General features: G+C 37.5%; 3 protein-coding genes across 11 annotated transcripts; 1 reads left to right on the top strand and 2 right to left on the bottom strand.

Moving 5' to 3' along the window:
• Positions 1 to 827: 827 nt before the first annotated feature.
• Positions 828 to 104,944, bottom strand: LOC120771313 (G protein alpha o subunit). Of its 5 annotated transcripts, none has more exons than XM_040099251.1 (8): positions 104,747 to 104,944; positions 99,327 to 99,996; positions 54,074 to 54,258; positions 50,743 to 50,903; positions 5,982 to 6,110; positions 5,763 to 5,892; positions 2,640 to 2,793; positions 828 to 2,545 (listed from the first exon to the last, which is right to left on the bottom strand). In XM_040099251.1, exons 2-8 carry the CDS (start codon positions 99,442 to 99,444, stop codon positions 2,358 to 2,360), a joined length of 1,065 nt encoding a protein of 354 aa, XP_039955185.1. In that variant the 5' UTR covers positions 99,445 to 99,996; positions 104,747 to 104,944; the 3' UTR covers positions 828 to 2,357. The 5 variants fall into 5 exon arrangements, with proteins under 5 accessions (XP_039955185.1, XP_039955186.1, XP_039955184.1 ...); XM_040099252.1 differs by having other exon boundaries at positions 104,750 to 104,944; XM_040099250.1 differs by having other exon boundaries at positions 104,765 to 104,944.
• On the top strand, positions 19,855 to 48,258 carry LOC120771311 (probable cytochrome P450 49a1). Of its 2 annotated transcripts, none has more exons than XM_040099247.1 (14): positions 19,855 to 20,518; positions 30,577 to 30,753; positions 30,827 to 30,921; positions 30,996 to 31,161; positions 36,236 to 36,316; positions 36,465 to 36,581; positions 38,352 to 38,428; positions 38,568 to 38,763; positions 38,927 to 39,095; positions 40,666 to 40,835; positions 40,987 to 41,065; positions 44,802 to 44,904; positions 45,169 to 45,293; positions 47,763 to 48,258. In XM_040099247.1, the coding sequence occupies exons 2-14, from the start codon at positions 30,584 to 30,586 to the stop codon at positions 47,874 to 47,876; spliced, it is 1,662 nt and encodes a 553-aa protein (XP_039955181.1). In that variant the 5' UTR covers positions 19,855 to 20,518; positions 30,577 to 30,583; the 3' UTR covers positions 47,877 to 48,258. The 2 variants fall into 2 exon arrangements, with proteins under 2 accessions (XP_039955181.1, XP_039955180.1); XM_040099246.1 differs by having other exon boundaries at positions 30,574 to 30,753.
• Positions 104,945 to 106,478: 1,534 nt separating the features above from the next.
• On the bottom strand, positions 106,479 to 115,545 carry LOC120770422 (ran-binding proteins 9/10 homolog). Of its 4 annotated transcripts, none has more exons than XM_040097868.1 (13): positions 115,358 to 115,545; positions 112,350 to 113,937; positions 110,843 to 111,013; positions 110,569 to 110,768; positions 110,318 to 110,505; positions 110,138 to 110,250; positions 109,915 to 110,066; positions 109,519 to 109,748; positions 109,337 to 109,449; positions 109,085 to 109,147; positions 108,877 to 109,016; positions 107,821 to 107,932; positions 106,479 to 107,565 (listed from the first exon to the last, which is right to left on the bottom strand). In XM_040097868.1, exons 2-13 carry the CDS (start codon positions 113,902 to 113,904, stop codon positions 107,429 to 107,431), a joined length of 3,174 nt encoding a protein of 1,057 aa, XP_039953802.1. In that variant the 5' UTR covers positions 113,905 to 113,937; positions 115,358 to 115,545; the 3' UTR covers positions 106,479 to 107,428. The 4 variants fall into 4 exon arrangements, with proteins under 4 accessions (XP_039953802.1, XP_039953801.1, XP_039953804.1 ...); XM_040097867.1 differs by lacking the exon at positions 115,358 to 115,545 and adding an exon at positions 114,676 to 115,297; XM_040097870.1 differs by lacking the exon at positions 115,358 to 115,545 and adding an exon at positions 114,676 to 115,296 and having other exon boundaries at positions 109,519 to 109,694.
• Between the last annotated feature and the right edge of the window lie 6,351 nt (positions 115,546 to 121,896).

Raw genomic sequence — 121,896 nt, 5'->3', positions numbered from 1 at the left:
AATTTATTATACATTTTTATTTTAATGGTTGAATATGCATTTTAGTATAAATCTCTCGTTTATTTTACATATTTTTTTTAATGTATTTTTTATGGTTTTTATAACGGTTCGTATGTTATGTAATTGTATTGTACGTTATTGTACGCCTGTGTTTATGTATGTGCGTGTGTTTGTGCGTGCTATTTGTATATATGTATGTAACAAAAATTATTTAAAACAAATAAAACAAGATTTTGACTGAAAGGTAGGCTCTTGAAGCGCAATAAATACAGAAAAAAACGTGTTGCGTGTGTTGCTTTGACTCTCACATTTTTTTTTTACATAACGGTAATTAATTTTAAATTAAAATTTTTTTGTATAAAAAAAATTAAAAAAAAATTAAAAAAAACTAGAAAAATATTTTAGAAAAAATTTAAAATTAAAAAAAAAATAAAAATAAAAAAAATACATTGTTTAGAAATTATATTAAAAAAAGTTCTAGATTTTACAAAAAAAAAATTTGTTTTTTTTAATTTTTCCATGTCATACAGTTGCATTAGCAGCCAACGATTTTCAACACAATTTGAGAGCGAGAGAACGCAAAATAAAATTAATCTCATTAAAACAAGTTTATGGTAATACAAAGTCTTAAACATAATTATTGAACCAGTCAACAGTTTTTGAACATAATCAAAAAAATAGAATAGAAAAAAATTAATAAAAGAAAAAAAATATTTTACAGAAAAAATTTGAAAAAAAATTTAAGAAAAAATTAAAAAAGAAAATACCTCCAAGAAAAAATTAAACAAAAATTATTTTAAAGAAAAATTAAAAAAAAAACTAAAAAATAGAACTAATAAAGAGTAGAAAAAAACATTAAAAGATAGTAAAAAATGTATAATTTTTTTTACGAAACTTAAAAATTTCCCAGCACAAGTCATCGTGTGTCGTCTACTATAACATAATAGCATATTTCATATACTCTTTTTGTATTAAAAATTTATCATAAATAATCTATAAATTATAACTTTGTGTGTTCGTTTATCTTTGTGCTAATTTTAGGTTATGCAATTACGCATGTATGTATGTATGTGTTACAATGTGCGCCGTGTGTTCATCCCAAACAGCGTACTCACTAAGAAATTCACAAATTCAATCAATTTATTTAAACTCTATGCATGTATGTACTTGTATATTGTATGTCAATAGTATAGCAAACGGTCCGTTGTTTTGTTCTTGTTGTTGTTGTATCGTCTAAGTATCAGCCTAATGTAGTTTATACATATACAGTAAACTAGTGTAGAAGTAGTGGTGCGTTTTCTCTAAATTGAGTTTTTTTGCTTTTGATTTACTTCAAATTCTGTACGGTTTACTGCTGCTCTAATATGTTCATACATACATACATATGTATTTATACATGTATGTATGTGTATATGTACTTAGTAAACGGCTTTTTACAGTGTTTCGGAATTTTACATTACAATGACCTGGTTTTTACGCTTTATATAATTCTAAATAAATTTATACTTTTTTGTTTTTGGTTTTGTGTTGCCAGTTTTTAATCTCAGTTATGATTTAATTAATTAAATTTTCTGTATTATTAGAGAGTTTTCTTGCTTCTTTTACTGATTTCTCTGTGTCTACCACTTCACTTCTTCATCGGTTGGTTTTTTGTTTTGTTTTTTTTTGTAAGCTTAATTAGTAATAATGTTTCTGGTGTGTGTGTGTGTTTGTGTGTATGTACGTGCGTGTTTGTATGTGTGCGTTGGTTTTTGTTCAATTTGCTTGACTAAAATGTACATTTCACTCCTCCACTGCTGTGTGTTACCGCTGCGGCAACTGCTTTAGCCTTCGCTTTCAGCGCCAATTTGTTTAGTTCAACGCCTTAACAAATCATTTAATCAGTTATCCATCACTCACCGCTATCGTTGGCATTTACATGTATGTATGTATGTACATAAATTTCTGGCATTTCCAATGCTATCGATTATTTTATGAAGATAACAGTAAAATATTGGCATCAAAAATAATTTTTACAATACTTTTAAATTAAATTAACTGTTCATCAGAACATTGTATTCGGCAAAAATACTGACATGAGCTCAGTAATTGAGGTTAGTGCTCTTAGTTTTCGAAAAATGTTCGAATATTCGAATGATATTTTCTGTTGAAAATTTTGTAGTAGTCGCTTTAGTGCTGGCTGCACTTGTGACATTTGTTATGTTAACATAATTGTTGTTGTTGTTATCATAATTGTAGTTGTTGTAACTGAAGCGGTGGTGATGGAGTCCGACAATGATTTTTCGCCATGCGTTGTTTGGTTCGTTTGCTGCGCTGGACTTAACTGCTGCTGCTGTTGATGCTGTTGTTGTTTCTGCTTAATACAAACCGCAGCCGCGCAGATTGTTGGCAATAATGACATCGGTAACAGCATCGAAAACAAACTGTATATTATTTGTATCTGTGGCGCACGTCATGTGGCAGTAGATTTCCTTTGAGGTTGATTTGTTTTTCGCTTCGAATTGAGCTTGAATGTAAGCAGCAGCTTCGCTGTATTCTTGACCTCCTACAAGTAGAAATATTGTTGTTAAAAATAATAAAAATACATATTTATTCTACGTAATAATTCTTTGCGGTTATTTAAACCTTTTGCAGCTTACCTGTATATTCAGGGAAGCAGATTGTCAATGGACTCTTTCGAATCTTCTCCTCAAACAAATCCTTCTTATTCAAGAACAAAATGATGGATGTATCGGTGAACCATTTGTTGTTGCAAATCGAATCGAAGAGCTTCAATGACTCTTGCATACGATTCTGTAATGAGAAATAACAGTAAAAAAAAGTTACAAGTTGGTAAAGAGCTAAAAATTTTGGAAAAATTTTCGCGTTATGTACTTGACATTAGTGAGATTTTAGACTTTTGAAATAAAACCTATAAAAAAGGAACTGTCAACATATTTTGGTTCACCTTACGGTTGTTTGAAACAACTCAAACTAATCAAGATAGATATAGGGTTATATACATGGTGGGTTCCAAAGTAAACAGGACTTAAAAAAAAAAAAAAACAAATTGTTTTTTTCGGCAAAATCAATTTATTTTATTCAAAATCGTCTCCTTCTGCTTCAATACAGCTTTTTGCACGGTCCAAAGGCATGTCGAACGCGTGTTTTAGCTCGTTGGCCGGTATGGCCGCCAATATGCCGGTGCAAGCCTTTTGCATGGCCTCTACGTCTGCATAACGCTTTCCTTTCATGGGCAAATACATTTTTCCGAAAAGGAAGAGGTCGCAGGATGCCATATCAGGTGAATACGGGGAGTGGTTAATGGTTAAAATGTGATTTTTGCCTAAATAATCGGTCACAAGCGGCAATCGATGAGACGGCGCATTATCGTGCAACAAACGCCAACTTTCATCTTGGCGATATTCGGGTCGAACATGTCGAATACGGCGCACCAAACGCTTCAAAACTCCAAGGTAGAATACCGCATTAACGTTTGGCCGGGTGGAACAAATTCTTAGTGGACAATACCCTTGGAATCATAAAGACAAATCAGCATTGTCTTCACTTTTGACTTCTCCATGAGCGATTTTTTGGGTTTCGGCTCGTCCGGTGCCTTCCATTCAGCACTCTGGCGTTTCGTTTCGGGATCATATTGGAAACACCACGTTTCGTCAACAGTCACAATATTGTAAAGGAAGTTTTTGTCCTTTTTAACCTCTTTAATGATGTCCTTCGAATGTTGGATTCTGAGCAAGTTTTGGTAGTCAGTCATTTTGTGCGGAACTAACCGTGCACAGACCTTTCGTAAGCCCAAATGATCATCGAGTTGAAATCCGGGTGACTGTTTTGTTTGCTTGTTCTAAAAATCCTACATGCCATAATTACGCACCAAAATAAGATATATAACTTTAATTTGGCACAAGGTATCAGTGACATGGGGCACCAGTGGATTAAGTGGATTTTTGAAAAAATGGGCGTGGCTAGCCAATACAAATTTACGCGTTCCCAAGTGTTTAGGGCTTGACTCCTTCTTACGCGGGACAGTCCAGAAGGAAGTATTGAGTTGTTTCTACCTCATCTTCTTCCATGCAGCTTCTGCAGATGGCGTCTGGCAAGATTCCCAACCTTAGAGCATGGACGCCTATGGGCAATGGCCTGTTAAAAGCCCCACAACCAGGGAGAGGCTAGCCTTACTGAGTGCATAAGGCTAGTAGTAGATAGCGGTTCTAGGGTGCCTTTCCTTCCTAGCTCTTCAGCTTTACAATTTCCTGCGATGACGCTGTGGCCTGGTACCCATATCAGTCTTATCACAAATGCACTCGATGCTATGGAAAGCGAGGTTAGGCAGTCCTTGACCAACCCTGGAGGCACTGCTTATGAGTTCAAGGCTAATATCGCCGCTCTGCTATCCGATAGGATGGTCACTTCTATGAAGGAGACTGCACTCCGGAATAGTAAATCTACTGCTACTTTAATGGCTGCAACCTTGGCTTGGAAGACATTGCAATAGTCAGGAAGTCTGAAGCTGCACTTGATAGAGTTCTTCTGATAGTAAACCCCATCCAACTTTCTCCCCAAACGGATTTTACCAATCCGTAAAGAAGCTCACTGCCCCTCACTATGTACAAGATGGCGTTAAGTGTCTTGGTTGGAGTGGAGCTTACTGCACCACATGCTGATGAGGGCCGCCCGTTGAACGCTCTAGAGTCGCTTTGCAAGTGTGGTCTTTTCTAGAGCCCTCCACCACATAAAGTCTCCAAAGAACATAATGGGCTTGACTTTGGTCTCGTAGAGCCAGAGGACCATTTTCGGTGAGAGACTCCCTCATCTACAGCAGTATAAGGCAATCGATGCATTTTTTGCTCTCTCTTTGATATTCGGCTTCCATTGAAAGCTTCCTATCTAGGAAAAGCCCTAGATATTTCACTGTATCCGCAGATGCAAAAGGATGTCTCCCATTTGCGACATCGATTCCATGGGATCTTGTATCTTCTAGTAAATAAAACCATCTCGTTTTTTTTGGGGGTTGATGATGATACCACTTCCGACTGCCCAATTTGTTACGACGCTGAGATACACCTGAGTCGACTCGTACACGGTCCTCAGGAGCCTTTCTTTGACTATAAGTGCTACACGATTCTCAAGTTTTTTAATCAGCCCGACCAGGATCTATAGAAGAAGAGAGAGAACTCCACCTTGTGGCGTTCCCCTACTCACATTTTGTCGAACACGTGTTTTGCCCCATTTCGTTTCAATCTCTCTATCGCACAAAAAATTGAAAATGAGGTGTTTGCGGTTTGCTTCAATCCCAAAAGCTCCCTCAGTACCAAGGAAGGTTCTAACAGCGAATTCCTTAACTCTAATGGCTTTCCCAAACCATGACACGATAGTATGCAGGGAAGTATCCCTTGACTTGCCTCTACAATAAGCATAATACGCTCCTAATGGTCCCTGTGAGTTATCTTAATAAAATTGAAAGTGCGTTCGATCCTGGCAAGTTGCAAGAGTATGAGTATGGTCGGTTACACCCGAACTTAGTCTTCCCGACGTATTGAAGAATGAAAGAAGCTAATTATCGGCTGGAAAAAATTGGTTCGTTTACACAGACCTAATTGTCATTGGAACCGTAATAACGCTCCGCTGAAGTTTGAACTATAATATTTCAAACGTCATAAAGCGCATTTGTGAAAGACACTACGACATAGACATTGCCCTATTACTACCTACCTACTTTAGAAAAAACCATATACAAATTTTAAGTGATATATGTACCAACTCACCGTAGTCTCATCCTCATGCAAGACCTGATCATACTCAGACATGGCGACACAGAAAATGATCGCTGTCACATCTTCGAAACAATGGATCCACTTCTTTCGCTCCGAACGCTGGCCGCCAACGTCAAAAAGTCTATTTTGAGAGAGAGAGAGAGAGAGAGAGCGAAAAGCATTGTTTTTAGTAAAATGTTTTTGTAGATACTACAGGAGCGGGTTACTCACTTGAAATTGAGATTTTTAAATGAGAAATGCACTTCAACAATACCGGTCGTCTTGACACGCGTGCGTAGAATATCCTGTTCGGTCGGTTGATAATCCTTGGCACCTAACCGATCCAAATCGTCGAGGAAACTGCAAGCATTAAAAGAAAATGAAAGAAAGTGTTTAGTAAAAATTTAAAAATTGTTGTTGATATTTTTAAATATGTATACACTCTATCTAATTAGTTCCAGTGCTAGGGGAAGGAATTATTTTTCCCTCTCCTCTTATCAAGTGGATTTAAATTAAATTTCAGCATTTGCAACATGCGTCCGAGTCCTTGCACGTGTCGTGGAGTTAAGTGCAAAACCAAATCAAAGCCACAAATTCAATAAGTGTCAGACCTAAAGTGGCTTTAATGATGAATCAAGCCAGCACAGCGCTGCTAAGCAAACATATTTCGCAATTAGTAGCGTTTGCCATAATGGTGAATGGTGTGTGCTGGTGTTGGACACATAATGCTATGCACACACATACATATGTATGCATTTATGTATGTGTGCACCGCATTGGCGCCACAACAGCGAGACCACAATGTTGCTAATAACACTGGATGAAGGCGGTGCCAGCACTTGTGGGGATGCAATTACAAATCCATGGATATATTTTACAGTTAGCTACGAAGTTGAAACGCGTGTAGTTATACGTATACTACATAGCTACTTGTGTTGAGCATGCCGAGAGTACATATATTTGGACAAAAAGTAGAATTTATGTATCCTGGTTATACTATGAGAGAAGTATATCAAATCAGAATAGAAGAGACCAAAACAATATAGACTACATGTAATCTCATCCGAGTCTGTTGTTTTCTTTACGTGGCGGGTTCCAAGCTCAGCTTACAACCCTGTGGAGGGAAGGTTTTCCTTCTCACTTTAGCTTGTCTTCAAACGGATGTTCTTTGGCTACCCAGAGGATACTTAGCCTAGGGCCAAAAGTCGTAAGCTGCTTGAGCCATATGTAAAAGAATAATTTTTGGCCACTACCAAGTGGATGGCGCTAAGAGAACTTTCCTCACTTGCGTGAACTTCTACACGTGACTCCATCTGCCATCCATATGGATGAACACACTCCAGTTCTGAAAGTATTCTCCCGCCGGGAGAAGCAGAGAAAGGGGAAGAGCTCTACTCCGTTGCAGAGATCAGGTGGAAAACTACCTGGCTGCATTTGGTATCTCGAATTGGCGCCAAATTGCGAAAAGGAAGAACGACTGGCGCACTGTTGTTAAGTCAGCTTTAATAGCGCAAGCGGTGTCTACGCCAGAAAAGAAGACATGCAATACACACATGCAATCTCTAAAATTGTATTTAAACAGCAGAAGTCTTAAGCTTTAAGTGTCTATTGAACACTACCGCGAGTAATGCGAGATAATCTAAAGAAACAGCAAGATTCTATAGCGACTTTTTTGACACCGTACAATAATAAGACCGTTTAAAGTCAAATTCTTTCTAAGGATAGTAAGGTAACTGTAAATAGAAACTGTTCTCTAATTCAAGAATTATTCATCTAAAAATTTGAGCAGAAAAAAGCGCTGGCCGATGGTATTTTAGACCTAGATTTTCGGTAGAATGACATGTGTCAGGATCATTAGCGCCTATATCAGGTCACTTATTCTGAGAAAGTAAAGAACCCTTTGGGAAATAATTGCGTTCGCAGATGAACTGACCAGAAAATACTCCTCATTCATCCTTCAACTTGACCCAGTTGAGACTTTTTGGAAATAATATAGGTGATTAAATAAGGTAGGATAGAACATAAAGAGTAAGTAGTAGAACTTCTATAACAATCAGACTTCGTTTAGGGGTTGTGAGAGGTTTTAGGGAGTATGGCATACGTCAGGATCATTAACACCCATATCATCTCACTTATTCAGAGGAAATAAAGGAATTGACCAGAAAATACTCCTCCTAAAACAATGAGAAAAATATTTTACTTGACCCAGTTGAGACTCTTTGCAAGGAAATTATATAAGTGATTATATAAGGTAGGATAGAAGCTGTAAAGTAATAGGATTTCTCTAGCAAGCTGACTTCGTTTATCCACAACCTCTAAAAAACACATCATCTCCCCTATTGGTTAGTTATTAGGTTGAGGACTAGTTTACAGCCAGATTATAACAATTGAGACATCAAGATGAAACTTGATACCTATCTTCCAACTGAAGATAACTCAACTAAACTTGCTGTGACGAAATCTTTTTGGCACTTCTTCATGGACTGTGCAAAAGCTGTAAAATTACGCCCACTCCTCATACATTGTGATAAAAAGTACCCGGAAATTGTAATTAAATTACTCGGGTAAATGAGACTTCAAAAAAATTTAGTTTGCTAAGTTGGTAGGACTGTCCATTATTACTATGCCCAATGTGAGCGTTCTGGTGAACCAGTTTACAGCAGCTGTTTAATTCGGAACACCTCAGTAGTGAATTTGTCTCAATATTTGTATTTCTAAACAAATTTCGTGTGCGGAATCGATGCGATTGTTGGAAAAAAGCTTACAGTGATTCAGTTTTGTAAAACATACAAGCCTACGAGTGGCATAAAGCCTTCAAAAACGCTCGAGGGGGATCGTTAGAGACATTCCTCGTTCGTGACTGATGAAAATATTAAAAAAGTGAATGACATGGTGCTTGAAAATTGTCAGGCAAGGGTTAAAGAGATGTCAAGAGAGCTCGACATCTCTCACGAGTCCAATCGAATGATTTTGGTGGATATTTTGTGTATGAAACGCGTTCTGGTTTGACTCGTCCCGACAAAGCTGAATTTTTTTTCAAAAGCAGTACAATTTTGCCTGTATTTGAAGCCAAAAAACGCAATTAATATCATCAATCAACCACTGTATTTACCAGATCCTTGTTATTTTTTCTTATTCTTCAAAGTGAAATTGTCGCTCTTTGGAACCCGTTTTCAGTCGATCCAAGAGATAAAACAAAATTCGCTGAAGAAGTGTTTTGAGGACTGGAAAAATCGTTGGCATAAGTATATTATATTGCATCGGGGGGGATTACTTTGAAGGCGACAAAATAAATATTGATGAATTGAATATTTTGCGTTTTAGTTACGATTTCCGGGTTCTTTCTTGTCCCAATGTATATACCAAAATCTTGTATACCACTTTACCTTGCGAGAGTATAAACTGTTCGGAGCTTCACTCGAACTTTGCCCTTCTGTAATTGTTTTGTGTTAAAATTGCTTGTTTGATTTTGGACAACTTAAAAATTTAATATTTACGCTAACACATTTTTCACTGTTACCTTTATTTGTTCTTCTTTTGTTTCAGTTTTATTTTTTTCTAAATTTATTTTAGTTTACAATATAGTTATTGCTAAAGGTGTGAATTCGGCACGAATATAAACGAAACAAAACATTAAGAACCTTGAATATTAATTAACCTAGAACTATTTGCTATCTACTAGTAACGAACTGGTGCTAATTTTTAAGTTTATTAAAATTTTTGCTCCGTCTAAAACAATAAAATTCTGTAGAATTCTCAAGCGTATGAGTACATGAGTGCTACATAAATTGTATCGGTGCGTATACCTAAAAAATTAACACCACGAAAATCAACAGGTGGTCAGTTTATTTCGAAAGCAATTGGAGAATAACATGGTGAATTCTTTTATGTTATAGTTATGAGGCCAATATTTAAATTAACGAGTAAGAAAGGGCTAAGTTCGGGTGGAACCGAACATTTTATACTCCTGCAACTTGCAGGAATCAAAGCCAGGGAAATATCTTACAGTGTAAAACGTCAACCAGAGGATCGAAACTAAGCAATTTTATATATACATATACCATATATAACTTATACATTGACCTACATATACTATATTCGGCATAAGATTTTTTATAAAAACTACAAAATCATTATACATAGTCATTATACAAAATCAGCCGGATGTTCGAAAATCCTGGAGGACTCATAAGGAGGCTAGGTAAAGTTTTCTCCCAATTGTATTCATTTTAGGCACAATGATATATTATTATGAGTCAAACACGTTCTGAAGTTTTCAATGAAATAATGGCCGAAATATCCAGCATAAAGTCACCATGAAGTTCGAAAATCTTTATATTAGGTATATTGGGGCTCAGGGAAGTATTGACCCGATTCCACCCAATTTGGACACACACAATGAATACTGCAGGAAAAGGATTCCATCTGAAGTTCTATTGCATATCTCACACATTGACCGATAATTTCAAACAAAAGTCAACTATAGATACTGTGGTCCACATATTGGGTACCTAAGGTCTTGAACAGCTTTGGTTGGATTTGAACAATTTTTTGTCATAAATTGGCATACACTAAAGGTATAATTCGTGCAAAGTTTAATCTCATTATTTCAATTGCTTTTTGATTTCTGTACTGGAAAGTAAAAGAATCAATTGGAATTTAAAATTGTGTTATATGGGAAGTAGGCGTGGTTATTGCCCGATTTCGCTCATTTTGATATAAGAATATGAAAGGAATGTCACGTTCCAAATTTAATGGAAATCGGTCAATCGAGTTCCGAGTGATGGGATTACACCTTAAAGTGGGCGGTGACACGCCCATCGTCCAAATTTTACCACGGTCCCTATAACGTGTTGTCATACTATCCTAACGGCAAATTTTTACGTTTCTGGCGTATTCAGTTATCGATTGATCGCGCTTTTAGTAGTTTTGAACAGTACCCTTATAAGGGGAGTGAACGGGGTTTTCTTTGGATTCTTGTAATATTCGTGCTGGGCGAATTTGGTCGTTGTAGCTTCAGTGATTTAAGAGATATACACATACATCGCGAACAAGTCTTTTTGATTGGTACAAGTTATTCAAAGAAGGTCGGGAAAGGGTTGACAACGAACCACGTCCAGGACGGCATTAACATCAACTGATGATCAACACGTCAATACAATAAAGCAATTAGTACTAGAGAATCAACGATTAACTGTCAGAGATCTCACTGGCATCGTTGGAATATCGGCAGGGTCAGTGAAAACCATTTTGAAAGATCACTGGGACCTAAGAAAAGTGAAAGCACGATTGGTTCCAAAATCGCTAAATTTTTTTCGAAAAAACACCGTCGCGTAAATGTCTGTGAAACAATGTTTTTAGACTAACAGTGTGTCATAAAATGTATTATTACCGGCGATGAGTCTTGAATCTATCTTTACGATCCGGAAATTGACGATCAATCGGTCGAATATCGTGGAAAAGGTGAGTGGCAGCCAAAAAAAAAAAAGGTCAAATCAGGTAAAAAATCAAGGTTATGCTGACAGTGGCACAAGTGTATTACGGCCAAGCGGGATTACTTTGAGGGGCGGTCATAGATTTTGAAGAATAAATTAAGAATTTTTAAATTATGAACAAAGTCTTAATATTTTCTGTTATGTAAATAGTACACTAAAAAGAAGGTACATGGACGCAGACTTTGCATCATCAACCCCGGAGAATTCGAGAAGGTGAGCCAAAGAGCTTGATGCTGGCTACAAAGCTGTAGGCATTCCTGGACGACAGAGTGTAGAAACTGACCTGCAATAGGTCCATCTTGGAAACCTTGTTAAGAATGCGAACGCGGTACCACTCACGCAGGATGGCAATCCCCACAGGGTGCAAAGGCATTTTAAATCCTCCTTACGCCATAAAAAAAGAACTAACATTTAATGCTTCTCCCAAAAAAACGAAATACAAATGCCGTTAAGCCCACAAATGTCTGCAGTGGTACCACAAATGAAATTAAAGGCAACTCGCTTTGGTGACTGAAAGTAAAAGTGAAGTGAAGTAAGCGGAAAGTTTTATTAAGATTAAATAACACCGAAATTGTACTGCGAAAGTCCAATATATTGGTACATACTAGCTTAGTCGCGTGCAAATATGTAACTATGTATGTATATGTATGTGTGTATGTTTAAATGTCTTTCTTACACCCTATCGCAAGCTCGTTAAACTTTGCGTCTGCACATTGCTGCAATTGACTATTGCTATTACCATTTCTTAACATACTTTTAATGTTAATACACATTACACTTGAGCAATAGCAACATTGCATGGCCTAAGTGGGTGAATAAGTGAGTGGGGGAAAATAACTGAAATCAATTTGCACTATCATGACAATTGCGGCGTCACGCTGTTTTGACATCGTAACTTAAACAGACTGAGCCTACTACCTATAACATGTGGTACTAAAATATACATCCCTTGCTTATATTTGCACCAAAAAAGTTATGGGAATGAAATAACTTAAAATAATAGTTGTTTAGAATTTGCTCCTTCTTTACACGCTGGGTTTGAGCTCTATGCTCCTATCCCATCAAATGCTTTATAGGAGAGTATGTGGTCAGCTTATTGAAGTAGCATAACCGCTAGATATTCCATATCTATTTGATTATGCCAGTAAGGTTGCTTTATACCAGTTGTTTGTTCTATTCGCCACTCGCCGGGTTTTACAAATCTATGGTAGCTAACAAGAAAGTAATTAAGCAAAGCTCCTTATACCCACATGTAAGTATTTTAAATTGCGAATAATTTCTAAATATCATGTTTAGGAAAATACCTAAAAGTACAATATTTTAGGTCTTGGTTGGCTGGCTGAAATAGGAGAGTGAGTGCCTGATCTGTAATGGCCGCACCTAAGCCTATTGTGCTCCCTCGTGGTAATCAAACTAAGCCTAATCCATCAACTTAGTGGGTTTAGTAAAAATCTGATTCTTTCAATGGCTCTTAAGTTGGAGCATTGGTCGTCGTGGAATATGTGCCGTCTCATCCGATTGAAGGCTGGTTTTTCACATAAATAATGTGCAGATTTCGGCGTTTGAACAGCCGATCACGAACCATTGGTCCATTCTTCTCTATTAGGGAATGAGAACGTTGTGTTCACTTGCTCATAGGGCATTTTGTACTCTTTATGTTATCGTCTCCAAAATGAATAATTTTCTCCGGAGTTTCGATTATCACTTGACGCCGATTTAGAGCACTGAAAGAGCTCTGGTTTGGTAGATCTGCTTCGCTAGGAGTGGATTTAATTTCCTTAAAATATACTACAAAATCTATCAAATTGTTACTTTTATAATCAGATTAAGGATATGGAATATTTGTTGTGTTCATGGAGGGTCAACATTTTTTGATTTTTAGAACTGGATTTTGTAGTAAGGCTTTATTCAACTAAACAATATATTACAGGTTTTGTTCGGAAAGTAATAGGACTGTATTTCTTCCGCAGCGATTGTATTTCGGAGCGTGCGCGCATCGATTGGATCCGGTAGAGGGCGTTCCTAGCTAACGAGCGAGCGGCTGGTCAGTTGTCTCCGAGCACCTGGAGAGTCAGGACAAACATTTTGAAGGGTGCAAGCCGAAAATACAGCGTTAGTTAGAGCAGAGGTACGCGATTAAATTTTGTGTGAAAATGAACGTCAATTTTTGAATAACGTTATCACAGGTGATGAGTCATGGATCTTTAAGTATGATCCCGAGATGAAGAGGCAATCTTCTGAGTGGCACAAGCTGGCGTCTGCTCGCCCAAAAAAGGGAAGAATGAGCAAATCCAAAGTGAAAACGATGCTTATTATTTTTTTTTTTTGACATCAAAGGCATCGTCCACCATGAATTTCTTCCTCCTGGACAAACCATCAATGCCAAGTTTTACGTGGAAGTTCTCAAGAGATTCAAACGAAGGGGCAATCGGGTCCGACAAGACATCGCAGCCGATTGGAAGTTGCACTACGACAACGCCCTGACTCACATCGTCTTTTTTGTGAACAGCTACCTAACCAAGGGCGGCATCCTAACGATTCCGCAGCTGTCCTACAGCCCAGATGTAGCTCCCGGACTTTTTTGTTTCCTTGCCTGAAATGGCCGATGAAAGGCAAGCATTTTGAGACGATAGAGGGGATCCAATCAGCGTGCACCTCGGCTCTCAAGACTATTCCGGAGAATGCCTTCTATGACGCCTTCAATGCTTGGAAATCGCGCTGGCAGCGCTGCATCGACGCAGAAGGAAATTTTTTTTAAGTTTTTATAGAATTGTAACAATTGGTTCAATAAATTTTTTTAAATCGACTCAGTCTTATTACTTTCCGGACAAACCCTGTATATACCATACACTGTGCACATCTTTAATATGGTTGGTGCTATGTGGCTTGATGATATCTGACCAATGGTGGTTCCAATAAGTTTAAAAATGTATGGGATTTGTTTTGGATTTCCATGAATGGTCCGTTCATGCCAGTTATATACTGGAAGGCTTTTCATTGCCCATTTAAAAAACGATTTTAATACGTTGAACAGGGTTTGCCAGAAAGTAAATAACACGCAGAAGGAAACGTCGGTGACACCATAAATCATATATACAAGTAGTATAAATGATAAAGTTCTTGAGATATTGATCTGAAATTTTGCACACGACCTTTTCGCCACATGAGAAATTGCTTACTTTCATTTGTGAGTCTTTCAACTTCAAATGCGAATATCTCGAAAATTATATGTCTCCTACTCGATGATTCTTATCCCACATAGCTACTACGATTGTAGTCATGGAATTAGTGATATTAATCTAATTGGAGATTTACGGTACTTTGTACATCGGCAGCGGCGAATACCACAGTCGATGGAACCATAAGCTGTACAAGATATACGACAACATTGTCACCGAATAAATAGGCAGCAGCTGCGCTGGCTAGATCATGTCGTCCGAAAGGATGAAAATACTCCAGGTCTGAGAGTATTCGATGCAGTACCCGCCGGGGGAAGCAGAAGAAGAGGAAGTCCTCGATTTCGTTCGAAAGACCAGGTGGAGAAGGGCCTGGCTACACTTGGAATCTCCGCTGTTGTAAAATCGACTGCCAAAAATCTATTGAATTTTATAATTGTGATAATGCCTTTTTTTAACCAAAATTACCGGTTAACTGAAGAAAAATTTACTAATTTTTTCGATTAACCTAAAAAAACATCAACAAATTTTGCATTTAATGCATTTAAAAATTATTAAAAAAATTTTGGAGCAGCAATTCGTTACTCGATGTTAACGACATGCTTTGTTTTTGCAATAATCACTGTAAAAAAACATCCGTTGTCTCTTTTGTTTGCTTCCAATTTACATTTGATTGACTTCTTGCCGCCACCAAACTTCACAGTTAATTTGACAAAGCTTACCAACAACAATCGAAAAACAAGAGAGCTATTGCCAATAGCTAGCATGCAACATGCAATTTACTAACAACAAAACTCAACCAGAAGAAGAAGACGAAAATGGAAAAAAACACAATTCAACACAATTTCCACTTTGATGGCATTTGCCGAATCCCCACCAAATACGAGTAAAGCATTTCGAAGTAAACATGCAATTTGCGATTCTCTATCGTTGATCGTAATTTAGATTTAATGTGGCCCTAGTTGAGTGGTGGACAGGTGCTGGGTCATAATGGTTGGCATACAAGGGCATATAAGAGGCATGAGGAGAAAAAACCCTTGCACTATGTTACAGCAGTTTGCTTTCATACTTGCATTTATGCACATATATTATGTAATTGTAAGTCTGTATGTATGAATGTATATATGTATGTATGTATGTACATATGTACGCATTTATGTGCCTGTGGCCTATTACGCTTCAAACTCGATGTTTTGCGATTTTATTTGTTCGTTGTTCGTAGAGTAATTTAATAACAATCTGTTGCCCTATTAGCACAAGCACACATACATACATACAGATATACACATACATATAACATACACATATGCACACACATTCACCGCTGTGTAGGTGTAAAAGCATTTTAGTGCATATTTGCTGGCTAATTTTGTGGCTAACTGAGGAATTAGCTGCTGGTGCGTGGTTGAATGCACAAAGCCACGCTCACAAACATACCCACACAAACTATACACAGATACTAGTAGTGATATACTGGCAGTGGGCCTGCAGTTACAGCCAAAAATTACACGCATGTACTCGTATTTAGATTTATTAGAGCGCGCAACTGACTATTGCCCCAACATACCGGTAATCGGGCTCCGATAATATCTAACTTAATTTATATATCTAAAGTGTGTATGGCAATTGAACGCTAATTGAAGTTTCACATTTGTGTTGAAACAGTATGAAATGCAACTGTTGCAATCACTTCAAAAATAGTTATTGCATTATGTACTAGTTTTCCCAAACATACTATGTACATATATTAGGGTGGGTTAAAAATAAGCAAATAATTGAAAAATAGGTTTAAACAGTTTTGGTTCGATTCGACATGTAAATGTATGTATGTAATGTTAATATTAATTTCTTCTTGATTTGTATACCGGAAGTGAAAGAAGCAAATAAAATTTACAATTGTGCTATGTGGGTAGTAGGCGTGGTTCGATTTCGCTCAATTTCACATTGTAACATAGGAATGTCAGAATAATGTCATATACAAAATTTGGTAAACAACAAAAAAAAAAACATAGAGGGGTCAGAATAATGTTGTATACCAAATTTGGTTGAAATCGGTGGAGCAGGTTCCGAGATATGTTATTTCATCTAAATGTGAACGGTGCCACACCCATTGTCCAATTTTAGCCCGGGGTCCTATAAAGCTCTCTCTATCATCCCGGGTATAAAATTTAATATTTGTGGAGTATTTATTTATTGATTTATCGCGCTTTTATTAGTTTTTAACGGAACCGTTATATGGGAAGTGAACGGGGTTATCATCCAATTTCATCCATCCTCACACTGTTGGTAGGAGTTCTTACAAGAATTGCTCTAGGCAAATTTGGTTGTGGTAGCTTTAGTGGTTTAAGATATATGTATGTTCATTAAACTAATTAGAGGGCAAGGCGAATATTCTAATTATATCTCGATTAGTTTTAGGTGATAAAAACAACCGTTAGATGAACAAAAAAATATGTTAAATAGATCAGATCATCCTAGTGAACCGACCTCGACGGTTACGACAAATTGGTAGTTTTTTGGGGAGAAAACTTGTGCAGCATTAATGCTAATGGACCAATTCGCATACGGACTTGGCTAAATTGACTCAGCTGAGCATTTAAACTCAGTCAGCAAGCGGAAGTACCGGGTATAGAGAAGGTCAGGCAATATTGTTGGCTTTGTCGACGCCACAGATTGACTCCAGCTCACTGGCTTGTCAACTCCACTTGTTCATAATTTGACTTCCCGCTCACAGCAACACCTTTAGCAATGCAAAACAGTTGAAATAGCAAAGCAAGAAGCTTTTTTAGACGATTCCGAGACGGAGTTAATACCAAGCTGTGAACGATAAAAAGAGAGCTTTAAATGCAGAGCAGATCAATAACAAGCTGCAAGACAAAGCAGATATGGCCCAAAAACGACAGGAAAAGAAGTAAGAACTTTTTAAATAGACGCAAAAATAGTATATGCCGACTTACAACGACTATAACGAGACACTGGCCTTGAACATGTACTAAAAATGAGCTTGCCTTATAACAATATTTGAAGCAGCTGCAAGCAAGAAGGGAACTGCACGCAAACTGTTTTCCACTTTACTTGTGAATGCCCAGCCTATCTCCAACCGGATCAAAATACTTGGAACCCACCAAGTTTTGAATAGCTGTTCACAAAAAGAATGACGAATATAAGTAGTTTCATTGAGAGCATCAAATGCTTTGAGCGCAACGATGAAACGGACTGTTATGATCTTAACAAAAATCGTATATTCTATCTGATTGTGCTTGAGGACAAATCTGTTTTTTTTTTTGTGAAAATGGAAGGGCTAGATTGTTAGAGTTCAAGTTCATACAGGGTGCTACTGGAAAAGTTGTTTACTACACAAGTTGTGCTTAGACTATATGAAACCGTGCCTTTTTCATGGATGAACCGAAGCTCAATCGTAAGTTTGGAGGAACAGTATTCTCACGGCAGCTCTCTATCAACTTTTGTTTCAAACTGTCAGACCACTGCAGTGTCTTTCAAGCGGAAGTGGCAGCTAGTAAGGTAGCAACAGATGTACTGTGCAGCTGACAGCGAGCTTAAAACTAGTTAAGGATATCTTCTGATATGTTTACTTGACGAATTACATAAATAAATTTGCAACTACTATATTTTGCCTTAACTATTTTTAAAGGTTATGCTTTGTGGGCATAGTTCTTGTCTTCCAAATGTAATTAAATTTCCTCTTTTAAATTACATTTCGTTGGCATGGATAATTTAGTTCACATAACTTAGGGCGGAAATTACATAAATATTTATGTCTGACCAAGCAAAACAGGAATACATATAACGACCCGTATAAACATTACATAACTTTCTAAGCAAGTGCTGTTAGTATGTCTGAGCAAATGACAGAGTTGGTAGGCAATTTAACTATGCACAACTTAATAACAGTACTTAGGCAAACTGCTCTGACGAAGCTAGAGCAAAACTGTCGACCAACTGTGAAGAGATGGGAAGAGTATTGAAGCAAATTAACGACCTTTTTACATAATAGATATTGCATACAAATAAAATTCATTGAAATGACTGGATAATAGGGGAATAAGTAGGAAATAAGTGAATATATAATTCTGGGATTAGTGTTGATATAATACAACTTTTACAGATTTCTTATTAAATAATAATGTCGACTGGAAAATCTGAACAAAAACTTAGATATAATTTTATATTATCGAAGTACTTTTGCATATTTGGAAACACTGTGTACACTTTTTGCTACAAATTTACTACTCTTTCATAAGCAGGTTAACATAATTTCTGAAAAATAGTAAAGGTCTTGGTGCAACTTAGTCTAAAAGGTAGTCTTTGTGGTTCCTAAAAACTCCTATACCTCCTACTGGGTAATAAGACTATTACAAATCGACTAAGCGCCTTGAGTCTATCACAAATTTGTTGAGACGACTAATATCAATCCCGACTTGGTTTTCTGCTTTGCCGAAATTAAGACTACCGAGATTTTTCATCCTCAGTCTTGCAAAGGCTGGACAACGGGGAAGATGGTGCCTGGATGAAATACCTCAGACTTCTCCAAACGACTTTGACAACTAACGTCCAACAAGTTTTTAACCTTACCGCATGAATGCCTACTGGGCAGTGTGCAGTAAGAACCTGTATGATTGCGGCAAGGTGAATACTGCCACAGACTGGTAGTTCAGTAGATTTTCTGCTTCCTTTTGCAGGCTTAAAGAATCTTGCAGTCACGCAGGTGCTGGTCTTCGACCGGCGTATGCTAAGCACACCCAAGGTCCATGTCCATTTGTTCAACGTTTGCAACTCACGTAAATTTATTACCAAAATAATAGTTCTGTTCTCGCGACTCATCACGCGCTGCGTCCAATATTCGGCCGACATAATCGCCCAGCAGATTCGGTATTCGAAAACGAAGCCATCAATTTTATTTCTTATTTGAAAACAATATGTCTCAAAAACACATTTTAGTTCAATAATTTCTTTACAAAACGCCGTCCCCGTAGTTACATATCAAAGAGTAAACAACTTGAAATGAAGCAATATGCGTCAAATGTGCGAAAGATCTGTAGAAGAGGAAACGGAAAAGGTGTGAAATACACGACGATCGCTTCCGCTCGCATACGAAATCGGCGAAGAGCTACACGAACGGCGAAAACACACACATACAAGCAACCTGAACTGCGTAGCTTATCGTCATATATCAGTTGGCTAGTATTGCTCAATGCCGGCGCTCACTACTGTAATGCCACAAGTGGAACTGCGCTGGTGCGCCGCTGAGCTGAGCTTACGTTAGCCACTCTATAGGCCATAAAGACTAGCGTTGAGCGTTGTTAATACAGTTTGCAGAGCATTGCACGTCAGCTTTCCTGAACTCCATATAAGATCGCGCGCGCAGCCACGGCAAAGTTTAGTTTGGCGTGCGCGTTTCGTGAAGACAAGTGTTTCTGGGTTATTCGGTTGGGACTCAGTCAAGTGCTAACGTGCCACATGTTGTTGTCAGTGCAGCCGTGCAATTGGCGTTCGCTTCTACTTTGTTTGCTAATGTGAAATTATTTGACGCTGTTGTAACGGCATCACCAACACTAACACAAGCAAATACAATTTTAATTTTAAAATTCCGATTTCGTGTGGCAAATTGCTAAAGTGTAATTTGTCAAAAATATCACCGCATGGCTTGTTACCATTGTTGTTGCAAATAGCTCGCGCGCGCGTGTGTGTGTGTGTGTGTTTCTTGTAGCATTCCAAATCGCAATCAAAGCTCACTTTGCAATCAGCGACGAATAAGGTCTTTGTACGCCTCTGTCGTCCGCCGTCGCCGGTGCACTCGAGTGTGAAAACATTTGCAACAGTTGCTGCTCGAAGTCTCAAAGTTGTTGTTGTTGTTGTTGTTGTATTTACTATATTGTTTTGTGTTTTGTGTTTAAATGCAATTCTTTTGATATCAACTTCGTTGCACTTGAACGAATGCTATAAAAGCAACGAGGCACCTGGCCGCATACAACAAAGAAGAATAAGGAAAACAGGCAACGACAACAAAAATAAAAAAAAAACACAAAGGCAAATATATAAAAAAAACTGCAAATTACAAGTGTCACGCCAACAAAAGGTAAGGAACCGCTGCCAAATCTTTATGTGCGCTCGACTTTTGAGTGCTCTGCAAGGTTATCGTCTCCACAAATATGCATTAGACAGCTTGCCATGTCTGTCGCTAATGCCGCGTAAAGAATTTAAAGTTTTGTTACTAGAAAAAATATTCAGCTGGAGAGCCTTGACAAGTTGTCCGCGTAGTGTACAAGTGGCCATTCAGTTGCGTGTGCCGTGCAAGTTTAAGTGGTATTGACAGAAGCACCATTTAAGGATAAGATTTTGAATGGAAAACTTGACGTGAACAGGCATTTAGTGTCGAAAGTATTATAAAGAAACTGGCAGTGTCTTCTAAAATGGTTATGCTTCAAGTTAAACGAAGTCGAATGAGTGAAATCGACAGTTAACGAGGTCGAACGCAAAGGCTTAGAGTCAAGCCACAATTTTTTTTTACAACTTCTTAACATTCCTTGCACTGATACTATGATACGATACTTACGATACTCGAAAGTAATATGGATGAGGGCGAAACTATGACTCATTAAGGGGTTGCAAGGGTTTCCCTGGGGTAAAAAATTTTTTATTGTTACAAACATACACTATTCACAAAGAAGTTTTCAAATTTTTAGAAAAAAAAATTTTAAACTCCGCCATTGCGACGTCATTTCCGGTGACCGCTCGGAAAAAAGATGCGAATGCGTTGGCAGGATAACTCCTTACATGATCATCTAAAGTGAAAAAATACGTGTTTTGGTTAAAACTTTAACTTAGAACTTAGACGAAGAAAAAAAAACTGAAAATTGGATTTTTGGCAGACATTTTTCCAAAAAAAAAAATGAAAGTTTCAAAAATAAAAGTAAAAATTTCGAGACATTTTTTCTACAAATAGTTTTAATCGAAAAAATCCCCCGTCCAAGTCTTTAAGAATTGTATCTCAAAGATCTGTGTAAAATTTCATGAAGATCGGTCGTGATCTTGCCAACCGACTTCAAAACCAGAGTTTCGAGAAAAACGGGTTTAAAGACAAGGCACTTAGCTTAGCTAGCTTTGAGCGCACAAGTTCTTAAGGCTGTACCTCCGGAACTATTACTCAGATCAACTTAAAAATTTAGGACAATATTCTAGTGTTATAGAATTTAGGAAGACAATAAAAAAAATCGATTTTTTGAAACCCGAAAACCCATGTAACTCCTTGAGTTGTGGACTCAAGTTTTTGAATTGGGAAACTGAGAAAATGTTTGTAAAATCTAACAAAGCACATCTCTAACCAGAAGATCGGATAAATCAGAAAAATAAATATTCGCTCATAGATTTAACGCTTCGGATCTTAATTTATAAAACTGTCGCTTAAAAAGTGATGAGCAAGCCGTGAGCCTTAGTGTGCCCACTAGCGTAAAATTTTGAGGCACAGGCTGCTAAAGATTAGCCGCTCAATACAATCAGCGCCATCGATTTCAACAAAAAACATTTTTCGAAAATGCTGCAGTCATTACTATGATACATATTATGCGGTCATATAGTTTTCCATACAATGATCTGTCAGTTTCTTGATCTAATCGTTTCATTTGGCAGGCGAAAAGCGACCAATATTTTGGAAAAACTCCCAACTTTTTTTAAAGGCCGCCATTTCGTAATTTTTTTTTGAGCATCTTTTCTTAGAGCGATTATTTTTTTTTAAGGTTTAAGCTAAGAAGAAGGATCCAATGGAGGACGACCTCTTTTAGTGCCGTCGAAAATCGCGTGTAACTCAAAAAATATTTAATTTTTTTGTTCAAAAAATTTAGAGTATTTGTGAAGAATGCATGAAATAGACCAGATAATTTTTAAATACAAAAAAAAAATACAAGCAGGATGAAACCCATCAGAAACGAAAGTTGAAATAAAAAACATTGAGGGAAAAGTTATTTACGGGCGATCTGAGAGGTCTGGTTGAATTTGTAAGGATTAGGAATGGTTTATCGCGATTTCCGGCAAAACTACGAGTCCTATAGAAACGAGTTATATTGCAATGTTGTAGGGAAAGAAAAGGTCTATAATTTTTTTATAAAGAATTTTTCAACATAACCTCAAAAATTTATTTGAAAAATTCAAAAACACAATTTTTGGGATTTTTTTATTTTCATCTCAATCTCAAAATCTCAAAAATTTTATTCTTTCACGAAATTTGGTGAAAATGTACCTGCTTATCTTCCAAACGCACTGTATTTTTTAAACAAAAATATATATTATTTTTCCTTACATTGACATAATATCGAAAAAAAACCTTAAATTTCAATCAGAAAATTTCAAGTCAAATAATGTTTTTTAAGTCAGTAGCTATCACGGTCTGTTGGTATAAGGACCCCGTTCACGTGTTAAGCACGGTATTTTCGGAATTTGACAAAGCTTGCCGAATAATCCATTTTTTTTACAATGTAGTGTGCCTAATATCCGAAGCACTGAAAAATATGATAGACATATTTAAATTATATATATATCTAAAGAGCTCTATGTTATATTAGGATCTATTGAGAACTGAAATTTTCAAATGGTTTTTGTTATAGGTAAACTAATTTGCGAAGAAACGCTACCCTTGTGGCATAAAAATGCTCTCTTAGCCCGACAATGGCAAATCGAACTTTTCGGTTCAGTCAAAAGAATCAATTATACTTGTATGTAGTTTTAAAGAAGAGCTTATTTTAAGAAATTTTAATTTTTTTTCTTTATGTACGCTACACATGGCTTTTCGATCTCATCAGAAGTATCTATGGACGAACAGGCGGTGTGGTATCCACACTTCGGTGAAAATACTTCTTTCATTATAGAAGTATATAATTTTATACTTCTAAATATATGACGTTTCTACCACTGTTAGATATTTGGCTGTCTTTTGCTACTATTAGAAAATGTTGCTTGGTGATTGGAGCTACTTACAAGCAATAAGTGGCCTTCAAATGATAAACAGATTTTGTCTCGTTCCAGTCCGTGCAGTTTGTTTACATTTTATTAAATTTGTAGCAATCATTCAAAGTTTATCATAACAACCACAGCTAAGTGCACGTCTAGACACATACATACACATTAACGGACAGTTAACAGTGAGTATGCAGTTTCAACTTGTGGCTCTTCATATTGCCAAACAGTCATCACAGCCATCAATATTGACACAATAAGCTCTAGGTCAATATCACTTGGCTAGATGATTAGATAAATAACAGAGATCACAACAATAACAACAAGTGTTAAATATGGAATTTATGTGAAGTGGTTCATTATAACAGAAAATAATAAATAAAGAGAGAGAGAAAGAGAAGAATAAAGTTATGAATGCAAAAAATAGGCTGAGCAAATAAATTAGTTTGTTTGGCAACTAAATCCAAGTAATTTCCATATCAAAAGTACGAGAATGCAGATGAATATTATATATTATATGTAAATGTGCAAAGCATTTAAAAAAATATCCAGTTTCACACTAGGCGAGGTATACGCTGTGGATGAGCATCAGCTAATGATAAAGCCGAACACGAAAGGGAAACTCGGGATTAGACTTTGGTTGATAATGTTTGAAGTGTTTTGGCAAATAATTTAGCAGCTTTTGTAGGTATATGTAGTATGTGTATAAATAACAGGATAAGTGAAAATCCTCGGCCTTGCTTGTTGCTTCACTCAAAATTATATAGAAGTTGCTTTCCAAACTAAACAGGACTTTAAATAAAAAAAAAACAGAACAAATGGTTTTTCGGCAAAATCAATTTATTTTATTCAAAACAGTCTCCTTCTGCTTCAATACAGCTTTTTGCACGGTCCAAAAGCATGTTGAACGAGTGTTTTAGCTCGTAGTATGCCGGTGCAAGCCTTTTGAAAGGCCTCTACATTTGCATAACGCTTTCCTTTCATGGGCAAATGCATTTTTCCGAAAAGAAAGAAGTCGCACGGTGCCATATCAGGTGAATACGGGGAGTGGTTAATGGTTAAAATGTGATTTTTGGTCAAATAATCGGTCACAAGCGGCGATCGATGAGACGGCGCATTATCATGCAACAAACGCCAACTTTCATCTTCGCGATATTCGGGCCGAACACGTCGAATACGGCGCACCAAACGCTTCAAAACGCCAAGGTAGAATACCGCATTAATGTTTTCCATGAATTTCAATGATGATTTCGGCTGATTTTTGATGAATTCACGAACAGTTTCGGTGGAATTTCCGGTGATCACGGATTTTGATTGGCCACATGTTGATCGTCATTTATGTCCTCAGGACCACTTTGAAAACGTTGAAAACACTCGTGCACTCTGCTACGGGATAAGCAATCATCGCCATAAATTTGTTTCATCAATTGAAACGTTTCGGTAAAAGTTTTACTAATTTAAAACAAAATTTAATGTTGGCTCTTTGTTGGAAGCTCATTTTCGCACCGATAACACAAACATACTGACACTTAAAACGCAATAACTTCACTTCCAATCCATGAAATTTCATGAAATTCTCACTGGACAATCGATAAAGATAGCAGATTCTAACGCACCAATCGACATATAGATGCCGCCACCAGGGGGCGCTGGATTCTGTTTACTTCGGAACGCACCTTCTAACTCATAAATTAAAAAGCCGACAGCTGTTAAATTTATACACACCTTTTGAAGGTTAGGACTAACTAAAAATCCAATGGATTAAATTCAAGTAGCGCCATCTATGTGTCAAACCGGAGACTTTTCAATTGATTTGTTGCATATATATAAACATATAGATATACTATATAAAAGACATGTATATAATTACATAAGCAAATTGTGCATAACCGCCTTCTGATAGCAACAACAAGCGTGCGACTCATTCCAGTCAAGGTTGAAGAAAATAAATGCAACTTAATGGCCTATTCTCGCATAAAGTTAGTTTCATTAAGTGTCAGCAGCAACAACAAATAATAACGTAACTATTTTTTTAAGTGTTGTTGTGTTACTGGCACAGCTTGGCATATAAAATTACATTTTAATATTTAATAGCAACTTCTAACACACTTACACATATTTTCGGTTGAGTGCGTCGAATGTAAATTTATGCTGTCAACAAATGTTGCACTAATGATGGCTTAGACTAATGTTGCCAACTGACTGTTTATTCAGTGCAACAATGTATCTTCAGAGTTAATATAAATTTGTATACCCTGAACTTAGAAGAACTTGGAGAATTTCGAACTCTGAAGTGCCTGCCTACCATGCACTCACTATGGGTTTTTGATAGGCCTTGGGTTCCGACTTTATATCCTGAACAAGGTATATTAAGTTTCGTGGTTTTCAACACCCAAAAACAAACGTCAGAGAAAGGATATATGGAAAGTGTATATGGTATACGATAAGCGTGACAAGCTGAGTCGATTTAGCCATGTCCACATGTCTGAACGTCTGTTTATATATCTGGTATATAAGCGAACTAGCCCGTTGGTTTCTGAGATATCGATCTAAAATCACGCATATGTCCTTTACTCTTCAAGGAACAGCTCATTTATCGGAATCGCTGATATCGGTGTACTTTAGCAAATAGCTGTCATACAAACTTAACGATAACAATAAAGTGGACAAATTTTTGATTATATTTAACGAGATATCTTCACGAAATTTGGCAACTATTATTATTAAAGGCAAAGACACTATATAGGTTAGGTTAGGTTAGGCCAATAAGGCACGCATAGACCAGTTTGGTACTTTGCGATACCATGGAGTTTAGTTACTAGGTCCATGAGGAGTAGTCACCCCTTAGAATCCTTGCGCTTGACGCGAATTTGAACAAACTCTGCGGTCTCACTATTGATACCTCCTCCAGTGTATTAGGCCATGGGGACTCCAGATGCTTACATAGTAGTCTTGCCAATGCGGGACAAATGCACAAGAGATGCTCCATTGTTTCCCTGGTACCCTGCTCTAGACGTTTGCTCCTCACTATTTCATTGCCCTCGATGCCTTTGTGGCCTGGCACACAGTAGAAGTCACGTTGCTTGCTTCTGGCAACACTTTCTACTGCTGCTCTGCTTCCCAAGACACTTCTGGCCGATATGCGATACGAGGTTACTGCCATGATTGCTGTTTGGTTGTCTACGTAGATGTTGATTCTGGAATTGCCTGCAGATGCATTAAAGGCCAGCTCCGTTGCTTTCGCAATAGCAGAGACCTCAGCTTGAAATATACTGCAGTGGTTCGGCAACTGAAAAGGCTGCCTTATGTCTAGCTCTGAGCAGTATATCCCCGCATCAACTCCATCGTCCATTTTCGAGCCTTTCGTATAAATGTTTAGAGTGTTGCGCCTAACTAACATTCCTTTGCGCCAACCACCTTTTTCTATGTTTACTTTGAACCTTCTTTCCCAATTGAAAAGTGGTGATGTAGTCGGTGTTTGCCCAACCACCATTACCCACCGAGCTACGCTCGAAGGTTCTATTTGTAGATTTTCCTGCAGCCAGTAGTCGTCCCGCCGATTCCGCTGCGCAGTTTTCAGCAAAGAGATCTATAGGTGACAGGTTCAAGAGCCGCCGTTGGAGTTGTTCTTAAACCGTTATGCACAGAGCCTCTGAACTTTTCCATTGGCTTCCGGTAGGTGGATTTCCGTACTATATAATCTCCGCAGAAATTGTTTACATCGAATATATTTATATACCAAACAGCTGCCATACGAAGTGAACGATCGGAATCAAGTTCGTGCAAGCAATCTTTTTTCACTTGTGAAGGGTATGATAGCTTCGATGCAACCGAAGTTAACGTCTTTTTTTATTTTTCTTGTATTTAGCTTGCGAATTTTTAATCAGTAGTTTGAAAAGTGTGTGTAAAAATAAATATTTTCGTATGTACATATTTATAATTGCACTCATCTGCTGTTAGCTCTGTGAATACACGAATTGGCTGAGATTAACGCATAAATATTTGCACGAAAGAAGTGTTTGTGTTGAACTTTTAGAGGAAATTGCAGATTGAAAATATGCACTAAGTAAATATTAGTTTTTATTTTTAGTTACAAAGTGAGGTTAGGTTTGGTTATATAGCGTGTATGATGTTAATGGGTCTAGTAAAAAACTAATTATTTTTGCATTAAATTTCAGCTATAAATTTGCACTGTAATGAACCGATTTAAGGGGCTATACGAGTGTGACACTTTTTTTTGGTTTTTCGATAGTTTATATATTCAGAAATATCTTGTGAAATCGGCAAGGTCGTATCATGAATAGTTTTTGAATGGCAGCGTTCTAAACAGCGACCGCTCAGAGGTGCAAACATATATGAGTGCAACTTTAAACCCGTTTTTCTCGAAACGACATTTTTCAAAAATGCTGACATCATAACTCAACGAGAAATTGACCGATCGATCATAGTTGAATACATTTGCCATACAATGGACTACGATCTTTTTGATTGGTTGAAAAGTGTCAATTTGTCATTAAAAAAAGACCATTTTTTTGGTAAAAAAAAAAGAATTTTTTTTTCAAAACTACGTCATTTTCTTAATTTTTGATATTTTTCAAAGATCGTAGTTCATTGATCAGAAAATATATTTAAGTTTAATAAACATTTCGAATTTTTTTGTTTCAGCTACTCATTCGACCGGAATCATGCCAGCAGTTGAGGCACTTTTTTTTCGGCACTTCCGCAGACAGCACATAACTCCGTAATTTTTCAATATTTTTGTAAAAAAAAGTGTTTAATAGAGCTAAAAATATACTTTATAACGTCGAAACATTCAATCTAGTACTTTCTTTTAAAAAAATTCACGGAAATCGCCTAATTTTTCATGCGTTACATTGGTATAGCCCCTTAAGTTGAATATTCACCATTTTATTCCGTAACTTTTTGCCTTCTTTTCTTTCGATGATAATTTCATAATGTCACTCTAATGGAAGCTTCTTTTTTTCCCATTTTGCAAAAAAAAAGAAACAAAATGGAACAGGGTATTTTATCAAATTTATTCGAACTATAAGGTAACGTATCTGCCAACCCACCACTGAAGTTCCACGAGCTTTTGGTGAGCCACTAACGATGCGTTTGGCTTGGCGTTGTCTTGTGGGAACATAAACTTCAAACAGTGGCCATTAAGGAGTCAGTAGGGTAATCTTTTTTCCATTTTTTGTTTTCCATTTTTTTTTTTTTTTTTTTTGCATTTTCTGTTTCCTTACACCCTTAGAATTAATGTAGAAACCCACTTTACCATTGGAAGGTTTCGAAAAAGGCCCAAAAATAATAATTAGGGGTATGTCAATTTTTCAACTTTTATGTTCATCTTTTTATGCTTTTTCAGTACCTCAAACTTTAAACGCGTTTTTCTCAAAACACACTTTTTTAAACTGGCGGACATGATTCCGGTCGAACTACTCAAACGATTTGCTTAATTTTTTTTAAATGTTCACAAAACGCCTGGCTATCGTCCCTACATTTTTTATAATTTATTGTCAATGTTATACATAACAAAATTTATGTAAAAAAACATGGGGAAAAATTAAAACAAAAAACAAAAACCTTAATTACTTTTTTTTATTTATCAACAGTTTTTCATGATTCTAGTAGGGACGATAACCATTCAGGTACTTTTTAAGAATATATTGGGTTTTTGTGTTACAGATGATCCAAACATGAGAAATCGTGTCCGCCAGTGAAAGAACGTATCTCATTCACCCAACCATTTCTCCAAAATTTGTTTATACACTCCACGTTATACCTCATGATATGTGAAAAAAGTTCTATTATGGAATAAAAATTTCTATGAAAAAAAGAAAAAAAATAGGCCAGATTACCCTACTGACCCCTTAAAAATTACAAGAATTTTATCTTTGCTGTTGTACATATTTGAGGGGGTTTAAAACAATTTTGAGCCAGATACTAATAAAATGTTCCCTGAAATTCATTAGGGTCCCTTACATACAATAATCAATCATATGGAGTAAAGTGACTCGGATGTTCTATGTTTGTTATATGGGCGCTGGGTCTAGTTCTCGCCCAATTTTATACATTTTAGGCACAAAGATTATTAGTAAATTACGCTCTCTCATTTTCGTTCGAAAAGTTCGAAAGCCTTTATACTAGTTATATGGGAGCTAAGAGAAGTATTGACACGATTCATCCCATTTTCGACACACAGACAAACTATTGTCAAAAAATGGTTGTCCCTGAATTTCAATTATATATCTCGCACATTGATTGATTTTGCGGTAAAAATTCAACTATAGGTTTCGAACTGTTTTTGTTAGTTTTGGACAATTTATAGTCATAAGATGGCATACGCTAAAGGCATTATTCGTGCAAAGTTACATCCCGTTATTTTAATTGTTTATTGGTTTGTACACTGGAAAGAAAAGAGCCAGATGGAATTTGAAATTGTGTTATATGGGAAGTGGGCTTGGATGCAGTTCGATTTTGCCCATTTTCGCTCTGTGAATGTTTTGTATCGAGTTCGGTTGACCAGCTCCTGAGATATGTAATTTTATCTAATATTGGGCGATGCCACGCCCATCGTCTAATTTTTACACCGGCTCGTATAGAGCCCTCTCTTACCATCATGGATGTAAAATTTAATGTCTCTGGCGTATTTAGTTATTATTTTATCGCGCTTTAAGTAATTTTTAATAGTACCGTTGTATAGGGATTATCATCCGATTTCATCCATTTTTACACTGTCGGTAGGAAATCTTATTGTCCGTAGCGAATTTGGCTATTGCAGCTTTGGTGGTCTCGGAGATATGTCCATGAAATCTATTATAAGGCCGGGCCATGCCCATTTTTCAAAATTTTCAGCCCACAGGTGCTCCTTGCTACTGCAAGAAGCAGAACTGGTACATTCTTTGGTGTATGCTAGCGAAATCTAAAATTAATCTATCGCATATGTAATTCCTAGCAAAGCTTTTAGCTTGAAAAAGGGGGTTTCACTTAATAGTAGTTTCCAAAAATAGCAATAAAGCTTGACAAAATGGTAAAACAATGTATGGCTTCCAATAATCAAACGTGGCTACCAAACGTACTGAGAAACAGTAAAAACGAGAATTCTCTTTGCCTAATTTTCCATAGAAGCACATGAAAATGTATGTGAAATTTGTAATGAAATCCCTTTCTGCAATTTTCCAGCAGAAATACTATGTCCCAACTACATAAAACAACAACTGCGTTGGTGAAGCGCGCCTCTTTTTCGGCTGCTGCCACGGCAATGCCAAACGCTGTAACCTTGCCCGAGGCGCTAACGCATGAGCCACCAAGAATAAATACACCAAAAGCACCAACCGTAGCAACAACCAAAGCAAAGGAGAGGTGAGTAAAGCGTGCAGAAAAAAAATCAACAAATATTCAGCATTTTGTTTATTTATTTTTCTTTATATGGCAGCGCTCCGGTGTCGCATGCACGCCCCTATACAGCCGTACCGGGTCCCTGGGGTATGCCAGTGCTGGGCAATTCATGGCGCTTTGCGCCGTTAGTTGGTGAGTTTGAGCGCAAATACATATTATATTTCATATTAAATATACATATTTATGTGTTCTTTGATTTACTGCAGGCCAATATCGCATACAGGATTTGGATAAGGTCATGAAGGAGTTGCACATCAACTACGGCAAAATAGTTAAGGTTGGCGGGTTAATAGGACATCCGGATTTGTTGTTTATCTTCGATGGTGATGAGATTCGAAATATTTTCAAGAAGGAGGAAACCATGCCACACAGGTAATTTAAATAAATATTTTTGATAATGCCAATACAAGCCGCCTTCTGATTCAAATTGTGGATAGTAGCGAAACGAACAGATAACTGGTATAAATGCAATAAGCTGGCATAAACAAAGCGAGATAAAACAACAAGAAATTATACCAATTTAATTGCGTAGTTTCAATCCGTAAACTATTACTAAATATAATTTTAATTGTTAATAGCAGATAGATAGGTTAGATGCCTCCTTCAGTATGGCGGCGGGATCTCATTTAGAATATTGTGTTCGGTCCTTTGTGAAGCCAGACGAAAAACTACTGTTTGGATATTAGCTGTCGACAAAGCACAAATCTGTTTATGTATCATAAGTCTTTTATTTCTATTTCACTTAATTCTCTGAAAGTATGAGATCCGAGGTGTTATTGCCTTGTTGAAGTGTTGAAGCAATTTTATCTTATCTTCGTCTAAACAGCTGTTGCAGCGGGTATCCGGTAAGATATTCAATCATATTGCATGAATTCCGTTTGGACAATATTCAGTTAGAACACCTACAACCATCGAAAGATGGAGCTTGCTGAGAGCGAAGAGTTCACTAGACCTCTTGCGATTAACTCGGGGTCAGAAGAACAGCACTGGTTGACTGCACTCTTGCTGATAGTGAACCAATGTTTGCCGAGCTGATTTGAAACCCAACAGTCCAGTAGTGAACCACAAGAAGCTCGAGTCTGCAATGGGTGGTGGATTACTTCAAGTACGTCATTCTTTGAGAGAGAGTCGGTAAAAGTGTTTATGATTCCACTGTGAATATGGACAACTTTGTCGAGACTATCGCTGTAGAACAGTCATTTAGTATACAAGTACCGATCTTTATAAGTATGGCTATAAGTATTCCGCGCCTCTTCATATTACTTTAAAGCCCTTTGAGTACATATTAAAAGGGTTTACATAAGGGTTATGCAAAGTTTTGTTCTGGTCACTTAAACTGATGAATTTTTATTACGGAATACTTACGTTCCGTCCGGCTCTCTCTGTTGTGTAAGAGGGTTACTGAGTACAACATTAATTTTTGTTCTTAATTTGTAATTTCTGGAAGTTTATTGAAATGATGATAGAGCTAGAGCGAGACAAGTTAAAATCACACGAGACTTCGAAGTTGGTTTCTCTACAAACACCAGCAAAGTCCTCTGTAGGTTTACAACTTCTATGGTAAAGACGTGTCATAAGTTTTTTGTGATTGCCAAAACGTGATCTACGTTGCGCTGAAACTACAATAAAAACATACAACCGTCTATTTGCGGTCAACATTTGTATTCACTCTCTACTCATTTATTTGTATTCTTTACTCTTGAATATTTTGAAGACGTGAGTGCATAATATAAAACGTAAAGTATTAAAAAAGAAATCGAAAGTGCGAAATCCTAAGATCCATCGTCACACTTTGATCATAAAAAACAACAATACAAAGCTAGTCGATAACCGAAGTTCAACACACAAAGAGGTGCTAAATATTTATGTAAACTTCAGACATAATTTCTTGAAAACGAATGTTATCTTACATATGTATATATGTAAACAAAAACTATCGGCTGGTGATGTTGAACATAGCTGGCGGCATGACAAAAATAATAAAAATGCATACATACGAGGGCTGCTTGAGAGAACTGTGATTTGATGATAAAATATTGCTTTTTGAAGGAAAAAAATACAGTTGAAGCGAAAACTCGGCTTGATGGCGAGTTTCGTGACACCGGCCCAGAAAAACCAACCATCAAGGATTGGTATGCTAAGTTTAGACGTGGCGAAATAATCACCGAAGCCAGTGAACGTAGTGAACGCCCAAACGAGATCCTTAACGACGAAAACATAAAAAAAAAATCCACAAAATTATTTTGGATAACCGTAAAGTGAAGTTGTTCGAGCTTGCATGCGCCCGAAAGATATCAACTGAACAAGTACATCATATCATTCACGAACATTTGGATATGAGAAAGGTTTGTGAAAAGTGGTTGCCGCGCGAGTTCAGTTTTGACCAACGGCGAGTTGATGATTCGGAGCAGTGTTTGGAGATGTTCAAGCGCAATAAACCCGAGTGTTTGCGTGGATATGTAGCAACGGATGAAACATGACTCTATTATTTCACTCCGAAGTCCGAGCGACATTCATCCGTGTGCACTGCATATGATGAACCCGCTCCAAAGTATGGAAAAATGCAATAGTCTGCTGGCAAGGTTACGGCGTCTGTATTTTTGGATGCACATTGAATAGCTTTTATTGACTGCCTTGAAAAAGGAAGAACCATCAACAGCGACAAGCGTTATTGGACAGTTTGAGGGCCGAAAAACCGACGCATTTGAAGAAAAAAAAGAGCTGTTTCCGCCAGACCGTGTCAAAATCAGTGAAAACGATAGCAAAAATCTATGAATTGGGCTTTGGATTGTTTCCGCATTCACCGTATTCTCCAGATCTGGCCTCCAGCAACTATTTCCTGTTCCTAGATCTCTAACGAATGCTTGAAAGAAATTTTCGTCGAATGAAGTGCTGAACGCTGAAATTGAGACATATTTAGAAGCAAAGATCATATCATTACAAAAGTGGCATCGGAAAGTTGAAATAAAAAAAAAAAGAATTATGCCAAAAAAATTTTTTTACTTAAAAAAATATTCTAGGATGCTGAATGCTAATTATGTATGTTGGAATATATTTGAGTTGCGTCCCTATGCCATTTCTTGTGCTCGCCTTATCACCGCGCGAATCCTTGCTTTTGATTTCCTCTGAGACTATTTCAGTGATAAAAACTGCGCTTGGATATTTTGGAGATCCTGAAATATGGCACTTGGTATTACCTTAAACATTTTGTAACCGTGAGCAAAGCCGAGATCGCCTATAACTGTGTAAGCGATCTTTACGCCAATAAAGAAGAATAAGAAATATTATACATGGGCTCCACACAAATTTGTAATGTCGCTTCACAAAAAATAATTTTTCTCGATTTCATATTTGTTCATCATATATGACAAATAAATAATAACTTAAACAAATACAATTGCTTGTCTTTCAAGCACAATGAGGTCACGTTCAAAGTCGATATTGATACTCTATTAAAACCAATTGACAACTGAACTTAAGGCCATAATCAACAAAAAGAAACGAAATCAATAAAATCGAATATTAAAAAACTATTTTTGTAGATTGCTCGCTCGCTTTAATAGCCAGAAGCTGCAGTCTGTGGAGTGACTAGGCCTAGACGAGCGATCGACGTCGCGAGAAAGTACACGCTTGTGATATGCACATTTGAAGTGACGTCTGCGCATGTGCGACGCGCTATTTGTTATGCCGCTATATACATATGTATGAATATACTATAAATAACAAATATAATATCTTATACATATATTGTATAATATATTGTAGTTATGTATGTATGTCAGTATAACGCAAAGCATATAACGTAGCACCTTCGCCTCAAGATTTACGATTCTAATGGAGTTACTTGCAGCCAGCGGTGCACAATTGTGTTGGTTGATAGAAATTCACACGCAAGTAATTATGTAAAGGTGTATACATATGTAGTGGGTATATGTGCTTTTCACGCACGCATATTTTTTATGAGTTGTGTCACTGCGTGTGGAAACCTTAAGTTGGCTTGTGGGCTCACCGGAACTATGAATGTGGCAACTATATACTGACATATATACATATATATATAAATATACATATATATATAAATATACATATATATATAAATATACATATATATTATATTTGTTTTTCCGTATTTTATTACTACAAAAATTGTTGTTGCTGCATTTTTATTTATGTAACTATTTTGCTTGTTTATGCTCGCTCTATCACGCATGTCTTGAGGCGCCTTATAAACTTACATGCCCACGTACATACATACATCTTTAGCTACAACAACAGCATATACCATCATATATACTCTCTATATACTATAATGTGATAGTTCATTCAGCTTTGAGATGAGCCGTCGTCACTGTTACCAACTTTGGACAGGTTGGTTGGGACGTGTAAAAATTCAGTGATGAAGTTTGCTGCGTCATTGACGACAGCGCTCGTCTAGAACTTTTTCTTTTCATAATTTTATAATGCTCGCACTCATAGGAGGCCGCTAAGCCTTAGTATTTTCGGCTGTAATTTTCATGCGAAAATTTTTTAACTTTTCTATAACATTGCATTGACGATGTTATGACGAGGGGGATTCGAAAATATTCTGTAAACTATTCAGTAAACTCAACTGTCAGGAGTAGTTCTCACCTTTTCGAGTTCTTGGAAGTTCTCTAGGTGTATGCGCCGTTTTTTTAAGGAAAAATGTCTGACTCGCTGTTGTAAACTCGGCTACAACAGCATAACCGCTGTCTACGTCAATAAAGAAGAATAAGATGTTATACATACTTAGAACGTTTTGGCATACGGGCAATATTTGTATTATTGACAGTAACTTAAAATATTCATATCGGCCAAAAATGGAATCAAAGCGTGATAATTTCTGAACGAATATTTTTTTTACAACCCTCGACGTGAATTAACGCAGCAACAGTGTACCAATTCAATTTTTAGCAAAGAAGCTCAACCAATGAACAATGTTTATCGATGGTGTGATGAATTCAAACGAGAGCGTAGATCACTACCAAGATGAATTTCGTGAAGGCGGCCAAAATTATTTGTTGTTCTGGAAACGGACTACTTTTTACTCCCGTACGTAAAACACAAACTAAGAGATAAACGTGCTTCGACACCGAAAGAGGCGGGTGATGCGCTTAGAACGCAAGTTTTGGGGATAACTCTATCCCCAAAAAAAAAAAGCTTAGAATATTGGTTCAAAAGCATGCCACAGTGTCTAGATCTTAAAGGAGAATATTTTTTTAAAACAATAGAGAGATTTTCGATGATTAAAATTTGTTTTTGTTCTTTAATCACGTACCTTTACTGCATATAATACATACATATGTACATATATACTATAAATTTGTTTAAACCTCAAATCCTCTGCTCTCACATTACTAACGATTTTTTTTTTATAAACATGCAATTAAATGTTGTAAATTAATTTATGAGCGTGTATCTTTTGCAGACCCTCAATGCCATCACTCAAACATTATAAGGGAAAATTGCGACGCGATTTCTTCGGCGACATCGCCGGTCTCATTGGTGTGTAAGTATTGGAAGGCAAAGCAAGAAAAGAAAGGCGATTACTTTTCCACACACACACACACAAACATACATACATATATGCAGACACTTGCGCATGCAGCGAAGTGTAATATCAATGTAATGAATTTATGCTTGTATACTCACTTTAGACATGGCAAAAACTGGGCGCTGTTCCGTCAAGAGGTACAACAAATACTACTACAACCGCAAACGGCTAAACAGTATGTGCCGCCATTAAATGAAATTGCCAGTGAATTTATGCAAAGGTGAGGTTTTATGGATAAATAAATGTTTAGTTTAACTTTTGTTATTTATGTATATGCAGTGGTCGCCAGATAATTAGAACAGATTCTAAGAAATGTAAGAATTGATATTTTTTTTGTTTTAATAATTGAGCACAATTGATTTGCAGAACGGAAAAATAAGGTTAAAGAGAGCAGCCACCAAGTTGTAGATATATTAAGAAGTACCGTTAGGCGACGATTTCTACAATAGCATTCAGAAGTGCATTTCTTATAACGGGGTAATGGGGTTTTCAATAAGGGCGCTACAAAAGTAGACCGATAGGGACAGCAAACGATGCCATATTTTTTCCCGCTCTTTTGACATTTCTCTTCTGTAAGATTTGCCATTTCATCGTGGAAAGATATACGACGCAACAACGAGTCGAAATTATTAAAATACCGAAATTCGGTGTTCGCTTTAAGAGCGCTACACCCAATTTATGGTCGTCATAATCGTCTTGTCAGATCAACAATTGAACGTCTAGTGGAAAAATTTGAATTCACAGGCACAGCACAAAATGTTCCCGTGCCAGTGTGACAAAAAAGTGCACGTAGTTTTGATGATATTGCTGCCGCTACCTCATCAATTTAGGAAGACCCAAATCAGTCTCTCACACCTCGTTCTCAAGTGTTGGGCATATCTGTGACGTCCTTGTGGCGAATTTTGCGAAAAGATCTTGACCTACATCCTTACAATATCAAATTGACGCAAGAACTGAAGCCGCTTGACCACCAGAATCGTCGTATGTGCGTGAATTGGGCTGAGCAACAACTTGAGAATGATCCGGATTTTCATCGAAAAATCATCTTCAGCGATGAGGCTCATTTCTGGCTGAATGGCTTCGTCTTCGTCAATAAGCAAAATATGCGTTATTGGCCAGGCAGCAATCCACACGTACTCCATGAGCCACCATTACATCCCGAAAAAATTACAGTTTGGTGGGGTTTATGGGCCGGCGGCGTCATTAAGCCGTACTTTTTTCGTGATGATCAAGACCGGCACTTTATTGTGAATGGGAATCGCTACCGCTCAATGACAACCGAGTATTATTGGCCCGAATTGGATGATATGGACTTGGACAATAGTGATACCAACAGGACGCCGCCACAAGCCACACAGCAAATGTCACAATCGATTGATTGAAAACCATGTTTGGTAAACGTGTTATCTTACGAAATGGCTCAGTCGTGCGTCAAGTCTATGATCTTAATAACAAGCCAGCGACGATTGATGAACTTCGTACGAATATCGAACATGAAATTGCAGCAGTCGGCCGATTTATGCTTGAAAACCGTAGAAAATTGGGTCTGAATCTGAACTTCTGCAAGCGTGCCCGTGGTGGCCATGCAAAAGAAATCGAGTTGCATACATAATGACCTTGAATATACTTTCACAGAAATAAAGAATTTCATTGATATCCCAAACCGTTTTTGAAAACCTCTTATTGAAATCACCGTTACAAACAGACAGACGAACATTGTAAAACCGACTCAGATCAAATAAATAGTAAGTGCTGAACATAAAGCACATTTACGAAAATAAGCGCTAGAATTGGCAAAAATTATTAGCATTCCTAATAATATGACCACCACTGTATATACTAACAGCACCAAAATATATTATGTAGCACAATTTTTCAAATTTTAGTTAAATGAGGCGTCAAAAAAGAGACAAGAAAATATGAAGTAAACTTGTATGTAACATAATACCGTTACTTGCTAATCTTTTTGCGTGTAAATTATAAATTACAGAGTACATGAAATGCGCAATGAAAAGCATGAGCTGCCAGCGAATTTTCTGCACGAATTACACAAATGGGCGTTGGAATGTGAGTAAAATAAATTGTAATAAATGTAAAATGTCTGGCAGGACACTAATGTTTTATATATCTATGTATATGTATATGTGTATGGAGCCCAAGCTTTAACTGAAAATAACATTTTGTACGTGTTGCTCTCGCCTGACAGCTGTGGGACGCGTGGCATTGGACACACGCCTTGGCTGCTTGTCGCCAGATGGCAGTGAGGAGTCGCAACAAATCATAAACGCCATAAACACTTTCTTCTGGGCTGTGCCGGAATTGGAGCTGCGCATGCCACTGTGGCGTTTCTATCCGACCAAGGCGTATCGCAGTTTCGTCAAGGCGTTGGATCAGTTTACCGAGTAAGTTGATGGTCAAGGTGATGGTTGTTGTTGTTATTGTTCTTGATATATTTTCATAATAATTAGTTGTTACTATAGTACTATAGAGCCTATTTATAGTACTATAGATTAGTATAAATGGCATAACGTTTAATTAATTGGCGTATTTCATTTCACTCCATAGAATTTGCATGCGAAACATAAGTCGCACAATGGATCGCGAAGATGCTGCGCTGGCGTTGCCGCATTCCGCCGGCGCTGATTCGATTGTGGGACGCATTGTGCGCAAAACCGGCAACCGCAAATTGGCAGCTGTGTTGGCGTTGGATTTATTCTTGGTTGGCGTGGATACGGTGAGCTTTTATAAATTTAATGAGCAGTGTATGCTTTTTTTTTAATGATGAGTAAGGCATATTAATTATATAAATATAAGAAGATATGCAGATTTTTGCCACTCAGATTGAGGTATCCCCAAAACATGCTATTGAACGCATCATTATGTGCTTATTTTTTACGAGAATAAAAGAAAGCCAAGTCAGGACTTTTCAAGTACTCATAAAATCGCTCTTTTGAGTGCTCAAAAATACAGTTGTCTCAGTCGATGTGTGAAAGTTTGTATTGTTTTGGTGAAGAATGATGCGTCTTTGACGGTTGATTTTCCTTATTTCTGGAAAGACAATTGAGAAACAGAATTTACTGCCCTGCATTGTTACGGCAGTGCAATTTTTCCAGAAAACAGGAAACCATTTACTTACAGGAAACCATTTACTTACATATTGCACTTCAACTGATGAAAATATTGAACAAAAAAATAAAAGATTTAGTGCTTGAAGATCGTCAGGCTAGTATTAGAGAAATGGAAAGAGAGCTCGACATCTCTCGTTAGTCCGTTCGAATGGTTTTGATGGATCGTACCGATAAAGCTGAATTTTGTTTTTTAAAAAGAGTACCGTAAACAGTTCTCTTTGGAGATGTTTGATCATTCGAACTCCGATCCCACATTCTTGGAGAGCATTATAACTGCCGATGAGAAATGAATTTATGAGTTTGACATGCAAATCAACAATCATCGGTATGGAACCCGGTTTTAGTCGATCGGAGAGATAAAACAAAATTCCCTGAAGGAGCTGAAGGCCATTCCAAAAAGTCGTTATTAAAAGTGTTTTGTGGACTGGAAAAGTCGTTGGCATAAGTCGTGTATTACAACTAAGTATACGTAAGATCTTTTAACTTCGTAATTCGTAATCCGCTCCCTAAACTTTAAATTCGTTCTTCTCCGAACACTGTATTGAGAGTCGGTAGAACATTTTTAGATATATTTAGCAGGAAATGATCGAAGGAATAAGATTTTCGTTAATAACTTTGATTTTTAAGCCAATTTGCACTAGACATTTTTTCACAAAAAAAAAAAAAATTTTTCGGGGAAAAAATATTCACCAGTCCTACGACTAATAATATTATTTTCAAGTTTTGGATTAGAGATAATTTTAAGCTGAAAATTATTTTCACTTACACACTTTTTTTCGGAGGTCACCGCTTATTAAAGTATCTTAAATTCTGCTAAAATAACGATATTAATGGTTCATTTATATAAATAATAATTAATTATACATTTATTAATTTTTTTTTGGTACTTTAAAATATTTTAAAATTTAATGAAAATTTCCTAAAATAATCGATTAATATTTTCAATATTTTTCATGTATTCTTTTAATTTAATAAGTACAATAATTAATGGATTTTCCGCATTTTTATTGAGTTCACTTTTTTTTTCTCCATTTTTAATAAATTAATGCAATTTTATTTTATGATATTTTTTTTTTTATTGGTCTCATGCATTTCATTATATTTATTTTCTTGCCAATTAATTGAATTTTATGCGCCTCATTCAGAATTATTACATGTATTAATTGGCCATTGCAGACCTCCGTTGCCGTTTCGTCGACCATTTATCAATTAGCGAAAAATCCCGATAAGCAGCAGCAGCTTTACGAAGAATTGCGAAGTGTATTTCCAACGCGTGAAGCAGAAATCGATCAAAGCGCTTTGGAGCAAATACCTTATTTGAGAGCCTGCATAAAAGAGACTTTGAGGTGCGCTATTTTTAAACACTACCAATAAGTGTATGCATACTATATACATATGTATGTATGTATGTATGTAAAAACATATATGAAAGCAACAAGTATTATATTTAATGCAAAACGAATTATATTTTATTGTTGTTGTGCTTGTTATTTGCAGAATGTATCCAGTTGTCATTGCGAATGGCAGAAGTTTGCAAACAGACGCTGTAATTGCTGGCTATCACATACCTAAAGGTGTAAGTATATAAATAATAAATTTGTAAAAGGGCGAGGCAAAAGAAACTTATATCGAATTTATGGGTTAAACTGAACATAAACAGGCATTCTAAAGCTATTAACTGAACGTGGATATCATATCATTCACGAATATTTGAAAAAAAATCCATGAATTAGGCTAGGAATTGCTGCCGCATCCACTGAATTCTGCAGATCTGCTTCCCAGCGACTATTTCCGTACTCAGATGCCAAAGGAATGTTCGCTGGGAGGAAATTTTCGTTGAATGAAGAAGTAATCGCCGAAACGGAGGCATATTTTGAAGCAATAGAAGTTGGAGGGTCGCTATAATTCGTATATCAACCTTGCAAGGAATTTGCCGAATTTTGTCAAAAAATGTGTTTCACTATGGTAGGACGGAGACTTTTCAGTTGACCTATTATATACTAAGAAAAGGGCAGGCCATAACTTCGATTTTATTGTTTTTTTTTTGGCTCACCATAATGTGTATGTAAGTATACTATGCATAGTATATATCAAGATGTTTTTACGTAGGTGTATGTTATATGCCTACCTGCATGTTATAAATAGAAAATATTCGGAGGATAACATATGTACACTTATTAAAAGATAGACTAAAAGAAGATTTGCAATAATCCCCATATATGCCGCATAATTTAGTCTTGATGCTTAAGAGAAATTTCAATCAGTCGATAATACAAGTACTTAGTCTTCGTGTCAGTTTAACCATACCACCAGTTCAGTTTGGAACTTAGCTATGATTGTCACTAAATTTCTTATGAAGAAGTATTAAATTTCTATTGTTGTTGTTGCAGTGAAATAAAACAGTTCCTTAATATTTTAATAAGAATGCGAACAAGTTAGTACAGCACGTGATCTTAAAGTTTAGGCTATTTTCCGTTATATGGAACTATCTTGGGAACTGTTGTGGTAACTGTTATGGTAAAGTCATTAACATTTCTTGAATTTAACGACGCTTTTCAATTGCCATTCTGCAGCACCTGCCTACTATTTGAGAAGCTATTTGTACATATTCGATTTATTAATATTTTGTTTAGCACGGACACGCACCTTTTATCAGATTTCCTCGAGCAATGGTCAACTTTTACCTTAAAATACTAGGAAATTCCTAAATATTTTGGCATCATTCAAAGAAAATGTAAATTATTAAAGAAGACAGAAATTGGGAGTTTTCCCTGAACATAAAACATATGTTTCCATACCTTTAAGGCAGAGTTTACAATCATCACATACGGTAAGGTAAGCAGTTGATCCTCTGGCAGGATTATAAAGCATTATTCCTTAATGATTCATAAAGATCTTAAGTAAACCGTGTTGATAATACCCGAGTGATCTATTTTTGAATTTGTAGAGATTAAGTGTCCTTTATAAGCTTAGAGCCAGTACAAGAAATGCAGTACTGTGAAATTCCTATGGCTATTGTTAGATGAAAAACGGTTAACAGTTGTTGTTGAGTTAATCAAATCGTAATCTACGTCCCTATTCATTCTTTATTTTCCAATGGTGCCGACTTTTACTGAATTAACTATTCGAAGACCAGAAAAAACTCACCATTTCAGCGCTCAAAATATTTCAACAAACAACAGTCTCGGTTCAACTAACGTTGGGTTTGATTCTACGTGTTCGCCTATCAAGATTTTATGAAATGGTTTTTATTCAATCGAGGAGTTTCATGAGGCATATGCGTTTCCTTCTTTAGTGAAAGGAGTATCTGCCCAACCTTTCATATTATAATTTCCTTACTCCTTTGAATGAAGCAACAAAGGACTGCAGATTCTTTGAGTATAACTAAATAACAGTTACAACTTTGGTGTGAACATTTTACCTTATTTTACTGAAATTAACTTGGATCACTGCGACATGGAGTCTACTCTTAGCGGCACCTTCTCCGCGCGGATACCTTCAAAACATATGTGAGTGTGGCGGGCGGAGTCGTTAGAGAAGTGGTGCAGTCAGCTTTTTTACGGAAAGATCGAAGCTCATAGGTACGGTTGGAGGGAGAGGCTTCGGGAGCTCTCAATCACCTTTTGTTTCAGACTGCCAAACTACTATAGTGTCCTTACAAAAGTGGCAGTCATAAATGTAGCAGCAGATGTACTTTTCCCAGTATAACCTCGTTTAGGGAGGTAAGCATCCAGGCCTTGAGCTCGCTGACTGCTCTAAGTTAAGTTTCAAGGAATGTATGACCTCACTACCAGTAGCATCAAGCTACTTCCATACTAAAGTTGTTTGGGTGTCTGGCCGCTTCGGAATCATCGGAATTGTAAAATCGATGAGATCAAAAATGAGGAGGGGTTCCCCTGTCTTCATGCATTTGGGCGCTGGACTTATGGGCTTTGCGCGAGCTCAGCAAGCGTGGGTCAGCAACCAGTAACCCGTCTGGCCCAGAGTGAAACGTAAAAGATCCATTGAACTGCTAGCTCTTTGTAAGGCTCACATCGACGCAATGATAGGCGTCCTAACTTTACACTGTCCCATTGGCACTCATGCGATGAAGGTGGACACAATTTGTCAAAAATGTGTTGGAAACACCTAGACTCTTTCTCGTCTACTGTCCAGCTGTTGCATGACTAAGATTGAAAGATTTCGGTCGCCAAACTTTCCAGGAGAAGTTCTAGGTATCACAACGGACAAGCATCTCCTGTTGGCCAAGTGAGATTTTTCGTGGTCTTACGAGAAATCTGCCTATTTACCTAACCTACCCCACTGAAATAATTTCTCAATGACGACAAAAGGAATCCGCAGAATGCTCTTTATCCAATACAATTTATATTTATAAAACGGAGCTTTGGAATCTGTCCTGTCTCAGGTTCCGTAGATAAGATTTGGAATCTTTACTTATTATATTTCAGGTTTAGATAAGATTTATTTTGATGATTCTTATGCAACACTGAGGAGTTTCATGAGCAGTATTCATTATTTTCCTATATTTGAAGGCATTTCGTCTTCGAACTCTGCGGTAAAAATGTATTCTTTAAAGCTCAATCTGATCACTTTTTAAAATGTCAATGTAGCACTTCTGTGGTTTTTCATAGAAAGTTCAAAGGACCGAATGAGGTTCGTTTGAAAGAGCTTGTTCATTATACTAGTTCTTCGTAGACATCGCTGTCAGCAAAGAATGTCTGTATCTGCGCAAAGCACATATCCGGTCAAGGACAACATTCGCTAAAACTATTTTACGAATGTTTTATGTCGCTACAAAAACAACAAAATCTTCGTAGACAAAAATATGTGAAAAATTAAAGTTTTTTAAGTAAAATTTTAGTTATTTTTTACATATCGTTCTGCTTTAAAAATAATTCGTTACTTCTACATCTAAAAAACAGCAATTTTTTTGTGAGTCTATTAAAAAAAAATAGACCGGAGGTAAATTATATCTTTCGAAATCGCTGAAAATGTACCACTTTACAAATAGTACAACAAGCCATAGCCGTTACACTGCCACACCCAGGGTACACACACACACACACACACACTCACACAAAACATTCAAAGACCTGGTGCCGACGAGCTCCCCTCTGAATGTCTAAATTTTAATAATCTTAATTGCTTAGCACCTACTAACCAAACGCTGGGCGACAAGTGCCCATAAACACATAAATCAAATATCACTTTAACGGTATTTTCTTTCGTTCTATTTATTTACCCACTCCCACCATGGACTTGCGTATGCACAAATGTTTATTGGTGTTGTTTTTTTTCTTTCTTTTTTTCAGACACATGTCATATTCCCGCATCTGGTGGTGTCCAATGATCCCGCGTATTTTCCAGAACCGAAACGTTTTCTGCCCGAACGTTGGCTGAAGCGAGGCGAAACGAGTGAGTTGCCATGCCGAGCATTCATTGCATGTGTCAATGCCAATTGACACAGAAGACAAAAACAAAATACACACACACACACGCTAGCCCCACTCAACCGCAGAGTGTAAAATAAAAGAAAAGTAAAAAAAAAATAAAAACAAATTAAATGTCGGTGCAAATTTCGCGCACGAAACGCCTCCAGGCAGTGTGCGCGCGTGTGTGTGTGTGTATGCGCGTGTATTGCAATCTAGTCATGCCTTACATTTTCATTACAATCCGTAGGTGCCGAATGCCCACATGCCGGACGTAAAATTCATCCCTTTGTCAGTTTACCGTTTGGCTATGGCCGACGCATGTGTGTGGGACGTCGGTTTGCCGAAATTGAATTGAATATGCTGTTGGCGAAGGTGAGTATCGCGCACAATGTGCAAATGAATGAATGCGCGAATGCACAAACATGAAAGAGGGGTTTCACTAAGGTCATATCAAAGCTCGAGGCAAACAGATGGTACTCTTTGAGAGCTCATTTCATTTTTAAGCATTGGCAAGCCACTTGGAGGCCTTTGGTGTGGAATAGTGACGTATGGGGCACAAAAGAACCGGTTTCCTAAGATAAATAGATGAAGACCCACCAAGCCCCAGCATATTGAGATATTCCAATATACTGCTAGAAGCTAGTGAGGCGTGTGATCCTATTAGGAAACATGGATCCAAGGGGCCTAACTAAATCAGCGAACCAAAAAATTAACTTAGATGAAGTGGAACCTATTTACGAAAGCCGAACCGGAGAAATTCGTGCAACATTAAAATCATTACGAAATAACGCAATAACATTCCGAAGCGTGAGGCTATTCGTAAATTTATGGAAGTTAGAAAAATGATTTCCGAAACCGCGAAAAATAAGTCCGAAGTGGTAAAAAATGATTTCAAACAAATCGAAAATCGTTCCAATTCACATAAGGTTATTGGCCTGTAAGAGGAAATCGTTCGAATTGTCATAAAATTTATGAAAGTACGAAAAATGATTTCCGAAACCCCGAAAAATAAGTCTGAAGTAGTAAAAAATGATTTAAAACAAACTGAAAATCGTTCCGCTTCATAGCTGGACATTGACCTGAAAGAGTAAATCGTACGAATTCATAAGAACAAACAAATAATTTGCATAAGTAACGAGCATCTATACGCCCCTAGGCAATCGGCTTAAAAATACTAGTTACTAGCACACTATAGATCTATTCGAATATAAGTGCATGTCAATAAACCTCTACGAAAAGGACTATAGGCTTGAGTGAAGTTGCAGCTTAAGGATCGCTGACTGGACAGTTGTGCGACATAACCATAACCTTATATTATTAACTTCAAATCGAGTTGTGAAAACCGAGTTTTGAACTTTTTTGGACCTCTGAAACCTTGTATCATCGAAACCATACCACATATTTTGGAACTAGAATAGCATCGATTCTAAAACCGTACCGCTTCTAAGTGATTAAAAACCACCAATATTTTGGTGCGACATCAAAAACTGTAAAGCACAGCCCACTCCATTTAGAGTTCGGATGCATATCGGGTGTCTGAGCGTTGCTGGTTGCCCGTTAAACTTTCATAGACAACGGCGAAATTCTCTAATGAATTGGAGTCGCTTTGACCGATATGTGTTCAAATGCAGACTCATCAGCAGGCTTTGTTTGCAAGGTTTTGGACTAGTCAGATCTTGAGCCCTTGGAGTTGGCTCCAACCTGCTCATGCGGGCTGGACCCTAGATGAGTATCGTGCTGGTTAAAAGCCGAATGCGGGAAGTACTGACACTTTGTCAGTTGAATGTGGAGATGGATTGTAACCGGGTGCCAGATACAAAGTACGGCAGAGGTTTTAGAGGGACCTCGAACACTACATAGGTGATTAGTGTGTTCATTCCACACTGTCAATTGGTACTAAAAAAGACCTGACATTTTCAGAGCGTCGATAAATGCATTGATTTGATCTGCTGTGTTTTGAGCCCCGTGGAGTAAGGCTGTCGTTAGCAGATACCCACGTTAAACTCCCCGGACGTTTTACAGATCTTGGATACAGTACAAAGTCCTGATATAATAATTTCCAGGCTCAAACGGTCAAGTTCTTGTAAACTTCGACAAATCAACTGTTAAACGACACCAGTTTTACCACTGAACAACTCACTCAATCATGCTCGATCGTGACCAAACGTGAGATAACGACACCAGTTTTACCACTGAACAATTCACTCAATCATGCTCGATCGTGACCAAACGTGAGATAACAGAATTTCGTTGCAGATTATGAATTTCCACAAAAGTACGCGAATTCAAAACCGGTAAGGGACTATCAATGCGAAAACTATTTTAGAAATGTTTCAAGCAATAGACACAGTGGAAATGTGCGTCCTCAGCGATTTCTATGACACCGACCCTTTCCGTTCTCGCGACAGTCGTTTCTAAGTAAACGGAATGGACCCGGATTTCTAACTGACCAAGGACCGTTAACTCGGAGGTATTCCTAGAAATTAAGTCAGGAATATTTTATGGCGTTATAGCAACAACAGCGACGCTTCGCAATCGGAAGCCGCTTTACTCAGATGGTCGTGATTGTAGGCCCAAAAACATCTTTATTGCCCAGCAAAATGTGCACAAGCTTCATGCTTTTGGAAATGCAACGTCAGGGTTGAACTCTACGAAAAATAATGCACGCAAAAACAATAAAAACAACTCGTTGTTAATCTCATTGCAATGCTGCGTTGTGAAATGGTTTGCACTTATCTAAGCATATCTAGTATATGCACTTAAGCCACTTGGCCATTTTAAGGCAAACGCTCGCATCACACATGTGTCATCTCATTTTGTTTATGCTTGTTTTCGTTGCAGATATTTCGAAAATACAAAGTGGAATACAATTCCGGCGAATTAGTGTACAAAGTGAATTCAACCTACATTCCAGAGTCGCCACTTAATTTCAAATTGACGCTAAGGGCTGAGTAACGCACGAGCTGCTTTGTTGGAGAGGCGGTGCCGATGCGCAGAGGGTAAGGCAGGCAGCAGGTTCAACAGCGTTGGTGTAGAATTTGCCAAAATCACTAGCCAGCGGCGTTGCAGCGCAGCATAATGTGAGCGTGGGAGCGTATGAGTTTGCATTTTCAATATTTGCACTGTTAGTACGTTGCTGTTGTTGTTGCTGCTGTTATTATTATCGTTCAATATTATACTTTAGTCTCGCCAATATGGTTGTAATACGTGCTGCTCGTACAATATTTGCTCAGCGCAAATGCAAATTATGCCAATGCTTTGTATAAATTATGGAGCTTATGGTCGTATCATATTTAGTTATAGTTATATATACACATGTATTATATTATATTATATATTTCTGGTACGTGTAGTTTAGTTTTTTACATATCTAAAATTAATGGAAATCTCATATAAAAATAATAATTATATAACAATTTTGATAAAGCTCACAAGATATATTAAAAAGCTTAAAAAATGTTTGTCAATAGGTGGCGCTATATTCTTTTGAAGCTTTTGGTTGGTCTAAGTGTTACAAAAAAGTTGATATATAAGCTTAAATCGAGACGTTCAGAGGCTCGTTGGGCTGTGCATAAGGGGAGCTTTAAGAACAACTCCAACGACGGCTCTTGAACTGCGCTTCAAAATCGGAGGGACGACACTGGCTCCAAGAAAATTTACATATGGAACCTTCGAACATAGCCCGGTGGGTAACGGCGCTTGGCAAACATCGACTACATGATTCCCCTTTTCAACAGGGAAAGGAAGTTCAAAGTAAACATAGAAAAAGATGGTTGGCGTACGAGGTATGCTAGCTAGATGGCTCGAAAGTAGAGATGGAGTTGGTGCGGGTATATACTGTTCAGAGATAGGCATAAGGCAACTGCAGTATATTTCAAACTGAGGTCTTTGCTATTGCGAAAGCCGCGGAGCTGACCTCTAATATACCTGCAGGCAATTCTAGGGTCAACATCTTCGTAGACAGTCAAGCAACAATCAAGGCAATAACCTCGTATCGCATATCGCCCAGAAGTGTTTTGGGAAGCAGGGCAGCAGTAGAAATTGTTGCCAGAAGCAAGCAACTTGCCTTCTAATGGGTGGCAGACATCGAGGGCAATGAAATAGTGGACGAGATTGCCAATAATGGTGTAAGGCTAACCACCGAAAACGTGATCAACATTGGGAAACCCATGTATTGTCTATACGACGATTTGAACAGAGGCATGGTAAAGAAAATCAAAACCCGATGGAACGAGCTATCTGGTTGCAAAACTGCAAAAGTCATGTGCGAAACGATAGATCGGAAGTACACAAAATTCCTATTGGCTCTCGATAAAAGAGTTTGTAGAAACATGAACGGCATACTAACTGGTCACTGTCTGGTGGATAGATATGTAGATCGAGAAGACTGCAGGAAATGTCTAGAGCAAGGCACCAGGGAAACAATGAAGCATCCGTTGTGTACTTGTCCTGCATTAGCTCGACTACGCTGTAAGCATCTGGGATCCTTACGGTATGATACACTGGAGGAGGTATCGATAGTGAGGCCACAGAGTTTGTTGAAATTCGCGTCAAGCGGTGGGATCCTCATGGACTAAGTAACTGAAATCCATCTGGTATCGTAAAGAATCGTTGCACTACCAGATTAATCTAACCTAACCTAATTCGAGACGGCAGTAAATGTAAAATACCGAGTAGTGTCCATTATTGGCCATCATATCAATATACCTTATGCCATAATCGGCCTTACAACTGCAATGTAAAGTCAATGAGTTACCCATGGGTTACAAGGTGTCTACGGTCACCTACCTTGATTAGACATTATGTTTTTCATTACTTACATCCATAAGAATTCGATTTGGTTGTATGAGCCCGCAGAACCCGTGTGTGTACTCGCTCCGTCGGTATCACTACTAGCCCAGATAATCAGTATAGGGAACAGAACTACTGTAAGCCCGAGTCTATTTCTTGGGGCCGTAACTTAGGAAAGCTTACTGAATACTTCAATATTTTCTAGAAGCAAGTATTTGCGGTCAAAAAAGCGGCTGAGACAGCTAACCAGCAGGAAACAACTTAAAGAAGTTCGATATATATGTCGACAGAGAGGCAGCAATTCAGGCAATAATCTCAGATCGCATTACGCCAGAGAACTTCCTTAACAGGGAGACAGTATATGTAGTGGCTGCCGGAAAGCGGCTCCATATATACTGGATACGAGGTCACAAAAGAATTCCGAGCAACGAAATAGCTGATGAGATTGCCCATTGTATTGGGCCTAAGAGAAACGAGATGGAAACCGATACCGACTTTGATAAGAAAATTTGGTACGGCCATGATATGAAGCTCAGTTTTGGGTGAATTGATACGTTAAAAATCAAAATTTTCGAATTTTGAGTGATGATCAACTGCACGATATTGTTGAGACGCCGTTACATCCTAAAAAGGTGACTCTTCGATGTGCTCTATGGGCGAAGGGGAGCATTGGTCCAAATTTTTTCAAAAATGAAGGCTGTCGTAATTTTGAAGCCAATAAAGAACGCTATAAAGCCATTTTTCGTGACCTTAGGTTCCAAAAAGACGGCGCTATACAGCCAACGACAACAATTGCTGCAAAAAATGGTCGAAAATTGAATATCTCGGCTGGTATGTATTCGAGCTAGCCGTGGAGGACTCTTGTCGGAAAGTTTTGTTAAAATGAAGCTAAATTCTTGGCCACAACTTAAAATTGTATGCGCAAAAAGAACCACCCTTTACCAACGCATATATTTTAATTAAATCATTTAGTCGACTAGTTGTTGTATTTGTAAATCAAATTAAATGGTTATAAAAATAATGTACTCACTATTTAGCTGAATCATTCAATTGATATTCGTTGCTACGTGAGAAGCACTCTTGAACGCCAACTTCCTGCCACAATCGTTTCATGGCAGCCAAAAGCTCCTCTGAGAATGGTTCCGTGTCGTGCATGCGTTGGCAAACATCAAATACCATTTTTGCATCATTCTGAAAGCAATAAAGGAAATACGTAAGAGCACATACACAAACACACTTATACATATATATTTATATACATACACCAACGTAAGTTTATTAATGTCCTTAGAAATAAGGATATGTATGCAGACATATGTATGTACCAACTGGCAAGACACTAAAACTGTGTAGATTAACTTTCTTATATACATACATACAATATGTATGTATATTGTATGTACTTGTATGTTGGCCTGTTGGGATATTAAACCATGGCAAGCGGAATGTGAGAGTATGACAAACGGAAAATGTAATGGCAGCTGCAATTCGCAAAGGACATCGAATGTAATAACGTCAACGCGTACTCACACATACACACACATGCATAGTTGCCACAAAATGTTACCACGCATGCATGTGTGTGTATGTGCATTCGTAGTTACTCTCAACGCCACTTGCCACAGACAGCATCCCTAAAGCCATAACAGTTAAGATATGCATACGTGTGGCTTTGTTTGGTTGTGTGTTTGAGCTATGGCTGCATCAATACCCACAAGCCACAACCTCAGCCCACATTTACACACTTAGACTTCGGCTCTTTAGCGTATTAATACATATACACACGTGGATATTTAACAAAGATTGAGTCAAGATCACTCGTTCTACGAGTATACATGGTGAGCTGAAGGAGCAAGTAAGCTTTTAAGCTCAATGAAGTAGTACAACGAGTTTATTGTGCTTTAGATTAACTGAGTTCAACGTTATACGCCGTCTATAACTGGTTCATTTTCATCCTTTCCTTGATTTTCTGTAAGGAGCACCAATCTCTTCATCTTCATCTTCTTTATTGGAAGAGTTTCTTTTTCGTAGTTTGGCGCAAATTTTAGATTCCAAGTGTAGCCAGGTCCTTCCAACGGAGTGGAGGTCTTCCTCTGCTTTTCCCGGCGGGTACTGCGTCGAATACTTTCAGAGCAGGAGTGTTTTCGTCCATTCGGATGATATGACGTATCCAGCGGAGCCGCTGTCTGTTAATTCGCTGCACTCTGTCAATGTCGTTGTATAACTCATTCAGCTCATCGTTCCATCGAATGCGATATTTGCCGTTGCCAATGCGCAAAGGACCATACATTTTTCGCAGAACCTTTCTCTCGGGAACTTGCTACGTCGACTCATCAGATGTTGTCATCGTCCATGCCTCAGCGTCATATAACAGGACGGGCATAATGAGTGACTTATAGAGGTTGGTCTTTGTTCGTCGAGAGAGGACTTTACTGCTCACTTGTCTACTCAGCCCGAAGTAGCACTTGTTGGCAAGAGTTATCCTGCGTTGGATTTCCAGGCTGACATTGTTGTTGGTACTGGTTCCAAGATAGACGAAATTATCTACAACTTCGAAGTTATATGATTGTCAACAGTGACATGGGAGTGACAAAGGGTATTTTGCCTTGCCCTCGTTCACCACCAGACCCATTTGCTTCGCTTCTTTATCCATTCTGGAGAAAGCAGAACTAACGGCGCGGTTGTTGAGGCCAATGATATCAATATGATCGGCGATGCCATCAGGTCTACACTCTTATAGAAGATTGTACCTGCTCGACTAAGCTCTGCAGCTCGAATTATTTTCTCCAGCAGTAGATTGAAGAAGTCGCACGATAGCGAGTCGTCTTGTCTGAAACTTTGTTTGGTATCGAATGGCTTGTACAGGTTCCTTTCGATGCGGACGGAGCTTTTGGTATTGCTGTACGTCAGTTTACACATCCGTATTAGTTTGGCAGGTCACCAAATACAGACATAGCGGTATAAAGGCAGCTCTTTTTCGTGTGTGTCGGTGACCTTTTCACGGGTCTTTTCCAAGATTTGGGGAATGGTGAATATCTGGTCAGTTGTTGATTTTCCACGCCTAAAGCCACAGTGATAAGGTCCAATCAGTTTGTTGACGTTTAGGTTTAATCTTTCACACAATACGCTCGATAGAACCTTATATGCGATGTTGAGGAGGCTTATCCCACGGTAGTTGGCGCAGATTGTGGGGCCTCCCTTTTTGTGGATTGGGCAGAGCACACTTAAATTCCAATCGTCGGGCATGCTTTCATACGACCATATTTTACAAAGAAGCTGATGAATGCACCTTATCAGTTCTTCCCCACCGTATTTGAATAGCTCGGCCGGCAATTTATCGGTCCGCGCCGCTTTGTTGTTCTTCAGATGGGTAATTGCTATTCGAACATCTTCATGGTCGGGCAATGGAACGTCCGCTCCATCGTCTTTGATTGGGAAATCGGGTTCACAATCTCCTGGTGTTATACTTTCACTGCCATTCAGCACCTCTGGGAGTTCTACAGGCTACTAGGTTAGATTTTGTTAAAAACAGAAATTCAAAATCTTTTATTTTGACATTTGCTATACTCAAGAAGGTGTTAAAAAGGTTAACCTGTCTATCACCTCTTCTGATTCTTAGTGCTGGTAATTACTGGAATCCTTATCTAACGATAAGGGTCCATGCAAAACCGGATCGCACTTGGGCAGCTTGAGAGTGCCGGTCCATTGTACTAACTAAATACTTATTATTATTGATCGAAAATATCAATTTACCTACTACTGTATTATATTGGAACTAAGACATTTTGGGCTAGATAAGATTTCATGTATTAGGCTACGTTGGGTTTCTATTACCGCAGGAGAAGAAGAGAAATGCTCGTATTGCTCTTAATAGTATCTGTTGTTTTTATCTTCCAATTAAAATCTGATAGGCGTTGAAAATGTCGGAGTACTATTCACAACATAAGCTTTAAAGTTTTACATAGAACTTTGAATGACACAAGACCAAGCTTAATGTGGGCAGCAGTAATACGACATAAAAGCCTTTAAGGCTTGACATAATTTTCCAGACAGGCCAAGACGGTTGGGTAAGAAGGTGGACGGAGCCACTAGAGACAAATGGAAATAAAAAATACACTTCTTATATAGTACATTTTGAACAAGAACAGACCTCGATTATACTTCAAAACAAATCAAATAATGCAAAATATGTGAAGGATTTGAGTTCATACAGGTTGTGTATGCGGCTTGTGTAGCTTGTGCCTCTTATTTGAATTGTGATTGAAAAGCTATTCATGGGTAACAATTTATTGAAAATTATCACAGCACCCTGTACGAGGCTGAAAATTTGCACATTCTTTACTATAAGTGGCTGTACTTACCTCCCGTTCATTATTGTGATACGCAATACCGAGTATTGGCATCGCTCTAAGTATTGCAACTAATGATTGTATTGTGTTGCTGTATACAACCGGCCGATATTGTTTGAAATCCTCTGGGGTGAACCCGCTTTCGTGGATAATTTTCATTTGTTTGACAATTGTGCTTTTACCCGATTCACCAGCACCTGAAAGATAAGAAAACAAAAGGGTAAAGCATTAAGATAAAAACTTAATTCGTGTTTCTTTGTTTTTATATGTTTTTGAGAAAAAAAAACTGTAAATCACGGCAAAAATGATAAAATACTTTATGGGACTTTGACCAAAGGCAACGATCAGTTCATGTTTCGAAGAAGTGTTTGGAGATGTTTAAGCGTAATAAAACCGAATTTATAGGTCGATAAAAAACATTGGATGAAACATGACTTCATCATTTTACTCCGAAGACCAATCGGCAATCCTCCGAGTGGACTGCACACGATGAATCGGCTTCAAGGCATGTGAGAACGCAACACTCGGCTGGCAAGGTTTTGGCGTCTGTATTTTGGAATCGGTATGGAATAATTATCACTGACTACCTTGAAAAAAGAAGTGCCATCAACATCGACTATTAATAGCGTCATTGGACTGTTTGAAGGACGATATTGCCGAAAAACGGCCACATTTGAAGAAAAAGAAATTGCTGTTTCATCAAGTTAATTCACCGTGTAACAAGTCAGTGAAAAGGATGGCTAGCTGGGAAGAAATTGTCGTCGAACGAAAAACTGATCGCCGAAACTGATACTTATTTTGAAGCCAAAAACAAATCACACTGCAAAAATAATATCGAAAAGTTGGAGGGTCGCTATAATCAGTGTGGGTGATAAACTTAAATGGAACTATGTGGAATAAAAAAAACGAATTTGTTGAGATATCGATCTAAAATTTGACATAAGTTCTTTCCTCCTCAAGAAAGCTCATTTCGAAACCGCCGATATCGTACCACTATAGCATATATGTAGCCGTCAGTGGCGAGGTTTCTTCTCGAAGACTAAGACATGTAGCTGCCATACAAACTGCACTATCGGAATCAAGTTCTTGTAGAAAACTTTTTTATTTGACAGGGTATTGTCACTAAGCACATATTCTTACTCAAAATAATGCAGTAATAACACATCTGAAAAAATTGTGCAGACCACTATTTTATTTGTTTAAGCTTTGAATACGGCAGCTATAAAATTTAGACCAGATCGGTTCAGAACAACCAAAAACGAATTTTTATCTCGTCTTGATGCTCTCGATTATTGGAGAGATCAACCTTATCGGCAACTTCACAAAGCTTTCACAGCGTCAGAGCACTTGGATCCTAACAACCGCTGGAAATGTTTTCATTAATTTCATTAATTAAAAACAAATGGCATTGGTAAATTGAGCATAAATCAAAGCAAAGTTTGACGAAGATTATGCACTCGTTAAATCTTGTTTGGCAAAAAAGCCGACTCCGACTACCGCCGGTCGTCTGATGCGCTTTTTACTTTGTGACAAAACAACAAATTGTAATATCTCGCTAAGTTGGTAGGAATGTCGTCAATCACTATGCCAAATATGAGCGCCATTGTCAACCAGTTAGTTTATAGCAGCTGCTTAAGTCGGTATACCTCAGTAGTAGAACAAAGAATTTGTCTAAAATGTTGATTTTTTAACCAAATTTCGTGTGTATAATTATTGTGAATATATATATATATATATATCGGCTATAATCGCGTAAGCGGTGTCTACGCCAATTAAGAAGAAGAAGAATTAATGTGAATGTTGGAAAGGGCTTTCGGTAATTCAGTTTTATCAAAAACACAAGCCTACGAGTGTTACAAGGACGGACTAGAGATCGTTATAGACGTGCCTCGTTCTCGACGACCTTCGACCTTTTCAACTAATGAAAACATTAAAAAAAAGTGAAGGACATGGTGCTTGAAAATCCTCAGTTAACACTTGATGACAAGAAAGCTCGATATATCTCGAGAGTCCGTTCGAATGATTTTGGTGGATAATTTGGGTATGAAACGCTTCTTGCTCTATTCGTCCCGATAAAGCTGATTTGTTTTTCAAAAAGAATACCTTAAAAAGGTGCTTTTGGACATGTTTGATCGTGCGATTTCCGATCTCACGTTCATGGAGAGCATTGTAACTGCCGATGAGACATGGCGTTATGAGTTTGACATGCAAACAAGTGAACAATCATCGCCAAAGCCTCTCAAACATCAAGGGTTTTTCGATATTCGTGGTTTGATGCATCATGATTAAAACGCAATGAATACCATCCATCAACCACCATATTCACCAGATTTAGCACTGTGCGATTTTTTTTTTGTTTCGTTCTCCAAACTGAAATTGCCGTTTCGCGGAACACGTTCGATCGAAGAGATAAAACCAAAATCGCTGAAGGAGCTGAGGGCCATCCCAAAAAGTGCTTGTAAAAGTGTTTCGAGGACTGGAATAAGAGTAGTACATTTTGTGGGGATTACTTTGGTAGTAGGTAGGAAAGGTAGCAATATAAATATTGATGAATAATTAAACATTTTGTATTTTATTTACAATTACAGTGTACTTTTTTGTCACAATATATGATTATATGTTTATGTTAGGTCTTTCTATTGAGAGTTTTGACATTCGCAAACCGACCGCTGAAACAATTTCAACACCGAAAAAATCGATATGTCCCTTAATTTGCAATTATGACAAATTGCCTAAGCAGTCACATAAGTTTTAAGGGTACTATGACAAATGGCATTACCGAAAAATTACAATTTCGCTTTATAACTCATAAATAATTACGCTGATTGATAAATAATTTGCTTGCTGCAACAACACTCTCGAGTCCACTCATATCAATAAATCGCTCATCATATACTCATCACATAATTATCACAACAAATTAACCGTACATCAAGCAGCAAGCAGTCAATGCAATTTTTATGGACGCTTAAATGCACTAATTATGCATTGATAATAATGTTTTCCCTTTCAAATAGCCAAGTACCCGGCACGAATACAGTACAAATATGCTCGAGTACAAACACTTGAGTTCGTGTTGTTGATTGGCAACACATGCGAGATGTGGTTGCGTGTTTGTGAGTATGTGTGTGTGTGTAATGTGTAGAATCTTTCACAAATAGCAGAGATAAAACGTCATTGTGGTGGCAAAGTGCATGAAACAGAACCACAAAGGAAAAATTAAACAAGAAACAACAACAATAAAAAGCATAAAAACTTTATATGCATACATATATATACATACATACATATATACACACTTATGTATATACACATTACTCTGTACATACTTATATAGATACTTAGTGCGCTTTCACGTAAAAAGAATGCCAGTGAAACTACTAACTAAACAATGGATTTATTGTTAGCATGTACACGTATGCATGTGTGTATGTGTATGAGTATTTATTATCACAATGCAACCAGTATAAGCCTATGGCCATGTATAAGCCAGTCCTGCTGCTGTTGCTGACACTGGCGGCGCTGATGGCAAATTGTGATCTTGAAGATGTCAGCAATTAGTTGCTTTGATGACTAAAATGATTGCACATACAGTATGTACATACAAACACAAGTGATATATAAAGACAGCTTCAATTTACAAATTGGCGTATAAAACAATATAGAGATGTTTTAGTTGTAATGGAGCTGGTATTTATTATGACGCTGTGCATTGTGAGGTTGATGATTTGACGAAATCCCACTTAGGGAATAGTAAAGAGTGGATAGCAATATTTGGATATGCAAAAGTACACATTAATTGCAAAAAAAAAAAAATAAATAATGGTAATGATATATGCTATAATGGTTCGATTTAGAAAATTTCTTCGCGAAATTTCGTGAAGATATCTCGAGAAATAAAAGAGTTTTACATACAAGAACTTGATTTTTATTGTTCAGTTTACATATATGCTATAGTGAACCGATCTAGAAAATTTCTTCGGATATTGTGTCACTGCTTTGAACAATAAATCAAATTTCGTGAATATATTTCAACAAATAAAATAGTTTTACATACAAGAACTTGATTTTGATAGTTCAGTTTGTATGGCAGCTATATGCTATAGTGGTCCGATCTGAACAATTTCTTTGGATATTGCAACGTTGCTTTGGACAATAATGCATACCTAATTTCTTGAATATATCTCGTCAAATAAAAAAGTTTTCCATAGAAGAACTTGATTTTGACAGTTCAGTTTGTATGGCAGCTATATGCTATAGTTGTTCGATCTGAACTATTTCTTCGGATATGTTGCTGTTGTCTTGGAAAATAAAGCATGCCAAATTTCGTGAATATATCTCAACAAAAAAAATAGTTTTTCATACAAGAACTTGATTTTGATAGTTCAGTTTGTATGGCAGCTATATGCTATAGTGGTCCGATGAAGAAAATGTTTTCGGATATTGTAACGTTGCTTTGGACAATAATTCATGCCAAATTTTGTGAAGATATTTCAACAAATAAAATAGTTTTCCATACAAGAACTTGATTTTGTTGGTTCAGTTTGTATGGCAGCTATATGCTATAGTGGTCCGATGAAGAAAATGTTTTCGGATATTGTAACATTGTTTTGAGCAATAATTCATACCAAGATTCGTGAAGATATCTCTTCAAATAAAACAGTTTTCTATACAAGAACTTGATTTTTTTGGTTCAGTTTGTACGGCACCTATGTATGTATGTACATATATGCGTGGTGCCATATTGGCGGTTCCGACATATTAACAACTTTCTGAGGAGAAAATAACGTGTGCAAAATTTCAGATTGATATGTCAAAAACTGAGAGACTGCGCATCAAGCACGTCACATACATACATGGGTGCTGCAAACTTCGTGGCACACTTAATATACCCTGTTCAAGGTATCATAATAAAATAGAAAAAAATAAAATTAAAAAAGAAAATGTACTTACAAATCAGTATTATCTCAATATTACAAAAATAAAGCAAAATATAACTAAATATAATTAAAAAAAATTAGAAAAATTTTTTTTCTACAAAAAATTAAAAAAAAATAACACAAAACGCACTCGTGCCACAAATGGATTTGCTGCAGAACGATGCGTGCGTGTCCTGTTGAAAAACATTTCCAATACACACCATAAATTTCTTGCTCATTAACGTTTTCCTTTATTTTCTAGGAAATCGATTTGAAAACTTTTCTAAATGTATTACGTATAAGCGCACGAACACGCAACACATTGTTATTATGAATTTATTTTTGAATGCAACACTTTAACGAAACTCAAGTGAAATGCGTAAGTGTAATAAATAAACAGAGCAAGCGAGAAAGATACTCACACACATACTCATACATACATACATACATACATACACAATCAAAGGTGCTTCAACGGCGGCCCAGGGTTCATATGGATCATGTAAACATGCAGTTAGACGCACACACACATGCTCATTTGTATATTTCTATGTTTACTTTATGGAAGTCAGCGTCAGCTACAACAACTAGGCATTAGATTGACGTTCGAGTGGGTGGCGTATGAATTTTTGAACTCTCGAAAAATGCACTCATTTGCCAACGTATTGACATGCGTTGGTGGTGAGAGATGCAAGAAATTACTATCAATTTAAATAGAATATTATAATAATAATACTAGATACTAGCACTGCAGCGCAATTATTTTTTCAATTTAAGGCATTGATATACATAGCTTCTACATATAGGTATAACGGTATAAGTTCATAATATTAGCAATGCAAATATCTAGTTCCCGGTAACTTTAGTGTTGAGTTGTATAGTCGAAAGGTCCGATTTTCAGTTAGAAAGCCAAAATATGTAAACTCCGCCTAAATGTAGGCAAGGCTTTGTTCAATTTAATGATTCAATTCCAGTACCTAGTTCCCGATAAACCAATTTTTGGTTTACTAATCAAGTATTCGAAACGACTGTCAGTTAGAAAACCGAAATATGTAAACTGCGCCTAAATGTAGGCAAGGTTTTGTTCAATTTAATGACAACTCTTTGTCAGCATCCATTTTTGATATACTTACATACATACGTGCTTGGTTGAAAATTTCTGAACTTAAATTTAAGCCAACAGATGGCGCTGAAGTCAATATTTCATATTTTTTAACCGATACTCTTCAAATTTCTAATAAAATGCGTTTTTTACTTGACATATGGTGGGTTTTACTCCAAATGTTTTCAAAAAGTTACTGAAATGTCCACTTTTTCGAATTATTAGTTCGAACGTGATTGAGTTAGCATTTCATATAATTTCGGTGTTATAATAGATCAATTGAAAAGTCGTCGACCCTTCATAAAAACAATATTTTTTGGCCGGCATGGTGATATACTGACTACAGCGACCCTCCAACTTCTCGATACCAGTTTTGTAGTACGAGTTGTTTTTTGCTTCAAAATAGACCTCAGTTTCGGCGATCAGCTTTTCATTCGACGAAAATTTCTTCCCAACGAGTACTTTTTGAGATCTGCGAACAGAAAATAGTAGCTGTGAGCCAGGTCTGGAAAACAAGGTAGATGCGCAAGCAATTTTATGCCCAAATCACAGATTTTTGCCATCGTTTTTACTGACTTGTGACCGGACACATTGTCTTGAAGAAACAACACCTTCTTTTTCTTCAAATGCGGCCGTTTTTCGGCGATTTTGTACAATCCAATAACGCTAGTCGCTGTTGATCCATCTTATTCAAGGTAGTCAATAAAAATTATTCCATGTGCATTCGAAACTAAAGACGTCATAACCTTATCAGACGACTGTTGCGTTTTTACACGCTTTGGAGCGCGTTTATCGTATGCAGTTCACTCGGATGACTGTCGATTGGACTTCGAAGTGAAATGATGGATCCATGTTTCATCCATTCTCACATATCGACGCAAAAACTCGGGTTTATTACGCTTGAACATCTCCAAACACTGTTCCGAATCATCAACTTGCCGTTGTTTTTGGTCAAAGGTGAGCTCACGCAACACACACTTTGCACAGAGCTTTCTACGGTCATCCAAAATTATTTTGTGAACTTTTTTGATGTTTTCGTCGGTAACAACCTCTTTTGGGCGTCCACTGCCTTCACTGTATTCGCTGCTCATTTCAACACGTTTAAACTTAGCATTCCAATCCTTGATGGTTGATATTCCTGTGGCAGTGTCCGGTAACTCGTCATCAATCCAAGTTTTTGCATCAACTGTATTTTTTTCTTTCAAAAAGCAATATTTTAGCAACACGCGAAATTCCTTTTTATCCATTTTTTTCAAAATAATAAAAGTTGCTTCACTCAAAATGTTATAATGACAAACTAATGACCCGACAGCTGTCAAATTTATGCACGTGCCTTTTGAAGGCTAAGGTTAACTAAAAGTCATATGAATTTAGTTCTAGTAGCGCTATCTACATATGGCTCGGGCCGGCGACTTTTCAATTGACCTTTTATCTGTCTCATTTGCCAAAGTGCAGAATTATCAAACACATGCGTTTAGTTTGACAGCTATCCTTCAAGTAATCCACATACCTCAGAAAAAAAAACACGCTATATAATGTATGTAAGTACATATGTATGTATATCAGTTACATTAGCAAATACAAATGCAAAAACTTTTCAAACGTCAAATCTAATATTCCAGACAGGTTTATTGCCACGAATTATGTTTACATTAGGCATATAAATAACTTTACGGGCGCGCGTACTCAGATGAGTTCAATACCTAAGACTCTATACTATAATAACTAAATTCGATGAGGGCGATAGTTTCGCAAACATTTTAATATACACGCGTCCGTCCATGTTAAAAATTTTCAGCAATTTGCGGGCTCTTAAATTTTGGCATTTACGCAAATCTATTTGTCTACATTATCAAAATTAAACATAAATAAATTATTTTGCGATTACTCATACACCAGTATTCGGGTATGAATTTGACGTCTGAATACAAGTGAAAAGTCTTGTTTATAACAGCAACAATAACAAGCGAATGCGCGATATGCAGAGAAAATATTTATGATGGAATAATGTAAGACTTCATTGCAAAGAACGCTGCCTAACCCACTGGGTGTGTCGACCCAAGTGTTTTGGAAAAGCATTTCTTCAACAATATCCACTTTTTCCTTCAGACACCACGAAGCCGTAGGTTTTTTGAGGCTGTGGTGAGGGAAGCTAGTCGTGGTTAAATGATAGCGAACAGCCAAGAGGGAGGAAATGTCCGATAATGCCAATTACACCTTCAATATTTCTGTGGAACACTTGCTTGAATTATTTATTAAAGAAGAAGGATTCTTGAGATCGTTATAAAGGAATAAAGAAAACTGTGAAAAAGTTCCAAAAGCAGAGCCTAAAAGTGTATTGGATCATAATTACAATATTAGAACTCAGTGAACTAAAATCGTTTATGGTTAAGGAACATTTGAACGGCCTAATGCAATTTTTTGGCAAAACATGGAAAGTTTTTTTTTCTACTGCCGACGAATACACATCATGAAGGTTCGGTTAAAACACTGAGAGTTCTCATTAGATGTGGAAAAGTTCGATTAGAACTGTGAGAGTTCTCAATAGATGTGGAAAACCATAGCCAGAGAACTCTAATATCCGGTTTCAGATGCTGTGACTTCTAAAGGCGTCGGAGCCGATCTCGAAAGCTACCTTGCTTTTAGAACGTTAGGAAGTGAAACAAAAACTGTACTGCTTGCAGTCTCTTTTCTTCAGATAGAGGTTCTCTCTTTGGCATTTGATAGATTGGATGAAAAAACATAAGCAATCACAAACAATTTTGTTCTATAGGAATGAAGCTACTAAGATATCAAGTATCAGATTTCAGATGCTAAGACTTCTAAACGAGTGGGAGCCGATCTCGAAAGGTTCCTTGCTTCTACAACGTTAGGAAGTGAAACAAAAACGTTACTGCTTGCGGTCTTTTTTTAGAAAGAGGTTCTCTCTTTGCCATAAGACATAAGAAATCACAAACCTTTTGTTCTATTTGAACGAAGCTGATATCAAGACGTAAACCTGCCAAACTTTTCAGACGATCCGGTATGAATAAGAACGCTCAGAGATCGAGAAGTCGCTAGAGTGAAAATGAGATTGTTAAGCAACTTGGAAGAAGCTACGATACCAATAGGTTCCTAATAGTAGTGAAAACACCGGCAATTTTAAGGATTTTTGAAAATTAAACATATCACATTCAAATTAAGAAAGTGTTCAAGGGGAATCCTATTCAATATGTATGTTTTCTTCTTATTTTATGTATATCGACATATATAGAAATTACGTGTAAGGTTTTGTCCGGGGTAAGCTCCTAAACTACTGAACGTATTTGAGTAAAATTTAGCGCACTTTCTTCTGTTTGATCCCACTTAAAACATAGGATAGTTGATATCTCCAATGAACAGAACGAAACTATGCATTCCTCGGTCACATGCCTTCTGATGTAAATATATATGTGTGTATGTGTGTGTAGACAAGTAACTGCAGACGTGTGTTCCAAATATTGATATGGCCAAAAATTACTGAACATTGTATAGAGTTCGTTGTTAGCTGAGAAATTTTAATTGAATGAAATGTAAACAAAAAGTGCGATGAGCTCAACCATAGCGCGGCGGAGCAAAATTTGTATGTGGCCGGGCGGGGTTTGCGGCAAGATAAGGCAAAGTGCGCAAAGTAAACTAAGCTACAATCAACAAAATATGTGTATGTATATGTGTGTAAGTGTGTATGTAAATAATAAGTAGAACCAACGTCAATGGAAAGGTGATGGCAGCGCGATTTATGCGGATAAAGTGTGGAGAATGCGTTGCTGCGGCGCTGCTGTCATGGAGCAATGAGTTGGCAACGACGACGCCGACGACGCATAGCGGCTACGCCTTTTGCCAACGTCAAGAACAATAAACGCTTAGAAAATGTATAATTGAACGCGTGTGCCTATATTTAGTTATTAAAGAAGCATTCAAACACACGCACACATACATACATAGCAGATTATGAATATGAGTTTTTCTTTATAAGGGATACTGTGTAGATAAGTGGATAGCTTCGCCAACCGAAGAAAGAAAAGCGGCAGCACATGAAAAGAGAAAAATATGAAATCAAAAAATTTGTAAAATAAAAAAAAAAAAAATTAAAAAAATAAAAAAAAAAAAAATAAAAATAAATAAAAAAATAAAATAAAATAAAAAAATAAAAAAATAAAAAATAAAATAAAAAAAAAAAAAATAAATTAAAATAATTAAATTTAATGCAAAAAAAATTAAATTAAATAAAAAATTTAAAACAAAAAACTATTAAAGAAGGTAAAAATTAAATATCACAGCATCAAAAATATATATTTTTTGCATATAAAAAATGTGAAACAAAGAAAAAATCTTTATTTCAGCTGCACTGAAGCGTGAATATCCTTCACAGGTGCATTTCTTGTACGTTATCAAAAGGCTATAAAACGACTTTATCTTAATTTTCGTTTAGTTTGGAAGGCAGCTATACGTTATAGTGATCCGATCCGAACCATATATTTGGAGCTTGTAACCTAGCCTTGGAAAATTATTCGTGCCAAATTTCGTGAAGATATCTCATAAAATAAAAAAGTTTCCATACAAAGACTTGATGCTGATCGCTAAATTTGTATGGCAGCCATACGCTATAGTTGTCCGATCTTAACAATTTATTCAGAGCTTGTAGCCAGGCCTTGGACATTAATCCGTACCAAATTTCGTGAGGATATCTCGTAAAATAAAAAAGTTTTCCATACAAGGACTTGCTTCTGATCGATCAGTTTGTATGGCAGCCATGCGCTATAATAATCCGATCTGAACCTTATATTCGGAGCTTGTAGCCTAGCCTTAAGCAATAATCTGTGCAGAGTTTCATAAAGATATCTCATAAAATAAAAAAGATTTCCATACAAGGACTTGATTCTTATCGATCAGTTTGTATGGCAGCCATTTGCTATAGTAGTCCGATCTTAATAATATGTTGAGATATTGCAGCGTTGCCTTGAAGAATATGCTATGTCAAATTTCGAGACGATATCTCGTAAAATAAAGAAGTTTTCCATACAAGGATTTTATTCTGATCGCTCAATTTGTATGGCAGCCATACGCTGTAGTAGTCCGATCTGAACAATATATTCGGAGCTTGTAGCCAGGTCTTGAACAATAATCTGTGTCAAATTTTGTGACGATATCCCGTAAAATAAAGAAGTTCTTCATACAAGGAATTGATCTGATCGATCAGTTTGTATGACAGCTAAATACTGTAGTGGTCCGATAATGGCGGTTCGGACAAATGAGTAGCTTATTGCAGAGAGAAGAACGAATACAAGATTTTAGAACGGTATCTCAAAAAACTCTGATCATTATCTATTTGATTATTGTATGGCGTCTGCGACGTTTCCTTTTGGGTGTTGCAAACTTCGTGGCAAACTTAATATACTCCGTTAAGTGCAATAAGCAAATAAACTCTCCGATTTAATTTCATAATTTCTGGCGATGAAAAGCATTGCACCAAGTTTTTTCTACAACAATGCAAATTATAATTTACAGAGTTCAAATTTAATGCAAGTAAAAATATTAGCTTATATAAGCTTCACGTAGCAGTGGCGATCAAAGTTCTTTCGGAATGCTTTTCTTTATAAACAAAACGTCTGCACACTGTGCACTGGCTAACTGACGGCTTGGCAGGGCCCGCTGTCCATTGTTGGCTGTCTAATTTCAGCAAATTACAGTTCGAAGCATTAATGCAACTTTTAAGCGAATTGTTTTGATTGTCCGTACGTGGAAAATGCGAAAATTTGCATAATCTGTTGCTGTAAATTAAGTGCGAAAATGCATTTTTCTTAATATGCAATTAACCTGGATTACGAAATGCACTTGCTTGCAAGTATATGTGTACATATACGTACATATATGTATATATACATTTTATGTTGTTATTTTAAAGGGCAGAAGCTTGTCGCTCTTACTCAGATTTATTAAGTTAAATAAATGTGTAAGTGTTCGCTAAGGCAATATCATATTCAGACCGTAGAGCACAAACTCTTTGGTATCTTTTTCAATAACCTTTTTTTGGCAGATCACGCGTGAGTCGTGTCAAGCTGCCATGTTATATTTGTTCGGTATTGTTTGGCCTTGCATCATGGAAAGACTTACGTCTGAACAACGTTTACAAATCGTTCAACTTTATTACGAAAGTTTATGTTCCGTAAAGAATGCGTTTCACGCCCTTCGCTCAACTTATGGTCAACCTAATCGGACCACTGAGCATACTATTCCCAACACCATCAACCATTTTGAGACCGAAAATTCATTATTGGATAATATTCGAACGAATAGACCACGTCCAGCACGCAGTGAAGAAAATATTGGGTAGTCGAAAAAGACTTTCGTATTTTATCAATAGATGTCATTGCAGTCGTATATCTCCAGTGCTACCAATCACATTGTCTCATACAATATAGTGTTGGAAAGGTGAGATTTTAAGCTTCATTTAACAAAAAAAAGTTAAATTCGGGGAAGTTGAAAAAAGTTACAGCTGTTCAAAAATTAATGAAAATAATGAAGAAATTTGCTCTATTTGAAATTTTTTTTTATCAAAAAGGGAAGAATGCCAAGCAAGCCACCAATGAAATTTGTGAAGTTTACGGAGACGATGCTGTATCAGTTCGTGTAGCACAACAATGGTTTGCACGCTTTCGTTCTGGAACTTTCGATGTGAAGGATGCACTTCGCTCTGGTCGATCTATCGTTGAAAAAGTCGATGAAATTATGGAAAAGATTGACCAGGACCGTCGCATAAGCAGCCATGATATCGCTAAGGAACTTAACATTCATCATCAAACGGTTTTGAACCATTTAAAAAAGGCTGGCTACAAAAAGAAGCTCGGTGTTAGGGTAACACATGAATTATCTGTGAAAAATTTAATGGACCGAACTAACATCTGCGATTATTTGCTGAAACGAAATGAAATGAAACCATTTCTGAAGCGAATGGTAACAGGAGACGAAAAGTGGATTAAATACGACAATAACGCGCGAAAAAGATCATGATCCAAGCGTGATGAAGCTCAACAAATGGTCACAAAGTCAGGATTGACGCCTCGAAAGGTTAAGCTGAGTGTTTGGTGGAAAGGAATCATCCACTATGAGCTGCTTTAGCCTGGTCGAACGATTGATTCTACATTTTACTGTCAACAACTGATGAGAGTGAAGTCAACAACTGATGAGTATAAAGTAAGCAATCGAAAAAAACGGCCAGAACTGATCAACAGAAAGGGCTTCGTCTTCCATCAGGGCAATGCTAGATCACACACATCTTTGATGACTCGGCAAAAACTGGGAGAGTTTGGCTGGGAAGCTTTAATGCATCCACCATATAGCCCTGACTATGCGCCATCGAACTACCATTTCTTTCGGTCAATGCAGAACTCCTTTAATGGAGTAAAGTTGGCTTCAAGAGAAGCCTGTGAAAATTACTGGTCGCAGTTTTTCGCCGAGAAACCAGAAAAGTTTTACACTGATGGAATTATGCCTTTAGCGGAAAAATGGCAAAAAGTGGTCGACCAAAATGGTGCATATTTAGTTCATAAAAGTTCATTATAAAAAAAATGAGTTGAAGTTAGATTAGCAATACGAAAAACTACCCAATATTCGACAGTATAGACCACGTCCAGCACGCCGTGAAGAAAATATATTCGAATTCGGCCTTGGAGCAAAACATTACGTGTGTCATTTGCCAGTTACCAGTCGAAAAGAGATAATCTTCAAGAAAAATAAATGTTCTTTCGAATTGTAAGAAACACTCCCAATTAAATTTGCAGTTTCTGTGTTTTTTTTTCATTAAAGAAGTAGGGAACCTCGAAGTGGATCACCCTTTTATGATTAAAGTTGTAGGTAACAAATTACTATTTCTGTTTTATAAGCTCAATACAGAGGCTATACGCCTCAAAATAGACTACCTTAAATATATGTGCTTGTAGAAATTATTATCATTGTCATTATTATTTCCCACAACAACAAAGCACTTAATTATTAATGTGCGTAAATTTAATAAATATGAAATTTGTTTTTCTATTTGCTTTTAGTTTTTTTGTTTTTGCTTTTGTTTCAACGCTTCGACGCTACGCACCCACGCAACAATGGCAAATATTCAATTTGTCTTCGTATTTATAATTAATTACATCACACTCGTACTTATGCTTGTCGGCCGCATGAATATTCAAGCATGCAATCAAATTTACAAAGCAACTTTTCAACGAAAACCGGAAGTTGAGCAAAAAACACGAAAACAAATTGAAATAAATAAAATTCACGCGTAAATAAATAAATTCCTTATCCATTGCCTGCCTGCAAGTGATATATGTGTGTGTGTATTTATTTGCATAATTACAAAATGACGTGTTGTTGTTTATGCCGAATGACTCATGACCTCTTTTAATGGTAGGCGTGCGCTTGTATGCAAAACTCCTCCATATAGACAATGGCACTTCAACTTTCATGCGCAGATTAATTTGTGTGGGTTTTTCTATATGTGTGTGTGTGTGAAGTTGTGTATTTGTGTGTGGTTTGCATATTGATACTAAACTTTCAAGCTTTATTAACTACTATTTAAGGCATAATTAATCGAAAATCGCTCATCATGCACTTATGAAGCGAGCGGTGCACCTGGGCGTATGAGTAATATTTGTACTAGATGTAAGGCTCGTTTTGGAGTAAGTAATTAAGGGAGTTGGGTTCGCTTGGGTATTTATTATTTGTAAAACTTTATTCGCAGAATAATGTTGATAGAATAACTAATCGAAAAAGCTGAAGGTTGCATATGGTATCTCTGCGTATTACATATGGTTTTAATTAAGCTTTCGCAGAGACAAATTTTTTTTTCACAAAAAAAAAAAACAAAAAAAAAGAAAAAAAAAACAAAAAAAACAAAAAAAAAAACAAATTAAAAACAGCATATTATTAGTTTTTCTGTAGCCAGAATACAAGGAATTTGTCATAAAAATCAAATTTTTTTAAGCTACAAATGATTTATAGAACTATGAAATTAAATGCGAAATGCAAGCTTCAGTAGATTTTAATTATTGATACAGGATTCTGTAAAATTGACTAATAGTCTACTATTAGTTTTTTTTTTAATAATTTTAGCACACATTTCGTATTATTTTTCTCATTCCACTTCTTCAGATAGGTGGCTACCATAATTCACAAATTGTCTCTACAAGCCATTGCATGATTCAAATTGCACCCTATATAAACTTAAAATATGACTAAAAATCAGCACTTCGATTTTGAACTCTATAAATATTAAATTTATCCATTTTTTCATATCATTTAGGCTTTTATAGAAGAGATAAAGGGTGATTCCTTTCGAGTTTTTGTTTTTTGAAGAAAAAACACAGAATCTTCAAATTTAACGAGAAATGTTTATTATAAATCCAAAGAACATCCTCTGGCACATATTTTTTGAAGATTATATCCTTCTAATGTTGGTCGCGGCTACGTCTCAGATGGTCCATCCGTTGAGACTCATTCGGGCATTTCGACTTTTAACAGACGAATGACACGCGTGATGTTTTGCTATGAGGCCTGAATCGAAGCTGGATTGTCCGCGTGGACCTTAGACTTTACATATCTTCAAAGGAAAAAGTCTAACAAGATCACGAGCTTCAATTTTAAGCGTCAAGTAGTTGGTTATCATGGCGGTTACGTTATAACCAGCATAACCAAACCGTTGTTTTTTCTGGATGAATCTTTTGAGATTGCTCTTAGTCCCAAATTGGGCAATTTGGCTTGCTTACATCACAGAAATGGGGCTCATCGTTTAACAAAATGTAGCTTGAAAACTTAGGATATTCTTGGAACATTTTAAGAGTCCATAGAGTGAAGCGATGTCGCTTGGAAAGGTCGAGCGTGTTACAGTTCTAGCACAACCTGTATTTTGTACGTTTTCAATTTGAGTTCTCAACGTAAAAATGCGCCAGTTCGTTCCATACATCAGTCCGGGTTGCTGCGAACGGCGCCACGGATTTCATGTACACTCAGAGCTACGGCTGCTAGTCAGTGATTCGTATTAGACGTCTGAGCCTGACTTTTGATCTATTTTCAACTATTATCTGTTTCATAAGCGCAAGAATTAATCTCTTTCATTCGGTCACTAATTTCATTGGATATCTTGGCCCTCGCAACTTTTGTTTCGGCAAAACCAATGCTCAAAGATTAAAATTGAAATAGAATGCTCTTCGTAGGCCGATGGCTTTCCTTTGAAATCTTTTTAATATAAATTACCAAAGTTGAATTATATTTCGGTGATAAAATAGCAGACACACGGCGCTCAAAAAAAAAAAGAGTTTAAAATTGATAAGACGACACATGATTTAAAATCGGCTTTAATGTTGAAGTTTAGTATGATATTGGCTTCAATTTTATTCGGTGCTCTACAATATTACTGGGATACACGTTTTGGAAATTCTTTAGAGCTTACTTAACTACTGAAAAAAAAGATGATACAGAAGTGAAATCGGCTTCCAATGAAAATAAGGCGGATATATGAGCCAAATGTTCGAGAGAAAAAATCAGCAAAACACATTTTAGGGTTTTTCACGAAATCGATATTGTTCAATAATATGAAATCGGACAGCTTTGCAATCAAAAGCTGACAAAATGAGCTTCATATATCGCGACCTTTAAGAAAACGCATTGATTATTCTAAAGAAAGACTGTGAGACCAATGTTTCACTTCATTCGGCTTCGCAGTAGAATCAAAATGGAACGAAGAAGCGTTGCAAGTTTGGTTCAACGATAATAAATAAAGAAAATGTGGCGGAAAAGTAAGTCCAGTAGAAACATTGCAGAATTCGTGATATGTTACAGGGTTTGAACAAATATGTTGTCAAAATTATAATGTTATGAATGGATGTATGTAATAGAGGAATCCAGAGTTACCAGTTGTTTTTTGTTGAAAACTTCGATGCAATTGAAAATTTTGGTATATGTACTTTCCACTGATCCTGAAAAATTCTCATTAAAACCAGTTTAGGACCAATTTGAAATAAACTCGAATTAAATTATTATGCAACTAAGTACGCATCTTCTGTCGAGTCTGACTTTTCTATCGGAAACTCATCCAACTATTTAGTTTTAGGCTACCATATCACTGTAGCGTCTTTCCAGCCTAGGTGGCTGCCATCAACGCAGACCGCACCGAAATGCAGCCTCCTTTAGAGCCATGTGCATACAATCCGTTAGCCGAGCGGCTATACTGACTTTGAGCTCGTTGACTGTGCGCTCTAAACTAGTCAAGGAGTGCATGATCTAATAAGAAACGGGGCTTCAAGCTTTTTCCACATTAGAATTGTATGGGAGCCCGGTCACTGCGGAATGGCGATAAATTGCAAAGTCTATGAGCTTGCTACGGAAACACAATTTCCTCCGATTGGAAGCGAGCCGGCTGTGAGATGTTCTCTTTCGTTCTGGCGTTAGACCTATGGACATCCAGTGAGCTTGGTTGGTCAATAACCAGAACTTGCGAGTTCCTTCTGGTTCAAAGTGAACGGTAAGAGGTCCACAGAACCACTTGCACTTAGCAAATTCAATCTCGCCGCTATTGTAGGTATTCTGTCTGGGCACTGTTCAATATGTACAGACGCCTTGCGACTAAATATTTTGTCGGACGTTGTTTACCAAAGCTGTATGCAGGAGGCGAGGTGGAATCTTCTTGTCTCCTCAATTGCCCGGGTTCTGCACGACTGAGATTGAAATAATTGGGTAGGCACAACTTTGAAGAACCCAGCGAAGTGGCTAGGGTTGAAATTAACTTTTTTTCTAAATTTTTAGGAAGCTTAAAACGTTTCGTCGGTGTATGAGGTGATGCACTTGAAGAAGTTTTTGGCTAACGCAAAGGACAAATACATATCTGTCAAAGTGAGAACCATCGATTTAGGACCAACCTTAGGACCTATCATAACCTAACCTAAGTATTAATGTTGAGGACAAATATCTGTCCAAGTGAGAACCATCGATTTTGGACCAACACTAGGTCCTATCATAACCTAACCTAAGTACTAATGTTGAGGACAAATATCTGTCCATGTGAAATCCATCGATTTTGAACCAACCCTAGGACCTATCATAACCTAACCTAAGTACGAATCTTGAAATTTGAGCAGACTACTGCTGAAATCGCTTATATGAGACATTTCCAAACAATCCAGTAGCATTTAGATGCTACGCTACAGAAGCAAAATGCTACAAGCTGAGAAAATCTTTCAAAACATGCTTCTGATGTTATTGACAACCCACTCTTCCCAACTTTTAGCAGCAAAAAGGAAACTAAACCAAAAGCAATGCGCATACAAAATTCTTCATATTTTACCAAATTTGAACAAAACAAAAACAGTTTGCTTACAACTTGTCGGCTTAACTACATGACACCCTTTCCTTGTTACTAAATTCTTCATATTTCTAAAACGCACAACCCCAAAGTGGTCGCAGCTCTGTTTTGCCGCTGACATTTTGTTTTGACACGCAATTGCGAGCTAAAATTTATGCAAACCCCAAACAATTCACAAACTATAATATAATTTGGTTACTTATTTGTAGTTCTTTACTCTGCTACTTTACATATTATCCGCTCGTCTTTTTTTTTGTCCCAATCACACTTATTTGTATGGTTGTGTGTTTTTTATGTGACGAACTCACCCAGTAGCAGTAGTTTGATATCTTTGGCTGCCTGTATGCCATCCTCTTTGAGATTCCTTTCAATCAGGCGACTTCTGGCGGCTGCGGCCCTCTCCTCGGCAGACTGTGCGCAGCCCATCGTGCGTATTGCTTCCACGCAAAACGTTTTGAAGGTCGTTTAAATCGGCCGTGAGCGGCCGAAAACACAATACAACAGATATATATATATATACAATGCGTGGGCACGAATTAAATGCAAGCAGATTGCATGCAATTCTCTTTCGACGCCTAAAAGCACACTACACTATTTGTTTATTGCTGATTTGCTTGACTTTATTTGATTAATTTTATGTTTTTATTTTATTTTTCTGCTTTGGACAGTTGCTTTTTTTTGTTTTGGTGAGTTATGGCAGATCTGGGTTTATAGCAAACACTTTTGGGGGTTCAAAACGTTGTCAAGCATCACTCACATGTCGCACTTTGTTGTTGTATTTTAATGCAAATTATTCACTTCGTAATAAACTGCACAAACTGGTTTTATATATTTTTATTTGAAGATTTCCTTTCAAAATTTTTGCTGTCAAACCGTTGCTGACAGCATTTTCGGCACATTTGCTGCGTTACCGTTGTTTTTCAGCGCTAAAATTGTTGACAAATAAACTGAACTGTGAGTTTGAATGTGGAAATAGCCACTGCTGCTACGCCAAGAATGCTGTATGAGTACGCAGGAACATTTCCAGTCGACTCAGGCGCAAGATTGCTACGGTGGGGTATCTTCGAATTTTCGAACTCGAATTCGAAATTAAGGTTGAGAGCGCGCTGGAAGGCACAGTTCAAAGTGTGTGCGTTTTTGGGGATCATATATACATATAAACAAACCTATGCGTGGAGCCACGTTAGAAGAAGAGTAATTTTCGCAAACCCCAAAAATGTTCGCAAAAATTGAGTACAAATATGTTTTTGAGCGTAAACCAAGTGTTTGGAGCTATGTTAACAGCAAACACTGTTAAATTCGCTGGAATGTCGGGCAGAGCAAAATGGTAGGGTCATTTAAGTTTTGGAAGTGTTTTGTTTTTGTTGCTCTGGAGAATTTGAGTATTTCTTTCTTTCATAAAAACAATAATTTTCCCATTACCAAAATAATTAAAACAATAAAAAAATTAGTCATCCTATTTAAAATCCAACCTAACGGTAAACGCAACCTTCATATATGTATAACTCTCCCAAGCATGTGTATGTTTCCAAGCGAAGTCTCCAGCAATGCAACAGCTACCATTGTGAAGCAGCAAAGCAACAAAAAATCAATGGCAATCACATTACTACTCATCTTCCACAGTGCTCCAGCTCAGTCCATTCAGCGTGAAGGTTACTACTCCACACAGGACTGCAGCTCGTACACACACAGGGGTGCTTCAGTGAAGAGAGTAGCGCTGTAAGACTCTTTCGCATACAAGTTGCCATGCAATGGCGTACTACTACTAATTACGGTACATACGAGCGAACAATAAGCGAATAAACGAATAGCAATGTCGGCACTTCGCGTGACTGACAGCAGTCGCAATAGCGCGCACGGCGAGAGAGCCGAAATCACCACTACAGATTTGCATGTAAACACCCAGCATAAAGTGAAGTGGGAACTGCTGATGTGAAGTATGAAAATTAGTGATAATGTTTAGCGAATTATAGGTTAGGAATTCAGTTAGCTTCAGGTACCTTTCGTCAAGTAATTAAAGAAAATAATTTAGTTAAGGTAGTACTAGAAAGATGGAGCCATATGTAGCAGTTCACACAAGTGAGGAAAGTCCTACTTTTGAAGAAAATAATTTGAGCTGCAGAGCTGAATAGAGGAGAAACAATTTTCCATAAGAGTGTACAACTACTGGCATTCACATTGATATGATTGGCCATAACACCGCCGTTAGTTTGCCTTCTCCAAGGTGGAACAAAGACGAGAAGCAAAGGGGTCTGATAGTAAACGAGGGCAAGACGAAATATCTCCTGTCATCAAACAAGCAATCGTCTCACTCGCGACTTGGCTCTCACGACACTGTTGACAGTCATAACTTCGAAGTCGTAGATAATTTCGTCTTGGAACCAGCATTAGTACCAACTAAAACGTCAGCTTCGAAATCTAACGAGGAACCCGTCCCGTCCTGCTATATTGTACAGAGACATGGACGATGACAACATCTGATGAGTCGGCGCTACAAGTTTTAGAGAGAAAGATTCTGGATCTAAGATTTAGGATCCTTTGTGCATTGGCAACAGCGAATATGGCATTCGATGGCATGATGAGCTTTACGAGATATACGATATTGTTCAGCGAATTATGAGACAGCGGGTACACTTTGACGATTCATTAATATGGAGTCATGTGTGGAGTTTGTGGTTTTTAGCCTTAGCTAATACTTGTACTAAGAAAAAAGAGGAGTTTCCCAAAAATAATAATAACACTCTACCTCTCTCGATATGATCATAACTAAGAAAGAGAATTTAAGTTGTTTTTTCTGTACTTTTAACTCTCTGACATGCTTCTGAGCGAATGAAAGAGATGGGTTACGGTCTTCGTTTAACCTTTTTGAAGAACAAAATGTGAACATTTCTTCAGCGAAGTATTAAGAAGTGAGTAATATATTTTTTAATTTTCAAAACTCACTCTATAAGGGCACAGTACTGCTTAGGTTGCGGCGGAAATCCCAATTAAATTCTAAACTCTATACGCTGTGGATGTCTAGGAAAGATTTGTTGGAGGTCAGTTTCTACTAGTTTCGGAAAAAAATATTATATTTCCATACATATGAGAACCGTGCTTTTCATTGTCTCTTTGTAGCAAGGTCTTTAACTTTTAACGCTCTGACATGGTTTTGAGCGAATAAAAGAGATGTATGGGTTTTGGTCTTCGCTTAAATTTGTTTCAGAACAAAATATGAAAATTTCCTCAGCGAAGGATTAGAGAGTGAGTAAAATAATTTTTTAGTTTTTGAAACAATCTATTTAAGCGCACACCTTAGGTCATGGTGCAAACCCCAATTAAATTCTAAACTCTTTATGAGAGATTTGTTGGAGGCCAGTTCATACTAGTTTTCGAAAAAAAAAGTTAATAAGAAAGCTTTCTTATACGATTATATTTCCATACATATGTATGACTGGCTGTCTGTAGATTTTCGATATAAAAATTATTGGTCCTTACTTCTTAAAAATAAAATAGATTATAATTCCCGCGTTCAAGCAATTGGAGATATTATGTTGTTGGGGGAAAAACGTTCACCATGCAAATCTGAAAGCGTAAAAGACAACCAATGAAAACTGACCACTATTCAACACACACAATCGAGTACTACCGGAGTAATGAAGCAATGAACTCAAATACCACTGGGTTTAGAAACATACATATGTGAGTATATTGAAATGAAATTTGCACACTTGTTATGCTTTGCTTTCTTCGAAGTACGCTCCTGCCCGAGCAACTCTGTGGCCAACACACACATTAGAACAAACAAACTTATGGCTCACTCCAGCTAACTGACTGCTTGACTGGTTCACTGTTAAGTGAGTGTCAAAGTTGGAGCGCATTGGAGAACTCAAGGAGTGCGAATGCGTGTGAACACACTGGAGGGTGGTGAGTTGGCGTAGTAGACACGCAATGAGAGTCCAGGGGTTGGTAGAGACGAGCAAGTCAGCTAGCACTACAGCTATGTATGGGCGAGTGTTTGCTGGACATTTGGGCGGTTGGGCGTTCGTTTCGCTTGCGCCGCACAGCATTATGGGCTCCAGCAACAGAAGCACCAGCAGCAGCAGCAGCACAATGACACTGTATAATTTCCACAAATCATGAATCACTCAAACATAACGCGTATAGAGAAATTGTAATGCAAAAAAAAAGGAGTGTTATTTGAGTTTTCACATATACGCTGTTAAAATTTGCTTTTTTTCGTTGATTATTATTATTAATTGCACAAAAAATTTACACAAATATTTTGCTTTAATATTTTTCATATATTTTCATTGATATATGGCAGCACTTCTGTCAGTTTTTCGTTTGAAGAAGATTGAAAGCAGCTGCAAAGGACTTCATGCTCTGGCCACAGCGAGCCCACACACATTTCACATGTCCTGCCGTTTGCCACACAATTGCACGCACATAAAATAACGGTGAAAATTTATTTTTATTTAACGCCAACCTTTTAATTTTCAATGAAATATTTTTTTTTATTTATTTATTTCAAATAGAATTTTTCCACATTGCTACACTTTTTCACAGATTTTTTTCAAACATCGTCATACACGCTTTACACTAAATTGACAGCGAGCGATTGACCGAGAACGAAGTGAAAATTGTATGTTTCGTTAAACGATGGCTGCGACGACAAGCGACGTTGCGGAGCAGCCGAGCAGCGCTGAGTGGTGTAGTGTAGAAATTTATGTGGAGCCGCCCTGTTCGACAGGCACATATGGCATACACAACACATATGCATAAGCATTTGCGTCTGTGTATGTGTGTGTGTGTGTTTGGATACAACACATTACCGACAAGTGGAAAATTCTCTTAACAGGCAGCGTATTGTCTCGCTAGCGGGTTAACAGTGCGTATACGGAACATAGAAAAATACAAATATACACACATATCTGCATGCAAACGGCGCATGAACGAAATGTAGGTAGGCACGAAGACACGAAGGCGTAAAGACGAAGCTGGCTAAGGCAGGCGGGGAAACGCTGGAGAAAAAGTACAAAAACTACAACTACATTTTCACATTTTCCCCATTTACTCAATGGCCATACAAAACTGCATACATATGAGCACACACATACGTACAAAAACACATACTTACAACAAAATATACAAATATATATGTATATACAGACGTGCTTGTATACATTCATGTATTGGCACGTAATCGCATAAACATCCGACCAAAGTGGCGTTTACTTGAAGAGCGCTGAGAAGTACCAGAACAGCAATAAATACGACACACACACCCACACACACTTTAACATATGAATAGTCATAGTAACACATACTCATTCGGTTGCGGCTCATAAACAGCCCCTAGAGCCAGCTATAACAGCTGCCACATTTCGTATTTGCTGATGTGCTACAGTTCGGCTGTGTGGCGGTTTGTCGCTTCGCGCCGCTGTTTGACGCTGGAAAATTGGAAATTCGAAAGCCGAAAGCTCAACGAAGCAAAAGTGCGCTCGTCATGCTCAATTAATTTGGTTTAATTGAAACAAGTTACGCACTTTTGTCCAAGTTAAAGGTTGGCGTATTGAGCCTCCTGATGTTATAGTAAGGACCGTAGTTCGGCATTATGGTAGAACTCTCATGCTAGAGTTCGGTATATACATTTTACTATGTATTATGTTTTAAAAACATTAAAAAATTACTTTTAGTAAAGAAAACCTAGAAAATAAGCTAACCGAACGAAGTTCCAAAGCCTAGTAGTACATGTTGTTGGTGTTAGAACTTCAGACAGCTGTTGCGTTTGAATTGTACGTACTTTGTGCCTTCATATTTTCATATGAATTATGTTTACTACATCAATAAGCCTCGAAAGTTTTCGGGATCCCGAAATGGAAGTTCTTTAATCTCGAAATTTCGAGAGTTAGATGAGTTCGTCCATTTTAACGTTCCCATACCGAAGGCTTTCGGGATCCCGAAAACGACTTTTTTTAATCCCGAAATTGAGTTTTCAAAATCCCGAAATCCTAATTTGCAAATTTTTAATTTCCCAGTTTGTCAATTTTCATGTTTTTATACCGAAAGTTTTCTGGATCTCGAAATTGAATTTTCAAAATCCCGAAATGCTGAGTTTCAAAATTTTTAATTTTTTCATTTTGATTGTGTCGTGTTCAGACAGAAAGTTTAGATACTGGAGAAATGACAATGGTAGTCAATGCGGCTTTCCTTTTCTTCTTCTTTATAGACATCGCTTACTCGTCTATAGCCGAGTTAACAACAGATCGCGATTCACGATATCAAATTCAGCCGGGTTCTTCTCCACCTGATCTCTCCAACATAGTGGAGATGTTCTTCTTCCTCTGGTTCCACCGGCGGCTACTGAATCAAAAATGTTCAAAGCTGGAGTGTTCTCTTCCATCCGGACAACATGACCTAGTCGGCGCAGCCACTGTCTCTTGATTCGCTATACTAAGTATTTCAGAGTCACCGCATATATCGGCGCAGTCGCTGAGGCCGATGGTATCAATATGATCGGTGTACGCCAGCAATAGATTAAAGAAGTCATACGATAGGTAGTCCCTTTGTCTGAAATATTGCGTGGTATTGAACGTCTCGAAGCGGTCCTCCCCGAACCTGACGGAGCTTTTGGTGTTGCTCAACATCTGGGTACTGCATTACGAATGAGGTGGACTCGTCTTAAAACTTCTTTTTAGCATAGATTTTATGCCACCGGCAGACTAATGCTTTATACGTTCGAACGACTCTTCAGTTCGGTGATGAAAAAGTGTCAGAACTTTACCAGCAAACAAACAAGCGGATCCTTTTTAAACTAACACAACCTAATATTTACTTAGAATACTGTTTACCAAACTATAATAACAACAATTTACAACTTCAGTTAAAAATTATTTGAAAATAAACTCTCACAGATCTCTCGAGATATGAGAAAGCTTCTCTGAAATCATTAAAACACTTTGAGTTGGCAACCCGCAATCTGAAGGGTGTTCCATGAGAGCAATTCGCCACGGTGGTGTTGGTAGAAAACAATTGCTGAGCGAAGTAGCTCTCACTACCCAAGTGAGTACACTGATGACAACTCGCGCTGTTGATGCTTTTGGAATTGCGCATGTGCAGTGATAAACACTCCCAGCTGGAATGCTGGATATGCCAGCAGCAGCAGGTTGTGTACCTTACACGCTGGATATACATACATATGTATGTCTGTATGTCTGTACCAACATATGGATAATGCGAGTATGTATGGACCTGAGTGTTTGGAAGTGCGTAAGCACACGCACGAATAGAAGAATAACTCATCAGCAAACGAAGTTTCGGAGATTATGGGACGCAAAGAACATAGTACACAAATATGATTTTCGCTATTTTTACGCATTCACCGATTATTTTATTGCTGATTTTTGTTTATTTATTGTGGTTCTTATTCCATATTCAACTGTTTTATTGAAATAATTTTTTTTTTCGCGGAAATTCAAAACGGTTATGCCTAAGCTCTGCCCATGTGTTTCGTTCGTGATGGAGCCTTAGCATTAGTTGGTCAATTTATCATTTGGTCATCTATCAAAGCAGGAGAGTTCGTGTCTTTCAAACGGGATTATTCGTTGACGTGGGCATACGATAAGGCTGATATGGTATAACTTGAGGGTTGTATTACTTTATTTATTTAATTGCTTAGGTTATACCCGTGCACCATACTCGTATAGCCTGAGGTCATATACTGGGTGTACAAACCCAGTGGTTATTTAAAACGGTGTTCAGGATAGTTGGGTAGCTCTTCTAAGTCTCCTTTCTTCCAACCAGATTATTTTGATTAAAATTTCAGAAGAAAATTGGTATATGTGTACATATTGTATTGACCAAAAAGGGTTGTTTGTACAAGAACTGAAGCCGCTCGACCTTCCCAAGCGACAAAGCTTCGCACTATGGGCTCTTGAAAAGTTCCAAGAGGATCCGACGTTTTCGAGCAAAATTCTGTTTCTGACTCAATGGGCATGTAAGCAAGCAAAATTGTCACATTTGAGACGTATACCTGCAGAGATTCAAATTTCTTCCAGAAAAAACAACGCCATATTCAACGTGGTTTGTGGGCCGGTGGAATCATCGGTCCATATTTCTTCAAAACTGATGCCAGTGAGAACGTAACCGACAATGGCGACTGTTATCGCGCCATAATAACCGACTATTTGATGTCTGAAATTGAGCTCCTGATCTGGACAACATTTGGTTTCAATAAAACGGTGCCATTTCCCAAACATCGCATCAGTCAATGGACTTATTGAGAAAACACTTCGGTGAGCAGAAGTTTTGGGCCGGTCGATTGGTTACTAAGATCGTGTAATATCACACCGTTAGACTTCTTCCTGAGGAGATATGTAAAGTGTGAAGTCTATGGGGGCAATTCCGCTTCGATTCAGGCCTTTGAGCAAAACATCACGCGTGTCAATCGCCAGTTACCATTCGAAATGCTTGATGCTAATCGAAAATTGGACCCAATGGATGGACTATCTGAGACATAGCCAAATAATGTTCTTTCGAATGATAATAAACATTCCCCGTTCAATTTGAAGTTTTTGCGTTTTTTTTCTTTAAAAAGGTAGAAAACCTCGAAATGGATCACCTTTTATGAAAATTATGGCTGGACTGTCCACATATTACCTTATCTGATATCTATATGGATTATCCGTTGACACGGATATAATCTGGATAACTTGGTTAAGGGATTATTATTTATTTGTAGGAAGATAAAGCAAAATTTATGACTTGGCAGTCCAGTGTTGTAGAAAAATATGACACAAATGAAAGAAACCGAAGATCCCTAGAGTGTCACTTAACGTCAAAGAGAGACAACTTTTCAAAGCCGGTGTACACGAGCACGGCGCTGCCTTACTAATTTTTATGCCCATCGTTTGAGTGAACGCAACGGCACATTTGACGTATTGTACTCATTACAATTCGCTATTTAATGCCTACAAATATATGTTTGTCTGTTTGGCACTAAAAGCTGCGGCGACTTGGTTGCACGGTGCCTCCGTGCGTTGTGATTGATTTGCTTGTTGGTTGAGGCTCTCTGGCAGGTTCAGACAACACAATGTTTGCTGACAGCAGCGATTTGTTCTTACGAACTTGAAAGTAGGTTCATATATGCATTGGTATGTACGCGTTGTCTGTGTACTTTTGTGAATTGCGTGTACAGTGGTGGAGAATTGCGAACGAGTGGGGTTAATAAAAATTTTTAAAAGCATGCATGTCCATTCGTTTCTGCTTCTGAAGCTGTAAATTGTTCACATGTCATAAAAAATTAACCAAGCCAATCCATCAGAGGCGAATCTGCGTATGAAAGAGATGCTTGAATTCCAGGAAAACACTTTGCACTTGTAAGGAAGACAGAAAGATTTGTCTTCAATTGCAAAAGTTGATGACAGAAGGGACATTGAAATCTCAAGTGCGGCCATCAGGTACAAATGGCCGCAACGAATTAATTAAGTTCCATCGAAATCGATTGCGCTGCTGCACACGAGCGGTATACATTTGGCTGACACGTGCGGCAGAAGGCAATTCCCATGAAACAGTTTTGCTTAATACGTAAAATTAATTTTTTTTGAATCAGAAGTTTTAGGTTCAACTTGTGTTATAATAACAGATTTGGAACGAAAAACCGGGCGATAAGGCTATGGAAAATTGTAGAGAAAGAAGACAGATTTGAACAAAGAATTGATCCAATTTTGGATCATCTGATCTATATTGCCAAGATCTTTGATAGAACAACACTCAGTTGATAGTTTTTTTAATGAATGGATTGAAATGAGCATATCTGAGTTATTAAGTTTCAGGGAAACTAGCTAGTGGACAGAGAACGAAGGGCTTTTGCGAGCTCTGCTCGAAATACTTAGGGTAGTGGAAGTATTGCCATCTTTGTAAAACCACAAAGACAAAGTAAGCAGAAACTTAGTGTAAAATGCTTAGATAGCTTCAAAGATAAATGCAAGGACTCAAGTGAGCCACAAAAGTTGACACGTTGAACACTTGGTTAAGAAACAACATTTCGGTACCCAAGTAACCAAGTCGACGACCTACTAACTGTTGGATACTGACAACTGGGAGTATAATAATTCATAATCGGCAAGCTGGAGCTTGGAGCCTTTTGGTATGCAAATTTGTACAGCAGATCCTAGAAAAAACCTTTTAATATCGAAATATATATGTATATGATATTTTAAAACCCTTTATACGCATTTGATATCAAAGCGGAATCTTTCAGCCATTCATGTGCAGGTCTTATAGGTAGGTTTAATAAGCATAAACAATTTTTTACTCTTTTGCAACCCCCAGAAGTAATCTAGTGATTGATGCCCAGAGAATATTGAAATTATGGAGGGAACACCTCTCCAGTCTGCTGAATGCCAGTGAAAATATAACACCAAAAGATGGTGAACCTGACTCCCCAATCGATGACGATAGAGCAGACGTTCCATTGCCTGAACATGAAGAAGTTCGGATAGTAATTACCAGTCTGAAGAACAACAAAGCTGCGGGGGCCGATGGATTGCCGGCCGAGCTATTCAAACAGGGCGGCGAGGAACTGATAATGAGCATGCATTAGCTTCTTTGTAGAATATAGTCGGACGAAAACTTGCCCAACGATTGGAATTTCCTCTGCCCAATCCACAAAAAGGGAGACCCAACAATCAGCGCCAACTACCGTGGGATAACCTTAACCTTAACATCGTATATGAGGTTCTATCGAGCATATTGTGTGAAAGATTAAAGCCTATCGTCAGTGTGGCTTCAGGCCTAGAAAATTAAAAACTAACCAGATAGTCACCATGCGCCGAGTCTTGGAAAAGACCCGTGAAAAGAGATTCGCACACAAGGAGCTGCCTTTATGTTGCGATGTCTGAATTTGGTATCCCCGCAAAACTAATATGGCTGTGTAAACTGACGTTGGGCAATACAAGAAGCTACGTCAGGATCGGGAAGAACCTCTCCGAGTCGTTCGATACCAAACGAGGTTTCAGACAAGGCGACTCAATCGACTTCAATCTACTTCTGGAGAAAATAATTCGAGCTGCAGAGCTGAATATAGAAGGAACAATCCTCTAAAAGAGTGTGCAGCTGCTGGAGTACGCTGAGGACATCGATATCATTGAACATAACAATCGCTCCGTTAGATCTGATTTTTCCAGGTTGGATAAGGAAGTGAAGCAAATGGGTCTGGTAGTAAACGACGGCAAGACGAAATATCTCCTGTCATCAAACAAACAGTCTTAGCTCCCACATCACCGCTGACCGTCACAACTTCGAAGTCATAGATAATTTCGTTTATCTTGGCACCAATATTAACATCAACAACAGAATAACTCTTGCAAATAGGTGCTACTTCGGACTGAGTAGGCAAAGTCCTCTGCCGACGAAAAAAGGCCAAATTCTACAAGTCACTCATCATCTCCGTCCTGCTATATGGTGTAGAGGCACGATGACAACATCCGATGTGTCGACGTTACTAGTTTTCGTGAGAAAGGTTCTGCGGAATATTTATGGTCCTTTGCGCATTGGCAGCGGCGAATACCGCAGTCAATGGAACGATGAGCTGCACGAGATATATGACGACATTGATATATGTACATAGTTCAGCGAATCGAGGAACAGTTGCGCTGACTACGTCATATAGTTCGGATGGAAGAGCACACTCCATCTCTGAAAGTATTCGATTTAGTACCCGCCGGTGGAAGCAGAGGAAAAGGAAGACATCCACTCAGTTGGAAAGACCAGTTAGAGAAAGACGAGACTACACTTGGTATCTCCAATTGGCGCCAAACAGTGAAAAGGAAGAACGACTGGAGCGCGTAAGTGGTGGCTAAGTCAATAATGGAGAAGAAATTGGACAACCTATCCTAAGATTTCTACAAATCCATCCTTCTCACCCATGGCTGACCAATGAAAATGGTTGCAAATGATAATACTAAAATTCAGTTGGTTTTGAGAAACACAATTAATGTAATTTCGCATTAAAATGTGGCAACTACCGAAACTAATTGTGCAGCTAACAAGCTGAATATAACTTTGATATTTAACAATTTTCGCAAAAATTCAATTATTTTTGTCATTGTGCACAGTTTCATCCGAAATCTCATTAGCAATTTTCCTTTTATCAATTTCGGCAATTTTATTGTTATCGCGCTGTTTAATATCGATAATCCATATGGTGGCAGATAACCATAGAGTGCGGAAGCGGCGAACAATGTCAGACAAAAATAGCTGCCAACAACAACAAACTACGTTTATGTACATGCATGCATAGATGTGAAAGCAAACATACTCGTATATACACAAACGGTACACATAACGGTACACATAACCATTTCCGGTGAGTGCATGCAAAAAAATTGCGGTATATCAGGCCATTAAAGTTGAAAATAGTTTTTCTAATCTAACAAGCAAAGTGAATATGTGCGCATATATGTGTGTGTGTATGTACATATACATAAGTACTCGCATATGTTTGCATCTATGCAAGTGTGCCGTTATGTACATATATACTGCTCCAAAATCGAAATATTTAATTCACAAAAACAAAAATGGCGCTCAATTGACTTACTTCAAATGTCGTGTGATGCCACCAAACAGTCAATTTCGCCTCAAAACTGCTCGGTGTAAGTTCGTAAATGTATGTATGTGTGAGTGTATTTTTTCATATTTTTTGTTTTAAATCTTACTTAATTGATTTGGTGAGCAAAACACAAAAGTCAAGCGACCAGCGCTGCCGCTGTCGATGGCGCTGATGAGTGACAACAACAACAAGAAACACCATCATAACAACAACAAGAATATATATGACAATAACAAAAACAACAACGACTACAACAACAACAAGAAATATAACAACAACAACAGCAAAACGTTTGCAAAGTGTCATACTGACAACAATAAAAGGGAACGGCAATAACGGCAAAACTGCAATGCAATCAAGTGGAGAATTGACAACTCAGTGCCGCAGCGTTTAACCGCCGTGGCCAGCGTAATTTTACATTTGTAGGTGTGCGTGTGTGTGTGTGTCTGTGTCCGACCGGTCGAGTGCGAAGGGGTTGCCCATTCATTTACGAGCTCTATGCGTGCACACAATTGATGCCATAACCGGGACAGATCTACTTGACTTTTCAATTAAATTCTACTCGTTGATTTCCATTTATTATTTTCATTTTTTTTTCATATTTACAAAGTACGTTTATTAATTTAGCTAGCTTTTTTCTCAATTTTTTCATCACTTTGACTTCGTTTTTATTTAGTTGATCTTTGGCTTTGCTAAATTATGCAATTTGTGTGTGTTTGTCGTCACATCTGTGGCACAGTTTGCTAGGAAACGTTGCATTTACAATACATTCATAGATAGAACCAAGAAATATTGGCATTTAAGCAAATTGGAGGTAATTTCATTGAGCGTAAAATGTTATTTATTTTTATGGGTAATAATTCGATATCGAAAAAAATAATAATAAATCTACCAATATACAAATCGTCAACTAAAATGCAAAATAACGTAACTTCATTTTTCATAAGTTTATAGAAAACGGCGGAAAATATTTATAATAAAAAGTACTCATATTAGACCGGGGTAAATAATTTTGAATGAAGAGAAATTCTTAGTAGGATGAAACCTATCAGAAACGAAAGATAAACTAGCAGAATTAAGGGAAATGTTTAGGTAGAGAAAAGATCTATAAGTTTTGTATGAATAATTTTTTCACCTAACCTCAAAATTTATGTAAAAAATTCACATAGCCAAATTTTTGGGTTATTTATTTTTATTTTGCACAAAAAATACTCCTTTCACGAAATTTTGTTGAAAATTAGCTTCTTGTGTCCCAAATTAACTTTTTTTTTTTAAATTAGAACATTTATCAAAAATAATACCAAAATTTCGAAAAAAAATTTTAAGTCAAAATATTAAACTTGACAATCATATTGGCGATGCTCAGACCTTGCTGAGATTATTTTAATTCTTAAACCCGGAAAACCGGAACATCTGGTTAATTCTTGTCGATCAATTAGTCTACTGGTAATTATCTCAAAAGTATTCGTAAGAACATTTTTACGTAGCCTTTTCCCGGTGTTGGAAGACAAACAGCTCATTCGGAATCATCAGTTTGGCTTCAGAAAATGTTATGACACAATTGAACGATGTAATAGGGTAGAACACTTGAAAACTCGGATTTGAGAGCTGTTCGTGCTGGCGTACCCCAAGGCAGTGTACCTCAACTCTTGAGTCCACAATGACGGCAACCTATGCTGATGATACTGCACTGCTAGCAACAAGTGGCAACCATATTACTGCTTCCAGGAAACTGCCGATGCAGTTGAATGTTCTAGAATCGTGGCTCACCAAATGGAATATTGGCCTCAACACAGAAAAGTCCATACAAGTAGTATATACCCTCAAGCACAAAAAAATTGCCCTCAAGTGGCTTCATATGGTCAGTTGTTACCAACAAACACATGCGCAAAATCTTTGGAGATTACAATTGATAAGAGGCGCACTTGGAAAGTTTAGGTAAAGCTAAGATCAAAGTTGGGGCAGCTATACTGGGGACCTATAGCCCCTTGAGCAAAGTAGTTCAGAATGATCCGTAGAACATTTTCGGCATACGTGATTTTTCCGTCTTTTCGGCAATCCGTTGTAATGTACATACACACATACTTGTGAATATACATATGTAAATATGTATATGTCTACTACACAACCTATATAAAAATATTTTTATAAAAAAATCAAATAGTTTAATACTCAAACTTTTTGTATACCTCCCTTACTCGATAGTCCCACAAAATTAATCTTGCTCCTAAATGTAGGCCAACATTTTTAGCAAAGACACACACCTTATAGAGGCTTTTGTTTTTAGACATGTGGTTTTCAAAGACACAATTTTCGATGTGATCGTTGACAAGTTGACAGCTGTTATACTCAGTTTGGTTTGCTATTTTATAATGAAAAGATTTACACCGAAACAACGTTTACTCTAGTTGATAATGCGCATCCTCAGCGACGATACAGTGCGCAAGGAAGACGTTATTGCTGTTGTGAAGCATAGTATCGAAGACTACCCGAATGAATTCATCCGCGCAACAATTGAAGCTGTGCTCATTCGTTTTATTAAAAATTTTGGAAAGGCTCTTGGGTAGCGGAAGTCATTGGTCCCTATTTATTCAAACCTGAAGCTTCCCAAAATATTACTGTCAATGCTATCATTAATACGGTTTCATAGCTGAATTGGAGGAGTTTGATGTGAATGACTTTGGTTCCAACAATACGGTACAATCACTTTATTGAAGGCAACTTTTAGTGATCTTGTTTCTTTGGTTTGTTTCTTGCATTCCAAGATCGTGCGATTTAACACCGCTGGACATTTTTTGTGGGGTTATGTGAAGTTGCTTGTCTACGCAGATAAGCCCAAGATGATTAGCGCCTTGGAAAATAATATTCGGTGCGTTATAGGCCACAATTGTTGCATATAGGTGTCGAAAATAGGGACTTTCGGTTGGGACTTTCTCGAGCCAGCGCGCATGATATTTTAAAACATAAAGGGAAACCAGTATCTTTATAGTAAGACTAAATTTTTGGCGATAACATTAAATTATATGTATTTTATTTCTTTTTGAAAACATAAGGCCCATTTCTGGTTCAATGGGTATGTAAACAAGCAAAATTGCGGCATTTGGGACGAAGAGCCATACTGAAAAGATTCAACAGCTTCCGTTTCATACAGAAAGAAACGAACGTTTGGGGTGGTTAGTGAGCCGGTGGAATATATCTTTAAAAATGATGCTGTTGAGAACAAAACCGTCAATGGCGACCGTTAGCCATGATAATCAACTATTTGATGCCTGAAACTGAAGCTCGTGGTCTTGGCGACATTTGGTTTCAGCAAAACGGCGCCACTTCCCACACATCGCAACAATCAATGGATTTATTGAGAGAACACTTCGCTGAGAAGATAATTTCACGTTTTGGGCCGGTCGATTGGCCACCAAGATTGTATGATATCATACGGCCAGACTTTTTCCTCTCAGAATATGTAAAGTCTAAAGTCTTTGCGGACAATCCCGTTTTGATTTAAGTTTTGGAGCACAACATCATTCGTGTCATTCGTCAGTTACCAGTTGAAATGCTCGAATAAGTCATCGAAAATCGGACTCAACAGATAGACCATCTGAGACGTAGCCGCGGCCAATATTTGAAAGAGTTAATCTTCAAAAAATAAATGCCAAAGAATGTTCCTTTGAATGAAATTTTTTTTTTTTAATTAGATTCAATTGACATTGAAGTTTCTGCGTTTTTTCTTTAGAAATGTAGGAAACTTTGAAATGGATAACCCTTTATATTTTATAAGGTCTACGATGCTTCCTTCTAAAAACCTTACACAATTGTAACATAAAGTTAACCGAGTTACAGATAAAGAGACGGTAAACATAAATTACGGTAAAAATAAACACAAAGGTCTGTCACAACTTACTGTAAATAATTGGCGCTTGGAGCAAGACTCTCATATTTCTACTTTCTTTCTCAAAATCTCAAACCTTGTAATAAAATGTATTTTGTTTGACATCTTAAAATCATCATGAGTGGATGTATGCCCGGATAAATCATCAAAAGCAATGTGACATTTTTACACACACACACTATCAAACTTCCGAAAGTTACAGAAGAAAAAGAAGAGGATAAACAACGTAATATCCTGTGTGGCATTGCCAACACAAAGCCACCAAAGCAACAACAATAGCAAAGTTCTCATTTGATTAGTCTCCATCCCTCGCTGTCGCAGACGCTATCTCGCTCATGGAAAACTCGTTACTTCCAACTCGCCTCCCTTGTGAATTCCAGTCAACATTGGAATATTACTTCATTTACATATAAAAGGTTGCTATGTAAGCATTAGTTGCAAAACGCTCGGTGAGTGTGTATGTATGTGTGTGCGTGTGTGCATGATATAACAGTTAATTGTGTGAGCACTATTGTCAGAGTGGCGAAAGCTTTAGACAGCACACACACCCACACATTGCTTTTATTAGCATAGTTTTCGGCGCAGTGCGCAGTTGCTTTGCCAAATGCTGAAATATTGAATGAAAATGCTGCCAAATTGTAGATATATAACGTTGAATGAACACAGTCACATGGGGTGACCGTACATAGATACATTTATACACACACGTGTATTGCATATGTATATGACAAGTGCTTTGTGTAGCTGTATCAAGTGTAGAAATGAGTAGGTTTGTATTATTTGATATTTGTCTAGTTAGGAGAAAAATTATTCTCGTAAATAGATTATTTCATAGACAAAAATTTTGTAAATTAATAAATACTTAATATTATTGTTATTGTTATTAATTAGAAAACGAATTAAATAAACCAGAGATCTGTGAAATAAAGCGTCATACAATGTTTATCTAAAATAAAAGGCCGTTAATTCTGGTAGTCAGAAGTTTTCTCCGATTATCAAGCAAGCAAATTTTTTTACTTAGACTCTGGAGGTGTAAACAATTTTAGAGAGAGGACAAAAAAGCACAGCCTTTTTATGTTTAATATTTCACAAGTAAGGTAAGGCTAAGTTCGTAAAAAACATTTTATATTCTAACTGGACGAAGGAGTACAGACTTCACCTTAACATTGCAGTCCATGGCGTTAAAATTCCGACTGTCAATAACGCTAAGATTTTAGGTGTGACATTCGATAGCTTGTGTTCCTTCACTCCTCACACGACCGCGATTATTGCTAAAGTACAGAGCCGCAACAAAATCCTCGAGTCGCTAGCCGGCCGCACATGGAAAAAGACAAAAAAAAAAACAAAGCAATCGGCCGGTCCTTTACTACGCCGCACCAATATTGGCACCTGGATGCAGTGAAACACAGACGAGGAAGCTAGAGGCATATCAGAACACTGCGCTCCGGACATCCTCCAGATGTCTCCCAACGAACACTTGCATATTGAGGCTGGTATGCTTCCAGTTAAGAAGCATAATGAACTCCTCTTCATGCAGTTTCTGCTGGGGTGCTTTCGCACCTCCTAGGAATCCCTCATAGAGCATCAAAAGGGCTTTCCTCAACTACGTCGATAACATAAAACAATACGCTGACCAGACTTCGGGCGCAACTAACTTCAGAAATGCATTGACCCACATTCACAGTGGACCATTAACACCTTTACCGGCTCCCCTCTCAGTGAATGGCGTACTTGGTGTCAAACTACCACCCATTGCAGACGATGAGCTCGAGTTGCCGCCAGAATCGAGAGTAACTCTTGCGCAGCCTCGTTCTGGACCTCGACATATCAAACATATGTATGTACACCGAGCAACGAGCCCCGCACGACATCACGCAGCCACCTCTTTTTGCATGCCCTGCTAACCCTACTTATCTGAAACCCCTCTCCCTATGGTCCGACCACTGACAGCGCGTTTCCTGGGCCCACCGTTAGATGACCTCGATGACAACTTTTCTAGTCTTTACCATTCAAACGGAGATTAGGTACCATTTACAACAACAACAACACCAGTTAAGTCCACCCAGATGTTTGAAAATCTTAATATTAGCTATATGGGGGCTAGGGCAAGTTTTTACCCGATTTTATCCATTTTAGACGCAAGGATCCGCCGTTATTAAAAAACAATCTCTCAATTTTATTAAGATAACTCACATATTTGCCGATATATGCGGTATAAAGCCAGTCAGAAATTCGAAGAACTTTCTATTAGTTATATGGGGGCTAAAAGAAATGTTGACCCGATTCAAACCATTTTTGACATACAATTCAATTATATTTCTCACATATTGATCGATTTTTCGGCAAAAAGTCAACTGTTGCACAATTTTTAGTTATAAGGTAGCACACACCTCAAAGGCGATACTGTAATATTAGACGGATATATTGATTAGTTATTGATTTGTATTCGAGAAAGTGAATGAATAAGATGGAATTTAAAATTGTGCTATATGGGAAGTAGGCGCGGTTCTTATCCGATTTCGGCCACTTTAGCAAAGTAAAATGGAAATTTGAAAATAAACCTAAAGTAAAGTAGATCCGGATATATGTGATTTCAAAGAAGGGTTGGAGGTGTCACGCCCATTGTACAATTTTGGATTTAAGGACCTCTTGCATAATCCTCGGTGTGGAATTTCGGATTTAAGGACCTCTTGCATAATCCTCGGTGTGAAATTTCATGCCTTTGGCTTATTTAGTTATTTATTTATCGCGCTTTTAGTAGTTTTTAACATTATATGTGGATTGAGATGGGCGTGGTTATCATTCGATTTCACCTATTTTCACGCTGTCGCAAGAGCTGTCCAAAATGATTTGTCTTGTGAAAATTTGGCTGATATAGCTTGAATTGTCGGGAGATAGTATACATACATAAAATCTATTGGATATCTTCCGTCCACGCCTACTTTATAAAAATTCTCAAACCACAGGTGCCTCTCTTTATTGCGATTCGTTGTACCAAATAACAGTTTTGTATCTTAGATTACGGCTTAGTTATGTCGGTTTATAGATTATACACAAACCAATGCAGTGTGTCCTTACGGTAATATTCATCCATACATAAACTCTACTACTATTTCCACGGCAAAACCTCTAACGGCATATTAAGGCAAGCATAAGCACTATTTCTTCCGCCTAACGACATGCTTACCAAATGAGAAAGGCAAATTGCTCATCTAAGCCAAATTAATTTAATTTATTGATTGCATTAACATGCAAAAAAATTGCTGGCAGACCTATCCTTGGCATTTACATTTGCTGTGTTGGTAGCTACAACACACATACTGACACATGGAAGCCATTGTTACATAATTTATTTATGCTTAGAACAAAGCTGTACCGATTTAGCGGTAATTGCTCTCAAAGTAAGCGCCGCACATACAGGCAAATAAATATATATGTATATATCTTTTTATAAAGCGGCAGACCAGGTTAGTTCGACTCGCGGTTGTTCTATTCAGCTTTAGCAACTGAAATTATTCTACAAACAAGATTAAATTTTGTGTGCGGAATCAAATTTCTGACTGGTGCCGAAACGTTCAGAATGTTGGAAAAGGCCTTCGGTGATAATTCTTTGTCGCGAGCAAGTGTTTTTGGAACACGTTGACGACGAACCATGACCAGGCCGGCCATCAACGTTAACTGATGATCAGGACGTCAATAAAATAAAGGAATTGGTGCTTGAGCATCGACGATTAGCAGACAGATATCTTACTGGCATTTTGAAAAAATCCCAAGTATCAGTGAAAACCATTTAAAAGATTATTTGGAACTAACAAAAGTGAAAGCACGATTAGTTCCAAAATGACTCCGTTTCTTCGGAAAACAGTGTCGCGTTAACGTCTGTAAAACAATGCTCTCCGACTACCAGGATGCCATCAAACGTGTTATTACTAGCGATGAATCTTGGATCTATGCTCATGACCCGAAAACAGAAGTTCAATCGGACGAATATCGTGACAAAGGTGAGCCGAAGCCGAAAACACCACGTCAAGCAGGTCGAAAGTCAAGGTTTTGGTGACAGTTTTCTTCGATTATCGAGCTGTGTTGCACTCCGAATCCCTTCCGACCGGCCAAACTGTCAACAAGAAATACTATTTGAGTGTTATGTGTCGTTTGCGCTAAGCTATTCGTAAAAAGAGGCCGGAATTATGACCCGACAACTCAAATATCAAAAGAGTCGGTCTCTAAGTAAAAAACCGGGCTCAGGAGCAGCAAAGAAAATATCTTCTGGGAAGGATCGGCAAATAGAACACATTAGCGTAAATGATCGATTCAAAACCACTGAGGACATCAGGATGAAGATCATAGAAGAGATTAAAACCGATATCACTGCTAGAACTGTACGAAACAGGCTCTGGGATACTGGTTTGAACGCTCGACGACCCGCAAAAAACCACTTTTGATCAAGAAATTGCTTCAACAACGCCTCCGGTGAGCTAAAAAGCACCAAAGCTAGACTGAAGTCGATTGGCAGAAAGTAATCTTCTCTGACGAGTTCAAGTTCAACAGATTATGTGGAATATCGTACGTAAGGAGAGAAACTGATGAACGCTAAAGCGAAGAATGCGTCCGAAGAACGGTTAAGCAGGGAGGTAGCCGAATTGTTTGGGGATGCTTTTCTTACCATGTACTTGGAAGACTGACTCTATTAGTTAGAACAGTAAACACAACTAAGTTTCAGCAAATGCTGGAGGAATATTTAACACCCTCATTTGAAGAGCACTTTTCACAAGAAAACGATCTCATCTTCTTGGATGATCCTGCGTCAAGTCATCGTGCATTTTTTCTAGGTAAAAGACTTCACACAAACACATACAATACTAAACAACAAAATCTAAGACACTTGGCCGAAAAAAATAGGAAAAACCATGACTTTTTAACTGGTTTGGTTTCATGTAAAATAGACGTCCTTTGTGATTTTTTGTAATAGTTAAAGAAATATGGGCCGCTCACAAAGAGAAAAAAGGGTATGTGCACTTCGACTTTATTTTTGAAGTTCACAAGCGGTATTAGGTTATAAATATCATCATTTTATCTCAGATTACAATACTTTGAAGAGCTATTTCTACATTAAAGACCGAACAGAGCTAAGAGTTCTGTATTAAATAAAGAGAATACCACAGAAGATCTATCTCATCTTGCAATTTATCTGACCGCCCTTGTAAATATCATACTTAGATACATGTAAATCATTCAAAATAGCGTGAAGAGCGCTTAACGCGCCTCGGGTCCAACACTTCAACATTGAGGAGAAGACGACTATGTGACAAACTATAAAGCAAAAGCACAAAAAAAAAATAAGTTAGTTATCCTGCCTCATCTGCACTATTTAACACTTGTTTTTATTATTTCTTTTTTGTCGTTATTGTTTTTGTTTTTATTTTAGTCGTCGTCGACGATAAGTTTTACCCTGTTCGAGCGCGAACAATTACTAGGCGTAGTAAAGCCCTATACATTTATAATGTATGTAATGGTTGTTGTTGTTGTCAAGAAGGTTACAATGCAGCAGCAGCGTCAACAACAAGAAATGACATTAAAAAAATTCAGTTGCAACAGTTAAAACAAACAACGTAAGCAAACAAGCCTGAAGGAGAGGGTGGAGAGCGCCACAATTTGGTGTACGTGCAAGAGAAGCAACCAGTGCCGCCCACTCAAGAGGGTAGCCATGTGCATATGCAGGTAACACCGGTAGTTGTAACGAGACAGTTGAGTGTTTGTTGTTGTTGTGAACTCGATTTTGCTCTGCTGCCGTTGGTAGATGCCTATTTAACGATACGTCGTCGTCGTCTCGGTTGTGCAATTTAGAATTTAGTCTCCGCTACAGTGATTTCCATTTAAATATGTACACACCGTTGAATGCAGTATGCATGATAATTAACCCTGTTGGAATATGGTGGCGGTGTGAATAATAACAATTAAGAAGAATGGGACAAATATGGCAACATTGTTGACTTTTTTTTAGAAAAATGACAGCTAACAATTGACAATTGACAGCTGATGCTTAATCAAAATCCAAGTAACGGTCTGCTGTTAACATTAGTTGAAGAATAAGTCACGTATGGTAGAAGTGAGTTTACCTTTCATAGTTGACAGATTATATATGTAACTGTTATACAAAAGGACACATAATTGTGGATTTTTTCGGTATTTTTCGGAAAAATCAGGGGAATAATGTGAGTGTTTTGCTATTCCAAACAATTTTTCCTTAGCGATATATATATTTTTAACATTCGATTAAAATGTATCTTTGTATTTCTCTACCGTTTCCTCCATCTTCATCTTCTTTTCTTTTCTAATTGGCTTTATATTTTTTTCTACCTCTCCATACTTCTTCTCTTTAACTTTTTTCTTTCGATTACTCTCATTTCCTCTTTCTCAATTGCTTCTTCGCTTTCTCCACTTCCTTTTCTCTATCTCTACTTTTTATCGCTCTCCCTTTGTATTTTTCTTTCACCCTATCTAACTCAACTGTGGAGGGACCGTTCACGAGACAATCGGGTCTACGTCATGGTATCTGGAATCAGGATTTACAATTTTTCTTCTCCCTTTTTCTTAGGTTATCTATATTTTAGTTTTTTTCTTCCTTTCACTCTCATTTTCTCTTTACCCATTGGTTTTTCTCTCGCCTATCTCTCAACAAAGGAAGAATATAGGAAGGATTTTTCTCTTTCTCTGTCAAACTTTTTTGTTTCTATCACTCTCATTTGCTCTTAATCCATTTCTCTCTGCCTACTCCTTATTCCTTACGGAGCAGCTCCTTTTTGATATGAGGGGTTCAGTGGATGCTGCGGAGCGGGCGATCTCATTAGTCAGTTCATTCCCTGTTATACCTTTGTGACCGGACACCCAGATGATGTGCACTTGGTTAAGTTCCGACAATACTATTCAGTCGATTGACAGGCATTGCTTTAAGTGCCGCTTGACTGTCGCTAAGTATGGTTTGCGTTCGCTGCGATAGTTGCGTTGGATGTTTAATTTAAAGCTTCGACTTATGGCAAAGACTTTTGTTTGAAAAGTGGTCGGAAAACTTCCAATAAGTATAGAGAGTTTAGTGTGTGGTCCTGCGACTCCTGCACCAATCCCTCCGACGTTTACAAGCCGTCGGTGTGCCACTGGATAGTACTATCCCTAAGCAGTAGCTTGAGAGTGGAATCATTCCATTCAGCCTTACTGCTAAGGATAGCCTTGAACTTCTTGGCGAAGTTTAGCCTGTTTGTAATGCTGTATCTTGGGGGAACAGCAAATAGTATTTCACCACTTAATTCTTTCATTCGCTGGTAAGAGATTACCTTACCTCTGCCACACCCTTCTGCTGTCATTTGGAGCAGTGTCTGCGGACAATCTTGTCAACACAAGTTGAAAACACAGTTTCGAGAAAGGTTTTGACTATAAAGCTGACCTCGAGCTCGCTACTTTTCAAGCCTGTAACTCGAAAACTATTCCACGGATCAACTTGATCATTGAGGACAATACATCTAGAGATGTTATAGAACTAGAATAAGACAATAAGAAAATCGTTTTTTTGGAGCCGTGAACTCTATGTAACCGCGTAAATACAATTTTACTCTCACGATAACTTTTTGAACCAGAAATGTCAAATTTCCAATTGGGTTGGATATTGCTGCACTCACCCACACGCGCGGAAACAAGTCGCTCGCATTAAAGACGACAGTTCGCCGAGTGCAACGAGTACTTAGAGTTCGACAAGTGGGAGTTACCGTATGCCTTAGTAAACACACTCACACATACACATAAATATATATATGTATTTTTGCACAAAATGCAGGCGATTTTGGCGACTGGTCGGTGGTGAGTGAGCGGAAGTGAGTTGCATTGCAATCAGGCAAGTGGAAGGAATTTCCTTCTGTTGAACAAGCACGTGTGTGTTTAGCTGTGGGCGTGTGTGTGTGTTGCAGCAACTTTCTACAATGTTGTCGGAGCGCCAGACAACGATTTTGCTTGCCAGAGTTCCACACAAAAAAATAGACAAAATGAAAGCAACAGAGGAAGTGGGCCGATAGTAGGCTCGTATTTGCTGCAGTTAAGGGCATAATATAGACAATCGTAGACACCATACACACACAGACACATCGGCACAAACGAAATATTCAAACAAGTGCTCCTTCAATCAAACATACACACAAAAGTACTTACATATATATAACGGTATTTTCGTTGGCTTGTCAAATGACATTCATGGAGCGGAGGATTAAAAGCGATTTACTGGTGGAAAACTACTAGAAAAGCACAATAGCAACAACCACGTTGTCAACGAAAATGGCAAAAATAGAAACAACATCAAATTTACTGAGTATGTTATTACTTTTCTAGCAATTACACGTTCCTTTCAAACATAAACACGATGTACGATACTATGGAGAGGCGGGAGGGGACTTACTACAACAATGAACCACAATAATCGGAATTTTGCGAAGAAACGTTGCTATGCATTTGAATAGAGGCAAAATATTATAAACGTATTTTTAGCTTAAAGCTTCAAAAGCATATTTTTCCGGAAAATTTTTTATGGCGTACAGTTTTGTTGGCGAAACAAGAGAAGTGGATCAAGAATAATTGAATATTATCAATTGATGGTAGAATGACTCGATAATCGTGTATTTAGTTTACTTCGGTGACCTTTGCGACTACCTACAATGACGAAAAACGAGTGTTTCCGACATAACTCTTTTTACTCGCTGGAAGATCAGAACTAGGGTTATTCTACCGATAACGGAATAAAACAATTTTAAGGAGAATAATTTCAGGTGTTTTATTTTAACAACATTAGTACTTCCAAAGATCCAAATATAATTAGAACCTCGAAATAACAAACTTTGGCCGGATAAAAACCGGTTCAGTTCTGGTAATGCAAAATTGGCTGTGGTGGGAATCGGTAAACGGAACAGAGGTGAGCTCGAAATCCAACGCAGAATAACTGTAGCCAATAGGTATTACGAAATGAGTAGGCAATTGAGAAGTTAAGTCCTTTTTGGAAGATCAAATTCTACAAGTTACTCATCATCCCCGTCCTGCTATATGGTGAAGAGGCATGGACGATAACAACATCTCAATAGTCGACGTTACGAGTTTTCGAGAGAAAGGTTCTGCGTAAAATGTATGGTCCTTTGCGCATTAGCAACGGCGAATACGACAATCGATGGAATGATGAGCTGTACGAGGTGGAGAAGGACCTGGCTGCACTTGACATCACCAATTGACACCACATTGCATCAGAGGATGGAGTCATGTGTAGAAGTTCACGCAAGTGAGGAAAGTTCTCTGATCGCCATTCGCTAGGGAGTGGCCAGAAATGATTCTTTTACATATGGCTCAAGTATCTCATGACTTCCAGTCTCAGACAAGGTATCCCCTTGGTAGTCAAAGAACATCCGTTTGAAGGCGTGTTCAGGGTTTTGCGGTGGGTTTGGGTCCGCCACGTAAAGAACGACCCCAATGAAAACTAAACAACAGCTCTGGATGAGAGACCCCCAAACCGTTTGGTTAATATATTTCTTGTTGTGAGCACATTATTATTTTTTAATGCTGTGATCCCGGCTTGGAAGACACCGCAATAAACTGGCGGACGGTTCCTAAAAAGGCACCATCTCCCAATACAATTTGCACAGGAGTTTTATTTCCGTTCCCGCCAGCTCGGTGGGCTGTCTGAAGGTATGCGCTCCCAAGTCATGACCTCTCAAACGCGGGACAGTCAAGAAGGAAGTGCTGAGTTGTTTCCACCTAATTTTCTTTCATACAGCTTTTGCAGACGGCGTCTGGTAGGATTCCCAGCCTTACTGCGTGGACGCCAATAGGATAATGGCCCGTTAAAAGCCCCAAAACTAGGGAGAGGCTAGTCTTACTGATAGCAAAGAGATCACCAGATCTTTGGCGATCGATCTTGAGCCAAAAGGTTTTTGCGACACCGCATGTATCAGTGATGGCCCAGCGCTGACCAAGCTTCCGCTAAACCCAACTATCTCGTAGTAGAACACAAGAGGATACGGGAGAACCGACCCGTTCCTATTCTACGGTTCTAGGGTGCCTTTGTTTTGTAAATATTTGTGGACTTTGCATGTTAGGGCGAAGAATAACTGTTAAGAGGTGGAAATCGGACCAATAAGTTGACACAAATGGTATGCGCGGTCAGAGTAGTTCCAAGTAGTCGGGTTCTGAAGACATGTTTTGTAGAAAACTAAACGTGAAAAGAACTTAATGTCACTAGAGCAAATAATCAGAGAGGTGGGAAAAAATACTTATCAACCTGTAGATGGAGTCACCAAGCATGTGGAAATCTTTGATTTTAGTTTTTTGGATGACTCTTTAAGCTTATACATATTTTTTTATTTTTATTGAGACTTACCCAGTAGCAAGAGTTTGATGTCTTTTGCCGCCTGAATGCCATCCTCTTTGAGATTCTTTTCGATTTGCTTTGAACGCTGGAGCGCTGCACGTTCCTCGGCTGATGTTGTGCAACCCATTTTCTTTTATGTTTTTGTTTTTGTTTCCTTTTATGCGGTTAGCGAAGTGAAATAATCAAATGGCTTCGATTACGGCGAATTTATTGCAATGCAATTGTTGGTGTAAAGCGCGCTTTTTGTTGAACACAAGTTGTTGTGATATTTTGTTGTTGTTTGGATTTTCTTTTTTAGTTTGCCGATTAACGGATGCTGCTGTTCACTTTAATTATTTTTGTTGTAGCGATTGAAATATGTTCGCAAAAACTCACTTATGTAATTGTGGGTTTTTCTTACGAAATTTATGTATGTATGTATTTCACTTATTTTTTTAAACGTTTTGTGCGGTTTGTTCTGCGTTCTGTTGTAATTATATTTTATTTTTTATTATTTTTATCGTTAAGAACACATACACAAATCGGCTGCACTACTTAATTTTTCTTACTTTCATTCGGCTTTATTTTGCTCGCACTTTTCGCTACTTTCATATATGTATGTACATGTATGTTTGTATGCGTGTACATATGTTTATATTCAAATATCGTTGGGTCGTTTCATGGACATATCATTAAATCACTATGCGAAAAATGAGTAAACAATGATTGTATTGAAAAAAATTCACTTTAAAATGGAATAAATGTAAAATTATAGAATAACATCAACAACAACACACACACACAGGCCGACGGGCATATGGTTTTATGGGGTGATATCCATAAATTACAAACTGTCATACATAAATATTTGCGTTAATGTGTGTAATTCGTACAAGTATTGACGTTTCGACTTCATTCGATTTACACGCACTCACACATGCACATATTATATGTTTTAAACTTATTGTTTAGTAGTGTTACTTTTATACCCTGAATAGGGTATATTAGGTTTAATTTGACGAGATATCTTCACGAAATTTTACACAGATTATTATTTAAGGCTTCGCTAAAGTCTCCGAAGAAATTGTTTAGATCGGACAATTATAGCACATAGCTATCATACAAACTGAAGGATAAAACTCAAGTCCTTGTATGGAAAACTTTTTAATTTGTAGAGATGTCTTCACGAAATTTGGCAATGATTATTTTTTAAGGCATCTCTACAATCTCCGAAGAAATTGTTTAGATCGGGCAACTATAGCATATAGCTGTCAAATAAACTAAACGATCAAAATCTTATCCTTGTATGGAAAACTTTTTTATTTGGCACGATATCTTCACGAAATTTTACACAGATTATTATTTAAGGAGTCGCTAAAATCTCCGAATAAATTGTTCAGATCGGACATCTATGGCATATAGCTGCCATATAAGCTTAACGATCAAAATCTGTACGTTGTATGGAAAACTTTTTAATTTGATGAGATATCTTCACGAAACTTCTCACAGATTATTTTTTAAGACATCGCTACAATCTCCGAAGAAATTGTACAGATCGGACAACTATAGCATATATCAGCCATATAAACTGAACGATCAAAATCAAGATAAAAGTATTTTTTTACTCTTTTATGCTATGAAAATGCACCTGTGAACGGTATTTTAGCTTTGTTTTTTAATTTCATTCAAATTTAATTGTCTAAAAGCATTTACATGGATAGCATTCAAGCGAGGCTTGCATTGCGAAATTATTGTTTTTGATATTTCAACTCGCGCTTACTGGCCGTTAGCTGAGTCACTTTGATTGTCGCAGCTGGCGCATTGGCTGAGTGGCGCACACGCTCATCGAGAACTGATCAAAAGTGACGACACTTCCATATATGTACATACATACACACATACATATACAGATGTACTTATGTATGTATGGCATCCAGTTGACATTAATTATTTTGAATATTTGCTCGAGTATGATTAATTAATGCCGCTTACGCGTCTTTGGGTGCGGCTGTGACTATGAGCGGCATCAATTGAGACAGATTGCTTGACAATGAACAGTGGAACAAGTGCGCATTGCACCTGTGATGCTCTCAATGCATAGTTTTACCTTTTAATATATAAACTCGAGTACGCACAAAACGCGCATAGATATTACTCTTTGGCATTATTTTTAATAAGAACTGATTAATTGTGCTCTAGGTTTTCAAATAATACACGAAATTTATCAATTTATGCATGAAACCGTTGATACCGCCACTAAGTACTTAAATATCTTTGGGATATAAGGCTTAGACCCAAGCATGTGCGTCAAATGACTTCTCAGATGGAGTCTAAAAAAGCACAAATGGCATAAAGGCGATGCCTTGGAGGCAGTTGAATTCAAAATTTTGCAAGTTGAAAATATCGAAGTATTCCGAGGGTAGTAAATTCAAACCTTAGCAATTTAATATAAATGGTCTACAGTTCCTCTGATCGACAAATAACTGATAAAGTGTCGCAGAGTTATTATGCTCCTTTAGCTGTATGAATGTTGACTTGAGTAGTTTTCCAAAATTAATTTAAAATGGTTATTGGTTAAATTTTCAAGCTATCGAGTTCGACGGCATTTGTTTTGACACCATTACATTTGCCCGTTCCCAAGATAGTCCGGTCTAAGTAACCGGAACGGACCCGGATATTTATCCGGTCAATGACTGTCAACTCGGCAGCATTCTACGTAATTACTTCAGGCATGTTGTGTTAACGGTTACCTAGTACTCGTTAGGGTGGTAGGATTCAGATAAATTGTCATCGAGGTCATCCAACGGTTGCTGTTTCGACGGGTTCGGACCACAGGGAGAGGGGTATCAGATGTGTAGGTTTAGCTAGGCATGCAAAAAGGTGGTTGGAGTCGTGCGGGATTCGTTGCATTCTGGACATAGTTAAGCACCAGTCGGATGATTGGTTTGTATGTTGTCAACGATTCTTTGTCTTTTAGCCATGTGCTTCCGGCTCGCGACTTGAGGCTTTTATTGCGGTTGTGTACTTTGGCAATAATCGCGCTTGTGTGAGGAGTGAAGGAGCGCAGGCTGTTGATTGTCACACCTAAAATCTTGGAATTATTGACAGTCGGAATTATAACGCCTTCGGCTGCAATCTTGTGGTCAAATCTGTACCCTTTCGTCCAGTTTGTGAATATGGTGGAAGGTTTTATTAAGCAAAACGACAAAATCTACGCAAAAACTTTCGTAGAAGTGGTCATCATCCAGCTGTTATAATGGTTTGGTGGGAAATCTCGTGAAAAGGCATTAGACCTCATATCTTCCGAGTAAAGGTGTAAAAACTGGACAAACGTATACCAGCAGGATGCTTCGGAAGGCGTGGTAAAGCCGACAGAAAATTGGAAATATTCAAAAAAGGTTTGGTGCGATCAGTGTTGTTGTTGTAATGACAAAAAACATTTCTGAAGTGGACCCGATAGTCGAGTAATGGTGATTGACTAAAGGCCGAATCTTTTGATTGTACGTGCGTTAAGAAATATATTATAATATCATTTCTATAACGGGTTGAACTTGTAACAGAGCTTATGGCGGGATTAAGTACATACATATATACATAAGCATGTGTGTATCTGTGTATACACGAGTTCTTATACACATTTTATGCAAATTTTTACACTTATCTCAACTTTGATATTGAGTAAATACATTTGTATGTATGTATAAGTTACACATACACATGTATGCTTGTATCAACATAAAATTCCAACCAAATGGAGGCGAGACGCTTATCAGCTTTTTACCATGCTCCATGCGGTCGATTAGTTTATTTGCAATTGGCGGCTTTAGCCTCCCCATACCGAAAAGCTTGAAGGGTTGAACACCCGACAACAAACAAAGTCAGTAAGTTTTCAGTAACAATGTGAACATATACTTACATACACATAATGTTTGGATGTATTTATATTTGTTTATGTACGAATATGTGGCGTTGTGAAAGGCTATGCATTCCAAAGCCATTGCACATGGAAGCGATATGCTCAGTCTATACGAAATGGCAATAAAATATCCACAAATGAATAAACAAATAAAATTAGTCAAACATATATGTATGTACATCCATATATGTATGATCGTATATACCATAATGTATTGTGTATACGCAAGTAAGTAGGTTGCAAGCTTGAGTTTATCTTATCGATATAGGCTAGTACATACATATGTAAGTATGTAAGTCAGTATATATTAGCGATCAGATCAATCGATACGCTGTGATAAAATAATGTTCCTCCACTCAGTTCCCCTTTGCCTCATTGCAGTCGCTTTCTACAATAATTTGTTATATTCACAGTAGTATGGTTCATATATAAGTACATATATGTATGTATATGTACATATGTGTGAATGTACATATGTACACATGTGAACATTTCCAGTTAAAAAAGCAATGATAAACGGAAGCTACAAACTGCCAATAGCTTCAGCGCAAACATTTGCAAGTTCTCCACAAAATTTATGGCATATGGAATTGTGTTGAAAACATTAGATTAATATGTGTACATATACACAAATGTTTATCGTGCGTAAATGCGGTAATTTACTGAGTAAAATGTTTGTGCGCCGAACATTGGCGGATTGGGTAGTATACTGAAGTGTCTTTATTAGAATTAGTTATTATTATTTTTTGCTTAACAAACACTCTCTGTGAATATCAATGTGTTTTGAATATATGTATGTATATTTGTTTGTACGTATGCTATCCTAGCGTATGCACTCACATATTCACATGCGCCCACTGCCACCCACACACCACCAAGCTGCTAAGCGCACTTGCTTTGCTTAAACGAATATACAATTTAGTATACATAATTACAAAAATTTATATATTGCAGTTTCTTGCGTTTATGTATCTAGCAGTTAATTATTTATGTATGAATATGGCATTGAATTTATTTAAACCCGATCTTGACAGCAACTGATAGTAAACTTTTCATATTACACTACTCTATCGGAAAGTGTGTAGTTTTTTTGCCACCGCCCCGCCCGTTGATGCGCAATGGTGGTAAAATACACTTTTCGAACGTAAACGCGCCGCTAGCAGTCTTTCTACACAATGACTGCTGCCGCCCGGTGCCGCCTCTCAAGCTACACATACTAACATATTTAATGAGACATATATGGAAACAATGCTTTTGCATCGATTTTGTGCATTAAAAACCAAAAAAATTCTTATTGTATATTTATCAAATTTTCATTCTGTCAAACACTGTGCGAAAAAAAAACTTTTCATCATTTGGAAAAAGGCATATGCGATTTTCACTGAATACACATCTGGCGTTTCTACCTCGCCCAGAATGTTGCGATTTGTGTTCGTGTGTGTGTGTGTGGTTGGTACACGATTTTGCGGCTGGTGCTTCGCTGGTCACTTGGTCTTTTTTTAAGCACTTCCACATAAGTTATCATTACACTAACAACATTTTCTTCAATTACCACAATGCACATGCACTTTTTTCCAATTTCTATTGATAAATTCCAATTAATAAAATTCGTTTTGCTGGAGTTATTCACAAATTTCTTCGAGCACTCGACTTTTTTGTGTAACCCGCCCGCAAACTTTTTCAACTCTGCTGCCACTGCTGCTGCTGCGAATGCGATTGCTCCTTTGTATTTGGTGTTCCTCTCTCTCTATTTGCGGCGCGGCGGCGCTTGTTCATTCAACTTTTTTCCAATTCTTTTTTGGGTGCTCTCTCGCTCTCCAGCAATGGGCGCTTGACATTTCGTTGCCAGTGATGGCAATGCAGCAAATTTTTGGAAATTTCAGTTGTCAACGCGCTAAACGTGTAGTTTTTCTATTATTATTTATTCGATAAACGTAAAAAGCAATTTTGTTATGTTTTTATCAGTATATAAGTAGTTTGTTGTAAAATTCATCAACTGCGTTAATGTTTAGTTCCCCTTTGCCGTTAAATTGCTGATAATTAAAAACCAATTTGAATACAGTCATTTACCAACACCGTTTGTCACATTTGTCTTTGTTTTCGAAACTTCGAAATCAATATTTCCTTATTAGACGATGGGTGCTGCCATACTTGGCCGCAAATTGAATAATTTATTTAAATAGTAAAAATCAGATTTGAATAATCGTTCATTTATATTTAATGTTTACTGTTGTTACAACAAAAAAAGAAAATCAATACTCCAAGTTGTTCGAAAATGTCTTTCATCCAAATTCAACCTCTTTTGCATCCGGCCTTAGCTTACCATTTTGGCAACACTTGACTGATTTGTATGTTGGACATTTCCGAACTGTTAAATTTGCAACAACCGCGGAAATGCAAATTTTTTTAGCGAATATACTTAGTTTTTTTGTATATCTCTTCGTTTCCAGAATAAGTTAAGAAAAACTTCGACACTGTCATTTGAAACGAACCATCGCATTTACAGTTCACAATATGTAACTGTCCAAAGGTAACCACTGAATGCAGTTAATGCATCAATGTATATATGTATATACATACATACATGTACATATATATTCATATATTGGTAATAGCGGTTAAAAATTATCGTGAGATCTGAAAAGATAAATCAAAACATCTTTGAGAATATGTTCGAGTTGCAAAAAGTCATAGCTTCTTTTACGGACCATCTCCCCTTAAATAATGTGCATATATGCGAACTCCTAAGTGATTGAAGCAAACCCAGTTTTCTCCGTGACCACGGATTATTAGTATGCATTCCCGTTCGTTCTCACAGCAGCTGGGTCTGAGTAAGCGTTAATTACCCGGATTTTTAACTGACCAACGACCGCCGACTCGGCACAATGTCTCGAAAATAACATTAACAAACGTATTTTGCCGTGTGTTTGGAAAGTAATGCCTTTGTAGAAAGTAATATTTGAAATCTGAGAGATGTAACTGCTGCTTCAACCCTGGACGTGCTTTGCAGGTCGATTCGACTAACAATCATCATGCTTGGCTAATAGCAAGAAAATAACGATGCCCGGCCATGGTTAAATCGTAGTTAAGTGAAATATTGAAGTAAGTGCGGTCACCATTTACATATATAGCTAATCTAAAGGTGCTTCCAATGTCTCAGCGAAGGACATAGTTTAAGTCGTGACTGATTTATTGAAAGACAAACTCACAACAGATTTATTTATATATATGTATATATATATATATATTTATTGAGATAAGTTGAATTCTTTCTGCATTCATTTCGACGAAAATTATTTATTATTAAAGAATAAAACTTCAACTGCTCAATTAAAGTTTGGAAGCATAATAATATACGAAAACAGAAAAGAAGAAAATTATATAAACGCTATTCGCTTAACTTAACCACTAATCGGTAATTATAACTAACAATATAGAGTTTCGTAAAGAGCACGAAAAAAATCTGCATTTAAATCTCACTTCTTCCGCTTTAAACACGTAACTGTTGAAGACACGACGTTTTTCGTGCAAAAGTACATACGTTGCGCTTAAATGTGATTTTATTTATTATTATTATTATTTCATGAGAGGTGTTTGTATACAAATTTAAGCACAGAATTTTGTTTTTCAATTTTAATTTACTTAATCGATGATTGTTGGATATTTTGAACAAAAACAAAACTTTTGATTAAATGTTGAAGGCAATAGTGTGTGTGTATATGTATATGCGTGTGTGTATGTGCTTGAAAATTAAACTAATGAACGAATTCAATTTACTGTTTGTTGTTAAATGTTTGTTTTTGTTTTGTATGTATATAGATATATTTTGTATAATTTACGCGGCCATTTTATTTTGGAGTACTTGAGAGGAGGGGAAATTATGACTACTACCGCTACATTGAACCACATATGTATAATAAGTGGATCTTGGTGTTACTAGAAAACTGAAAATTTTAATAATTATCGTTGATTCTTGAAATTATGGTTTAAACAAGTTTAGTTGATTATAAATGAATAATTTGCGTTCGCTCTTCTATGTTTTTTGTTTTAAATACGATAATTAGAAAAAATCTAAATAAGTGCAATAAGGAGCACAATCGGAGCGCATGTTGGCGTCGAACGATGGGGGACACACCAACCACCACCATGCTGTGGGACACGACGACGTCGACGACGTTAGCTACGACGTTTCAAACATCTTCAAGCGCAGAGTGGGTCAATTTTGTGGAAAGACATCTTCGATATTTACGAACGCACAAGCACCGAGCGATTCCCGAGCCATCACCTTAAGCAATTCAGCGGCGTGCGCTACGCACACGTCAAGTGGCGGGCGACGTGGATAGTTCATCGATTCTGGAAGATAACAGATATATGAAAATTAGATATTTTAGGAGAAAAACTGCAATATAATTAAAAAATAATTTTTGGTGTCGAACAAAATTTTCATCAATTTGAGTTCGTTGAATATAAAGCATTTTTTTATAGAAGAAAAAATTTTTAATATTCTATTTAACAACAAATGAAAACAAAGAATTATAAATACAAAAAAGCAAATGATAAATTATACCTACCTCGTTTTGACATAATATAATATAATGTTAATCTTACCTAAAATAGCGGAATTAAGTGCTGTGCATACGTTTTCTCGTTTCGTGGGACAAAGTTGCCAACCCAACGGGCTGGACCAGGGATTTGAATAAGCGATTAAACTAAATGCATCCTGTTGGAGAAAATATAAATATTATTATAGCAATATAATGTGGTTTTCAACAGATTAATTAGTAATATAATGTGTGAATAACAATAATAATCGAATCTGGCAAAAAAACAAAAAAAAAGTGTTAACCAAAGCTACAATACCTTTCACAGGTTCATTTTAATAGCATCAAAGGATATAGAAAAACCTTTTTTGATTATTGTTGTAACGGTTACCTATTAACCCTTAGGATGGTAAGTATTAGATATGTAGTCATCGAAACATGCTGTTTCGACGTGGTCGGTCCATAAGGAGCGAAGTATCAGATGTGTAATGTTAACAAAGAGGTGGTTAGTGTCATGCGGGGACTCGCAGGACATATATTTGATATGTCAAGGTCGATTCTGGATAAGTAAGAGATCAATCTGCTACAGTATCCAGAACGATAATACGAAAGGGTCACTCTCAATTCTCGCGGCAACTAGAGCTCTTCGTTTGATCTAAAGAGACCAAGACGAGTAGTCAACCTTTAAGGAGCCTGCGCTTGACGCGAATTTTAGCAGGCTCTGTGGCTTCACTGTAGATACCTCCTCCAGTGTATTATGATACACTGTGGGGACCCCAGATGCTTACAGCGTAGTCTGGCCAAAGCGGGACAAGCGCACAAGAGATGCTCCATTGTTTTCCTGATACCCTGCTCTAAATATTTCTTGCAGTCTTTCCGATCTTTCAGCCCCATTCTGCGGGCGTGTGTACTTCCGATTAACTGTTTTGCACATGACTTTTGTAGTCTTGCACCCAGGTAGCTCGTCCTATCGTGTTTTGATTTTGTTTAACATGCTTCTGTCGAGAACGTCGTATAGACAATGCATGTGTTTCCCATAATTAAAATAAGTTTATCATGGACTTTAGCAGCTTGACTCCCGTGAAGAAAGGGAACAGCGGATGTGCTCATATATTATACTTACTTCCAACATTTGTCGATCCTCATCGTTCAATTTGTTCTCCTTCTCCAATTGCTGTCCCATTTGAGATAGCTCTTTGCCGAATTCCAATATCCGTTCGATGCCATGACTATATTTCTGTGCGGAAGGTGATACGTCGATGTCTAGAGTAATAAAAGAGTAGATTTATTTTCCCATATTTATTTTTAAATAAGATTGTGTGTATACAAACCCATTTCCTCATCAACGTCTAAAGAACTATTGAAATTAGAACTGCCGTTTTTGCATGAGTTGCCTGGGTAGATAAACATATAAGATATAAAGATGAAGACTGAGATAAAAATTTGAAAGTGAAATGTATAGACATATGTAAATATATAGCATATGGAAAACCCGTTAACTTCAGTGTGCATACTTAATATGCTCTGTTCAGGGCATAAATATTACATCTCAACATTTAATTCAGCTTTCTTAAACTTCTTACCATTGGTGTGCATATTTAATTCCATTTCTACATCATTCAAATAATCGATATTGGTGCTATTGTTTTTGTTACTAATTGAAATCGCATCACCAGAGCAGTTCTCATCCGAAACACTGTGTGTTGAAAGCAGATTAAACACAATTAAACATTTTTAAGTAAAAAAATAAATGCTTTGCACTCACGATGTGTTTTTCAGTTCCTGTTGATGCGCATGATTATCGGCATTTATCACAGCTGAATTTGTTGTTGTAGTTGATGTTGTCACCATAGTCTGTGCATTATTATGTGCTACTGTGCTCTTACCATTCTGATACGATTTGGTTGACTGTATGACCGATGTTTGATTCGGTGGCGTTGTCTGCGTTTGTGTTGTGATCGAATTTGTTAATTTATTATTAGTAGTAGGGCAATACTGAATCAACAGACACACAAAATAAAAATAAGGACACAGAAAAGCAAAAAAAAAAAAACATAAATAATTACATGCACATGTATTAGTAAAGATTTTATTCTGCTCTATTGGTTTTTAGGTTAAGTGACACTAAGCTAAGATTTGTTTATCGATATCTGCGCTTTACCTCAATATCTGAACCATTCACCATTTCTATGAACTGTCTGCACTTCAGCATGAACCAAAGACTTTTGTTATTCTCTAATAGACCCGGATAAGAGCGCAGCGTGTGCTCAATGGCGTGACCCATTTTGCCGGATAATACAAGTTTTAATATTTCTATAATGTAAATTGGAAAAATAAATTAATTGCAATAAGTAACAGTTATTTAGGGCACGATGCAAACATACTTTGACGATTTCGAATCGATGAAATATCCTCTTGAAACGTTTGCCCAGTGGTTCGAGCGAATGCCTCTGCAGTTTGACTATAACCATTGTGCAAGAGATATGATGATACCATTCTGAAAATGTAAACAATGAGTAAAAGTTTACTTAAGAATTATTTACACGCTTAGTCGCGCAACTCACTTGTGTAGCAGTGTCGTTGGATCACCCTGATCGAGTGTCATGGGGAAATCATAGATGGCGGTCCTCATTTGAGCACGCATTTGCTTCATCATATCTTCGATTTGATCAAATTTGAATGGCTCCTGGCCAAAATTGGCATCGATCTCCTCACCAGGCGTTTGTAGGCCCACCGTTGGATATAATTTACACTAATAATATTAAAATACACACATGTACCACAAAGTCACAACACATTTGTATATAGTACTAACTTTATGTACCGGTAAATCTCTGAACGCGACACCCAGATCAATGCCATTCTTTGTGTAAAAACATGAATTATCCACAAAATTCACACAGCAACCGATTACATCGCCAGTTGTGAATGTCGGTCCATACGATTGACCAGTATTGGATTGGGCATATGAATTGCCATCGTCACCATGGTAACCATACGTATGCTTGTCCCAACCTGAAAGAGAAAATGGCGAATGGAAACCGAAAATAATATTATTTGCATTTGTTGGTGGACACAAAACGCGCTGCCTTTACCTGGTAAACGATTCATGCGAAATTGCTGAGCTGTCAAACCGATACCCATGTAGCCATCTTTACCTTTCGATATGATTTTCACTTCAAAATAGTATAGGCCACAGGCGGGTGGAATCGGATGAGCTGTGCGCACAGAGGCAGGACCGTCGTGCTTATTACCTACGCCTGCAAATAAATGGCGTAAAATGAATATATGGCGTAATACAAGTGTCCAGATCAAGGACATGAGCATCTGAAAAAGGCTGCGCTTAGGCGCTATCAAAAATAAACTGATTTTAAAATATCTTGCAAATTAATTTTTTATGTACATATGTAATTATAATAAGTAATTTAAAACGATTTTATTCATTCAGACAACATACAGCAGTTGTCTTTTCTGTAACTGCGCTGCGCTGTTTGCGCTTTTAATATTTTTAGTTAAATTATATATAACCGGATCTTTGTTACTGTAACTTACGCACGACCGATTGATGTATAAATAGACATAAGTACCCACATATGCACATACACACATATTTACATTAATCAGATGCAATATTAATTTGAACGCATCTTCATGCACAAAGGGCAACTAGTTTAAATATAAACAACAACAATGCGCTTGATAACCACATATCAGCTGATGGTATTATGATTATGCACCAACTACACGACAATCTCACGAACAACAACAGTAAACAGCAGCACAGGCACATATGTTTATAAATGTCAAAAGGAGTACGGACAATAAAAAGCGTGCGTAAAAAAGTCCAAATGAAATACAAAAACAAACACACAACAAATAACCAGGCCAATGACAGAGGGCGATGAAGCGAGAACAACCGAATTGTAGTCGTGCTGGACAACTTCGTGTTTGCTTTCCTTCCGTTTGTTCCGTTGTTGTGTATAAAGTCGTTTTCTATTTTTTTCTCTCCCGATTTGGTACATAAAATGGCAGAACAGATTGCACTCCACTGTAGTGATGACAAAGGTAAATAAAGCGTGTATGGGAAACGCAATAAAGAGCGGTGGGCATGGAAAATTAAACGAAATAAATGAAGTGAGGAGAAGAGATTGCATGCATGCATATGCATGTACGATATGCGTAAGAATATAACGAAAAACTGCTTGAAATGGGTTGAGTTACGATCAAGCCGCATAACAGTTATTAAATTTATTAATTTTTACATTTTAATATACTAGCAATAATTATAAATATTATTTAAGAAAAAAACCGAGTACTTTCTTTCAATGAATTTCAATTTCCCCCGTACACCCACACTTATGCACAGCTTTAACACTATGGAAGCGATTTCTGCATTTCCGCTTGCACCTTAATTTCTAATTGCTTGTATTGTTAATTTCGTTTCCTTTTTAGAGACGCGCATATTTCGCGCTTAAAATCTGTCGGGTTGATTTTAGTTTTCATTTCTATATGGTGCGTGCTAGTCTAGTATTTCTTCGATCGTTTGTGTTTTATGGGAATAACTAAAAGTAATGCATTTATTAAAGTTTCACTCACCTTTATAGTGTACATGTAGATTATTCTGCGATAGTCCAATCGATAGACATTTGTCGTGTGGACTCCAGCAGCGTGGCAGTGGAGTTTCAGCTTCGTTCACATTTGGATAGAGCATTTTTAGGCGATCGGTCACTTGCTGACGCGAATGATGATTATGATTGCTACTGCTGTGGGCACCAGCGCCAGCGCAAGTGATGGTGCTTGATAGGGCAGTGGCACCGCCGCCGCCGCCGGACGGGTTGTCGCTATTGCTGCTGCTCCCAAGCATGCTTGCTGTTAGTATTGCGTTTGTATTTGCGCCGTTACTGGGATTTATTTGGCTGACAAAGCTAATACCGCTATTATTGTTATTATTGCTGCTGATGCTGATGCTGTCGCCCCCACCGGACAAAGCAGGTATGTCAAACGCAAATGGTGAATTATTTATACAGCCACCAAAATTGGGATAATAATGATGATGGTGGTGGTGGTTTAGTGGGTGCGTGAATGGATGGTGTGTAAAATGCGAAGCGTACGATAGTGCAGCAGGTGACTTCGGTGCTCGAACGCGTTGTTGTTCGCCACTAAGATTTTCTTCGTCGTCAGCGTCGGCGTCCTCGTCTTCGTCGTCCTCTTCTTGCAACAGCAATGGCAGTGATATTGGAGGTGTTTGGTTACGTATATTAGATGCGCTGCTACCAGCTGCACCTTCTCCTATTACGCTCAGTGTCGAGCGTTGAGCACCGCTCAAACTTTCCACCGGCTGTTCTTGCTGCTGTAGACACTGGCGTTGTGGCTGCGTCTGCTGCTGCTGTTGACTAGTTGATGCAATGTCAGCGCTCAGTCCAATAGCTTCACTCGCAGCTGATTCTAATGCAGATGCATCAATCGTATCGGCAATCGGACTATTGTCTACAAAAGCACATGGATGCGTTAATTGGAGTTCTTCTTGTATGTCCTGTTGCTCAAGTGCTTGCTGGTGCTGTGCTGTGGCTGCTGCTTCCGGAATCAGGTGTTGTTGTTGTTGTTGCTGCTGCTGCTCTTGTTCGAGTGGTGGTGGTGGTGATGGCGGTGGTGGTAGTAGTGCGTGTTGCTGGAGGGAGGGAGAGGGAGAATGTTCAAAATGAAGCGCATGTTCAGAGTGTAGTTGTTCTTGTTGTAATTGTTGTGGTTCTTGCTGATGATGATATAGTTGAAGATTGTGTGACGATGATGTTGGCGACGATGATGATGAGGAGGATGAAGGAGGTGGGGTGGTATTGTTATTGAATAAGAGGGGTGAAGCGAAAACTGAATTGTCCGGCAAATGACCTGCCGTATGAAGTTGTTGCTGTGGTGGTGTTGGTGGTGGCGGTGGTGATGGTGATGGCGGTTGTGGCAATCCAACTGCACCGATGCGCTCGTCTAAGGGCTCCGGTAGCGCCTCGGGCTCTACGAAGTGCCCGCCACCATCATTATCAGTTGACTGCAATATTGGGAGCATAGGTAAATTTGCGAGCAAATTGCTGCTGCTGCTATTGTTACTGCTGCTCGTCGACGAAGAGTTCAGCTGTTCATTATCGTTATCAGTATCCATTTTTTATGACTTAAAAATGTTGAATTTAGTCAACTGAAAATATGGGCAACACTTTTTTTTTAAATAGCTTCTATTCAAGTGTGCGCATTAAATAATTATAGACAACAGAATTTTGTGGGAATAGACTTGGGTCTGCTGTTATTGGTTACCATCATCAACATCATCGTCGCAACATCACTGCTAATGCGTACTTAAAATTATATAGTACAATACATAAAAATATTTCCGATTAAAAAAATAACTGCATTTGTTTGTTAAATAATTTTTGGAAACTCAATTGGAAGACGTTTCGACCAAGTCGTAGCTATAAAATGAATTCCAGTGACGCATTTAACATAATTATTTCGTAGAAAATGCAATATAGCACATTGCTTGTAAAAGCGGTCAAGGTTGCACTGCCCTAAATCTATGCTGACCCTGGCATGGAAAGAAGCTTGTAACATATCTTCTTTAAATATTTCTATGATTTCAACTTAATCAACGCGTAGGGACACACTTGGAATGTCTACCAACGGCAAATAATAGAAATATATGCAATTCCAAAAACTGCAATTACGTTGCACCCACTAAATGCAACAGCTATACAATTGGTAGTTAAAGAAAATAACTCCATAGTATCAAGTAATCCTGAAGACACCAGGTGCTGATTATGATATGACTTTTCCTATCTATTGCGCTGTATTTATGTATTTTACTTTTCGTTTTTGTTAAACAACAGCTGTGAAGTGGCAAGTGAAAGCAACAATGATTTGTATAAAATCAATATATCACCTTTATGCACGTCAGCGCTTAAACTAGATTTTCGACAAACTCATTCTATATATTGCACATTTTGTCACATAGATGCTTACGATTTGTTTAGTTAAAAATTATTTCAATTAATGTACGAAGTTTTCACTTTTTTACTACGTTTCACTGATTTTTCTTTGTTTTGCCCTCTTGATAAAACGACAATCACACGAAAAGATACGACACACACACACAAATACACAACTCCTCTTGCTCTTCATTAATTTCTTTTCGACTGTTCTGTTCTGTATCTATGTGCGACATTTATGCATTTCGTTTTGGTTCTTTGGACATTGTCAAAGTCTTCTTCTTCTGCAACTTCTGGTGTTTTTCTTGTATTCTGCGCTTTGATCGCACGTTCGTTTCAATTTAACAACAACAATCTAAACATATATATGTATATATGCATAAAAGCGAAATTCATGCATTAAAGGTATAAAGTAAAATTGATGAACAATGGAGTTGCTCGACTAGCTGTATATATTATCATCTTTTTCGTTGGGTAACTGGAAGAAATTTCAACTTGCACATCGAATTCCGTGCACTTTCGCATTTATGACCTCACTCTAAATAAATAGTATGCATTGAAAACGCTGCAATTGTGATCCCACGCATTGCGCTGTCACAAATTGCTTTATCTGCTACATTTCGCCACATTATTCACCTTAGTGCGTTAATAATAAAAGCACGATCGATTTTTCTTTACTTTTCAGCAACACACGCTGGCTATTGCGCTCCACTTGAACTTTTATAATCACAAGTTTAATTTTTGTGATAATTTTTAATCCTTCCTTTCTTATTTATATTTATCCTTCCCCGAGAAAACACAAACTCTACTTCGACTGTCGACTGTCGCAGCAGAAATGACACAGTGCTGCCAATGAATTATCTACTGCTTTTCTCGCCACATTCGTAATTATCGATAACAATGGCATGTCACACCAAGTAATATTTTGATATTTGTTAAGATTTTAATTCCGATATACATATGTATGAAAAATCGTAATATTTAAAATTGGTGTGTCTTTTTATAATATTAAAATATTTTTACATGCATATACCAAATAAAATATGTATTTATGACTTATTATCTGGTCTGTTTGTTCCGGCAAATCTTTAAAATGGCTGGATCGAAATGCCAACAGCTAACTTAGCCAACTTGAAAGAAAGAAAATAAATCGTATCAAGTTGAACCCATCGGAAAAGAAAAATAAAATAACAAAAATTAAGGGAAAAATAATTTACGGCCGAGCTGAGTTCGGGAAAAGTAAGGATGGACGTGGTTGAATTTGAAGAAGAGGATAAACCAAATTTCGTTTAGGAATCGTTGCGAATGTTGGAAAAGGCTTACGGTGATTCAGTTTTATCAAAAACACAAGCCTACGAGTGTTAGGAATGCCTCGTTCTGGACGACCTTCGACCACTTCAACTGAAATTATTAAAAGAGTGTAGCATATGGTGCTTGAAAATCGTCAGACAAGTATTACAGATATGGCAAGAGAGCTCGACATCTCTCGCGAGTCTGTTCGAATGATTTTGGTGGATATTTTGGGTATGAAACGCATTCTTGCTGGAGTCGTCCCGATAAATTTGAAATTTTTTCAAAAATAATACCGTAAAAAAGTTTCTTTGGACACGCTTAACCGGCGAATTTCGCTCCCACGTTCATGGAGATCTTTATAACTGCCGATGAAGAACAATTCATGAATTTTACACGGAGATAACGCACCATAGCATCAAGCAATGAATTCCATCGATCAACCACCGCATTCACCAGATTTGACTACGTGTGATTTTTGATTGTTCCCCAAACTGAAATTGCGGCTCCGTGGAACCCGTTTTCAGGCGACCGAAGAGATAAAACAAAATTCGCTGAAGGCGCTGAAGCCCATCTCAAAAAGTACTCATGAAAAGTGCTTCGAGGGCTGGAAAAATCATTGTCATACGTGTATTACATCTGATGGTGTTTACTTTGAAGGCAACAAAATAAATATTGATGAATAATTAAATAATCTGCGTTTAATTTACAATTTCAGGGTACTTTTCGTCACAGTATATATGTATACATTAGTCTTGTGTAGAAGTCCACGCAAGTGTGGAAAGTTCTCTCAGCGCTATTAATTTGGGAGCACCACACGACTTCCGGTCCAAGACCAAGTATCCTCTGGGTAGCCAAAGAACATACGTTTGAAGGCGCGCTAAAGTGAGAAGGCGAAACATTTCCTCCACAGAGTTGTGCGATGGGCAAATGAAGAACTCAATTTGACCAATTTTAAGTGTTTCATTAATTTTAGCCTCGCATAGTTCTTGTTTGTAGACCCTTTTCTTTGTGCAATTAAATGGGTTTTTTTCTTGTAGCACAAACTGATTTGAGACGAATATATGCGACATCAGTATGGTATCACAACATATTTTTTCAAAAAAACCGTTATTAGAAAAAAAAATTGTCTTTAACATACTGAGCACGGTTTCACAAAAATTAAACATTCGCTTTCCAAGCAAACACATTTTTATATAGCAAAGCTTTCGCAAAAGCTGTACATTGCAATAAAATAAAGGAAATAACTTTCAAAAGCTTGGCAATGGCTTATAGCTTCTCGTTAACTGCCACGGAAATTAAATTAAACAACAAAGTTTGCGAAGTATTGAGCAATATTGGTTTCTCCACTTTGTTGACGTCGAAAAAAAGCGAGTAACTTTTTCCACAATCTTTTCGCTATGTAAGCTTACAGAATGACTGCTGTTATTAACATTGCCTGCACAAATATGCGATGGTCTGTCATTAGTGGGTCGCATCTCCAACGTTTTTGTGTTTGCTGTTGTTGTTGTGCGCTTAGAAGGCACACTAGGCACAGTTTGTTGGTTTCGGCTTGTCAATTGGTTGGCGTGGGCGGCTATTTGGGCAGGTGGTGGCGCCGTGTTCACATGTGTGTGTGTGTGTGTGTATGCATGCATGTGTGTAGCGTTGCTGTTTGGCGGGTAATTGCATCGCCACGAGCTGAGTCCTACTTCAGTTGTTATCGTACGGTTCGGCTGTTTGGTTTGCTCAGCGACAAAATGGCTTTGCCGTTACTATTTCGGCCTCTTCGAATGGTTGGTTGAATGCGCTGTTGTTATTTGCGGTGCGTAAGACGCGTGTTTAACAAGTTGGAGTGGAGTTTGTGGTACAATAACAACAACTGATAAACAAAGTGTACGGTTATTTCGGTGTTTTAGTGTTTTTCGATTTTTTTTCGCGCAGTCATTCAAGTAAATTTTCACCACTCAAGTGCATTGTGTGTTCTTGTAGCGTAATTTGTTGCAGTTTTTGCTGTTTTTTATATAATTATTTTTTGTTGTTGCACTTACCGCCGTGAATTTCGTGCGTTTTTGCAGCGCCGCAGATTCTGTGTGTCACTCCAAGCGCTTCAAGTGCTCTAACGGCATGCAATTTTCAAAGTGATTTGCTGGTGATTTGCAAGTGATTGGCTCTGGTTGTGCGTTGACGCGTCGGTTTCGCGTTTGTCTTTATCTGTTTGTTCTTGCGAGTTTCACGCGTGAAAGTTTCGAAAGTTTTTGTGGCGCTGTCTTCAGTGATTGACAGGAGAATCGGCAGACATGCGGTAGTTTCTGCAATCCAATTTTCCCAAAAAAGAAAAAAGTGAAGTGTTTTATTACATATGCTCAGTGTGTAAGCATATGTATGTATGTATGTATGTATGTGCATACATATGTTCAAATAACTGATTCATGTCTTTTTTTGAGTGTGTCTCTGTGTTCTTGACAGGTTAGTGTATCACTTGGGCTCAAGATTTCTTAAAGAGAGTGAGAGTTTCTGTGTAAAAGTAATTAACGTTATTTTGTGCAGTTCGGCGACAATTATAAACAACGACAACAATCAAAGTAATAATAACAGCAGTGCTGTTCTTGACTGGACATGAACAGACATGAAATGATTTAGTGGATTAAAAGGTAAAATATGTAATTTTTTGGGCGTCAATACAAAAAAAAAAATTTTAAAAAAATTAAAAAATTTAAAAAAAATTTAAAAAAAATTAAAAACAAATAAAAAAATTAAAATAAAAAAATAAAAATAAATAAAAATATAATATTAAAAATTAAAAAAAAACATTTTTTTTTTAAAGTCAAAATAATTTTGGCAAAGTGTTTAGGTTTAATATTTGTTTAAACTCAACGAAGGATCTTTAAACTTCTACCGCTGGTGGGGGGAAAATAAAAATCTTCGTTGAGCTGAGAATATTTTCATTCTTTGACTTTTGTGCCCGATATTGCCGCTGGTTTGCATCTATCTCGTCTACCACCAGCACCACGTCGAGGACCTTTCCTTTTGGTTGTAACGGGTTTTTCAATAAGAGTGCTACGAAAAAAAATTTGGGATATCAATGAAATTCTTTATTCCTGTGAAAGTACATTCGATGCCATTCTGAATGGAACTCGGTTTCTTTTACAGTGCCCACCACGGCAGCGATTCCCATTCACAGAAGTGTGTCGGTCTTTATCATGACGGAAGAAGTACGGCCCAATGACGCCGCCGGCCCATAAACCGTACCAAACCGAAATTTTTTCGGGATGCAATGGTGACTCATGGAGTACGTACGAATGTTCTTTCACCAGAATAAAGAATTTCATTGATATTCTAAACCGTTTTTTTTATTTAAAAAAAGACTTTTGTAGCGCTCTTATTGAAAAACCCGCTCTTAAAGTTGAGGCCACTGACTCCGAATTTCGGTTTATCTTTCCAAAAGAGCTGGAAAAATATGGTTTCGTTTGCTGTTCCTATCGCTCTACTTTTTCAGCGTCGCTATTGAAAAACCCGTTAGTTGCAGAATCATTCATTCTTCTGCTGTTATACCACCAACGTCGGATACTTTAAATTTCAAGTTTCGTCATTTGGCCTTTCATCAGGTGGATCAGAGTCCAGTGTTGCTTCTCCACACTGTGTGTTTAACTCCAAAGTAATCGATATAAAACCCTTTGGGGCAATGACATGGTCCGATATATACACAGATATTTGTTTTCTTCAACTTGATTCTACATTTTAGCAGCTTCGCGAGCTATACTTGTTGGCTGCTTTCCACAGTCTACAAAATCTTCTTCTGTTTTGGTGAGATTTGGATTTGGCTCAACTAAAAAATCTTTGTGCTTTTTCGGCAAAACTGGTCCTTGTACGTCTTCTTTCTCCTCATATGCTTCAGTTTCATCTTTCAAAATGTACTCGATTAATTCAGCTTCGTTCTCAAAGGATTCTTCTCCAACTTCATTTTCTGAAATAAATTCTTCACACAGAAGAGAACTTTCGTTGGACATGGTAATGTCTTTTGCCAATTTTCGTGTACTTTTTCCACAAAATCAAGACGTATGTATGTATGCCATGAATAGTACGTTCAATATTGACTTCTGCAGATTGAAGATACTCCGGTTTTTTGCTGAAGACCAATGTCTTCAAATAATCCCACAAGAAGTAGCCTAAAGGTATTAAATCATAACTTCTCGGAGGCCTTTCGTGACATTGAATTTTTTGAAATAATCGAATCTTTAAACTTTTCTCGCAATTATTCGGTTCTTGCGAATGCTGCGTGGCCCGTAGCACCGTCTTGTTGGAACCAGATGTTGTCAAGATCAACTTCTTCCAATTGCGGCCATATAAAGAAGGTTATCATCTATTTATACCTCCCTGCCTTGACAGTAACGGTGTCACCAGCTACATTTCGAAAGGCGCACGGACCGATGATTTCAGCAGACCATTCAATTTAAGTGATTGTAATGGGGTTTTCATGAATAATTTGTGGATTTCCTTCACACCAGAAACGTCAGTTTTGTTTATTTACCGCACCACTGAATGTTAGTTTTTATACTCTCGCAACAATGTGTCTAAGGAGAGTATTATAGTTTTGTTCACATAACGGTTGTTTGTAAGTCCTAAAAGTAAAAGAGTCAGATATAGGGTTATATATACCATAGTGATCAGGGTGACGAGTAGAGTCGAAATCCGGATGTCTGTCTGTCCGTCTGTCCGTCCGTCCGTGCAAGCTGTAACTTGAGTAAAAATTGAGATATCATGATGAAACTTGGTACGCGTATTCCTTGGCTCCATGAGAGGTTATGCTGCGTGGCCCGTAGCACCGTCTTGTTGGAACCAGATGTTGTCAAGATCAACTTCTTCCAATTGCGGCCATATAAAGAAGGTTATCATCTATTTATACCTCCCTGCCTTGACAGTAACGGTGTCACCAGCTTCGAATGGAGCACGGACCGATGATTCCAGCAGACCATTCAATTTAAATGATTGTGATGGGGTTTTCATGAATAATTTGTGGATTTCCTTCGCACCAGTAACGTCAGTTTTGTTTATTTACCGCACCACTGAAAGTGAGCTTCATCAGAGAAGATGATTTTCTTAAAAAATCGTTCTCGTTTTCAAGTTGTTCCAAGGCAAAATCAGCAAATTCGCCACCTTATGATGGTCCAATGGCTTCAGTTTTTGAGTGAAAAAATTTTATGCGGATGCAAGATCAAATCCGTTTTCAAAATCCGCCAGATTGTGCGGTGAGACGGGCCCAATTCTTTGAAACTTCCTGGAATCGACAAATTCAGACTTCAGCAATACTATTAAAAATGTTTAAAATAACACTTAGAAATGGAAAACCTGGTATTATAAAATTATACATTATTAATAGCTTAGCGCTGAATATGAATCGAGACCTCATATTCCTAACATAATGAAATATGAATGATGAATACGATGTTAGTTTTTTCCATTTGTTTAAAAAAATTTAAGGAATTTATCTTTTTTAGTTTAAATTTATTTTGTTAGCTTAAATCAAAACTATATATAATAGTTGTATCTATATGCTAAAGTCTAAGTGTTCTCTCGCTCTCCTTTCGAATGCCATTCACCAGATTTCTGACTTCCCGCCTTACTTTTATAGGTGTCGCTGCTAATGCTTTCTTCTCTTCTTTCCTACGATCCTCTTTTTCTCGCATTTGGTCCGTGTATATTGGAAAATTGAAGGAGCTTCGGATTGGCCGTTGATGTGGCGAGTTCGTAGAGATATTACTTTGTATTCTCATTCTCAACATTGTCGTTAGTTATATAATATTAATACACTTCGTGAAATAATTACTTAGCGGCTGTTTTGCTATAACTTCTACTGTAGCTACTTCTAGTTCTAAACTGCAACTGAGTTTAAGTCGTCAGTTGCA

Source organism: Bactrocera tryoni, chromosome 3 (genome assembly GCF_016617805.1).
Source record: "Bactrocera tryoni isolate S06 chromosome 3, CSIRO_BtryS06_freeze2, whole genome shotgun sequence".
Lineage (NCBI taxonomy): Eukaryota > Metazoa > Arthropoda > Insecta > Diptera > Tephritidae > Bactrocera > Bactrocera tryoni.
The sequence above is the reverse complement of the archived record's forward strand: the minus strand, read 5'-3'. Positions and strand labels throughout refer to the sequence as shown.

What these genes read in the sequence shown, in the direction of transcription:
- LOC120770422 (XM_040097868.1), bottom strand. Translation starts at nt 113,904, where the DNA reads ATGGATACTGATAACGATAATGAACAGCTGAACTCTTCGTCGACGAGC. An exon ending in TCTACATGTACACTATAAAG is followed by an intron (nt 111,014 to 112,349) that starts GTGAGTGAAACT and finishes ATTTATTTGCAG; the next exon opens with GCGTAGGTAATAAGCACGAC. An exon ending in ATTAAATATGCACACCAATG is followed by an intron (nt 109,148 to 109,336) that starts GTAAGAAGTTTA and finishes TTATCTACCCAG; the next exon opens with GCAACTCATGCAAAAACGGC.
- LOC120771313 (XM_040099251.1), bottom strand. Translation starts at nt 99,444, where the DNA reads ATGGGTTGCACAACATCAGCCGAGGAACGTGCAGCGCTCCAGCGTTCA. An exon ending in TTTAAAAATCTCAATTTCAA is followed by an intron (nt 5,893 to 5,981) that starts GTGAGTAACCCG and finishes CTCTCAAAATAG; the next exon opens with ACTTTTTGACGTTGGCGGCC. An exon ending in CTGCTTCCCTGAATATACAG is followed by an intron (nt 2,546 to 2,639) that starts GTAAGCTGCAAA and finishes TTCTACTTGTAG; the next exon opens with GAGGTCAAGAATACAGCGAA.
- LOC120771311 (XM_040099247.1), top strand. Translation starts at nt 30,584, where the DNA reads ATGTCCCAACTACATAAAACAACAACTGCGTTGGTGAAGCGCGCCTCT. An exon ending in GCTATCACATACCTAAAGGT is followed by an intron (nt 41,066 to 44,801) that starts GTAAGTATATAA and finishes TCTTTTTTTCAG; the next exon opens with ACACATGTCATATTCCCGCA. An exon ending in TGAATATGCTGTTGGCGAAG is followed by an intron (nt 45,294 to 47,762) that starts GTGAGTATCGCG and finishes TTTTCGTTGCAG; the next exon opens with ATATTTCGAAAATACAAAGT.